Genomic DNA, 131,322 nt, shown 5'->3' on the forward strand with positions numbered 1-131,322 from the left:
ACCACATAACCTTTCTGTGTTTATGAACGTACAGGGGCGATGTTTTGAACGACCAATTCCTAAGATGGAATAAAAATCAGCAGAAACACAATTGGACTTATTTTTATTGACAAGTTATTTGTTATATTTGGTGAACATGGTTTTCAACAAGTAGTATGCATACCTATTTGAACCAACTCCTTTTCTACCCGAAGTTTACTCTTATAAGTTTGGGTCACTTTGGTTCAATTTAAATCTTTCATTAATAGGTTATCATTTTAGTCAAAATTTCTGATATAACGAAAGCAATTCTCTGTAACCATAAACCATTTCATATTGAGGTCATTGAGACAACTCTCCATCCAAGTCACAAAAGCCCAAAAAGCTACACAATCAACAAAGTAGAATCATTCACGGTCTAATCTAGAAAAAAATGAGAAACGAGAAACATTTATGAACCAAATCACCTAATTAAACTTAAATAGTGAGATCTCCATCCTCCCCTATACCTCTAGCCAATGAAGAATAAACAAACATATACAATACACACTGTAAAACTCCGTTTAAAAGAAGTCGGTGTTCGATGTCAGATTAGGTAGCATAAGAAACTAATCAAAATGACAATGATATGTAAAATGGTACTTAAGTGATAACAAATTCTTATACAATTTATAATAAGACTTTTAAGTTTTGATACAGTTCAGTGAAAATTATCCTGATGCACTAAAGTGCAAACCAAAATATTAATAATAATTAACATTATCATCCACATTTTTTCTTAAAATGTTTCACGAATGAGTCTGCCTGCTTTCTTGAATATCAGAACTTTTGTTTTGTTGAGTTGACACCATCATTCAAAAACTAACGGTAAAAACAAGAGTAAAGTCATGTGTTGAGAAGTTTCCTAAGAATTGGTATAAACTCTGATTGCCATGTTTTAACATATTATTTGAGATGTAATCCAACCCAGGGCTTTTGTCATGTATTGGTTTGGCAAAAGATTTAGATATTTCAGTGTCTTTTATGGACATTAAAGAATATGAGTGGTGCATACATTGAAATATCGTATGTCTTTAATGCGTATTGCTGGCTGTTTCTATATTCTACATTGGCTAGATGTATAGGGAAGGGTTGATATCTCTTAAAACATGTTTAACCCCGCCGCAGTTTTGCGCCTGTTCCTAGTCCGGATTCTATGGCCTTTGTTAGTCTAGTAAGTTTTTTTTTAAACTTTAGTTCATTAATATTGTTTTTGGAGTTTAGTATGACGTCTTTTTTCATTGAACAGTACACATTTTTGTTTAGGGGCCAGTTGAGGCCCATCCCCCGGGTGCAGGATTTTCATCTATGCGTTGAAGATCCATTGTTGGTTTTCGGCTGTTATCTTTGGTCGAATTGTTGCATCTTTTACATATTCTCCAATTTTATTGTAATAGTGTCATATTTGTTTGTAACAACCATTGCATATATTTGGATTTATATCAGGACATTGATTTTATTTGATTAACTAAAAGGAGGTTATCCGAATATATGTTGTGTATACGAAGCCTCTATTTCATGAATGGAATGTCATGAAATTTGCTTCCTGAAAGGGACATTCTACATTTATTTCCTGTTGCTGAGGGAGATGTGAAGATTTGTGTACGATTGCATAGTCAGAGGGAACTATGACTTTAAGAAGTTGCACAAATCTTCTTTACTCCCTAAGCAAAGGGAAATGAATGTTTAATTCCACTGTCTTTACTTTTTTTTAACTTCCTGAACATAAGATATTAATTAATAAGTATTACAAATATTGTATTGGCACAAACACAATTACAATAATTGGTGAAGGTCAATATTTAAATACATTTATTACAATGACAACAGCATAATGGAACAAGGGGTAATACTTAAGCAGATATAATCGCATTATTATAATGACAAAATTGCTTCCTTGTCTGCTTGTTTTCTATAACTTAACAACATAAACAATAATAATCAGTACCAATCAAAAATTAATTATTTCTAATCTTTTTTATTTGTTTTTTAGGTCTAAAAAAATGGGGAATTTTCACAAGCGTAATTACTAGACTATCTTAAAGTTCAAAATGTTAAAAACATTAACCACGTGTAACGTAGTACAAGGAAGTCCCGAACATATGATTTTTTTTTAACTTTACTTGGGTCTTTATGTATTTAGAGTATTAAGTGACGAACCACTTATTTTGATTACTAATAATGATTATACATTTAACTGTTTTTTACACGACCGCCAAACAAATTTTGGGATCGTACAATGGTATGATGTCGTCGTCGTCTGCCTGGTCGTCCGAAGACACATTGGTTTCCGGACAATAACTTAAGTTTAAGTGAACGGATCTCTATGAAATTTCTTAAGAAGGTTCAATACTACAAAAGGAAGGTTTGGATTGATTTTGTGGATGATGGTTCCAACCATTTAGGAATTGGGGGCCCACCACAAGCTTTTTTCTAGTTTCAGGATAATAACTTGTGTATATGTATTTTGATTGCTCTGAAATTGTACCACAATGTTGAATACTACAAGTAGAAGGTTAGGATCAATTGTAGGGGTTATGGGCCAACATTTTAGGAATTAAGCACCAAAAAGGGGCTAAAACAAGCATTGTTTAAATGCATGAATTTCTCTGACATTGTAACACCAGGTTCCATATCACCAAGAGAAGGCTGGGATTGAGTTTAGGGTTAATTGCCCAAAACATGGAGGAATTAGGAGCCAAATAGGTCCAAGAAGAAGCATTTTTCTAGTTTTCCAGTCAATAACTTGTGTTAAAGTTTATGGGTCTCTCTGAAATTGTACTACAAAGTTCAATACATACTACAAAGGAAAGGCTTGGATTGAGTTATGGGGTTATTGCTCTAAGGGGGGTTTCTAAACGTAAAGGGGGTTCATTTTTTTTTAGGGGATTCATATTTTTTTCCCCAAATTTCAAAACAAAATTCAAGAAGAAATATTCAATTGCACAGTGTTGCGCAATTGATTTGTTGGATCTTTGACCACATTTACTTTATGTTTTAAAGAAAGTTGTGTATTTTTATGTGACGTCATCAGGCATGATTGCCTTTTCTCATGACGTCACAGTAGGAACATTCTGAAAAAAAACCAAGAAAATTTGACGTCACAATAAAGTTTCGACCAATCCTTTGCCTTTACGCATATTTCACTAGTGAAGCGTGTAAACAGCTAATTTTCTATTTTGCCGGTGCAAGCAAAATAGCCATTGCATACCTTTTATTGTAATATAAGGACGTCCTAGTTTCCATGTCGAATTGTTGTAGGGTCGAAACTTATACCCCGAGTACACCAGTTAAACATGTATACAATCACACGGAACTAACAATGGGAAAACCAATTTACTATATATATATATATTTGTGACATACCATTAACGGGTGTGTCGAAGCTCACAGGTAAATACATAGTAAAATAAGTAGCTTTTGACGATTATAATACGCAGTTAGATGTGTATAATATATGTTTAATGTTTTAGTTTATTCAAACATTCAAATCTGCCCTAATAAACCATCTTGATTATTCAATTAAATTATTTTGTTTTAATGACATCAATCAATAATTTATTTGTTTATTCTGTGAAACAAACAAACACATAATTTAAAGTCAATTACTGCGCACAAAATTAGCAAATAATTCAAATCATAACTTTCAACCGTAATATTAAAACTACGACGTATAGGTAACATAATATACGTCCTTGATAAAAGTGAAATAAGAAAAGAATAACATGTTAAGTTTTGAAATTGAATAATACGGCACGGAATCAAACCGAAAATACATATTTACTTATAAACATAATTTAAATAAATGCAGATAAAAATAATTACGTAATCACTAAAGGTGGTATGGGTGTCTTCGCCATCTTTGATTGTAAAAACCAGAGAACCTAAGGTCCAGATTTTCAATTAATTTGGCAAAATTTGATGCAAAACTGCATATAACTAATGTGAATTTTCATTTAAAAGAACAAATGTTAATGATTATAAATGTTGAATATTAATATTGGTAAAAGTGTAGATTATTTTTACTTGATTTTTAATTTTTTGAAATTGGTATTTTAAGGAGAGATAACTCTGAAATAGTGCGTTTTCTGAAGGAATCTACATGGTTTTTGCAATTTTGTATTCAAGCCAGAAAAAAACGTACGGTGACGCTATCTTTTTTTTTCTATATTCTCAAAGCATTTACTAAAAGCTTTCTTCTCGCATTTTATTTTTCAATTCTATCATTTAGTTTAGCTTTTAATCAGAAAATGATGTTTTTCCTCTATAATCCATTCAAAATGTGTCATTTTGTCACAACCTGTAGCTGACCTATCATTTTCATTATATCTTATATATATAGACATATATAGAAGTACGTATATATATGCAGAAATAATTACTTATGTACGTAAATCGAATTCTGTTTATACTTAATCGAATTTGGTATATACGTTCATTGAAATCTGTAAATCAGTATCTGTAAATACGTAAATCAAATTCCATGTATACGTAAATCTAATTCAATATATACTTAAGCCCAAATTCGTCTTGTATATATAATTATTTTTGTGTATACATTATTATTTACATATATAAATGTTATTATTTTTGTTTTTATTTTTGTAATTACTTAATTCATTAAGGTATATACGCAAATCAAATAAAGTCTATTACGTTTAATGAATATAGAAATAATTATGTATATATAAATATATGTTTAGTTTTAGCATTTTATTTACTCGAAGTAAAATTAATCAGATAACCATATTGATGAAGTCCGCTCCACATTTAAATTAATAACAATACAATATTAATATGAGCATGCAATTATTTAGAATATACCATACTTTACGAGTCTATCTATTGAAAAACAATGAAACAATAATAACGTAAAAAATGGTAATGATGATGACGACATAAATGTCCCACAAACAGACTTTTAGTATCATAAAACAAGAAATCTGTCAGACCTTTTAATAAACTCGAATACATACTATTGACAAAATCTTAAATATTCCTGCAACACTTTTATAATTTCGTTGCGTAGCATGACAATTCTTCATAGAAAAACATTTTGATTAGAAAGAATTGTCATGTCATTTTACTGTGAAATTATTATGGACAGACTTTATGATTAAAATATTGTAAGGAACATTTTTTCACAAAATAAATTTCATGATTCATAAAGCACACCATTTTGTAAAAAAGAATATCTTTAGCTTCTTGCATTATAAATCATGATTTCGGTCACTTTCTTTTTATTATTATATAAACGTCTGTAAGTCTCGAAATTGATTTCCATTATCTAACATTGGTTTGCTAAAACATATACAAAATGCCTATTATCAGAATACACAATTCCAGTTCTATTCTGGGTCACCTTTATCGTTTTTGAGTTTTGTCACTGTAATAAATGGAAGAACTGCTGATTTTTTCGTTTAGTTTTGGGACTTTAAAAAATAAAAAAAAAAGAAATAGCAAGGGAAAACGAGGAGAGAGAGGGCAGCGGGTCGCTCCCCGGGTAGGTAGCCGAGTTTGCCACAATAATATGTTTTGTCATTCATACAAAATACTTATTAACACAAAAATTAGCTCAAGTACGAATTTGGTAAGCGTCACTTTTAACGTGCTTGCGTTTTGTCCCTGTATAACGTTATATACAAGCGGGGGCATCATCTGTTTCCCAATTAATTCAAATGTTATTTGAATAGTCTTGGTACAATAGTACAACATACACTCTCTTAAGAAAGAAAACATTATATGGTACTGTTTTAATCTGACTACAATCAGATCAATTTACCTAAAGGGGCATTAGTTGAGATTTCTAAAAAAATAAATATGATTCTCTTTAAAGTATTGATAAATGCGGAATGTTAAAATATAAGTTCGTCATAAAATGAAAGCAGACATATCACTGATGTATTATTAACTTGCAAGTCAATTATTCAATGTCCTTCAATCCGGATTAATTTGACCTTCTTCTAGTATTTACCCCCTTTAGAAGAGATGGGTTACGCATGAGATAAGTATGTTCAGCTATAAAAACGGGAACAAATGTCAACCTTTTAAAATCAAAAAGGGTCACTATTTGGTTGAATGATTTGATACACAAGTCGAAGGTTACAATTCAGCCCTTTTCGGAAGATTAATAGCTTTTTGTTTTATAGATATAGGAATATGTGGTATGAGTGTCAATGAGACAACTCTCGATCCAAGTAACAATTTACAAAAAGTAAGCCATTATAGGTCAAGGTACGGCCTTCAACACGGAGCTTTGGTTCACACCAAACAGTAAGATATAAAGGGCCCCAAACATAACAAGTGTAAAACAATTCAAACGGGAAAACCAACGGTCTAATCTATATAAAAACGAAAAAAGGGAAACACGTATGAACCACATAAACAGACAACAACCACTGAACATCAGATTCCTGATTTAGGACAGGTGCAAACAATTGTAGTGGAATTAAACGTTTTAATGGTACCAAACCTTCTCCCTTTTTCTGAAACTATAGTTTAACATCACAACAGAGAAAGACACACTATAAAATATCAATTGGAATGACTTAACTCAATCAAAATATTCGTGAGAAGGCTTTTATGCATGTGTATCACCTCGATATCACTTCATTTTGAACATTGATAGCAGTTCATTTGTTTATTATTGAACCAATTTATAAATGGTAAAGGGAAACATCTTGTGTAAAAGGTGAGTAATAACATAAACAAAATCAGTTATCTGCAAACGAACTCTTATCTTTAAAAAATAATTTCATTATTTACCAGTGGCTGATCCAGGTGGTGTAGAGGTGAACACAATCGTCCACAAATATTATATTATCAATAATGGACAATAGACACCCACACTTTCAAATATCGTGGATTGCCCCTTGTTCACCAATCATATCTTTAAAAAGGATTCAACTATATAATCAATATATTTTTTGAAATGTGCATTTATATATTGTAAGCTTTGAATACTCCTATTCTATTACTGAAGTTGTATTTTGTGGTCATCTTTGTAGGTTTTATACACATAAACAAAGGGTATACAGGAGATATGGGATATGTCAATAAACCATGATTGAAATTTTATATTTGCGCCAGACTCATCAGTGACGCTCGAAACCAAAAAAGTTTACCAAATGGAGATAGACAAAACCTTTGTATTGCAAAAATTAAAAGATTTGTGATGAGTAAATTAAGGGACTTTCCGTTTTTTTATTTTTCTTGGAGTTCAGAATTTTTGTGATATACTTTTTATAATATGACAATCACAGAAAGGGTGGACCACTAAACTTGTGATACCATCGGGAATAAAAACTCAACCAGCATTTGCATAGACCCAGTGGTTGTTAATAAACTCATCAAAGATACCAGGATTGAAATTTTGTATGGTTGTTTTCAATGAGACAACAAACAAACAACACACACTCAAAAGACATCTAGAAGTCTTTATAAGAGACACGTATCCACGCAATTTGTCAAACTCTTCATAACAAACAAAACCCATTTAGATGTGATTGATACTTGGTAAACAATCAATGCCTGTGAATTAGTTTGAACTAAAAATGTACTTATGATAGACTTAATCAGATGTTAAGTGACATATTTCAATTATTTTCAGACAAAATCAGATAGTTCAGGCTGACCTGCTTTATTGTTCACACACGATGGCTACTAGAAGATCTTTGTATGGACTTATCATAGAAGGAAAATATACCACAGGTACAATGAATAAAGGACATCTTCGTTTTTCAAAATACTTTCTTTGTACATATTTTCCCAATTGAAGTTTAACAAGGATACTCAAATATTTCCATTCATCTGCACGCACCAAAACCCATGGATTATCATATAGAACGCAACGTTGTGTTTAAATAAAAACCTCCTTTATCTAACTGAATATCATAACCATTACGCCTTTTGGATCCATGACCGTATGTACAGACAACAACACAGCGTTGTAATTTTCCATATATATCAGTTAGACTTGTTGGTTGTCAATATTTGACTTATTGTCTGAATTGCATCATCAATTATCTCTGTAGAGCAGCTGTTTTGTGCAGTCTGATTATCTCAACTTAGTTGTGGAAAACATGCCCCAGAACCCAGTCCCCTCACACAGTAGTTGCCTTAAATGTCTGTCTGAGGTTTTGTTTGAAACTATTCAAACGATGAACTGAGCATCTCTTCGCTCTATAAAACTAATAGGAATCGATGGATTAAAGTTGCTTAGAGAACACTATGTGCTTTTAAAATGATCATTCAGAGTTATGACAAAATGTAAATGTTCAAGCTCAAGATAATGCGAAATGGCTGTGTAATGAACGCTGAAAAACATTTTAAAATCATAATATATTCTAGATACCTATATCTGTTTAAACACTTGACGCCATCAGTGTAAATGTGAAACCTGAAAACACTTTAACTGAAACAGGACGAAGTCATGTTGTGCAACACAAAATTTATAAACAATTGTGTGCACAAGTTAAAAAAACCGAGCATGTTTACAAAGTCAAATTCTGCTCGCCTTAATTACATACAAATCGTAAGTAAAATTCAGGTGAAATATTTATGTGAATTTTACCTCAAACGTGCTGATACTTAAAACCAAGTGAATTTTACATGCATGTACCCAGATTCACATGACATATACCAGCAGGTGTTTCACGTAAATTAAGATTCACATGAAGCTTACGTGTCAAATAAGTTTACACATAAATTTAACATGAACTTTATTTAAAACAAATGTGATATTTTTCATGATGTTAATTGATTTTCATGTGGGTTTTTTTTATAATTTATGTGAAACACCCCTTTAAAAATCCTATGATATCATGCCTGTCGGTTTCGCTTGTGATTAAACTTGAAAATCACATAAAATCAGTCCCCCATGAGTTTTGAACTATTGACCCGTTTGAAGTGAAATACTTGTAAGTTATATTTGTATGTGTAGTGAATAGTTATTAAAGGTACCAGGATTATAATTTATTACGCTCATATCCAAATATTTATAAAGCCAAACAAGTACAAAGTTTAAGAGCATTGAGGATTCAAAATTCCAAAAAAAATGTGCCAAATACGGCTAGGGTGATCTTTGTCTGGGATTAGAAAATCCTTAGTTTTTCGAAAAAAGTTTTGTAATCAGGAAATTTATAAAAATGACTACGTTATTGATATTCATGTCAACACCGAGGTGTTGACTACTGGGCTGGTGATACCTCGGGGACGAAACGTCCACCAGCAGTGGCATCGATCCAGTGGTGTATATAGTTATCAAAGGTGCCAGGATTATAATTAAGTACGCTAGACGACGCGCGTTTCGTCTACATAAGACTTATCAGTAACGCTTATATCCAAATATTTATAAAGCCAAACAAGTACAAAGTTGAAGAGCATTGCGGATTCAAAATTCAGATGAAACGAATAGCAAATCACAAATAATAAAAAATATATAAATGAGAAAATTTGGAATGGAAACAAGGAACTGGGAGTGAGTCGTAGAGAAAACAACCCAACCAAAGAGACGAAAACATCCCAAGGTCTTCAAAACAGTTAGAAAATCAGGAACCTGGAGACAAATGTATTGATTTTCTATTTTTTTTTTAATTAGAATTTATGTTTTAAATTGCAGTGCCTCTGAAGGAATCTAAGGTCCATGTAACAGTCCAGGGGTTTATAGCAAATGTAGAGAGTCAACTCACTTATAGTAATGACACACTGGAAACCTTACAAACAAGTTTTATCTTCCCAATGGATGACATGTCAGCTGTTTACAAGTTTGAAGCTGATGTCAACAATAAACATATCATAGCAGAGTGTCAGGATAAACAAAAGGTAACGCACGACAGAAAGTCAGGATAAACAAAAGGTAGCACACAAAAGAAAGTCAATATAAACACAAGTAACGCACAGCAGAAAGTCCGGATACACAAAATGTAGCACACAACAAAAAGTCAGAATAAACAAAATATAAAACTCAACCGAAAGTCAACATGAACAAAAGGTAACACAAAAAAGAAAGTCATGATAAAAAAGGGTAAACACAACAGAATGACATGATGAATAAACAAAGGTAACACACAACAAACAAACAGGACGGATTTTAACGAAACGTTACACACAGCTGAATGCAAGAACGGATAAACAAAAGGTAAATCACAGCTGAAGTACAGGTTTGATGAACAAAAGGATACTCAAAGCCGAAATACTGGATGGATAAACAAAAATAGCACACAACTGAATGACAGGATGGATAAACAAAAGGTAACTCACATCTGAAGTACAGGATGGATACACAAAAAAGTCACTCACAGACGAAGTACAGGATGGATAAAAAAAAATAGTTACTCACAGCCGAAGTACAGGATGGATAAACAAAAAATTACTCAAAGCTGAAGTACAGGATGGACAAACAAATGGTAACTCACAACCGAAGTTCAGGATACATAATCGATAGGTTAAACATAGCATATTAAAAATTTGTGGTTATGAAACTAAGCACAGTTTCCAATGTTAGGAGAGTCTTCCAGTGTGAAGAAAGATTTAGTGTTGATGTAAAATACCACTTTCAGCACTATTGGTTATAGTGTGAGGGTCATGAAACATTGTTTGTATAGAAAGATGGAGTACCATGAGAGAACCATCGATCGACAACAGGAAAAAATTACAATAGTAGGCAATTAAGATTGCAATTTAAACACCTGTCACTATTTGGTTTCCAGTCTGATGAAAATTGGTAAAGAATAGTGTTATACATAGTCACTTATGTCATACTGTACAAATGACCTTGTGAAGTGATCCAAATCTTTTCATGAAGTCCTAAAATATGATACCCAGTATTAACGTCAATATTAGTCATGTATAGACCAATCCGAAAATCTTACTGATTTCTACATATACCATTTAAGAAACGTCTAAATACTTTGTAACATTCTTACTTTTTCTGATTTGCAGGCTAAAGAGACTTACAATGAAGCAATATCAAGAGGCCACACGGCCATGTTGTTATCTGAAGATGATGCATCAGCTGATATATTTGAATGCAAACTTGGCAACTTGCCAGCAGGAGAGATGGCACTATTGACCATTTCATATGTTGTAGAACTGTCTGTAGAAACAGAAGGGAAAATAAGGTTTACATTACCCACAGTACTGACTCCAAGATACTCTCCAGGTTAGAGATTTAAACTATGCGATTGTCATGTATTGTCACATATTTTCAGCGTAAAATAAGCTCAAATATTTCTCATACTGTTGGTATCTGATTTTTTGAGAAATTATATATATAATTTGTTTTACATTAGACCCAGTTCACATTTAGATCGATTTAAACTAGATCGGTTTACTTTAGATAGGTTTCAGGACTAATGTGAACGCTTTGAGTCGATTTTCAATAGGTCTAAATTAAAACACCAAAAGAGGTAATTTAGTTTGAATCAACCTAAAGTAAAGGTGTCACACCATCAATTACTCCCTCAAATTTAGAACGTATGTGAATGTAAGCCTAATCGGACAAAACATAGTGCATTTGATGTCATTGTTTACTGAAACTAATCAATAAATTGGCAGAAATGAAACTTTTGGTGAAAGAGAAATATATTATGACCATTTTGAGCTAAACTTTACTTGTTTATGAGTTTGCATTCAAAATTGAGGATTAATGCACTCCATAGTATACTAATTACAGATTTCCAGAAAACCAGGGGTTATTTTTAGTGGTACCTCTATTCGGAAGACCTTTTCTTTTTTATATGATTTTAAACATCTGTTGAAAATTGACATGTAGAAAGCTGACACATGTACGATTCAGGATATACCTGGTTTCTATGAAGTTAAACTTAAGATAAAATATTTAGAAAGGTGTGAAAATTGTAAAATTTGGTTGAACAGATAGGGACTTTAATTGGTGGTATGACACCTCAATCGATATTATTTTAAATGAGAATGCAGAGATCGGTTTAAACTAGTACGATTGAATCGAAAATAATATATGCGCATGTATAGGGGCAAAACTTTATCAGTGGTTTGTTATTTAACCCATATTTCTCTGTTAACAGACCTGTATGTCCATGCACGTAAAAAACTGAAAGCATGTTCCCTTCGACGTAGCATAAAATTGCGAAATCTGTGTCTTCTTTTCTTATGTTGATTTTTTTCTTCTCACTGAGGTATTTCATCATCCAACTTCTTTGCTTCAGGGTTTTTTCAAAATTTAAACTTATGATTCAATAAGAGAAACAATTATAACTTCATCCAATTGTTTTTTTCTAGTGTATATCAGTGTATCAGCACATGGATTTGATAAATAAGTTCTATTTATATGCAATGTTTACAGTTTTGCGGATATAAAAGTCAGAATGATTGCGTTTTTTTATTGTAGTGTGAATGCACTGGTGCAGATAAGACCGATAAAGATCGTTTTGTTTAGAGATAATATGAATGCTAACTGGTTTTATGTAGATCAGTTCAAATTAGATCGCTTAAAAAGAAATGCTAGTGTGAATGGGGTCTTAGTCTAAACCATTATACCTGAAATATCAAAAAGTAATTACTATAAACCATTATCTTTATTTGCCATCGAAAATAGAACCTTCATAGTACTTTATTGAACTTAGAGTTTATATAAATCCAGGTTCATAGACGAAAATTTATATACGATCTGGGTAAACTTTTCTATCCTTTAAATAAACTTATTCTGAAGGGTTACCTTTTCAGCACTGTAATTGAATAATAGAAATCGAATAATTATAGAATGTTTTCATTGGTGTAAATATCGAATTTTTTATCAGTGAATTAAATCCATACTAAATATGACACATTATGTACTTTATTAGTAGTACAATCTGTTGATACTTATAGTTTGGCATTGCGTAAGGTCATATATGTTTTTCTCTGACTGTTATTGCAAACCATTAAAATTCTATATATATATTATTTTTGTTTTATTATCTTAATTACAGTTGTTGGTCACTATGTAGAACCTGGAAGTGAGTCCAGTCCTGGTCAAGTGGACATAAGAACTCCATGTAAATTTACTTTTAGTGCTGCTGTGTCTGGTTGTTACAATATCAAGTCTGTAAGCAGTCCTAACGACAAACTTAACGTCAAGGTCAATGAAGATAAATCATCTGCATCGGTGAGCATAATTTTTATCATTTTTATGCCCCATTTCTGACCATTATGTTTTCTTATTTGTGCTTACTGTTCGTTCTTCTATTCGTCTGTTTGTCTGTTCGTCAGTTTGTCCGTCAGTTTATCCGTCTTTTGACCATCCTGCTTAAGGTTAAAGTTTAATCGAGGTAGTTTTTGATGAAGTTGACGTCCAATCAACTTGAAACTTAGTATACATGTTCCTTATGATATGATCTTTCTAATTTTAATAAGAGTTTTTTCCCCCATTTTCAATGTCCACTGAACATAGAAAATGATAATGCGGATGGGACATCCGTGTACTACATGTACTAGGGACACTTTCTTGTTTTTTTATTAAACAAATTTGAAATTTGCATATGGAAAGCTAATATATATAGGTTCACAAATTTGAATTATTCATATGAATGTTATATGAGTTATTTTCAAAATTAACAAAACTATAGTAAATAGCAAGATTTATTACATCTGAATTAGTTATCACATATGGAAATTCAGAGGAAAGCAAGAAAATTCGACGTCATAATCGGATTTTAACCAATAAAGTACTGAGATCAAACGAACCACACGTTGAATAAATTTTTTTTATACAATGGGTGCAGAAAGGAATAAATTGACGAAGAATTAGAGAAATATAGTTATTAGTATATCTATGGGACAAAGGGGAATTAAGCAGGTTTATATTTGCCAGACAGACGTTTGCGTGTTGAAGTTATTATAAAACAATACATTATTATATTATTTATCGTTTAGATTGATTTGGCTGAGGAGTTCAAGTTTGACCATGATTTGAATTTCGATATAATCTATGATAATATTAATGAACCAGAGATCATTTTAGAATTAGGAAATAAGGAAAAAGGTTAGTAATATTAAAAGAGACTTGCACTGTGGATATGGTTAAGTTTTCTTTACAACTTGAATGATATTTTTGAAATAAATCAAATCAAATCAAATAATTTTATTGGTGTAAATTCCTATACAGAAATATTACCAGCCGACATTTACAAAATACAAATAAAAAAAAAAACAAAAACAAAAACAAAAAAAACAAACATATTTTCTCAATGATAAGAGATACATATTTTATATTTGCATTGCGTGGAGGTGTTATTCATACAATATTATTAATTGAAGCTATTACAATAAGCTTTAATACTATAAAAGCTGTTAACAACATCACCTTTGCTTTAAATGAATGTTCAAATCATACATATTGCTTATTCCAGCTGCACATACAGTACTTATGTCCGTATCATTACTTTTCAAAATGAAACTTAACTTATCTTGTTCACACATATTAACAAAAGATGGAACTATATCACTTAAATTACAAAAGAATACATTTCTATTAAGTTCTAACGCTTTACATTGAATGAGGAAATGGAACTCATCTTCAATTCAATCCTTGCAAATTGGACAAATTCTCTGTTCTGAAGGTGTTCTAGTATATCTACCAACTTTTATTAGCTATTTGCTATTACTAATTCTGATTTTTACCATTTTAGAAATAACACTTTTGTTATGAAATATGAATGTTTTATTGTATAACATACTTTTGTTATGAAATATGAATGTTCTATTGTATAACATTTCACTTAAAATCTTAAAAAACATGTTATTTTTGTCTGATTTTTTAATTTTTGGAACTATTTTTTTGGTAGTTTTTTTTTTAAAAAAAAAAAAGCCAACAAAGGTTATGGTTTCAGTATCATACTGAGTGGAATGGTCTTATAATTTCTGTTTTCAGAACTTCTGGAATTATTTTTTTTTAGGTTAATTGTGATTAATGTTGACGATATCAATATGCATGCTCTACACAATAAATCAACAAAAATTAACCTTTGACCAAAGAAATTTGATTCTTTTTACAGATGGCTTGCTGAAGGAAGATTTATTAATGTTGAACTTTTATCCTGATTTAAAACAAGGCGACGATACTGAAGACAGCAAAAGGGAATTTATCTTTGTAATCGATAGATCAGGTTTGTACATAGACAATTATGGAGTGTGATTAATAATAAAGGGATTAATTTTACAGACTTGCAACAACATTATATATACATATATGGGTGATTGATTTTTGACTTTTGATGTTTTAACGCCACTTTTAAGCACCGCATTTAGGCTATTTCGTGGCGGTCAATTTTTATTGGTGGAGGAAGCCTAAGTGCCCATAGATCACCACTAACCTCGATAGGAAAACTGACAATCCTAGTCAATTAAGATTGGAGGCGAGTGCACCTGCACGAACGGGGTCATATGTGTGTGTTTACAGTTTGGCTCTTAGAAATAATAAGGTTGGTGAAAGTTTTATTAAAGAAATTTTTATAAAATTTTTTAAGTCATCACTAAAAAATGACTGAAGTTGCACAGCCTAGTGTCAAGAATTAGTTTTCACTCCTTGAATAATTCTAAAAATTAGAATATCTCTATTACCTATTACTTTTTTAGATTCTTATTTACTGAATTCAGTATTTTAAACAATCGACAAAAAAATTTGCATGAAACACAGAATAAATGGTCATATATGCCTTTAAATTTCAATGATTTCATCCGTAGGTCTTGTTATTGATATTGTGTTTAGTAATGCAATTCAGAGACAGATATAGGGAGATATTTTATAGAGTAAAATAAGTTATTGAATAGGCATAATATTAACTAAACTTTGCCTTTGAGTGTCCCCTTTTTCAGAAATTCTGGATACACATCTGCTACTTATTGTTTACTGGTTGTATAATTTTGCTACTGATCAAAGTATACTTATATTTTTTTAATGAGTACAAAGTTAAGAGTACTAGAAAACATGATTCCATTTCAAAGAAAAGAATAATATTATTATTTTGTTAGGTAGTATGAGTAATGTAAGAATAAAGAAGGCAAAGGAAACATTACTACTGTTGTTGAAGAGTTTACCTGTTGGGTGTCTGTTTAATGTTGTATCGTTCGGTAGTGATTTCAGCACTTTGTTTGAACAGTAAGTTATTGTAATACATATGGAGGGAAATGAGATAATCTTTGTCATGTTTTTTTTTTCTTTCTGAAAATGAATAAAACAGAGAATAGAAAAGAAGATGTGGAATGGTTGCCTATGAGACAACTCTCCACAAGAGACCAAATGACACAGAAATTAACAGCTCTTTATCACTGTATGGCCTTCAATAATGAGCAAAGCACACACAGTCAGCTATAAAAGGCTCTGAAATCACAAATGTAAAACAATCCAAATGAGAAAACCTATGGCCTAATTAATGTACAAAAAAACTGAATAAAAAAAAATATGTTAGGCACTAAATTACAGGCTCCTGACTTGAGACAGGCACATACATACAGAATGGAGGTTAATATTGATGATTTTCACTTTCACTGTTCTGGAGTTATGGTTCTTGACTCTTGAGAGATTGAAAAATAGTCTTTCCAGTTGTGTCGGTGCTTTTACTCATGAACTGTTTAAACCAAAGCTTTTCAAATTTTGATTTGTTGTTACTGATGACAAAATGGAGGTCAAGTTCAATGTTGATGATTTTCACTATTACTTTTCAGGAGCTATGGTTCTTGAAAAATTGAAAAATGGTCTTTCTAGTCGTGTCCGTGCTTTTACTCATGAACTATTGAACCAAAACTTTTTATTATTAAATACGTTGTTACTGATGACAAAATGGAGGTCAAGTGCAATATTGATGATTGTCACTTTTAGCATTCAGGTGTTATATTCCTTGTGATATTGAAAAATGCTAGGACACAAATAAATGTTAAAAAATCTGGTTTGCTGTTGATCTGACAGCCTCTTGTTTAAAGTTTCTTACCTTATCTAACATCAGACTAGGACTTCTTTTAAAAGGAGTTTTACTGTGTGTATTGCTGTTGAGATTTCACAAAACATGGTCAACCCCACCACATGTTTGGGAATGTCCAAAGGGAGCAACCTCTAGCCTATGTTAGTCTTGTAATATTCTTTTTTATTTTAGTTAATTTATATGGTGTGAGGTCCATTTTTCCCTCCATATGTGGGATGTTGTAGCTATTTTGACAACCCATTGTTGGCCTTTGGCTGTTCTGCTCTTTGATCAGGTTGTTGTTACTTTGACAGTCTATGGTTTGGGACTTTGTTGCTATGTTGATGACCCATTGCTGGCCTTTGGCAGTTTTCTGCTCTTTGATCAGGTTGTTGTCAATTTGACACATTCCCCGTTTCCATTCACAATTTTATAAGAAGTGATATGAGTCCATTAACAATTCCCACCGGAGTATACCTTCATATGGAATTATATAGGAACCCCTCCAATATTCTTTCATGATTAAAATTATTGTATAAGTGTTTTAACTGTTTTTTGTTTGTAAAGGAGTGAAGAGTACAGTGAGAAAACTTTGGATCAAGCTCTGTCTCTCCAAGCACAGATGGAGGCAGATATGGGTGGAACAGAAATTTTACAACCACTTCAACAGATTTACAGTAAAAACTGTAAACAGGGATATCCACGACAGGTAATTATAGCTGTATCCTCTATCTGATATGGGATATTTTTTATTATTATACTTCACATTAAAATGCCATATTTTGATTGGCTAATACGAGGGTGTTAATTTTTTGGAATGTCACCCTTTCGTCCAGACCAATTAAAAATCAATAATTTAAAAGACAATTAATTGAATTTACATCAAGTTATTAAAGACAATTCTTAAGTACTACGTTTTGGCTCAGATCCTATTATTTTACTGTCAAAATAAAAAAAATAAAACATATTGCTACACTTCTGTTGATTTTTCTAATAACTGTTATGTACGTGACGTCATAGAAAATACTTTTAAATATAATTCATCTGTAAAAGACAATAACAATAGGATATTCAGTATGATAAATTAAATAACAAATAGCTGAGAGGGTGATGGAGCAGATTGTACCCCTCGAAAAAGCATTGTCAACATTGGCTTCGTTGCAGTTGACAATGTTTTTTGACATTTGAGTATGTCAGGTCTCTTGTCTACATTTTTTATGTCTTAACTGTTTGACATGAGCAAATAAATTAAGCTGAATTTATGTTAAATGAAATCCAGTCTCAATTGATCTGTTGTACCTAGTATTGAAAATAAGGGCAGGGTGGCATGAAATTGAAAATAATCAAAAACTACAAGTAAAATAAAAACTACAATGTCAAAATGAAATTAAAAAAAAAGTCAAAAACTAAAGATTGAGCAGCACATATTTAAGTCCATCAAAGACCAAAAAGAGCAAGATCCTTTAGAGGGGCCAGCAGGTAATATAACTGTTAGATACACAATGATTTATTAAGTGATTTAGTGTATGTTAACCAAACAAAATCTTCAGCACTGATGGATTTTAGGTTATACATGTTTCTTTTTTTTAATAAAGAAATTGGATCCTATCTAGATTAATGTTTTCCAGATATTCCTACTGACTGATGGAGGTGTCAGTAATACGGAAGAAGTTATAAAACTGGTGAAGAAAAATAACGGAAACACAAGGTAATAATATTTACTACAGTTCCTTCCTTTAATTTTTGTTTGAAGAGTCAAGAAAGGTTTTGTTATATAAACACTTATCAATAAAGGCATGCAAAATACTTATTCTCAGCTGATATTTGTCAATAAGAAAGTTATCTTTGAGCATAAAAAATCTTAACCAAATATATTATCCCTAAAATATTCATTAAACTTATAATCTATGTAGTTGCTTTAATCTCAAATTATGTGTAGAGTTTTATTATCTTCAAGCTCACCTGACCCTAAGGGTCAACTAAGCTTTTCTCATCACTTGGCTTACGTTTTTCGTTGTTGTATGTCATCATCTGTCGTTGTTATTGACCATTACATAAATCTTCTCCTCTGAAACTATGGGGCCAAATTTCACCGAACACAGCCACAATCATCATGGGGGTATATAGTTTTAAAAATGTGTCTCATGATCCCTGCTGCCAACCAAGATAGCCAACATGGCTTAAAATAGTACATAGGGGTCAAATGCAAATTTTGTCTTATTTTGAAAACTGTTATAAATAGAAAAAATTATGTGCAGAAATGTTGAGAATGTTGAGCTTTACCTATTGTTCATATCAGACAACTTCTAATAGAAATTATTGCCCTTAAAAAAATATTCACCCATTTTTTTTTAGCATAACTTTCTTAGAAACCAAATTATACAGGAAAAATTATCAATGACCAATGAACCATAAAAATGAGGTTAAGGACAGATGTACTATGCCGAACAGACATTGACACTTTACAACCAATCTGTCTATTAAATATAGTTGATATATTGCTTATAGTATACGAGAAAAAAATTTAACCATGAACACTTAACAGTTTGACCAATGAATCATGAAAAGGGGGTCAAGTTCAGGTAATACCTGCCAGAAAGTCGACATATAAACTTCAAAATCATGCCATACACCAAATGTAGTTGATCTATTGCTTATAGTTTTAGAAAAACAGAAAAAAAAACATAAAAACTTAACACTGAGCAAAGAACATTGAAAATGAGGTCACGTCCAAGTAAAACCTGCCTGATTGACATGTACACCATAAGATATTTCATGGTTCATTGGTCAATGTTTAGTTTTCTTGGTTAAGGGCATACGATACAGTTTTGATCTTGATTTAAAGTTTGATGAAAATTTCCATATCGGCTATTTTTTATCTGATTAAATCAAATATGTAATAAAAAATATTCCTTCATGTGCTACTTTTTGAGTTAAATGAGATCGAAATTTTGTATATATGCTCAAAATTCGGATTTGTGGCCGTAATTTCCTTTTCGAAAGAAAGACATAACTTTTTTGTTCTAAAAGATAAACACAAATTGTTTTTTTGCTAAATAATTTGTAATTTCTGCTTTTTATAAGTATCCTAAACATTTATGCATTTTTTATTCAGAAATAACTTATATTTATCAAATGGTCATGAACTGAGAAAAAAACGTCACTTTTTGCTGCATATTTATCAAAATAAAAAAAAAATGCACTATTTACAGTTTTATAAAATTTGGTCCACATATTCTCCCCGCAAAATGAAACAAAATGTTGTTTTAAAAAATAGGGGTCCATGCACTCGTTTTCAAATTAAATCAGTCTGAATGAAAAAAATCAGTCGAAAATTCTGCATCTTTTCCCAATATGTCACAGTTTGACGTCGCGAAAAAACATTTTACGTTAGCAACGTCATTACCTCCCCTGTAACTGTATCGTATGCCCTTAAGTTTGTTTCTTATTAGAAACTATAATCAATAGGTCAACTATATTAGTGTATTGAATGATTGTAAGGTTATCATGTATTCATGGTTTGGTTTACATGACCATGACCTCATTTTTTTGGATCATATTTAAAGTTAATGTGATAGTTGTAGTCTGGGACAATAAACATAATATCAATGGTTAGTAAAGAAAGCGAGACATTTCTTGTTTATAAAGTTCAGATTTTATGTTTCAGATTTGTGGTATTTTATTCATTAAAACAGGGGAATTTTTCAGATCCAAAAACAATTAAATCATGCTATACCGTTGTTTGTGCATCTGCCTGTCAATATTGTCAACATGTTGGACAAGAGCTTTAACTTATTTTCATGAAACTTTGCTGAATTGTTTATACCTATTGACTTACCCATAAGCTTTTATTTTGATTTTTATGAATTAAGATTTATAAGTTTCATAGTTATGAGATTGTATTCATAAAAATGGGCTCCTTATTGTCTGATATTTGTAGAAGTATTTCTGTTGTAGAGTGTTCACATTTGGTATTGGCGATGGAGCTTCTACCAGTTTGATAAAGAATGTTGCTAAAGCCAGTAATGGAAAAGCTATTTTCATCAAAGATAATGATAACATGCAAGCAAAGGTATGAATAAAAATAGAAAGATAGAAGCTAAAGATATCATGCAAGTAAATGTAGGATTAGATGACAGAAAAGATTCAAAGAGACAACAACCCAACCAAAGAGCAGAAAACAGCCCAAGGCTATCAATGGGACTGCAAAACAGCCAGAAAATTCTGCATCTAGAGGAGGACTTCAGCTGGCCTCTAAACAAAAATGTATACTTATTCAAAGAAAATGGAAGTGAGGAATAAAAAAACAAATAGGATTTAGAAAAAAACCAGTGTTTATTAGAAATCGAAAAAAGATAGTTTGAATTCTGTTTAAGACACATTTGCAAATATGAACAAAACAGTAAAAAACAAAAACTTAAAAAGGTTGTCTTAAACAACAGTTCTGTATTGTTAATTATGAGTTTGGCATTAGTGATTGGTTTATAAAATAATAATGTTGTTGATGAAATGATCTGTTTTTTGCAGGTGATCACAGCAATGAAAGGATCGTTAGACAATTGTTTGTCTGAAGTCAGTCTGCATTGGGATATAACTAAATGTTTTACAATTACAGATATCCCCAAGGAGCATCCAGTCGTCTTCCACGGAGATAAACTTGTTTTGTTTGCCTTGTTAAAATCCTCTGATGCCAAGGTATTCGTTTTACTATTTAATCATTCCAAGAAAAAATAAATAACATCCAAATACAATATATCCACTATTTTTGTGTTCAAGGAATATGTAGATATGGGTTAAATTTTTCCATAATGTCTTTTATACTATAAAATTGAAGATGGAAATGGGGAATGTGTCAAAGAGACAACAACACAACCATAGAGCAGACAACAGCTGAAGGCCACCCTGTTTATTTTCATTTGTATCATTAAATTATCTGCCATGTTTTGAATAAATAGAATACAGAATAACCAAAAGCTGTTGCAGTTTCATTGTAAAAACTCTATGTTGCTTTACATTCCTCATATTGCACAGGACATATTTTTCTGACTTACTTTCTATTATAGTGTATAAATATCTACACCTTATCTTCATTATACTATTGTAGGGTTAAGTTTGAAAATATGTAAAGGTAATAGAAATTTCATATTTCAAGCTGTAAGTCAACATTTATAAAACGGAATTGCTTGTCTTACAGAGGAAGATGTGATTTAAAAAATGATTAAAATGATTAAAATTAGTTTTGGGGTATACATCATTAAGAAGACAGAAACTCAAAAGTACAACAACACCTTAAACAGTTGTTAAAAGATAATGCATACATGTTTGCTTAAAACAGGGACAGGCGCATACAGAATGTGGTGAATTTATCTATTTTATAGGTGCAAAACCCTGCTCCTAATCTGAGACAGTGGTGTACAGTTTGTGTGTATGGTTTAAATCATTCTTTTTTTACCCTGAATCATGATTTTAAACCTGTGCATATTTTCTGAGTTGCAGAACTTTATTTGTCCTACCAATGTAATAACTTTGTGACAGGCTGCTCTATTTGTGATTAAAAAATGATGTTTGATTTGGGAAATGTATAAGGGGTTTATAGCAGTGATTATACATTTGTCTCTTTGATTCAAAGTCTGCTGGCAAGAAAGTCTAGTTTGATTTTCAGAAGGAAAATTACATTTGACTGAATAAAAAATAAAAATCTGGAAATATGAACTAGGAATTTTTTTTGTAATACATGTAGAGCAAATATTTATTGTTTCGATTTTAGAGTGGTATTTCTGGTTCCTTCAAATTGAAAGGAAGATTTGGAGGAAAGAATATAAGTCATAAAGTGAAAATAGAAATTCCAAGTTCTTCCCACAATGATTTACCTTTACATCGTGTGGCAGCTAAATACCAGATCAAAGACTTGGAAAATGATGATGATTGTAAGTTATACGAATGATGCCTTTGTTAGTCTTGTATGATTTGTAATTGTAGTTTTTGGACCAGCTGAAGCACGCCTTGTGGTGCGTGAGTTTCTCGCTGCATAGAGTCCCATTGGTGGCCTTCGGCTGTTGTCTACTCTTTGGTACATGTTGTTGTCTCTTTGACTTATTCCCCATTTCCATTTTCAATTTTATGATATAATAATGTCCTTGACACATTCCCCATTTCCATTCAATTCTTTTTTGTTCTTTATGTGTTCATACTTCTTTTTTCCTGGGAAAAACTACATTTCATGATAATTTGATATTCTGTTCATAGACATATAAAGATTTGGTATGAGTGCCAATGAGACAACTCGCTATCCAAGTCACAATTTGAAAAGTACCATTATAGCATGTTTATAATTTTATATTCTTTTCATGTTCATCACTTTATATATTTAATCTGTTTATGCCTAATATTACACCAAGAAGCAACCAATTACAAAGCTTCTGGAGTCATGTCTTTCACTGGAAAAAATCGTCAATTTCACAAGCCTTGTGACATCATTTACCAGATAGAAAGTGTGCCTGTATCCCTGCTCTATTAAAAGTTTCCAGCGTTTTCATAACTGTCATTCTCTAGGGTATTATAGAAATAAATAGGTTATGATCTGTAAGTACATTATCTTGATTACCGTACGACTGAGGGAGGATGACCATCTTATTAGGTTTTAATTTCTTAAATATTTTGTGCATTAAAAAATCAGACTTTTTTTTACCTGTTTGCTCAACATGTGATAGAAATGACACTGCCTACATTTTGGTCACATGGTGATGGAAGTCACTTGACAGATTCAACTAAAAACTGTATCCTGGAAATGCCGTATATAGTCAGTCATCCCCTTTACTTACTTATTAGTTATTAATTGCAAACGAAAGTTGCGCAGATGGCTATACACAACATATATTAAAAAGTGAAATTAAACTATAAATTTTTTATATCCCCACCTCAAGTCAAAGGGGCATGTTATGTTTGGGTTGTTTAATTTTTACAGTTCTTTAGTAATATCCCTTCATAATGTTATATGCAAAGCGAGGGCATCATCTGTGACCTATTGACACGTTATTATTTATTTTTAAATGAAGCAAAAACAGTATGAACCATTTTATTGAACACAGGAACTCAATCAGACTTTTTGGTTAATTGTGAAATTCTATTGTATATTCCAGCAAGTTATAGAAGGAATGGAAGCAATAAAGATAACATTGTATTGGTAAGCCAAGCAGCCAACATTATCTCCAAATACACAGCTTTTGTAGGTGTTGATAAAGATTCCAAAGTTCCTGTCTCAGTACTCCAGGAAGAACCACCATATTATGATGAGGATGGGTTAAAAGTAAGCAGTTGATTATTCATATCTTCTCATTTACAATTTCTTAATAGAAAACGTTATCAAAGGTACCAGGCTAATAATTACATATGCCAAACTTGTGTTTCTTCTACATTATTAAGACTCATCAGGTCACAGAGTTATGAATAATTTGGAAAAAAAGATTTCAGGGTGGTTTTTAATGCAATTGCTTTCATGCCATGGGGAGGTGAATGGCCATCTTTGTGACCCAGATCAGAGGCACTGCCTAGATTACACCCTTTATTTATGAAACACGAAAGGTCCTCAGATTGTGAACTATTTTTTAAACACATTTTAATTATTTCAGTGTAATAGTCTATATATGGGTGGTAGTGGAATGGTGATGAAAGGTTCATTGGCTCCCTGCAAGGTAATAAATAAACCATTTCTTGTTAATCTGCTAGATCTAAAGAAAGTTTGTCAAAATCATTTACATTTTTCAATTAGATTTTTAGTTGAAAAAGGCAATTTTTTAAACACATCAATTGGCCAGTAAACCAACAACACTGTTCAACATATGGTATTCAACAATGAGATAAATAAAGCAGAAACATTTGACAGCAAAAAGAAGGTTTTCTTTAAGAATTGAATGCTTCTTATGTAAATTAATTGGGGTTGCAAAAGCGTTGACTTAAGTACATTTTGTATGAAGTGCGGAAGCCATTCTAAAAATGTGTGCACAGTCAACGTTTTTAAAACCCTATGAAATTACAAAAAAAAGAAGCATTCAATACTTATAGTTACATTTTTAGCTAGGATCATGAAAACATATTGTATCAAGTTTTTCTTTAATTTACCTGTGCACTTTATTATGGCCATCTCGTGTCACAGGAATGTTACATTTCATTGTGTACTGAATGTTAATTTAAGAAGGATAGGTGATTGCTGTTAGCCAATCAAAATAACATATCACGATGAAACATACATGGACTGTAATTATTAGATTACTAGCTATGCCAATTTTCATGGATCTTGTGGGTATTGTTGAACCACAAAATTAAATTTTAGTGCAATTTTTTTTTTGCCTCACCAACATGATCTCCTATCTATTTTGGTCCATCAAACTATCACCCTCCCAATGGATACTCAGTGTATCTTGGTAGGGTAGGAACATGGGACAATGTTCGGTTTAATTAGATCGTCCCCTTTCACCTGGTTTATTCCATGCCTTGTAACTTGTCTCAGTCAAGCTACGCTAATTCTGCTTTTGCTGTACACTTACCGCTTCAAAATTCAGCACCTTCCGTGTTAGGGTGTATCCGGTACATCAATTAAAACAAAAAATTATGCTTAACTTGGCACTGGATGTCAAGTTTTCTTTGCAGAAACCCATATTTCTCTTTGATGTCAATAATTTATTCTGCAATCCATGTGAATATCGTTATATTTAATTTGAAACAAACAAAGTACTTCAAGCTCATTAGAACCTTGAGTTATGGATTCTGATGTTATTTTAATGAACTTTTAATTTAAGAGTTCAACAAAAGTTCACTTTACTATTCATCTTATGATATTGCCTTGTATTCAGAACAGCTGGAAAATATTCATAATATGGTTGTGATTTTTCCTATAAAGTATGTGAATGGGTAGGGTTTTTAGCATAAATCAATATATGAATGGGTGGAATTTTAAACCGCAGCCATATGTCTGTAATCAAATTAGTATGTTTTGACCCCATCCCCTTCCTGTAGATATATATATATATATATATATATACTTTTTTGCTGTTCAAGTGGCCAGGATGAAGGTTTTTGTTTATGTCTATATTTGTTAAATAAATTGTTATACATGTTATAAATTGTATACACTGGTTTCAATTCAGTATTAATTAATCTTCACTTTAAGATGATCTAGATAGTGGCCATATTTAGATTTTGAATATTTATTCCAGAATTTAAAAAAAGATTGATACTTGTGTGTAAGTCAAAGTATATTTAATTTTAAACACTTTGCTTGCAGTCAAAGAAAAAGGGTATATCTTTTGGAATGCCAAATATTTTTAAAAGAAAAAAGAAACCAAGTAAGTATGAGGTAAATCTTGACAAGTTAGGACCATGTACTTCATACTACATGCTATGGATCTTTTGATAAAAAGAAATGACTTATCTGTTCTGGAGAGAACACGGAAAAAGAAATCTTTAATAGTCCTTTTCGTTGCATTTATGTTTTCATGGCAAGAGTAGAGTATTTATGTCTAATGAGATGTAGAAAATATTTATCCAGCCTAAGTATGTATTATAAAAAGCTATTTTTATGCTCCATTTGGGCATTATGTTTTCTGGTCTGTGCGTCCGTTTGTGGTGGTTTTTGATAAAGTTGTAGTCCATTCAATTTGAAACTTAGTAAACATGTTCCCTATGATATCATTTGTCTAATTTTAATGCCAAATTAGAGATGTTACCCCATTTTTACGGTCCACTGAACATAGAAAATGATAATGAGGATAGGACATCCGTGTACTTGGGACACATTCTTGTTTGGCAGTATTTTGATAATTTATATTTCATATTAAATCTGTTAAAAATTCATATCATAACGCAGCATCGATGTGCCTATCCCAAGTCTAGAGTAATACAGTGGTTGTCATTTGTTTATAAATGTGTTACATATTTGTTTTTTTGTTCATTTTTTGTACATAAATTAGGCCGTTCTTTTTCTTGTTTGAATTGTTTTACATAGTCATTTCGGGGCCTTTTGTATTTTGTAGCTGACTATGCGGTATGGACTTTGCTCATTGTTGAAGGCGGTACGGTGACCTATAGTTGTTAATTTCTGTGTCATTTGGTCTCATGTGGAGAGTTGTCTCATTGGCAATCATACCACATCTTCTTTTTGTCTCGCTTGACGGAGTAAAAAAGCGAGACATATATAGGTATGCTGTTTCTAACCGCAGCAGCGTCAACAATGTATTATTTTGTGATTAGGCCTAGTTTATGGTGAACTACTAGTGGTAAACCAAAGATATTTGGTATGCAGTTGTATAAGTATTGGCACATCTCATTACCATGGAGATTATTTGGAACTTCCCCTCAGTCATGGTCTTTTGCCTTTGAAATTTTGCTTAGTTTTTGTCAAAAAAAGTTGCAGAAAGCTTGACATAGGGATAGTGATCCGGTGGTGGCGGGGCCGGCGGTGCTAGCTCACTTCTTAAAAGCTGTATATTTTAGAAAGTGGAAGACCTGGATGCTACATACTTTGTATGTGGATGCCTCATGTTACGAAGTTTCCGTCAGTCACATGTCCAATGTCCTTGACCTCCTTTTTATGGTTCAGTGACTACTTGATAAAAAGTTAAGATTTTTTGTAATGTAAAATTCTCTCTTATTATAAGTAATAGGATAACTATATTTAGTATGTGCATACCTTGCAAGGTCTTCATGCCCGTCAGACAGTTTTCACTTGACCTCAAGCTCATTTCATGGATCAGTGAACAAGGTTAAGTTTTGGTGGTCAAGTCCATATCTGAGATACTATAACTTATAAGCAATAGGTCTAGTATATTCGATGTATGGAAGCACTGTAAGGTGTACATGTCCAACTGGCAGGTGTCATCTGACCTTGACCTCATTTTCATGGTTCAGTGGCTATAGTTGAGTTTTTGTGTTTTGGTCTGTTTTTCTTATACTGTATGCAATAGGTCAACTATATATGGTGTATGGAATGATTGTAAGGTGTATATGTCTAGCTTGCAGGTGTCATCTGACCTTGATCTCATTTTCATAGTTCAGTGGTCATAGTTAAGTTTTGAGTTTTGGTCTTTTTTTTAAATACTATATGCAATAGGTCAACTATAATTGGTGTATGGAAATATTTTATGATCTACATGTCAGTCGCACAGGTTTTATATGACCTTGACCCAATTCTCATTGTTCATTGTGCTCTGTGTTAAGTTTTTGTGTTTTGGTCTGTTTTTCTTAAACTATAAGCAATAGGTCAAGTTGTATGGAAGAGTTGTTAGCTGTACATGCCTGCCTGCCATAGTTCATCTGACCTTGACCTCATTTTCATGGTTCAAAGGTCAATGTTTAGTTTTCTTCGTTTATGTTAAGTTTATGTGACAGTTGTAATAAAGCTTTATATTTAGGACTATCAACATAATATCAATGATTAGATAAGAAGGCGAGACATTTCAGTGTGTGCACTCTTGTCATGTATTAGTTTGTGATTAGGTCAGTTTATGAGGAACCACTAGTGGTAAGTTAATGACAATTGGTATGCAGTTGTTGCATAAGCATTGGAATATCTAATTTCCATGGAAGATATTTGGCCCCACCTCCTCAGTCATGGTCTATTGTCTTTGAAACTTTTGCTTAATTTTCATGTATTCATTTGTGATTAGGTCAGTTTATGGGGAACCACTAGTGATAAGTAAATGCTATTTGGTATGCAGTTGTATAATCATTGGCATATCTCATTTTCATGGAGTTTATTTGGCCCCTCCCCCTCAGTCATGGTCAATTGACCTTGCAACTTTTGCTTAACTTTTCATGTATTAGTTTGTGATAAGATTGGTTTATGGGGAACCACTAATGGTAGGTCAATGATATTTGGTATGCAGTTGTATTAGCATTGGCACATCTCATTTCCATGGAGATTATTTTACCCTGACCCTGATCAGTTATGGTTGATTGACTTTGAAATTTTGCTTAGTTAACATGTATAAGTTTGTGTTTATGTTTGTTTTAAGGGAACTACTTATGATAAGTCAGTGGTATTTGGCACATCTCATTTATATGGAGATTGTTTACTCATGAACATTCAGTCATGGTTCATTGACTGAATATTTGCAAAACTTAAATGTTCCAGTGTTGCTATTTTAATTTCAACATATTCATTATCGAAATTCCAAAATAGCAAGACATATCTCTGTGTCAATATTTGATGCAAATTACAGTCAAAAACAAGTCAACAATTCAACAAATAGGGAGGTTCTGTAATAGATAAAGTTGAATGAAGGTAGGAAATTTGGAATGTCACTAGAAAATGAAGGATTGAACGATAGAACCAGAAATGATGGCATGCAACAGGCTACATGCAGATCCTCTTGAAGGTCCTTCAAAAAGTTGTCACAATGTTCTTTAACATGTAGAGAGTGCATTACTCTTCTGTCACAAGACATCAAATTTAATATCCCCATTATCACTAAGCAATTGTTTCTATTGCCTAAAAAAAGCCCCACTTAAACATTGGTTTTACTGCTGGACAGGAGAAGCTAAGGGAGGTTTGATTAATTGATTGTTTGTGTTTAACGCCTTTTAAGCACTTGTGACTAGTTTTTATTTGTCACTTGATATTGAACTTCTAAGACCACATAGAATCTAAATGATACATTTGTAGTTTACTATAAAAAAAAATTGAGTTGCGGTAGGTCTTTAGAATATAAAAAATGGCTGTCATTAGTAATTTACCATGGAAACTGCACAAATGTGAAAAAATCAAGTTTTTGGTTTTGGTAAACAAATTAGAAATGCTTAAACTTAAAATCATTAGATTTTAATACAATGAAAGTGCCCACTATATACTGCTTTTGGATGATTTTGGCAATCATTGGAACGTACTACTATGTTGTCATGGAAACTACACCTAAAATTTCAAAAATATCAAAATGCTTCAAATTAAATGAAACATCACAGTAACAATTAGTAACATTGGTAGATGTGAAATTTGGTGTAGGAATTTAAAATGTCTGCTGTTACCATGGAAACAATGCAAAACAGGTCAAAATGCTCCAAAAACCTCAAAGTAGCATTTACTTACTTAAAATCATAGGTCAAATAGATTATAACTTTGAAGGTATGTTCCCTTTCATGTACCAATGTGGTATCTGACATTTTATTTTGAAAATGGTCTCTGTTACCATAGGAACCATCAAAAATGTCCAAAATTTCAAAAATTTCAAAATGATCCATAGTTTATGATACTTAGTACAATTGTTGACTGGCAAGTCTGGATGAGACTTTTGTCTTTGGAATTTCCAAAATGGCTGCCTTTGCAATGGAAATGGCAAAAATATGATTTTTTTTTAAATGCTCTGAATGTACAAAAAATATCTAAAAAGATGTATAGCCATGCACACATGTGCATTCACTGTTAAATTTTTTTTTAAATGGCTGCCGCTTAGTGGCAATAGGGGTGGGGTGACATCCCCTATTGCTTGCAAATCTTGTTATACATGTATATTGCATTTTGTAATATGTATAAAAAAATATATATTTTAGAGCAAGATTTTCCTATTCTGTACTGCATGGCGGATCCACCTCCAAGATCATCACCTATTAGAAAATCAAGCGAAAAAAGGTAATGAATCTTTTATATAAAATGGAAAAAAGTTAAATCACAACTATACTGTACTTTGAGGAAAATTCAAAACTATAAAACTAACACATTATTGTTTTGATTGTTTAAACTATTTATACCAACCTGTTTTAAGAGCCTCCAATAGATCTTCTGTGTCCAGCTCCTCTCGCCCTTAAAAAAATTATGATATGTCTTGCAAAAGAAGGTTTTTTGCCAGATGTTTATCAAATTCATATTTAAGGTTTATATCAGCAATGTCTCAGAGGTTAAAAGATTAGAGCCAATAAACTATTTTTAAAAGAAATATGTGCTTAGGAAATATTAATTAAATGTAAAATTGCTTTAAAGTACCGTCATGTAAACATACTTGCCAGTTTTTAATTAGTACACATTCAACAGATTTCTTGTGAAGACATTATAAAAAGTCTGAAAAACAAAAAGTAAAATCACAAATATACTGAACTCCAAGCCGAAACACATTAAACGAATGGATAACAACTGTCATATTCCTGACTTGGTACAGGCATTTTCATAGTAGAAAATGATGGATTAAACCTGGTTTTGAAAACTAGCTAAACCTATCACTTGTATGACAGTCGTATCAAATTGAATTATATTGACAATGATATGTGAACAAAACAAACAGACATAATAGGTAAAAATGTCACAAATAGAGGAACAACAGCTACATGAACCCAAGCAAAAAGTAGGGGTGATCTGTTGTGGCACCTGTTGTGTTGATCAAGTCGGGTGATCTTGTCATATCTTATATCTTGTTAACTATTCATGCAAGCTTTTTATAAAATTTATACCAAAGGTTTATATAAGCAATTTCTCAGAAAAGTAAGAAAATTAGTACCAATTACAAATTTTTAGTAGACTTAGTTATGCCCTTCGTGAGATGGAAAAAAATATTTTAAATGTTTTCAAATTTGTATCTTAAGATCAGATATCTGTGATGATTTCTTTAACCAGCAAAGATAAGTTATGAGTACTTAAGTAAGCTGTGTCTTGTAGTGGCAGCTGTGAATAAAACAATTTGTAAAACTTTGTGACTATTGGTATAAAGGTTTAAAGTTCATCTGACTTAGATCTCATTTTAAAGGTTCATTGGTCAAAGTTAAGTTTTTTTTTTTAAATAAAATAAAAGTGTAGGTCACTGTGCTTTTTTCCAAGCTACATGTTGTGAAAAATTGACCAAATTTGTATAGATTTTTCTTAAAGAAACACTTTTTCTTAATAGAAAGAAATCTATATGATAGAAGTTTGAAATTCAGTCCCTACTCAAATGACAAACAAAAGCCCAAACTTACCAAACAATATTAGAATTTCACTTTTATTTCAGTATTAACAAAGCAATAACTCACTTATTTATTGTTATATGAAATATTTAAGCGCATGAATTTCAAATCTGTTTCAATATTTACAACCAGACAGATTGTGTACTGTTATTGTACAATCCAATACTGTAATTGTGCTTATTTTCGCGGTGTATTTATTTTCACGAATTTCGCGGTTGGTTTATTTTCGCGAAAATAAATACACGCAAATCTAAATCAAACCTTTCAACTGAAAGCCATAATTATAAAATCGCAAAAATAAATACCTGCGAACGTGTTTGAAAAACACAATGCCCGAAAATAAGTACCAGCGAAAAAAAGTACAAGTACAGTATACAGTGAATCTACCTTAAAACATTTCGTAGAATTCTTCCAATTAGCAAACTGCCCACGAAAATACAAATGAAGTGGAGGAAATGGATGTAAGGAATTATAGGCAACCAATGAGGGAAAGTTTTTTGTTTGGACAAAATGAAACTTTCAATTGAGGAGATATATACAATCTTTGACTTGCTAAGTAATTCATTCATTAGTGGGGATGTATACAGTCTTTGACCTGCTAAGTAATTCATTTATTAGAGGTGGTGTAAACAGTCTTTGACCTGCTAGGTAAATAAAGGCAACAGTAGTATACCACTGTTCCAGATTCATAAATTGATTGAGAAAAAAACAAATCTGGGTTACAAACTAAAACTTAGGGAAACATCAAATATAAGGGAAGAGCTAAGCCACAACAGAAACACAACATTAAAATGTAACACACATAGAAACAAACTACAATATAACAATGCTCTTTTTCCATTCAATAGTATGAATAGAGGGAATGAGTATAGTCTTCTGCGTCCGTGTACATTTACGCCAAACATTTATCATTTTAAAATGAAAAATTAATTTTCAAATTGCTTTAAACTTATCATTACTTTTTATATTATCCTCGTGAAATTAAATATTGTAATATCATGAAAATTACAAATTTCTAATCTCATAACGAAAATGATTTTTCAGAAGTGAATTCAACAGTTTGTTTATACATTTATCAAACCAATAAACTTTAAATTTGTAGAGTATTTTGCAAAATCTATTTTTCAGCTTAAAATGAAAAATGTTTGGCGTAAATATACACAGTCTCTTCTGGATACATTTTATCGTTATTTTTTCTAGTGAGCCTATTTGTGACAGCATGGATACCTTTGAAGAATCAGATGAAGATGAATTGTGTGCTATGTCACCTGACAGATCAAATTTTGGTGATTTATCATTAGGACGCAGTGAAAGATCTGGTATGATGAAAAGAAGTAAAAAAACAAAATCATCAGGAGATAAAATGATGATCATTGTGTCACTGCAAAACTTTGATGGTTCCTGGTCGCCATCATCTGAGCTGGAATCAGTGCTTAATATTACCCAAAAGGAACTAGAAGCTAAATACAAGGTAAGATATGATACAATATGGTCTTATTTGGCCTGTCTGTTTTAATGTTGAGGTTATACATAATTAAAAGCACATAGATTTGTATCAATGTTATTACAGTAGATATATTTGTGACGTCACAGACTAGTCTGTTCTATATGTGTTCTATACGTTTTTTGTGAAAATTTACAAATTGTATTTCTTTTATTGATGTTTTGTGGACCCACAAATAGCACACGCAAGTTCCAACTAAATAATTCCTCCAATTGATGGCTTTAGAAAAAGCATCTTTCATGTAAATATGTTTGGGACACTTGCATGTGCTTAATAAATTCTTTCTAAAAATATGTTTGAAAAGGAGTAGGTTCAGTAAGACCCCTTTTTGGCCCCAAAATATAGCAGTTTTAGAAAATTGTGAAAATGTAATCTTTAAGCTATATTTTGGAAAGTAAAATGCTTCTGTAACATAAATATGGGCTGTTTTCGACAATACACTGCATAAATATCGCGTTCTAGCATCATTAAGTCATGCTAAATTACTGAAATCTTCAAAATTTTAGCATTTGGGTTAATTTTTAGACAGTTTCCATCTAAAATGAAATTGGCCGCATTCATGTTCATTCATAATATTGAAATGTAAGTTGTATTTGATGATAATACAAAACAAATATAAAGGTTGAGGATGAACGCGGATGCGGCCACTTTCATTTTTGACAAGAAACATCTGAAAAGTGATGTTTTTTGGCATATTCGATAGATTTTTGTCGAGCCTCCGACTTTAGTCGAAAAAGCGAGACATAGCGATCCTACATTCCGTCGTCGACGGCGGCGTCCACAAATATTCACTCTGTGGTTAAGTTTTTGAAATTTTAATAACTTTCTTAAACTACACTGGATTTCTACCAAACTTGGACAGAAGCTTGTTTATGATCATAAGATAGATATCCAGAAGTAAGTTTTGTAAAAATAAAATTCCATTTTTGCCGTATTTTACTTATAAATTGACTTAGTTTTTCTGCAGGAAATCATTACTTTCAGTCTGTGGTTAAAGTTTTAAAATTTTAATAACTTTCTTAAACTATCCTGGGTTTGTACCAAACTTGGACAGAAGCTTGTTTATGATCATAAGATAGTATTCAGAACTAAATTTTGTAAAAAATTAAATCCGTTTTTTCGGTATTTTACTTTTAAATGGACTTAGATTTTCTGCCAGGAAACAGCACATTCACTCTGTGGTTAAAGTTTTTAAAACTTTTATAGCTTTCTTATACTATTTTTAATTTGTACCAAACCTGGACATAAGCTTGTTTATGATCAAAAGCTAGTATCTAGAAGGAAATTTTGTTCAAATTTTGTACCTGTGTATTTTTCTTATAAATGGACTTAGTTTTTCTTCTAGTTAACATTACATACAGTCTGCAGTTAAAATTTGAATAACATTTATTAGATTCATAAACTATCCTGGATTTTTACCAAACTTTGGATAGAAGCTTCTTACAATCAAAAGGAATATTTTTATTGATTTTTTTCCTTTTTTTTTTTTTTTGTTCAGCCTGCGATTTACAGCAAAAGAAAGCGAGACACTGGGTTCCGTGGAACCCTTACAAATTTTTCATATTTAAGCTTGAATCAGAGCGTTTTTAATGACTAAATCAGTTAAAATCTTTCACATAAAATAATCGAATCAATTGAAATAGACACTTAAGTATTTAAAAAGTGTCCAAAAACTTTCGTTAGATGAACCTGAAATTTGAGGCCAAAATCGGCCCTTACCGAACCTACTCCTTTGCTAATTTTTGTTATTTTGTAGAAAAATCTGAATTATGCTATCTTTGGAAGTGGAAATTTCAGTAAATAAGCATTGTATGCAGTTTAAAATTTACTTATACTTAACAACTAATCTTTAAACTGATTTTTTGCCGCCTCATATTTCTTGGCCAAATTTGCCCTAAGTACATCCTCTTTCAATTAGTAACCATAGTTTCAAACCTGTTGAAATAAAAAATCAGGTCATTACATGCCAAAAATTGCATGGAAACTGGTGTCATTTATTTTCACTGAGCAAAACATTGAGGGGGACATTGAGATAGCGAGCATCCGTCTGTCAGTCCTCTCTTGTTAATGCTGACATGTAAAATTCTTGCTTGTTCTTTATGAAACTGATGTCATAGATGTATATCAGCATTTTTTTTTTATGAGTATTCAAATCAGTGATGAAATATGTGTTATGCCCTTCGAAACATATCTCATACAGAAAATTGCATTGTTGGCTCTCTCATGTGAACAATTCCTGCCAGATTTATATGAATCTAATGGCATAGGTTTATATCAGCAACTTATTAGAAGAATACGAAAATCAGTGCTGATCAATTATTTTTGAAAGAGTTATACCCCTTGGAAACATTAATCATGAAAAATTTCATCGTTAACCCTCTCATTTGTACAGTCCTTGACAGATCTTTTTGAAACTTTTATGATAGGTTCATGTCAGCAATGCCTTAGATGAGTACAAAAATCAATACCAATCAATTATTTTTAAAAGAGTTATATCCATTGGAAATACTGATTTTACATTTACATTCTTAAAAAACTAAAAAAAAATTAAACAAAACGTTTTTTTTCCTTTTCATCTTTGATAGATAAAGTATGTGCATGGCAGAGGACATCGGAACTTTGTTCTATTATATGATGAAATTCACTCTGTAACCAAAATGATTGTTAAGGATGTAATACCACCAAATCATAGATCTTCACATCCGGTTGCATATGAAAAAGGGTTCAAAAAGATATTCCCTTAAATTCGACAGTTGTACTTTTCCAGTATATAAATAATTATACAGGAATATAATCACTTCCTTAGTGAAAAAGTCATTACTTCAAAAAAAAATTCACCAGACATAAGTTGTTTCCTTTTTCCTTTTTCCTTTTTCCTTTTTCCTTTTTCGATATTCAAATTTTGAAGATATTACAAGTCCAAACTGAATTTTTTTTCCCCTCAAAATTTTTTTTCACAAATTTTTTTTCCTCAAATTTTTTTTTCCTCAAAATTTTTTTTTTCCTCAAATTTTGTTTTCCTCAAAAATGTTTTCCTCATATTTTTCGTTTCCTTATTCGTTTTCTATTTCCTTTTTCGATTTTCATTTCCTTATTCGGTTTCTATTTCCTTTTTTGATTTTCATTTCCTTATTCGGTTTCTTTTTCTTTATTCGGTTTCTATTTCCTTATTCGAGTTTCATTTCCTTATTCGGTTTCTATTTCTTTTTTCGATTTTCATTTCCTTATTCGTTTTCTATATTCTATTTCCTTTTTCGATTTTCATTTCCTTATTCGGTTTCTATTTCCTTTTCAATTTTCATTCCTTATTCGGTTACTTTTCCTTATTCGGTTTCTATTTCCTTATTCGATTTTCATTTCCTTATTCGATTTTCATTTCCTTATTCGGTTTCTTTTTCCTTTTTCAATTTTCATTTCCTTATTCAGTTTCTATTTCCTTATTCGATTTTCATTTCCTTATTCGGTTTCCTTTTCCTTTTTCGATTTTCATTTCCTTATTCGGTTTCTTTTTCCTTTTTTCATTTTCATTTCCTTATTCGGTTTCTTTTTCATTCTTCGATTTTCATCTCCTTATTCGATTCCTTTTTCCTTTTTCAATTTTCATTTCCTTATTCAGTTTCTATTTCCTTATTCGATTTTCATTTCCTTATTCGGTTTCCTTTTTCCTTTTTCGATTTTCATTTCCTTATTCGTTTTTTATTTCCTTTTTCGATTTTCATTTCCTTATTCGGTTTCTATTTCCTTTTCAATTTTCATTTCCTTATTCGGTTTCTTTTTCCTTATTCGGTTTCTATTTCCTTATTCGATTTTTCATTTCCTTATTCGGTTTCTTTTTCCTTATTCGATTTTCATTTCCTTATTCGTTTTCTATTTCCTTTTTCGATTTTCATTTCCTTATTCGGTTTCCTTTTTCCTTTTTCGATTTTCATTTCCTTATTCGGTTTCTTTTTCCTTTTTTGATTTTCATTTCCTTATTCGGTTTCTTTTTCCTTCTTCGATTTTCATTTCCTTATTAGGTTCCTTTTTCCTTTTTCAATTTTCATTTCCTTATTCAGTTTCTATTTCCTTATTCGATTTTCATTTCCTTATTCGGTTTCCTTTTTCCTTTTTCGATTTTCATTTCCTTATTCGTTTTCTATTTCCTTTTTCGATTTTCATTTCCTTATTCGGTTTCTATTTCCTTTTCAATTTTCATTTCCTTATTCGGTTTCTTTTTCCTTATTCGGTTTCTATTTCCTTATTCGATTTTAATTTCCTTTTTCGGTTTCTTTTTCCTTTTTCGATTTTCATTTCCTTATTCGGTTTAATAAGGAAATAGAAACCAAATTAGGAAAAAGAAACCGAATAAGGAAATGAAAATTGAAAAAGGAAAAAGAAACCGAAGTAGGAAATGAAAATCGAAAAAAGGAAATAGAAAACGAATAAGGAAAAAAAAACCAAATAAGGAAATCAAAATCAAAAAAGGAAATATAAACCGAATAAGGAAATGAAAATCGAAAAAGGAAAAAGAAAACGAATAAGGAAATAAAAATCGAAAAAGGAAATAGAAAACGAATAAGGAAACGAAAAAAATGAGGAAAAAAAAATTTGAGGAAAATATTTTTGAGGAAAAAAATTTTGAGGAAAAATAATTTTGAGGAAAAAAAATTTTGAGGAAAAAAAAATTTGTGAAAAAAAATTTGAAAAAAATTGGGGACCAGTTATATAAAATTTATTGTAGATAATGAAATAAGAGAGAAAGCCCTTGTCTGTCACTCCTAGTTGTTATTGTTTCATATATTCACTCATCTTTGGCTTTCACATTGTTTGTTAATTAAATCGTTCTTGATAAATGCAATTCCTGAACAGTATTTTGGAAACACCAATTCCTGAAATGTTATTTTGAAATTGTAACACTAGTTCGATACTGCTGCTGGTGATTTACTTGTCCTGAGGTTCTAAATCTCAGTAGTAAGTGCTTCAGGAATAACAGGATTTATAACATATCTTAAATTCTTAAAAAAGTATAAAGAAATAAAGGTTCTTACTCCCTCAGACAAAAAAAAGTTAACCAATGTACCAGGCTTGTATAAAGGTTGACCTTGGGGGGAGTCACCTAATTTATTGTTGACTCCTTTCTGTCGTCTAGCTGTCCAAGTATTCAAGTTTTCATACATCCTTAGCATTCAAATTTAAAATCAAGAAAAGCACTTCAGAAGTAACAAATTTTAAAATGTCATTTTCACATTATATTCGAAATAAAACCCAAAGCCAACAAACATGCTATCTGTAAGCTTCTTCAAACTTACCGTGACGATACTTGACTGATAAAGTCGGCTAGGAATCAGCTAGAGATTCAGCGTGTGTGTGCGGACCACTCAGAAATGGAAGATGCAACACTCCTTGTCCCTTAAGTGGAACAAACACTCCTTATCCCTGAAGTGGAATTAACACTCATTATCCCTGAAGACCACTGGATCTAATAATGACAAAATAAGAACAACCAGATACCATGTTGAAGACCTAAAACCTAGAACTTACTAAAAAAATGATGAATGTTTATATAGATATAGGAAAATGTGGTTTGAGTGCCAATGAGACAACTCACCATCCAAATAACAATTTATAAAAGTAAACCATTATAGGTCAATGTACGGCCTTCAACACGGAGCCTTGGCTCACACCAAACAACATGCTATAAAGGGCCCCAAAATTGCTAGTGTGAAACCATGCAAACCTGGAAACCAACGGTCTAATCTATATAAAAAACAAGAAACGAGAAACATGTATAAATTACATAAATAAACGCAACTACTGTACATCAGATTCCTTTTTTGATTAGGGTGGCTATCGTTTGTCTATTGGTCTTTTTGTTTTCAGGTTTTTGCGAGTTACAAGGTCTGTATTTAATGTTTATCAAGACTTCATTAAATCTAAATCATTTAACTATTTCATGTAATATTTGGTGTACAGCCATTGTTAAAACTAATGTGAATACATTTAAATATTTCAGAGTAATATTTGGTGTACAGCCATTGTTAAAACTAATATACAAACATTTAATTATTTCAGGGTAATATTTGCTGTACAGCCATTGTTGTGGCTTACCTAGAGAAGAATTTCAGTAAACGTAAATCTGAATGGGAAATGATTTATAACAAGGCAATTAAATGGCTAACTTCACAAGACAGAGAAGGGAAAAGTGTCACTCAAATCATAGAGGAAGCCAATGATATCATAAAAACCATTTAGAGTCTATAGATAATTTGACATATAGGTAGTCAGATTTAACTTATATAAAACCTCTTTGGTAACAGTAGCATCTTCTCTAAAAGGGAGTTTGACGTGTTTGTTATAGAAAGTCTTTTGCAATATATTTTATATTATGAATAATATTTATATTTTATATTTATTCTTTTACTATCACACTTAATGTTAATTGTAGTATAGTTCCCAATTTACATTCTTAAAATGATAATAGTATTATGTATTATTTTTATTTACCATTATTGTTTTTGTAATATTATGTTCTTACCCATGAGGGAGTTCAATGTGTTTGTGATCAAAAGTCTCTTACAATATATTTTATATTATGTGTTTATTTATATTTTATTTTCAATTTTTACTTTCACACTTCAGTTTGATTGTAAGAACTATTTCCAATTAAGATTCATAACAATGGTCATTATATGTTGTTTTTTTATTCCTCAAATATATTAATCATTATTGTATTTGTGATAATATAATGTAAATTAAGGGTACTATAGTTTATTGATGTTCAAATCAGACAGACATATATATTCTGATATAATTAATATTTCCAAAACAGAATGCTCTTACCTGGACCATAGAGTAGGGAGTGGTGGGTACTTACGAATATTAGATTAGTTACAAGAGGTACTTCAGTCCTGACAAGCAAATGTAAAATAGACTTTCCTTTTCAGAGATTCTGTCACATGATCTGAAATCTGAAAATCTGGTAAAACATGGATGGTTGATAGAAATATACCACCTACATGTATATTTAATTTGAATTTCAGCTCCTTTGAACCATCTCAATTCTATTCTTAATGCAGTGTAAATTGAAAGGCAGAATCTCCTTTGAGTACACTTCTTAATATCTTATTTGACTGAAATCAGGTTAACAATAAAGAAAACATTTATTATTTTATGGCATTTTATTTTTTACACAAGGTGAACTTAATAATCAAAATAATTGATGCAAATACACATATCAATACTTCAGTTAGAGTGACTAGTAATCATACTCTACACTTAATTCTACAACCCAACATCATCTAGCTTCAGACAAAATAAAGAATCATTCACCTTCATATATGCTAAGAAATCTTTGGCAAAATGTTCCCTCCTAAGGTCAAAAGTTTGAATGAATGATGGGAGTCGATTGGTAAATAGAGCCATATTCTCAGTTTGTGACGAAAGTAAAAAAACAATGTTATGAATTTACATTTCAAAATACACAAAAATCATACTTTTTTATAGTGATAAATTTGATAACACAATGTTAACTGCTGTATACCTTATATCTGTTTGTTTTGTTCAACATCGTTGTCAAAATAATGGAATTTTACTGAACAGTCATACAAGTGAGAAGTTTAGCTAGCTTTAAAACCAGGTTTAATCCACCATTTGAAAAAAATACCTGTACAAAGTCGGGATGATGACAGTTGTTATCCATTCATTTGATGTGTTTGAGCTTTTGATTTTGACATTTGATTAAGGACTTTCCGTTTTTACCGGGAGAGAGCCACGTCATATGTAAAAAAAAAGGCACAAAAAGGCATATAGACAAAGCACATTAGTTAAATTGAAAAACCATTATATATTTTTTTTTACCTTAAAACAATAATTCAATGACAGGATGTATAAGTACAGAGCTAGGTCAAAAAGATATCAACAGAAACAGACTTAACAGTAAAAGTAATAATTATACAGACAGACAAAAGAATACTATAACAAGTTATTAAGATGATAAACAACGCCAGTACCACGAATCTATACTTCAAGACCATCATGTATTATTAGTGAAGTTGATACGGGATATTTATCAACAATGTCTTGGTACCTTCCGATGAACTTTAAAAAAAAAAAAGACGAGACGTTCTTTGACATGCCCCTGGTTCATCAACTTTCTACTCGGACACTGGTCACGTTTTATAAAGTCTGAGTAGTAGCTGCAAGCTCTTGAATACCGAATAAGTTTGGAAATATATATATCCCATATGCAGGCGAAGTTTGTATATTGCTACTGAGGTGGGGGGATTGATCATTTCTAAATTAAAATCGTCTCGTTTGTCATAGATTCTGGTACTGAGATGACAGCGTATGTCAAATACGAGGTAGAAGTATAAAAATGTTGTTTCTTTAATTTCTTGTTCTGGGGGATATATTAATGGAATTTATTTAGAACAGTTTGAATTTTTGATGGAAATTATATCACCATAATATCTGAATAAAGGAAACAGTAGTATACTGCTGTTCGAAATTCATAAATCGATTGAAGAAAAAAAAATCCGGGTTACATAGTAAAACTGAGGGAAACGCATCAAATATAAGAGGAGAACTACGACAAAACAGAAACACAGTATTATAATGTAACACAGACAGAAACGAACTGTAATATAACAATGGTCATTTTCCTGACTTGGTACAGGACATTTTAAGAAGAAAAATGGAGTGTTGAACCTGGTTTTGTGGCATGCTAAACCTTCCATTTTATGGCAATGTTAAATATATATAACATTAAAATGACAACATTACATGACAGGACTACAATACAAATAAATGAGAGAACATATAGGACAGAGAAACACACGAAAAATAGCTAACGAAAGGTGCCAGGTCTAAAATTTAATACCCGAGACGCGCGTTTCGTCCGCACAAGACTAACCAGTGACGCTGATGAAAAAAATCTGAAAGCCAAAACAAGTACAAAGTTGAAGTGCACGGAAGACCAGAAATTCAGGGAAGTTGTGCCCAATACGGCTTGGGTTTTCTGTCTGGGATAAGAACGTGAATGTAAAATTAAATAATCTGGCTTCTTTGGTCCTTTTTTTTTTTTTTTGATAAGTGTTTGAAGGAACTCCGACTCATATGAAAATAAGAAGAGGCCAGCAAGGAAAGGCACACAGTTCGTTCCAATGGAAATATTGACCATATGTTGAAAAAGTGTACCTTCAAATTCAACAAATATTTTGTAAAAACTTATCACTTGTTCGTCTGTGTAGCATGTTTTGCTTTTTTGTTCACTACTAAAAACTAAATATCGTATGGTATCCCAAAGTGATAAATTTATAGCGTATGCTACCATTTTTATGTTTCAAAGCATTATGGATTTTTTTTGTATTTCAATATCACATGGGGAATGGTGGTAAACAGGGTTGAAAAATTTTAAGTTTTGATATAACTTAGAAAACGATCGAGATTTTAAAACATCAAGAGTTTTTTTAGAATCCGCATATAATTAATACCACTACGCTAGTAAAAGTTCTCGGTATTTCTTAAGATCCTCTTTCACTGCGGATATGATTCGTGTTAATCTAATGGACAATTGTTTAGTGGAACATGCAGATGAGCCGGCAATGATCCGTTGTTAAAAACTATGTATCCAATCCAAACAAGGTAAGTCCTCCGATTCGCTATTCAATGTAATGTTTATTGAAGCCATTAAGGACTTGTGATTCAGCAAAATCTCATTCTTGTCAAATGATATGGGTTTGTTTATGGGATTAGCTGAGTGCTAATTCTTTAACACGACATTAGCAGTTGTTCGATTTACATACAAAGACAATATTGTTTGAAGTTTTGTCCGCCGGAACAACAGCATGCTTTATATCGTGAAGAGATGATAGATATTTCACAGCCTTTTTGTCTCTGAAAACGGACTTTGGTCGAATATTCACAGTTTTTCAACTAATGAATACTACGTTTTATCCTGATTAATATGACCCACTCTGACAAAGTGTCCAAACAATTTCATTTTGATCATACCCTGCTCTGGCGTAGTCCTCAATGGAATATAGAATTCCAATGGATGTGTTGGAGTTCTCTTAATTTAGAACCATATGAGATATATTATATTTTTGAAACATACATCTAGTGGTGCATCATATTTTGTTTAACAGTCTTTAATTCGTCCCGAATTGTTTAAAAACCATAATTTTTTCGACTGTGTTACATTTTTCTACCCTTAACCAACCGATTTGTAGCGATAGAGTTATCGAACTTTATTGTGACTTTTATACATTTTAACTGATAACATACCCGTAAACGGATCATCAAAATTCACAGATGAAATACACAGGAAAGTAAGTGAGTCATAGTTAGCGACAAGAAGTGAAATTAGATATAAACATTAGCGACAAGAAAGAGCATATTTCATTAAGAATAAACAACGAAAAGAAGAAAAACGGGGTTTTTTTTAGGGGGGGGGGGTGTGTAAATAAAAATGACATAAAAGAAAAATAAAGAATATAGAAATTTACAATATTACGTAATAAACATACATAATATTGTCGATAGAAGATAAAAAGATATCAAAGACAACGTTCCGTTTTCAACACGTATTCACTTTTATTTACAATGATTATATACTGTTGCACATATAATTTGTGCGTGTACTTAAGTAAGAGTGTTAATTTTAAATGTTTATTTTTCAGCTATTAAACTATAGACACGCATATTTAAAAAAAAACACAGTAAAGATGCATACTGTAAACAGGGAAATTTTCGCGGTAGTTTTAATTTCGCTATTTTCGCGGTAAGAAGTGAAACGCGAAAGTAAAACGACCGCGAAAATATCAAGGAAAAACTCTTCTTATTACATTTACTTTTACAAATTGCGACTTGGATGGAGAGTTGCCTCATTGGCACTCATACCACACCTTCTTATATCTATGTATATGAATTGAATATCTATAGGACTACTGTATAACACTGATTTCAAAGACGACAAAAATAAATGATAACTGTATCTCTTAATGAAAAGCAATGTTAAAAGTCATGTCTTTAACTCATATCAGTTATTTCACTGAAGCGAAAATTACGGATATTGTTATGTAAACAACACTCATTAAAATTATGTTAATGACACCTGTCAATCAGTAATAAAGGTATCACCTCTTTGAATCTACTACAAAGATTGATCAGATCAAAAGATCGATTAATTAGCATTAATCCTGACAGCTTTTTATTTTAATCTATTCCTAATTAGGTTTACTTTTCTATTATTGTGTATGTGTTTTTACGAGCATTGAAACATGCCAAACTTTTAATCTACTTAAACATTAATGAACCGAAAACAAAAGATTTCTGATTGATTTTATCATTTGATTTAAGATATATGTAAAGCTGTTCACTTTCCAAATCATTTATGAAAATATTTATCTAGGCCACAGGGAAATCGCGAAATCAAAACGGCGCGAATTAGGATCGTGTAAGTAAATCGCGAAATAAAGACGGCGCGAAAATTTGCCGGTTTACAGTAATCACAATCATATTCTTGAAAATAAATCAAAACTAAACAATCCCTATTATTCAAAACAAATGTTTATTTTCGTCATCTATCAGGATAATGGAATTATAAAAAGAACCGTTAAAGGGGCAAATTCTTGTTCATCTATTTGACTCAAATTCTCATATTTGAATTGTAACATACTTAAAGTAATAAACGTATATCCAAATTTTTTTTAAGTATGAAATAAAACATTCACAGTGCAGGGGCTCGATGATATGTATCGGTATTTCGTGTGTATTTTAGTCTGGAAGCCGTCTGATGAACCATCAAGGTGACACATGGAGACTTCCGACGTTCATATCACCCCATGTAAACATAGATATAGATGCGAATATATAGCGAATACGTGTACTTGGATTTTAGTTGGTCTGTATGAACTGTTGACACTTTAAAAGTTCTTAGCTGTTGGTCTAGATTTTATGTCTTGCAATGATAGTTGGAAGCATTTACTAGAAGAATTTTTGACTTGCAATTGAGTGTTTTTTTGAAACATGTTCAGAACAGGCAACATTATTTGGATAAGATATAAACTGCAGTTTAAATAAAATTGTGTAAATTAAGAGACCCATATTATTTAATTAAATGAGCTCATTTTATTCTCATACTGGAAAAGCACTTTTCCTTCCAAAGACTTGCTGTTAATGCAATTTTCAGCAATAGTACTTTATTGATGTTCATTTTCCCCCATCATACCCAGAGATGGATCCGATTACTTTCAATGTAATTGATTAAATTACAATTACTTTGTCATTTGTACGATGTAATTAAATTAATGATTACATCATTTCTGAAAGTGTCTGATTAAATTAATGATTACATTAGCAAAGTAATTATGATTACATCTGATAACAATGAATTTAAAAAAAAACACATTTTGAATGATATGAATGAATTAACATTTGATACAACTAAAGAAATTTTTAGAAAGGATTTTGTTTTATATATTAGAAAATGATAACTTCAAACTTCATCTATTTAATAAACCACAAAAGTTCACAACATACATACATGATCATTGTGTCACTGGTTATGACCCATTACACTTTATCAGCATTGATCTCTGAATTATTTTGACTTCAATTGAATAAGGCATTATAAAGAGTTTGCTGTTTGTCTTCTGACCTCTTTGTGACTTTATATGTATTTTAAGGTACAGTTTATGGAAGTTAAAATATGGATGAAATAAAGTTACCAGTTAAAAACTATGTAAAATTTTAATAGAATTGTTTAATCAAATTGTAAACAAAATACAAGTCCTATAAATCATTGCATTTTTTATGTCCATTTTAAGAAAATACAAAAATTTGCTTATCTTGAACAAGAGATTTGTCCATAATTTAATTTAGTTTGTGCTAATTAGATAAATTTTCACATGTCTGATTAATCTATCATATACATTGTCCTACAGCTATATTGGAAATTGCAATAAAAACAAACCTTAATTGGTTTCCTACCTGTCAATTCAAAGTTGACAAAAATCACAATATTAACAAAATTAATAAATTCAAGATTGAAGAAAAGTATAACATTACTTGAATATAACAGTCGTTATCAAATATATATATGTACATCTTTAAATTGTGAATATATGTTCAATATCTTTTACTAAGGCCAGTATAATATCTTTTACTAAGGCCAGTACAATATCTTTTACTAATTGTATTATGTTTCTTCTTAGGCTATAAATGATGACTTCAATACTGTAACAGTTTATTTTTTAACTGAAGTATACAAATCAATTAACATGCTTTATAAAGTAAACCAAACTATCTTAACATGTAAATATTTATTAAATAAGAATAACAAAATTGTTCATTTATTGACCATAAACACAGTTTAAGATTTTTTTTCATTGTAATCAGATTGTAATCAAAAAGTAATAAGGATTACAGGGTATTTTGAAAAGTAATTGATTAAATTACATGTAATCAGATCTTTGACTGATTAATGATTACAATGATTACTTGAAAAATTGTAATCAATTACAGCTGATTAATGATTACAATTACAATTACCCCAAGTCTGATCATACCTTAATATGAAATTTTTCAAACTACTCTTCTTATCTTTCCATGAGTGATTTCCATCACTTTGATTTATTTGCCAATCAAGGCGCTTAAAATGAGCAGAGTTATTATAACAATTATAACAATTTCAGAATAACAAAAAGGTCAAATGAAAAGTATCACATGATTATATATAATTACCTTTGATATAAAGCATTGATTAACAGTGTCCCCAATGAAAAAAATGTCCTGATTATGTATCAATGTATACGTTCCAATCAATGAAAACATGTCAAGCTGTTTTGCTGCTTACTATATTTAATGTAATATCAATTGTAATTGATACCTATAAGCTGTGTTGCTTTTAAATAAAGAATATATACATTGAAACAAAAGTAAGAGACGATATTTTTGGAATATATGTATATTAGTGTATTTCAAATTAAAATATTGTCCTATGAAATATTATCCTCAAACCGATATTACATGTTCATGTATCCTTATATGGTGTCCCATCTATAAAATGGACTGAGAAGGACAAGAAATCCATACGAAATTTTGTCTTTAATGAACAATATATTTCATAGATTGATACAGAGACATATATTTCATAGATTGATACAGAGACATATATTTCATAGATTGATACAGAGACATATAAATATTATGTCTCTGATTGATATTAATGATTGTTGTCGAGTTAAAAGGAGGCCATCCAAAGAATATTATTATATTAATCAGGGTTCAATAAGTATCTAATGATATTACTAAAAGACCACCAAAGAGAAAATTCACAGAACTACAGGGTGAATTCTATATGCGTTGCTAAATACGATACAATTATTATATTGCTTTACAATATGCAAGTTGTTTATTAACCAAATCAAACATAGAATAATACTTATATTATCTGCAAATGAACGAATACATTTTATGTAAATCTAGAAGATTTTTTGGGGCAAACACTCCAGTGTATAGTGATTTTTTCTCTCGGGTTTTATGATCACGTTGATTTATAACAGAAATATGGATAACATCATAATGAAAAAGCCTCTCATTAATGTATATTGCTTTCGTTATGGTTTTATGATGTGTAATTTCTGATGAATATATTTTATCATGCAAACAAAAACTATGTTTTAACGTCATTATTTAAAGTCTCTTTTGAATAAATCTATCTTTTATACGTACTACCTGTATTTGCCTATATCATAAGTGCTGATAAAATACTTGTTTTATAGCTTAAATGAAATGGCAACTGGAACAAAACCAAAGCACCAATATTGAGACAATATTTAATATAAAGAGTGACATAAAATTTTGCCTCATGAAAGGAACATACGACTTATACGTTACTGTTTCTGAGCAAGCTGAATGCAGACTCTGGTTGGATGCTTTTTCGCTACTGCTACTTTGAAGACCCATTGTTCGTTTTCGGCTTCTTTTTTTAATTCTCTTTGGTCAGGATTGTTGTCTCTTTTACACTTACCCAATTGTCATTCTCTATTCAATTAATAACTTACGATAGTGGTCCTAATAAATGAGTGAATTTACAAAAAAGGGCAGTTATAAAAAATGTATATATTTGTCAGTGATACAATCTAAGTGTTTAGTTTTATTTTAATGATATAAAGCTTATATCTCTATTTGATAACCAAAGGCTCAGTATTATTACTTAGACTGTTTCCTCATCCTTATCAATGTGTCCATGAAATCATAAGGAATGGTTAAATGATATAACTTATATGAATACAACGTATACATGTAGTTTTTTTTCATTTTATCTTGTCTGTTTATATTATTATATACATGTATGTAACATTTTTTATAAATTTCCTGTTTACAAAACTTTGAATCATTCCAAAAACTAAGGATTTTCATATCCCAGGAGTAGATTACCTTAGCCGTATTTGGTACAAGATTTTGGAATTTTGAGTCCTCAATGCTCTTCAACTTTGTACTTCTTTGGCATTTTAACTGGTTTGAAATGAGCTTCACTGTTGAGTCTTATGTAGACGAAACGCGCGTCGGCGTATTATATTATAATCATGGTACCTTTGATATCTATTTTACAAACTAAAACTGAGGAATACACATCAACTATAAGACGACAAAACCGAAACATAAGAAACACTTAAATGCAACAAAAAAACAAAGGACAATGCAACACACACAGAAAAGAACTATAATTAGTAACTTTTCTATGTTGTGTTATGTGTACTATTGTTTGTCTTTTTGTCCATTTCATTTTTAGCCATGGTGTTGTCAGTACATTGTCGATTTATGAGTTTGACAGTCCCTCTGGTATCTTTCGTCCCTCCTTTAGTAACGATCCTGGTAAACTTGTCGATCCGTTAAATAAACTTATTCTAAAAGGTTACCAATTCAATACTGTAATTAGATCATTGAATGTTGTTTTTATTGGTATAAATATTGATTTTGTTATAAGTAAATTCAAAGCAAACTAAATTGTACTTATATGTTATATACATATACACATTCAGGTATCTACAATCTGTCGATACCTGTACCTTGGCATTGCACAAGGTCATGATTTTTTCTGACTGTTTATGACGTCTTTACACGAAATCCATTGGATGTTGGATGGGTACGGAATGATAATTTAGTCTTAGATGCATGATATTTTTATCAGTTGTTAGAGGCTTTGAACTAGCTGTCAGTTAAGCCTCGGTCACACCTTACCGGATAGCTCGAACGGACGCCTAACGGATAACTTTTTTTCAATCCATTCATGTCCGGTAGACGTCCGTTCTTATCCGATAGACGTCCGTTCTTATCCGTTAGACGTCCGTCCATATCCTTTGCATGTCCGTTAAGCGTACGTTTTATCCGTCGACGTCCGTTCTATCCGGTGGAAAATTTTGAGCATGTTCAAAACTTTGAACGAACGTCCAACGGATAAAATGTCCGTTGAACGTCCGTAAGGCGTCCGTTTTGTACGGTACTCGTCCGTTTCGTTTCCGTTTTGTATCCGTTACGTGTCCGTTATACATCCGTTGGAGGTCTGGAAGATAAATTCACCAACGGACTTCTACCGGACGTTTAACGGATAAAACGGATGTTGAACGGATGAGAAACGGACTTCTACCGGACGTATAACGGATAAAACGGATGATGAACGGATCTGAAACGGATAAATGCCAATTGAAAATTTCGCGTCAGAAATGCCAATTTTTGGTATGTCAGATTTCTTAAGGTTAATGAATTCTTATTATTCATAATCGATCTTAGAGTATAGGCACGTCTTCACAATCAAGTACTTCTTATTCAGGCCAAACACTGCCCTTTGGCGGAATTTTGAAGAACAAACCAAAACCAGTTACACAGAAACATTTTGAATATTTATGCGATTTACATGTATTATTATTGTCGCTTTTGATTTTTCCGTATATCTTGTTCATCCGTTTTATCCGGTACGCTTCCGTTAGGTGTCCGTTTTATGCGGTACTCGTCCGTTGGATGTATGTTCGACATCCGTTCTGTCCGGTACGTGTCCGTTTCTCGTACGTTGCATATCCGGTGTGTGTCCGTTATGCATCCGTTACACGTCCGTTTTATTCGGTCAGTACATCAACGGACTCACAACGGATAACAATTTTGTCAACGGACCACTTTTATTTTCATCCGTTAGGCGTCCGTTCGTGCTATCCGGTAAGGTGTGACCGAGGCTTTAATAGCGAGTACTCTAAAATCTGTACCTAGTGTCTTTTTGTTGTTAGGATGTACATGTAACTGTCCACGTCCACCTGTATTTTTGTCCATCTGATGAGTTAAGCCTTTTTCAACTGATTTTTATACGCCCGTCAAAATTTTGACGGGAATTATTATGGTATACAAATTTCCGGTGTCCGTCCGTCCGTCTGTCTATCTGTCTGTCTGTCCGTCCGTCTGTCCGTCTGTCCGGCGTAAACATGTCGCATAATAACTTGAGAACGACTTATCTAAATTTCATGAAACTTAGTATAGTTGTTTTTTATGATGGTCAAATGATCTGTATACTTTTTGAAGATCTTTATAAGATTTAAACTTTTTGAGTTACGGCACTTTGTAACTAAAACAGGGCTGTGTTTTTTTTTCACATGTCGCACCGTATCTCAAAAACGATTCTTGATTATTGCTTAAAACTTTACACACTTCTTAGTTATATCAATCTTAATATCTGTATACTTTTTGGTGATGATTCAAAATTTCATTTTTGAGTTATTGAATATTTTGTAAAAAAGGGGGAGAGTTTTTTTACATGTCGCGCCGTATCTCAAAAACGATTTATGACTATTGCTTAAAACTTTACACACTTCTTTGTTATATTAATCTAAAGATCTGTATACTTTTTGGTGATGATTCAAAATTTCATTTTTGAGTTATTGAGTATTTTGTAAAAAAGGGAAGGGTTTTTTTTACATGTCGCGCCGTATCTCAAAAACAATTTATGATTATTGCTTGAAACTGTACACACTTCTTTGTTATATTAATCTAAAGATCTGTATACTTTTTGGTTTGATTCAAAATTTTATTTTAGTGATATTTGTAAAAAAAAATAGGGTGGGGGGGTTCACATGTCCCGCCGTGTCTCAAAAGCAATAAATGGTAATTGCTTAAAACTTTCTCAGAAACTATTTATGATTATTGCATAAAACTTCCACACAAGACGTCGGGCGTATCATGCGCTCATGGCGCAGCTGTTTATTATAGTTCGTTCTTATGTTGTATTGGTATACCTCTGTCTCAGGTCATTTCCTGACTATAGGTATTCTGTTTATTGTAATCTTTGTGTATCGTATACACTTGAAACGTAAGACATGTAATATCTGTAATCTGTAAATAAACTCATCATATATAATTTTTGAATTTACGACAGACGCGCGTTTCGTCTACAAAAGATTCATCAGTGACGCTCGAATCCAAAAAAGTTATAAAAAAGGGCCAAAAAAGTACGAATTTAAAGAGCATTAAGGACCAAAACTCCTTAAAGTTGTGCCAAATACAGCAATGGTAATCTTTTCTTGAGGTAGAAAGCATTAGCATTTCAAAAATTCAAAAGTTTTGTAAACAGTTAATTTATAAATATGACAATATAAATGATAATTCATATCAGCACAGAAGTGCTGACTACTTGGCTGGTGATACACCCGGGGAATTAAAACTCCACCAGCAGGACTCACCCTATGAGTCATAAAAAAAGAGTTTGTTATGTTAGTTTAATAATAAAAAGAACTGGTGTCCATGTTTTCAATCTTGATAAAATACTGGGGCTTTGTGTAAAGTTTTTTGGGTATCTCAACAATAAGAAACAAAACGCTTCAAACATTGTTCTCATTTTGATCAGCCAAAGCAGCCAATCATGTAGTGGTGTTGTGACGCATATGCTACACGGAAGTTCTCCAAAAGGAAATTATCAATTCTTCTACATTCAGGTGCGTACGCTCAACAGATTGTCAAATTGTAAACAAGCATATCACTGTCACTACAAAGCTTAAAGCCTCTTCCGAACATTTGAAGGTCCCTTCTATGTACTGGTTACATAAATTGCAAAACAAAACAACATTTAAATTCGGTTTCATCTCCGCAAATAGTATGTGTTCTACTTCTTATCTATCAGTACCGAAAGGAACATTATATGATATGAACATTACATGATAAATTGTTAAGTCAGGGATTTCGATACCTTAAATTACTTAAATCTTTTACTAGATTATTTTATAGATGTCATTTAGTTAATTTAGCTGTACCTGTAGAAAACTTATTAACAACGGTATTTTACATCATAAATTTTTCGGTAATATTGTACTAAAAGCGCGGAAAGCACTTTATGATCCGTTTAAACTTATCGAACCTTTAAACAAACGTATTAGCAAAGGTTATCTTAACAATGTTGTAATAAGATCTTTGAATATAGTTTTCATTGGCACAAATACCCATGCTATCAGCAAATCATTAAAGCTCGACTGTGCTACATTTTGCCCGAAGGGGACTAACTGTGCACCACTTATTGCGGACCTGTTTTGTATTGTTATGTGTTACAATTTATGACAAAAATCAGCAAAGACCCATCGAAACAACATCTCATAAACAAATTTAATAATACTTTTAGATATTTGGATGACATTTTGGCTCTCAATAATGACGACTTCAGTATGTATACTAAAGAAATTTATCCTGTTGAACTTACTTTAAATAAAGCTAATACTAACAATAACCACTGCCCTTTCCCCGAGCTTGATATCTATATCACTAACGGAAAGCTTAATACTAAAATTTATGATAAAAGAGATGATTTTTCATTTCCTATCGTTAATTATCCATTTTTAGATGGTGACGTTCCATTGTCACCATCTTACGGTGTTTATATGTCTCAACTTGTACGATTCGCTCGGGTATGTAACAATGTTTTAGATTTTAACGAGAGAAATTTATGTATTACTGAAAAATTATTACACCAGGGTTTTCGATATCACAAACTAGTCAAAACATTTACTAAATTTTATCATCGGTATAAGGACATCATTCGTAAATATAGCTCAACAATCAGACTTCTTATACGTTCAGGTATTTCACATCCAATTTTTTATGGAAATATTCTTTATAAAGCACAAAAATGTCAGTATTCACCTCAGAAACTAACAAAACCTTTAAATAGACTTATCAAGAAGGGATATAGTTACGATACTGTTATCAGGTCACTAAAGATTGCTTATGTTGGCGTTAATATTGATTCACTTATAGGGTCTTTGCATCGGAACTAAACACATTTATTAAAAAAGCAGTTGTTGGCATGACACGGGTTATGTTCTTCTCATATCAGTTATGATGATATGATACTAAACCCCTAACGGGAAGGATTGTGCCTGATATTCATATGATGAAATCATAATCTTTAAATCAGTTTAATTGAAGTCTGGAGCTGGCATGTCAGTTAACTGCTAGTAGTCTGTTGTTATTTGTGTATTATTGTCATTTTGTTTATTTTCTTTGGTTACATCTTCTGACATCAGACTCGGACTTCTCTTGAATTGAATTTTAAATGTGCATATTGTTATGCATTTACTTTTCTACATTGGGTAGAGGTATAGGGGAGGGTTGAGATCTCATAAACATGTTTAAACCCGCCGCAGTTTTGCGCCTATCCCAAGTCAGAAGCCTCTGGCCTTTGTTAGTCTTGTATTTTTTTAATTTTAGTTTCTTGTGTACAAATTGGGAAATTAGTATGGCGTTCATTATCACTGAACTAGTATATATTTGTTTAGGGGCCAGCTGAAGGACGCCTCCGGGTGCGGGAATGTCTCGCTATTTGAAGACCTGTTAGTGACCTTCTGCTGTTGTTTTTTCTAGGGTCGGGTTGTTGTCTCTTTGACACATTCCCCATTTCCATTCTCAATTTTACATTCCTGAAGGGGCATTACTCAAGTTAACGGTTCTGAAATGTTATAATTAGCGTGAACTTTTATAGACTCATGCTGTCGTTTGCAATGACATCAGGGAAGGATGATTCTGATATATTTCAATTTATTTTCAGACATAATCAGATAGTTTAGACTGACCTGCCTTATTGTTAACACACGATGGCTGATAACAAATCTCTGTATGGACTTATTATAGAAGGAAAAGATACCACAGGTACAATATGTAATTAAGGAAAGCCTATTGGGACACGTGGTTTCTAATTAGAATGCTGAAATTTTACCATTCATCTGCATGCTTCCTAACAAATGCAATATCATAACTATTGAACAAAAGGTTGTGTAACCAAAATATCTCTTCGTTCTGACTGAATATCTCAGACGTTGATATTTATAAAACAAAGATATATTAAGAACCTTAGTTTTAGGCCACAATTATCTGTCAGAGAAAAAAACAAGTTTAAAATATCCATTTATATTTAGTAAAAGTAACTTTTGTTGCTTGTCTTCATTTGACTTGATTTTGGCTGAATTGTTTTAGCTAAAGTTAAACTGTATGCTGCATCATCAATTTCTCGAATCGAGGGCATGAGAATTAATAAAAAAAAAAAAAGGTATACCCGCAAAAACAATCCTCTAAACTATCAAATAATTGATCCTTTACACTATTTTGACAACAAAAGAACCCAACTCTATCTATAAGCATTTGCTAACACTGCTTTAATGCAGCTATCCAATTGTTTTATGTGCTCTTTGTAGAATTATCGATGACCAATATTATTATACCTAATAGTTCTCCTTATTTCAGGATCATCATTTTTAAATACATTTATAAATCTGTAATGGCATTGATATCAAATGATTGAAAGGAACTCTTAATCAGAAACTTCAGTGCTTTGCATAAATCAGTAAATGAGACCAACTTTGTTTTAAATTGCAGTGCCTCTAAAGGATTCTAAGGTCCATGTAACAGTCCAGGGTTTTATAGCTAATGTAGAGAGTAACCTCACTTATTGTAATGACACACAAGAAGCCTTACAAACAAGCTTTATCTTCCCAATGGATGACATGTCAGCTGTTTACAAGTTTGAAGCTGATGTCAACAATAATCATATCATAGCAGAGTGTCAGGATAAACAAAAGGTAACACACACAGCAAAATGTCAGGATAAACAAATTGTTACACACAGCAGAATGTCAGGATAAACAAAAGGTAACACACAGCTGAATGTCAGGATAAAAAAGGTAACACACAGCTGAATGTCAGGGTGAACAAAAGGTAACACACAACAGAATGTCAGGATAAACAAAGGTAAACACAGCAGAATGTCGGGATAAAAAAAGGTAAACACAGCAGAATGTCAGGATAAACAAGAGGTAACACACAGCAGAATGTCAGGATAAACAAAGGTAACACACAGTGTAACGGATCACTTCAAAGACATCAAATAAGGCGATAAGTCGAGTATGCGGTCTATATAAGTATCTTTATTCTTCAAAATTACATATAATTTTGGCTTCATATACTATATCATAACAACCGATTCTCTACAATAAAATACAAATACACGTAGACATACATCGTAAGTTAAAATATAACTTAAAGCACTAAAAGCATAATACAAACAAACAATAGGAAACACTTTCTTTCACGCTTCATGAATAACTTGTTAAATTAAAAAGTTAATTGAAATAAATATTAAATTATAAATACTTTTACAATTCTTAATATTTCTTCTTTAAATAAATATTGTTCTTGAAAATGTACATAAATTATCTCTTACCGATTATGATCTCTCTATAAAAATAATGATGTGTCTCCGAATATCAAATAACTTGTAATGAATAAAAAACTAGACAACGTAACGTACGTCAAAGGCTAAACGTCATACAACTTTAAAAACGGGAAATATAACAATTTAAAGAGCGCAACGTTACATGTATGCGCAAATACCCAAAAATCGTATCTACAAGTATTATAAATAAAATAAATAAATTCAGTAATAATAAATGAAGTAACCCAACAATTTGGAATTATATTTCAAATCTAACACACAGTATAATGTCAGGATAAACAAAATGTAACACACAACAGAATGTCAGGATAAGCAAAAGGTAACGCACAACAGAATGTCAGAATAAACACAGCAGAATGTCAGGATAAACAAAAGGTAACACACAACAGAATGTCAGGATAAGCAAAAGGTAACGCACAACAGAATGTCAGAATAAACACAGCAGAATGTCAGGATAAACAAAAGGTAACACACAGCAGAATGTCAGGATAAACAAAAGGTAACACACAGAAGAATGTCAGGATAAACAAAGGTAGACCCAGAAGAATGTCAGGATAAACAAAAGGTAATCCAAAGAAGAATGTCAGGATAAACAAAAGGTAACACACAGAAGAATGTCAGGATAAACACACAGAAGAATGTCAGGATAAACAAAAGGTAACGCACAGCTGAAAGCTAGATTCAACAAAAAGTTACACACAACATAATGTAAGGATAAATTAAAGGTAACATACAACAGATGGTCAGGAAAAAACAAAAGGAAAATCACAACAGAAAGTCAGAATAAACAAAAGGTAAAACACACTGCTGAATGTCAGGATACAAAAGGTAACAAATGGAAGAATGATAGTTTAAACAAATGGTCAAACATACTATATAATTATTTTGCGCATATGAAACTATGCACATTGTCATAATTTGGAAGAGTCTTCCAGTGTAGGGATATATTAAATGGTGGTGTAAAACGCCACTTTAGAGCTATATTGTGTTTGCCAGCTTTTATTACATACATGCATTACTTTATTCTAAAAAAAAAATGCATTTAAAAGTCCATAGAATGACATGCAAAAATGTGGTGGAAGCCCGAGTGCCCTCAGATAATCATGAATAACTTGTTAAATTAAAAAGTTAATTGAAATAAATATTAAATTATAAATACTTTTCTGCAGAAATCTAGGCAATTAAGATTGGAATTGAAATAACCTGCCACATCTAGTTCTAATCTGAAGATTATCGTAGTAATTTACCGTCACTTAACGAATATCACAGTTTATATTGTATGAATGACCTTGCGACTTGGACCAATTTTGTTTGCGAGGCCTTCTAAATTGCAATACTAGTATTTATGTCCTTATATATCTTATATATATACATCCGGCAGAATAAATTAAATAGTGATGTCTGAACTTTCCATTTGAGGGATATCTGGAAGCTTTCTAATAATTTTCTGTTTCTAATTTGCAGGCTAAAGAGACTTACAATGAAGCAATATCAAGTGGCCACACAGCCATGTTGTTATCTGAAGATGATGCATCAGGTGATATATTTGAGTGCAAACTTGGCAACTTGCCAGCAGGAGAGATGGCACTATTGACCATTTCATATGTTGTAGAATTATCTGTAGAAACAGACGGGAAAGTGAGGTTTACATTACCCACAGTGCTGACTCCAAGATACTCTCCAGGTTAGTACCTTTAGAATCTCATGTACTTGTTTGTGCATTCTGTTTTTAAACACAACATTGAAAAATACAAAAATAACAATAGTTTTCAAACATATGCCTCTCTTAGAAGTAAACTTTTAATAGAACCCATTGCTCTTAATCAATAAGTGTTTGAAGGTTTTCGTAAGAGCTTTAAAATCTTATCCGGATTGTTTTGTCATTATTGCTTACTGATCAACAACTTAATCAAAATGACTAAAGGTAAAAAGACATGGGCTCTAAACTCACAACAGATATCAAAATATGCATAGTACTCTTTGGAAGTCTTTTATTAATCCCAAACATTAAAGTAGTACTTTCTTTGAAATTTCAATTATCTTTCAGAAATTTGGAAACTGACGTAATCTTTCTTCAAACATTATATTTAAATCAAATCAACGAATACGAATTTTTATTCAATAAAGGCAACAGTAGTATACCGCTGTTCAAACTCATAAATCCATGGACAAAAAACAAAATCGGGGTAACAAACTAAAACTGAGGGAAACGCATTAAATATAAGAGGAGAACAACGAAACAACACTACAATGTAACACACACAGAAACGGACCAAGCAACAGACAAAATCCCACGAGAATAACAAATATAACATCAAAACTAAATACATGAATTTGGGGTAGACAAGTACCGTTACACGTCTTATCGCAATGTGAATTTACACTCAAAAATAAGAGAAAACAAACGACGCAACGTTAAAATGTAACACACACGGAAACGAACTATAATATAACAATGGCCATATTCCTGACTTGGTACAGGACAATTTAAAAAAAAAATGGCGAGTTGAACCTGGTTTTGTGGCTTGCCAAACCTCGAACTTTGATGGCATTGTTAAATATAACATTAAAATGACAACATAATAATACAGGACTATAATACAAATAAGTAGAACTATAGGAGAAAACAAACGAAACAACAGAAACACAATGTAAAAATGTTACACACACAGAAACGAACTATGATATAACAATGGCTATTTTCCTGACTTAATGCAGGACATTTTTAAAGAAAAAAATGGTGGGTTGAACCTGGTTTTGTGGCATGCCAAACCTCCCCTTTTATAGCCATGTGAAATATAACATTAAGATGACAACTCAACACCACAGGACTACAATATAAATAAATAGGAGAATACAATTGACAAAGAAACACACGAACAACAGTCAACAAAAGGCAACAAGTTGAAAATTTTAATACGCCAGAAGTGCATTTTATCCACACAAGATCTACTAGTGATGCCCAGATACAAAAGTTTGAAAGCCGAAACAAGCACAAAGTCGAACAGCATCGAGGACCAAAAGATCAAAAAAGTTGTGCCAAAAACGGCCAGGGTTTTCTGTTAGTTACCAGAACATCCTTATCATTTAGAACAAATTATACTTTTGCAAACAGTAAATTTATAGAATTAATAAACAAAAGCTGTACATGATAGAACTGAAATATTAACTAATTACAGGAAACAACTGAAATACATTAATAACCACACATTTGCAACACAAAATGTAGACACATCCGAATATGTTTAAACTTCAACGCGAAGTGACGTCATATTTGAAATTGTAAAAAATGACAAAAAAATGATGACGCCATTTGAATTTGTAAAACAGATCATGAAAAATGAAAAATGACGTCATTTGAATTAATAAGATAGAACTAGGACTGACCCAAGATTACATTTGAACTAAATACTGATATTGCACTTAATAACAATGCCCATTTTAATATTTATTAATAGCAAACTAAGGCCGCAATTAACTATATTATAAAGCTATGTCCGGTTTGTTTTGAATCTCACTTCAAACGTAAACTATCGCACTGATTACGTTGAACAAAATGAAATGTAATAAATGAATGCGGTGATTAATATTAATCACCATAAAACATAAATATAATAGAAAAGAAGTCAACACATTTGACAAAATCCGATGAGAATCACAAATATAACATTAAACATTTAAACTAAATACATGAATTTGGGATAGACAAGTACCGTAACACGTCTTATAGTAATGCGAATTCACACTCAGCAAAACAGTCACAATCGGGAATATGTCACGTTTGGTAATTAAAAGATTAGACGACATAATGACAAACAACAATCTACCATGTGGTAAAAATGTCCTTAGCTAGTTTGGTCAAAGATACATTGTATGGATCCACCAATTTGTGATGGTGTCTATAAAATTTACGAAGTGTCAATTTTAATCTGTCCTCCTCATAACTTTGTTGGAGCAGTTTCTGCGTAAGGAGAACACTCCTGTATATGAAGTCCGTATAGTGTAAACAAGCACGAGAATAACGTATCAATTGTGATATGTAAACACCATACGAAGGGGCAGAGGGTATGTTACTGCTGAGAAATGGGAAATTGATAATTGGGAAGTTGAAATCGTCCCGTTTATCATAGATTTTCGTGTGAAGTCGTCCATCTACGTCAATATTGAGGAAAAGATCAAGGTATGAAGCAGTCCTTCTAGTATCAGTAATATCCTTAATTTCAAGTTCACTGGGATATATGAGATGTAGGTATTGGCTGAAATATGGGTTATTCAATGATAGAACATCATCAATATATCGGAAAGTAAAATTAAAGAATTTCGCAAGGTGCTTTTTCTTTTTGTCTTTTAGAATATACACGCATGATTTTCCTTAAGACTGGTGGTTGAATAATCCACTGACCTTCAAAAAGTGCTGCCAATGTTACTTAAAGCAGAAATTGCACAAACATTTAGAAAATTCTGAAACATCCAACGATGGTACAAAACATTAATTAGATTATTCATGTATTATTGTCTTTAAGCTTTATTGTTGATGGTCCTATCAAACATAGCTGTAAAAAATAAAACACTTAAGTAAACAATTTAAAAAAAAAAGAAAAAAAAGTGAAGATTCTGTTAATACCAGCTCTTGCTTTACAACATAATTGCCCATTAAGAATGATCATGATGGCGTTAACAAATGTTAAATGAAGCAATGATTGTTACTGAAATAAAATTTCATAGAAAATATCCAAAAAAAAATCACGAGAAGAAGCAACGTTTTATGTAATAACATTTATGATCCTCTTAATCAGTAATAGTCGTTGATTCTGTCTATCTTCAACATGGCCTTTGTCATAAGAAAATTGAGGAAACCAAACGAAGTCAAAAGTAATTCTCAAATTTTATCATTTTTTAAAATGCATAGCACAATTTATAAAAATCCATCAGATGAGGATCATCAGATTAGAATTGATAATTGCTTCCCGACTACAGGGGATTAAAAAATGACCAATAAATGCTTTTTAAAGATTGTATAATTCTTTTTATTATCTGTATTACAGATGTTACACACTATGGAGACACTGGAAATGAGTCCAGTCTTGGTCAAGTGGACATAAGAACTCCATGTAAAGTTACTTTTAGTGCTGCTGTGTCTGGTTGTTACAATATCAAATCTGTAAGCAGCCCAAAGGACAAACTTAACGTCAAGGTCAATGGAGATAATTTATCTGCATTGGTTGGTATTCTTTTGTCATTTATTTTTTATGAAACAAAGGAGTAGGTCCGGTAAGGACCGATTTTGGCCTCAAATTTTAAGTTTATCTTACGAATGATTTTAAACACTTAAGTGTCTATTTCAATTGATTCGATTAGTTTCTGTGAAAGATTTTAACTGATTTAGTCATTAAAACACTCCGATTCAAGCTCAAATATGAGAAATCTATCAAATATGCCAAAAAACGTCACTTTTTAGATGGTTTTTGTCAAAAATGAAAGTGGCCGCATCCGTGTTCATCCTCAACCTTTATATATAGTATGTATTATCACCAAATACAACTTACATTTCAATATTATGAATGAACACGAATGCGGCCACTTTCATTTAAGACGGAAACCGTCTAAAATTTAACTAAAATGCTAAAAAAGATTTCAGTAATTTAGCATGACTTAATGATGCTAGTACCCGATATATGTGCATTGTTTTGCCAAAAACAGCCCATATTTATGTAGCAAAAGCATCCTACTTTCCAATAAATATCTTAAAGATTACATTTTCACAATTTTGTAAAACTGCTATATTTTGGGGCCAAAAAGAGGTTTTACTGAACCTACTCCTTTGAAAAATATTAGAAGAAAATCTATATAGGTCTTCAAATCCAAATTATAAAATTGAATGTTTTGAGTTATTTTAAAGATTGAAAGAAGAAAAAGAACAATAAAAATATAGCAAATAGTACGATTTAAGTTGGTACATTACACCACAGGGAGATAACTACTGTTAACGGAATATGACGTTTGATTAATTGACCAAAATATAGTTTGTCAAATTGTTTTATATTCAGTGAAATATTTCCGAGAAAGTGTGTGGTTCAAGTTTTTTTGAAATTTTTGAAAAAGTGTCGAAGTAAGTATCTAATAAAAATTAAACGAGCCAAATTAAGTTAAGTCGATGTTTTTGGTACCTCCTTTTTATATCTGAATTATTATCACATATGATAGTATAAACATATTACATAGGCAGCAAGATACTAATAAATGTGGTTATATGTGTGCTTTGTTTTCATGCTTTTTACTTTTTTTATAGTTAATAGTATATCTAAGAGAAAAATCGAAAGTAAGAAGGTATTTGTTTGTTAGACAGATGTTGATGTGTTGTAGCTATTTTAAAACAATACATTTTTATATTATTTATCTTTTAGATTGGTTTGGCAGAGGAGTTCAAGTTTGATCATGATTTAAGTTTTGATATAATCTATGATAATATTAATGAACCAGAAATCATTTTAGAAGTAGGAATTAAAGAAAAAGGTAAGTATACATACTTTTACCTTGGAAGTTTTTATCTTTTTACAACTTTAATGGTGAACAGGATGGAATATATTTACAAAGATCTTTAAAATAGTGATGACCTGTTGTATTACATATTATGGAAATAAACACATGTTATTTCAAGTAAAGTCATTTTTTATGGTAGCTTTTTTTAAAAGAAAACAAAGGTTATGATTACAATATCATACTTGCTAACTGTTAATCATTTGGTACTGGAAATTATTTTTATTTACACGTACATGTTCTATGTTGAACTTCATAACATCAATATGCATATTTTACACATTTAACCCTTAAAGATTCACCTTTTACCAACACAACCTAATTGTTTTCAAAGATGGTTTGCTGAAGGAAGATTTATTAATGTTGAGTTTTTATCCTGATCTAAAACAAGGTGACAAAACTGGTGACAGCAAGAGGGAATTTATCTTTGTAATCGATAGATCAGGTACGTTCATCAGATAGAAAAATATAGAGTGTAATAGATAATAATGTCATCATTTTTATACAAGATACACTACAACATCAATATATAGGAATATACATACATAACTTCTATAAATATCAGCACATAAATGTTAAATCAACAATTTAAAGTAAGCAAACCTTGTTTCCTTCGCCGGGATTCGAACTCTTTGGGATAAACGAAAAAAAAACCTCCTGCGCTTTGTCAAGCACTCTAGACCACTTTTACTGAACTTATAATTCAGCTGTCGGTGGCAAACGGTTACCTTTCCTCGTCTGTTCAATATAGAGTTGCAACATAATACATGATATATTAAGAATGATGATGGATTGATTGCCGATTAGCTGAATCTTTATCGTAAATGAACGTATTTTTGTCTCTTGTGGACAGTTGTCTCATTGGCAATCATACCACATCTTCTTACATGTATGATACAGTCAAAGAAATAATTGTTTAGATAATTACGTCAATACAAGTGAGAACTCTAGGAGAGAACCTTCCATTGGATCACTAGTGAAGGTGACACAGGACTGAGTGAAAACACATTTTATATGCATTACTACTCTAAATACCAGCACAACAATGTTGAATCTGCAAATTGGAATAAATGCTAATTTTTGTTCTTCGCTCATCGGGATTATGTGTTTACAGTTTGTTTCTTAAAATGATAAGGTCAGGATTGGTTAGTTACAAACAATCTGAAAAAGTATTGTGTTTTCAACACGTCAAATTATGATATTTTTTATACATGCTTCTTTATCAAACTTTTGGTCATTTCCAATATGACAAAGAACGAAATGACGGAAACATATTTTCCGAATTCCATTTTTAACAGCTACATATATTGTTAATGCATAGACTATATACAAGTCCTATTTCTAGTTCAGTTTGTGGGATCCCCTTTTTCCAATTCGTGGGTCCACATCTGCTACTTGAAGTTAATGTTATGGGTACATTATGCTACTGTTATAGATATTGATTGTAAGTTATTTAGTTCTTATGTAAATAATTTAAGTACAGAGTCAAGAATATTAGAAAACATGATTTCATGTAAAAAGATATATTATTTATCATTTTGATAGGTAGTATGAGAAATGATAGAATAAAGAAGGCCAAGGAAACTTTACTACTGATGTTCAAGAGTTTACCTGTCGGATGTCTGTTCAATGTTGTATCGTTCGGTAGTGATTTCAGCACTTTGTTTGAACAGTGAGTTATTAGTCCTCTACCGACGAAGGAGGCTTTAGGTTTGCACTCCATCCGTCTGTCTATTTGTCTGTCCGTCAGTCCGGTAAATCAGTTCTCTACACTTTTTTTCTTCGTTCTTGAAAATATTGATTTGATATTTTGTATATAGTTTTATCATGACAAGTTATACATCAAGTTCGACTTTTGTTCCGGTTTGATGATTTCGTTCAGAGTTATGGTCCATATTTAATATAAGAGCAGTATGTTTAACCGTTTTTCTTAACAAAGGGAGATAACTCTTTTTTTAAAAGATTTTAAGACATTCTTTGGTAAATTGTTTGAAGAATTTAATGGTAGGTTTTTTGCTTATTTTGTATAGACTTATTTAGTGAATGCTATATATATACATAACAAAAAAGATTATGAAATGAGATCCTTCAATAAGATAATTATCTATTTTCATTAAGGTAGATATTTCATTACATTAATTTGTGTAGATGAAAGATGTTGATATTCTATAGATAAGTTACAAACCTATATTAGTTTGTGACAAATGAAAGAAAAAATATTTGGAACTATTAATCATATTTGATTATAATTTGACAATAAATATACATTGTATTACATCTTATCTAGTTTTCGAGAACTATTAATCATATATAATGTTAGAGTGTTTTTCCCACTTTTTTCATCATGCTTGATTGAAAATTAGTATATAGTTTTATCATGACAAATTACAGATCAAGGTCGAGTTTTCGTTTCGGTCTAATAATTTTGTGCAGAGTTATGGTCCTTGGTCTTGAAAATGCACTCATACAATCATTTTTCCACATTGATTTTAGTCGTGGTTGAAGATATGGACTTGATAATTTCTTTTTGTTTACACCATTACAAGTTATAGAACAAGTTAGCATTTTGTTCCAGTTTTTACCCGTTAGAGGACTATGTATTGCCATGCAATACTCTCAAAATGCTTGTTTATGCTTGTTTATATTACATATCACATGGAGGGCCATTTTGATAAATCTTTGCAATGTTTTTGTGGTTTTTTTTTCTAAAAACTATTAAAATATAAAAAAGTTAAATCACACAAATACTAAACTCCTAGGAAAATTCAAAACGGAAAATCTCTAATAAAATGGCAAAATCAAAAGCTCTACAACATAAAAGACTTCTAACGAATGGACAAATCTGATATACTCCGGACCTGGTAGAGGCATTTTCTTATGTAGTAAATTTTTGATTAAACCTGTTTTATCGCCACCTCTCACTTGTATGACAGTTGCATAAAATTGATTTATTGAAAAAAAATTAAATACTGAATGTATGTCCAATTCCTTTGCTTTTTCATATAACGTACAGACCTCTTTCTTCAAAATTCAGTGTCATTTAGAGATCATATAATATATCTCTTTAAAAAAAGTTGTTTTCATAATTGTGAATAATGATTGAAAACAGAAAAGGTTTTACATGTATTGTCTTATATCAGAACTTAATTCATTCCTTTTTTAGCAATTATAATCTAAATTATGTTAAGTACAGAAAACATTGACATCAACCGTATAGAACACTACATATGTGTGACATTGGCGATTTTTAAATGGAGAACATATAATTGGCATATAAAACGTGACCAATTACGTGAGATGCCTGCATACCGATAAGTTATCAGAAGATGTGGTACGATTGCCAATGAGACATCTACCTACTAGAGTTTACCTTAATATGGATGAGCAACAACCTTCCTCTCATATTTATTTCATTATTCGGATTTTTAATACGTGTTTTTATCTGTTCCTTTATTCGAAAGGAGTGAAGAGTACAGTGAGAAAACTTTGGATCAAGCTCTGTCTCTCCAAGCACAGATGGAGGCAAATATGGGCGGAACAGATATTTTACGACCACTTAAACAGATTTACAGTAAAAACTGTAAAAAGGGATATCCTAGACAGGTAAACAGGGATGTTGGATGTGTACTGATTTGTAATTGAGTCTTAGGAGCATGAATTTTTTATTCGGTGTTATTGGCTTTTAACTAGTTGTTAGTATCTGCGAGTTCTCTCGTGTCTGTTCTTATTGCCTTTTTGTTGTTTTGATGTACAGGTACCTGAAGACGTCAAATCTGTGTTTTTGTTATATGCATTTTTTTCTTTGTATCAATCTGATGAGTTATGCCCTTTTCAACTAATTTTTCATAGTTTGTTCTTATGTTGTGCTGTTACACCACTGTCCCAGGTTAGTGGGAAAGTTGGGATCCCGCTAACATGTGTAACCCGACCCCATTCGGTATGTATGTGCCTGTCTCATGTCAGGATCCTGAAATTCAATGGTTGTGTTACATATTTGTGTTTCATTTTTTTGATACATTAATAAGGCGGTTATTTGTTTTTTTTTATCTTTCCACTTTTCTCTTAAAAGACCTATTGATTTTGTTCCGTTATTTAGTTTTTTAGTTTGTATTTTCTTCTTCCGCCTGTGTTTAGGGGTTGAGTTAGATGTCGCTTGGATTTTTTTACTTATGATATTGAACAGTTATTGCGGCTTTAAAACTGACACTGTTCAACCGAAGAGTTATCTCCTCGCCCACTAATTTTCTTGTGTGCGGATCTCCTTCGAAACCGTCAAAGTTTACAACAAAGTTATTTTACCAATTTGCTTGTTATATCCTCATGATCTAAACAATATTATTGACCGAGCGGTTTGGAGGCGCCATATGAGAGCTACTTCCCTTTTTATATTTTAAATAAGAAAAATGTAAAATTAAATTCACAAAAAAATACTGAACTTCGAAAAAAAGTCGAAAAGAAAAGTTCCTAATTAAATGGCAAAATCAAAAGCTCAAACACATCAAACGAATGGATAACAACTGTTATATTCCTGACTTGGTAATTGTAAACCATAAGACATATGATCTTTTGAATTGAGGTCATTGTTCCCCAAAAAGAAAATGGTGTCAAGGACAAAGGTCAAGACCAGATTCTGTTACAAAGTTTCTGTGTGTCATATATCCATTGTCATTGACCTCATTTTCTCGGTTCAGTGACTTTCTGAAAAAAATATAGTGTTACCATCAATACTGGAATAACTATATTTGGGATATATTGGATCCTTGCAAGGTCTATAGATCCATATGACAAATTCACCTTACCTCATCCTCATTTTATTTATCAGTAATCAAGGTTAAAGTTAAGTGATTAAGTTAAATTTTTTTATATTACAGTGGTCGGTCAACTATATATGGTGTATAAAATGATTGTAAGGGGATCATGACAGTCTAGGATGTATCATCTGATCTTGATCTAATTAAATGATTCATTGGTCAATGTTAAATTTTTGTGTTTTGGTCAGTATTTCAAATACTTTAAACAAAAGGTCAACTATATTTAGGGTATGAAATTATCGTAAGGTGTACATGTCTGTCTGACAGGATTTATATGACCTTGACCTCATTGTCATGGTTCTTTTAAATTTCAAATTTGTGTGATATCTTAGTTAAAACTTTAACTTTAAGACTTTCAACATAAAATCAATGGTCGGTAAAGCATGGAAGACATTGTAGCGTGTGCTCTATTGTCTACAATTTATATGATGAATGGGGTGTAACATGCATGGTAAATGCATACCTCCTTCTATAAGTCTTAACTGTACTTTATGATGAGCAAATGAACTGTTGTACCTAGTACTGGTAATAGGAAAACAGATACAATGGGAGGCCGTTAAAAACTATAAGTACGAAAAACCCACCATGACTAAAACAAAAGTCAAAATATAACTTAAGACTGAGCAACACATCTTTAAAGACATCAAAGACCAAATAAGAACAAGATGCTGTGGAAGGACAAGCAGGTAATATAACTGTTAGATGCACAATGATTTATTACGTGATTACGTCAGCGTTAACCAAACAAAATCTTCAGCCCAGACGGATTACAGGTTAGACATCTTTGTTTGTACCAATTGAGAAACCAGAGATTCTTATAATATTATTTTTCCAGATATTCCTACTGACCGATGGAGGTGTAAGAAACACAGATGAGGTCATAAAACTGGCAAAGAAGAATAATGGAAACACAAGGTTAGTTAGGCCATACAAAGTAAATTCTTTAGTTGTTTTCCTTCAAATTATTGTTGAAGAGTCATGAAAGGTTTTATTATCTCTACACTATCAATAATGGCGCACATAATGCTTACTCCCAACCTATTATTCGGGGAAAATGCTAAGATATAAGTTTCCAGTCTATTTTGCAGCTGATAACTGTAAAAAAGAAAGTAATTTTTCAGCATTAACAATCTAAACTAGTTATATTATCCCTGAAATGTACAATTGGAATGAGTGTCGTAACATCATCCACGACTCACTCAGTATTTGTTCCTCTAAATGCATAAAACGAGAAATCAGTAGATTCTTTTTTTAATTCGGTAATGCACATAGTTGATATACGTATTCAACATTTTAAAGATAATTTTACTCCTCACAACAACCATAATAGCCCAATTTCTTGTATCAAACATAAGTTAAAAGAACTCAGAAAGGGATATGCATCTGTCCCGGCTGATAAGGCTGCTTACAATATCATTATTGTTTGACGTAAATGTTTCAATGAGGTTCTACAAAAGGAAACAATGAATTCAACAACATTCCAGCTGACTCCATTTTCGGAAAAATGACATCTGTTACAAACAAAAACTTTAAACGACCTCTTTTCAATCAAAAACAAATGTAATGAAAGTTTCAACTATGTACTGGCTTCCGAAGCTGCCAAAAACTCCTTACAAATATAAATTTATCTCGTCTTAAAGCTATTGTTCCACTACTAAACTATCTATTCTTCTTACTAGTACTCTTGGAACAATCAAAAACCTAGTAATAAATTGTTCAAATAAGACCTTTAAAAATAATGGAATAAATTACTTTTGAAGTGTCAAAAATTCGTTGGAAGTAGTACTTGATAAATTGTATGCTTAAATTGGTGATTTCGAATCTGTCCAAGTTTTACTTTTTCTACCCTACATACCACTTTGCCTTATAATCTTATTAATAAAAAAAATCTCACACCTGGTTAAATGGGCATTTAAAGAGGCCGAATGCGAATATATATGTTCAAACTCTTTTATGTCACATTTACGTAACAACAAATAAAAGAACTATGTCAATTGGAGCTACTTTAATGCTATAACGGCCCTTGACTTTTTACTAGATATCTTTTTTGTTTGCTATGGAGATTCCGTATATAGTCAGGTTATCGAAATTCCAATGGGGACTTACTGTGCACCACTTATTGCGGACCTCTTTTTATATTGTTATGAGTTACAATTTATGACTGAAATCAGGAAAGACCCATCGAAACATCATCTGATACAAAAATTTAATAACACTTTTAGATATTTAGATGATATATTGGCTCTCAATAATGACGACTTCAGAATTTGTATATATTTGCAATAATATGTTTTCTTATTTTGCACATGCTCCTTTGATTGAAGCACATTATTCCCGTGTTTTATGAAAATTGATAAAAGGCTATGTATTGCTATTTTTTAAATTTTCTTTGGTTGTGTTTTTAAATGCACATATAACCCAACCCCTCCCCTTTTTACGAATTTGTATGATGACACGCATCGTACATTTGACACTAAAAATGTAAGGAAGTATGGCAAAAACGAAGGACACAATTAATATAGTAATAAAGCTGAAGTACTCAACATACTAATTATATACGTTATATGTCTTGTAATAAATTCTTTTCTCACACAAGACACCCAACATTAAAAAAAACCGCACTGGTCAAAATAGTGAGATGAATCATAAATGGAGTGGAGTCAATGAAGCAAAAACAGATTGAGTAATCTGTATCCCATTAAAATCTTGTTGAAAACAGACACTCAAAGAAACAAAACAATTACACCTTCACCAGTTTAACCCGTCATACACTAATGGGAAGCTGATGTCATATCAACCTTTATAAACTTCCGTTGAGGGGAAGTACTATGACATACGGTTGTTTGTTTGTCGTCAAATCACATACGATTTAACCAATTTTATGAAACTTTTCGGAATTGAATTTTGCATTGACATAAGCTTCCTTTTGATTTTAATAAATTTCAGATATAACGTTTCACAGTTATATAATTTATTCATAACAAATATTATGACTCAAAAATGCTTTGCACAGTTTTCATGAAACTTTAGTGACTGTGTCCATCTATTGAAATAAGCTCACTTTAGTTTGTCATTAAAATTCTGATATGAGACTAAAGAGTAATAGATCTTTATTTTTGAAAAAGCGACGGATGTAGCATGTGCTCATGACACAGCTTTTTATTGTCTGATATTTGTAGAAGTATTTCCGTTGTAGAGTTTTCACATTTGGTATTGGTGACGGAGCTTCTACCAGTCTAATAAAGAATATTGCTAAAGCAAGTTATGGAAAAGCGATTTTCATTAAGGATAAAGATAACATGCAAGCAAAGGTATGATAAGATGCGACAAAACAGTTTCAAGAATGAAACTTGTATGGAATCAAAAAAGAAATAGGATTTAAAAAATTGTGCTATAAGAAATCCAAAGATAGTTTGAATGTTAAGACACATTTGCAAATATGAACACAATCTGAACTATGTTATCTAAACAACAGTTCTGTATAAAATTATATACGCCCGTCTTCGTACGTTTTTTATGGTATATCGTTGTCCGTAATTCTTCTTTCCGGCCTTCCGTCTGTCCTCCCTTTCGTCGGTCCGTCCGTCATCAACATTTCGCACAAAAACCAAAATAAGTCTAAACAAATTGGAATGTAGTTTTGGTGAATTATCCATATCTGTAGATCTCTTTTAATTTTATAAATTTTAGATTTTAAGTTTCCGAGTTATGGGATGTTATTCATAAAAAGGGGGGTATGCAAGTTTGCAGACAATAATACAGTAGTGCTTTTAGACTGTTTTCATTTAACTTTAGTGAATGTTAATATCTATTTGACTTGAGTTCCGTTTTGATTTTTTTAATGTTAAATTTTACGTTCCCCTGTATTTTGGGTTTTATCACTGGCACTTGTTTTTTGTCAGTGGGGAAGGGGGGTTTGCTATTCACACTTGTACGAAAAATCACAAGGTAGAAACCGAATATTTTCTGTGATTTCGGTTCAACCAATATTTTCGAACATTCCATTGTATTTCTCACAAATACACATACATCAGTATTCCTGTAATTGATTTATCTTTACAATAAATATACAATAATAGGTCAATGTCAGAAAAATATAAACTGTTTTGTATGAGGCTGTGAAACTGGGGAAGGGCGAGGTTCTACTGAGCCCTTTCCCAGTTTTGCATCGAGTACAAACAAAGTTTATAATTTATGACATTGTTTTTATACTGCAACTCAAACTAATACATTGGCAGCTTTTTAAATCATAACACAAATGTCAAACTTATTATCATCCCTTAATAGACCCCTGATTGTGGAGAAAGTTTTCCATGATGAAATTGACATTATGCAAAATATAACTATGTTACTATATTTAGGTAAAATAAAATAAACCCAACTAATTGCAGTAAAAACATGTTTCAAGTACCTTTAGAATATCCCTCTAACGGAATAACACAGTTGTGAGTTTTATTCATTAAAAAAAGGATCATGTCCAAGTTTTCAGGCAATAACTCAAAAGTGCTTTTAGCAGTTTTCATGAAACTTCATTGATTTTTTAATATCTATTTAAATAACTTCCATTTAAAAAAAAAATCTGATATGACATGAACCCGGCTTAGATTTTTTTCACATAATTTGTTTGTTGAAGTAAGCCGTGATCATGGAGTAAATATGTTAGACAGAACGTGTACTCTTTGTAAACTGGATACCACTAAAGTTGAATTCCATTTTGTTTTAAATGTGACTCTATAGAGACTTAAGTTTATTAAACCTTATGTTATAGACGTCCAACGTCGTTCAAATTGGTTCAACTTCTCAGCACTGAAAATGTCAAATATTTGCGTAATTTGTGTAAATTCTTATTTAATGCACTTAATCATAGGACTGAACTGTCAGTGGACAATTCTTGATATTTTTTTCCTTCTATGATGTTTTGTGTCATGTTGTGTTTGTATTTGTTTTGTATTGCACTGATAAGCATAATGAGCTTAAAGTTATTAAGAATAGTTAGCGAAATTTATTCTTTGAAAATCTGACGAGCGTACCATGCGCTCATGGCGCAACTATTTATTTATAAGGTTGTCACAAGCAATTGGTGTATACGATCATAATACTGTTAATGCAATTAAATGATTTTTCAGGTGATCACAGCAATGAAAGGATCGTTAGACAATTGTTTGTCAGAAGTCAGTCTGCATTGGGATATTCCTAAATGTTTTACAATTACAGATATCCCTAAAGAGCCTCCTGTCGTCTTCCACGGAGATAAACTTGTCCTGTTTGCCTTGATAAAATCTTCTGATGCCAAAGTATTAATTTCATTTATAATTTATTTCAAGAAGAAGAAACACAACAAAATACAATGTATCTACTGCTTCTGTGTTCCATGAATCTGGTTAAGGGTTATATTGACCACACTGTTTTTATACATGTACTTTGTTATTTTCACTTGTTTCATCAAATAATCTGCCATATTTTGAATAAACAGAAAAAAGTACAGAATAACCAAAAACTGCCTCAGTTTCATTTTTGCTTTACATTCATCATTGCATAGGACACGTTTTCTCACTTTATTTTAATTATAGTGCATATGGAATCTTGTTTTCACTATACTTTCTATGGTTAAGTTTGAATTTATGAAAAGGTATAAAATATCGTTTTTCAGCTTTAAGACAACATTTAAAAAAATGAATTGCTTGTCTTACCAAAAAAAAAAACGGTTAAAACTAGATTTCTGGTAAACATCTATTAGAAGACGTGAACCCAAGAGTAGAACAACACCTCAATAGATAAAGCATACATGTTTGTTTTGAATTGGGTTAGGCAGATGCAGAATGTGGTGGGTTAAAGCAGTTTTTTTGGCGCCAAAACTTTCCCTAACCGGGAACAGTGATGTAATAGTATGTTTGTATATGTATATGGTTTGATTCAATTCTTTTTACCCTTTATCATAATTTTAAATGTATACATATTTTCTCTGAGTTCCACAGCTTTAATTTGTATGTTTAACAACTTGTGACAGGATGCTATATTTGATGAATGATCTTTGATCAGAAAATTAAGGGGTTAAATTCCGATACTATAAATTTACCTTTTTGATTCAAAGTCTTCTGGCAAGAAAATTTTAAAGTCTGGTTTGATCTGCACAAGGAAAATAACATTTGACTGAAATTTCAACCAGGATATTGATTTTGTGATACATGTACAGAACATACTTTTTAGCGTGGTATATCTGGTAAATTCAAATTGAAAGGAAGATTTGGAGAAAAGAATGTGAGTCTAAAAGTGAAAATAGACATCCCAAGTTCTTCTCACAATGATTTACCATTACATCGTGTAGCAGCTAAATACCAGATCAAAGACTTGGAAAAGATGACGATTGTAAGTAAGATAGGAATGTTGCAAATTTGTATAATCGTTTCCTGTATGAGTTCATACTCCCTCTATACAATGAAAAATCGATTTCAAGTTCATTTGAAATTTTGTTCATGTTCATTTGATATTCTTATCATAATATCCATTTATATGTATTATCTGTGTGTTTCTTTTACACCAAGCTACTAATCCGTCACCTCCTTACTTACTAAATTACTTATTCATAAATGGATGACTATTTTCCAATATGTCTGAAAAGTGAAATTAAAATGAAAATATGTTTATGCTCTCTGCTAGGCGAAGAGGGCAATAAATTGGTTGAGGCAGACTGAAGTTAGAGAACGGAAACCAATTTTTATCAATCCGTAAGTAAGTCCGTCAAAAAATTGGTTTTCGTTCTCAAACTTCAGTCTGCCTCAATTAACTTATACAATACTTTTTACCAAACAAACATACCAAGTTTGATTTGGGTGGCATAACTGTTACAGTTCTTTTATTATGTCCTTTTATAACACGTGATATGCAAGTTGGGTCATCATCTGTGACCAATAGACACATTCTCATTTTTTTAAATGTAATAAAATCAGTATGAGCCATTTAACTGAACACAGGAACTCAATCACATTATTTGGTTAATTGTGAAATTCTATTGTATGTTCCAGCAAGTTATCAAAGGGATGGGGTCAACAAAGACAAGATTGTATTGGTAAGCCAAGCAGCCAACATTATCTCAAAATACACAGCATTTGTAGGTGTTGACAAAGATACCAAAGTTCCTGTCTCAGTACTGGAAGAACCACCATCACATAAAAATGTAAGCAGTTGATATTTTATATCTTCCCAGATGGTAACTTGAGTATCCGCTTTATTGGAATAAAACTGATGTAGATGAATAGGGATGGAGGAAAAATATTATGCTTCAATGGTCAATAGGTAAAGGACACCAAACATTCATTCGTTCAATTCTTTCCCGATTTGTTTTTCATCAGAAATGTGTTGGACAAGTTCGAAAATCAGTCCCGAGCAATTATTTTATAAAGAGTTATGTCCCTTGGAAACATTAATTATATGGAACATTGCATTGTTAGCCCTCTCATTTGTTCAATTCTTGTCAGATTTTTATAAAACTTATATCATAGGTTTATATCAGCAATCCCTTTCACGAGTTTGAATACAAGTGCCGATCTATTATTTTTTAAAGAGTTATGCCCGTTGGAAACATTAAGTATACCAACAATTGCATTGTTAGCGCTTCATAAGTTCAATTCATTCCATAATTTTGTAAATCTTATATTATAGGGATATATCAGTATTGTCTTTGACACTTTCGTAATTAGGTTCTGATCTAAAATATTTAACCAATTATGTCCTTAAATTATGAAGAAAGTAAGTGCACAATTTTTCAATTCTAATAATGTATACCCTGTAAAAAGAAACAATTGGTATATATTTGATTTAAAAAAAGGTTGTTTACCAAGTATTTGCCCGATTTTAAAATTATTTGAAGTTTTTAATAAACATGTCATATAATGTATAAATGAATGTTAGCAGAGACTCCCAAAATCATCTTTTATTAAATTCAATTTCTTTGGCCAAGATAACCAAACTATCTACAGTGTGACATAAACATATTGTTTTCATGTTTAATGTCAGTTTTTGTTGACAGAATATTTCATCAAAATCGCAGGCGTTCGTGACCAATTTTGGTTGATGGACACAGAGAATTGGTATAAATGATTCAGCATTCATAGTTTTCATTGAGCATTTTTTTGGATGGTATAAAAATCGTGTGTTTTTCCTCACACCTCAAGACTTGTTAATTATGCTGTTTAGAAATACCTGTGCAAACTGATTAAACCGAAATCATGACAACCAGAGACCAACAATTTCTTGAGAATTGTCATGGTTTCCATGAGTTGTCTTGGCTCTTGTAAAGTTAAAAATAATCATAAAAAATTCTAGCAAGAGAAAAACACATCAGTTGAAAGACATAAATGTTATTATCACATTGGTTGTAATTGATAACTGTGATTTCCATACGAAATAAACTGGAATATTTTACTATTCCGACTTCATACAACAATAGGTGGAGTCAAAACGTTGAGGATGACGTTGCATCAAAGAAAGTGCCTTACATTTTTACTTTAATTCCGTTCAAAAGCCCTTTTTCAAAGTAATAAAGAGAATAACTAAACAAAATATATATAACTCGTGACTTAACAACACTGATAACTAAAAAAGATACCAGAGAGACATTCAAACTCATAGATCGAAGAAAAAGATGACAACGCCATTGCTAAAAAAGAAAAAGACAAAAAGACAAATAATAGTACACAAGACACAACATACCAAACTAAAGACTAGTCAACACGAACCCCGTCCAAACTAGGGGTGGTCTCAGGTGCACCGGAAGGGACAGCATATCCGGCTCCACGTGTGGCACCCATCGTGTTTTTCATGTTATTACAAACCCGGTAAAGAGTGTAATGTGAAAAAGCACATTCGTGCAAAGGTAACAGGATTACTACACAAGGAACATATTCGGTATCATCTTTAAAAGGGATATTCTATAACGGTCAACCAACTCGTGATGGCGTCCGTAAAAATTATGAAAGGATGATTTCAACTTTATTATTTGGAACTCGTGGCTCAATAGCCTCCTTGTAAGCAGCAACCCTCTTTCAAGGAAATAATGATAGGAAATACAAGCCGGGGAATATCGTATTAGTTGGGAGGTAATTACTCCGTATGCAGGCGATGCTGGAATGTTGCTACATAGAAATGAAAAGTTCACACTCTTTTGTCGTAAAGTTTTGTATTTAACCGACCCTTATTGTCAATTTCTAGATATAAGTCAAGATTTGAGGCAGTCTTAACTGTATCTGTTGTATCATTTATCTCTTGTTCGATATGGTATTCAACAACAAAATAAGACCGAAACATTTGACAACAAAAAGGTTTTATTGTATAATGTGGATTTAAGGTAGCACAATACAAAGATTTTTTTACTTCCAATCACTAACCTTTAAAATGCTGTTACTTTCTTATGAATGCATAGAAAATAATAAAAGAGGTATATATAGATAGATAAAACATTATTTTTTTAAATGGTTGCAATATTTTTATTATGCAATCATTATGTAATTAGTGGCAAAATCTGGGTCATTTCACTTGAATGAATTTAGCTCTATCATCTCTTTAACTATACAGAAAATTTTAACGAAATCTTAATCAACACATCATGGGCTTCAAGAGGGTGTCTCAAATTGTCCTCATGGTATTCCATTCTCTCATGAATCTCTAATTAGTGTAAACATCCTAACAACATAAAAGAAGATAATGTTTGATTAGGTGTAAAATTTGTTTTATACATTCTATCTGAAATCTGAGACCCCTTTTTGTAGATAATGGCCAGAGGAACCACATATAATAAAATCAAACCTTTAGGGATACCTATGCAGAAGCTAATTTCATTTGAAAGTGGAAATTTGTTGAAAAATATTTTGGTTACATAATTGTTGCATAATACTAACATTGCATTTATTTGAAAGAGTTATCTGTTAGCTATCCAAAACTACCACTTTTATAAATTTCCAAGCATTATTAAGAAAGTTACAGCATTTTAAAACTTGGGAGTTGGAGTTATAAATCTTTGTATTGTGCTACCTTAATACTGTCTGATTAGTGCGATTCCATTTTTCATGAATTTTGGAGGTATATTTAGCAGAATAAGTTTAAATCATTAAATCAATTATCGACGAAAAAAACAATTTTCTTCAACGGAAATTGGTTTCCACGATAATTAATAAATCCACTATAAGGTCAAGGTCGCTTGATGTCGGTCGTTGTTTGTTAATTTTAATGAATTTTTTCTCTTATGTAGCTAATTGGTCAATTGGAATCAAACCAAAAAAACAACATAATCATCGTTGTGGTATACTGAACCTAGAACACTCTTACATGAATATATCTGAAACATTCAACTTTAAGGTCATCAATTCAGCTGCGTCGTATAAAAATCGACCTTATGCAAATCAACATCAATGCATCTAAAGAAATTGAACGGACAGTCTAGAACTGTTTGCAAGTTGAATTGATTATCGAATGCTACAAAACGGACAAAACTTCATCTTTATTTCATTGTATTCCGTAAATGAATGCTCCAAAATAAATCAAAGTATTGTACATTTACATATTTGCGTTAACTTGCATAAGGTAGATTTCTATCGAGGTGTTGCTAACATGTTAACGGACCCCCTATTGCCCCCTTCTTAGAAGGGTGAATTCATTATGAGAACCAAAATTCCAAACAACCAAATAAATCAGCCTGTTTAGGATCTTGTTGTTATTTATGTGATTTATTTTTACACGTATTCAACAAAAGGCAACTTTACTATTGGATTGTGCAGAGAGTTGGCAAGAACCTTAATATCAATTGTACAACAAAATACCTCAGTCTCTAGTTATCCAAAATCGTGATAAATGAATCCATAATAAATAAAGGCAACAGTAGTTTACTGCTGTTCAAAACTCATAAATCCATGGACAAAACACAAAATCGGGGTAACAAACTAAAACTGAGGGAAACGCATTAAATATAAGAGGAGAACAACGACACAACACTAAAATGTAACACACACAGAAACGAACCAAGCATCAGATAAAATCCCACGAGAATAACAAATATAACATCAGAATTTAGAAAACCCTTTGAAAAAAGTAATTTATTAAGTTAATATTTGCTTTTATATTAAATTTAGGGATGTCAGTGAGTACTCGATTACTCGAGTATCGCTCGGTAGTACCGAGTATCGATTAAAAAAAGGATACTCGTCTAGTCGAGTTCCTGTTAGAATGCTGTTGCTTTCTTAAGTTTAGTCTTTAGAGCACCACAGGGAAAAATTGTATATTATTCAAAATTAATAAAAATTTAAATACGATTCGAATGTTTGCATTTAACTGTCATTTAAAACTCCTCAAAACAGAGGTACATGTAGGATATAAGCACAAGATCATTTTAAGACTGACACGTTTAGCTAATCTTAGTCAGTCCGACCTCTGTACCGTCAGTGGATATATTTTCATCAGCAGGACTGTAAGTTACCTTACAAATTCGAGAAATCGCTACGTACCCGAGAAAAAGTTGATAACATGATATTTTTGAGTAAGAACGAATTCGTTGCACCCTGTATCGACCCTCAGAAAATGGTTAATGGCATCAGTGGGTTGTAATTATCCCCCTTTGTTGATCATTTAATTTGTTTTTATTACTGTACCCAAATACTGTTTGAGTAATAATTGTTCTAAAGATATTAATTTATTAATCATTACTTGATGAAATTATTACCAGTTTACACAATTAGTACATGTAATAAATGAGGTGTCCCCCCCCCCCCCCCCAAGGTATTGATTAATATGATTTAAAATTCCTTGGATTCTTTTCTAGCCCTAGATGATAATGTTGAATGTTTAACGACCAAAAGACAACGACCCACAATACATTAAATGGGTATACTTTTGTGTTTCAATTTGTAAATGTTGTACCGAACGAGAACTCGAGTATCGCTCGGTAAAGCTAACGAGTAGTCGATTAGTAAATCCTCAACGAGTTGACATCCCTAATTAAATTACAAATGAATAGAACTTATTCCGCTTCATAAGACATATTATGGTTTCAGAGAGATGTCTTGGTTCATATGAAGTTATGAATATAAAATTATTATGATATGATTGCAAATAAGACAACTATCCATGCAAGTTCTAATGAAATGGATGGAAGCCAATAACAACAGATAAAGGAAATCATGTATCTAAGACTAATAAATCAATCAGTACACATCCAACAGCCAAGGGATTCAGGGTTTAAGATATCATTAACTGTCGGGGAAAAGTGAAAGTACATATACTATTTAGTATAGTTTTAATTTACTGATAACACGTATATAATTTTTTTTAAAATATAAGAAGAATAACCAACCTCAGAAACTTCAAAATAACAGACTATGGTGATACAATTTACTAAGACTAGAAATACTAAAACCTGGAGTCAATCTTCACAAACTGAAAATCCAGAATATGCAATTTCACTAGCCATGAGATTTCATTTTGCAGAGATGATTTTAATCTCCAATTTTGAAAAGAAACATTTCAGCAATTATTATCGCTATTTTGTGCATTTTTTCTTTGATCTATTTTTGTGATAATTTTCATATCATACTATTCGCTTGAGATGGAAAATTATCGCTAGAAACTAAAAAGGCACGTGGTGTTGCTAATGAAATTGACATGAAATTGACAAGGTCGTCACAGGTAAAATAGCGATAAACAGATTATCATTGGTCATCTCAACTCAATTGCCTTTCTCGCTTTCGCCGTCCCGGCTCAAGCGAGAAAATCAATCTCATTGAGAAGATCAACGATAATCTATAAGAATTGTGAAAGAGATGCCTTCACGAAAAGTAAAGTAACTATATAGCAGCGGGAGGGTCCCTTCCGATATAAAGATATACACAGACGTGCTATTGGAATGGGTCGCCTTTTATGCCCAAGCCGCTCGGTATTTGAGGCATTAAATACTTCTTTAGCTTTAGTTTGCCTAAAATATAGGAAGATGTGTTATGAGTGCAAACTCTCCATCCAAGTTTATGTCTCTTCGCCGTTGATTAATCTTCAATTTAAGATGATTCAGAAATTCAAAGAGATTGATAAAATGTAAGGGTTACATTTATTTTCAAAAATTTTAATTGTAGCCAAAGAAGAAAGGTATGTCTTTTTAAATTCTAAACATATTTAAAAGCAAAAAAGTAAGTAAGTATGTAGTAAATTATCAAACGTTAACAACATGGTCATGCTATGCATCTTTCTATAAGATGAAATAGCTTCTCATTTATAGAAAGAACTTCAAAAACGTAACCTTATTTAGAAGGAATATAGTGATGATAGTGTTGCCAGATCATTAAAATGGCATATGTTGGTATTAATATGGATTCACTCATCGGGTCTGTGCATCTGAAATTAACATTTGTTCTTAAACAAGTTGTTGGCATGGATCAGGTTATGTTCTCCTCAGAGTGTTACTGTGAATATTGATGTGTGTTTGTTTATTCCAAATTGACATGATATATAGGGGGATGGTTTAAATTTCACAAAACAAGTTTAACCCTGTCGCAGGAGCTTCTGGCATTTGTTAGTCTCGTAAATTTTTTTTTATAGTTTTATTTTACTAGTATATGCTTTAAAGTTTAATTCGACGCCCATTTTCATTCAACTAGTACAACTTTTTTAATTGGGGGCCCTGCTGCAACCCGCCTCCGGGTGCGGGATTTTCTCGCTGTCTTGAATACTCATAACTTGTCTTCGGCTGTTTGGTTGGACTGTTGCCTCTTTTACAAATTCCTATTTTCCAGTCTCATTTTTTGGTTGAAATTTAGAATGGAAATGGGGAATTTGTCAAAGAAATATCAACAACAACCCGACCATAATGCAGAAAACTTATGAGATACCGAAAATTTACTATAAAGTTGAGAAAGGAAATGGGGAATGTGTCAAAGCGACAACAACCCGACCATAGAGCAGACAACAGCCGAAGGCCACTAATGGGTCTTCAATGTAGCGAGAAACTTCCGCACCCGGCGACGGTCTTCAACTGACCCCTTAAAAAATATGTATACTAGTACAGTGATAATGGACGTCATACTAAACTCCGAATTATACACAAGAAACTAAAATTTAAAAAAAATAAAGACTAAAAAAGGCCAGAGGTTCCTGACTTGGGACAGGCGCAAAATTGCGGCGGGGTTAAACATGTTTATGAGATCTCAACCCTCTCCCTATACCTCTAGCCAGTGTAGAAAAGTAAACGCATAAAAATACGCACATTTAAATTCAGTTCAATAGAAGTCCGAGTCCGATGTCAGAAGATGTAACAAAAGAAAATAAATAAAATGACAATAATACATATATACCAACAGACTACTTACTAGCAGTTGATTGACATGCCAGCTTCAGACCTCAATTAAACTGATTGAAAGATTATGTCTTCATCATATGAATGTCAGACACAATCCCTCCCGTTAGGGGATTAGTATCATACTATAATAAATCATATGAGAAGAACATAACCCGTGTCATGCCAACAACTGTTTTTTTAAAATAATAAAATAAAATAAATGTGTTTAGTTTCAATACAAAGACCCTATAAGTGAATCAATATTAAAGCCAAAATATGCAATTTTTAATGACCTGACAACAGTATCGTAACTATATCCCTTCTAAATAAGTCTGTGTTAAGGTTTTGTAAGCTTTTGAGGTGAACACTGACATTTTTGTGCTTTGTAAAGAATATTACCATAAAAGATTGAATGTGAAATACTTGAACGTATAAGATGTCTGCATGTTGAGTTATATTTACGAATTATTTCCTTATACCGATGATAAAATTTAGTAAATGTTTTGACTAGTTTGTGATATCGAAAACCCTGGTGTAATAATTTTTCAGTAATACATAAATTTCTCTCGCTAAAATCTAATACGTTGTTACATACACGAGCGAATCGTACAGGTTGAGATATATAAACACCATAAGATGGTGACAAGGGGAAAATGGATAATTAACGATAGGAAATGAAAAATCATCTCTTTATACAATGTTTACCTTTTATCCTGCATTACTATATTTTATTTTAAAAAAGCATTCTATTTTACAGTAAATTAAACAAATTACATTTCAAGTTAAATCCTCAAATAAGTGCTTTGTTTAAATATGATTCAATGATCATTTGTGATATTTTAAAACAATCATTGCTAGTCCAGTGCCAATATGTTATGTATATTAAGGTCAAAACATGTTAACAACTAATAGAATAGGGAGGACCTGTTATATGTCGACCTCGTTGATATATAGGGACATTGGAACACCACTGGAACTGCATGATTGTTGGATAGCACTAGAAAAAAGTAAAATAAAAAAAATACTGAACTCCGAGGAAAATTCAAAAAGGAAAGTCCCTAAGCAAATGGCAAAATCAAATGATAAAACACATCAAACGAATGGACAACAACTGTTGATGCCTTGTAAATAATACTTATTTGAAACCATAGAATTGAAAAAATTATTACTGTAATAGTGAATTCGGTATTTATTGGATACTTTGTGAATATTGGTCAACTATGACCATTTGTGTGAAGGTTTGTGTCTGAGATTGTTTGTCATTCAAATTACTGCTGTTTTGAAATAAAGATTTTGAGGGACTTTTTTCGTTTTAATCAATTTGGCTAATGTATTTACTCTCACACCGAACAAGTTTTAACTGTTAAGCCATCACTCTGTGTTACTTCACATGCAATTTGTGAACTGTAAATTCAAACACTTGAAAATGGAAACAACACGTTAATAATCTGTCTTTTGATGTTGATATCAGAAAAGTTCAAATTTCACTTGTTCAAGAGAAGTAAATTTAAGCAATTATAGGCAACCATACAGTCTTCGGCAACGAGAAACTCGTTTAAAGTATAGTCGGCTTTAAAAGACCCCGACATGACAAAGTTAAAACAATACAAACGATATAACCAAAGGCTTGGCTTGTGACAACATTTTTTTACAAAAACACATATGACAAAAATGAACTAACAAGAACCACTGAACTACAGGCTTCTAACTTGGGACAGGCATATAAAGAATTTTGCAAGGTTAAACATATTTATTCATATATAACCCTCCTCTAACCTTGAACGTTGTTGTTACAACATTACACAAGAACACACTTAATATCAGTCGCAATTTGTCCGACTAAAAAGATAGGTACAAGCTACAAAAAACTAGCATAAAAAGAATAGAAACAAAGCAGAGCAATATCAATGTTCTCGCAGTTACGAATAACAAGTTCATAACCATATTCGTTTGATGGGTTTGAGTTTTGGTTTTGCTATTTGATTATGGACTTTCCGTTTTGAATTTTCTGCGGAGTTCAGTATTTTTGTAGTTTTTACTTTTTACAACTAAAAATAAATCCTGGATTTAGTGTAAATGATCATAATCAGTCAGAGAATTGCATGTTCTTATCATATCTTATATCTTAAGTATTGCAATTTCATTTCATTATAAGTATAATCACGGGTAGTAAGGTCGTCATATTGAGGAGCGTTTAGTACAGTGATTTTGTCATAGTTTGGTTAAGTTAAACATGGTTGTGTTAAGATTTTTTTATTGACAATCAATGACACAATATAAACATTCGGATTATTCGCTAAAGGAACCTCTGAATATAAATTCAAGCTGGTAAGTATCTTTGTTTATTGCTAATATGATAGTACATTAAAGTTTCCATCATATAGTTATAATTTGACACAGACTTATGCTTGCGTATGTCAAAATTTATAAGTTGTTGTTCGTTTCTAATACATAAAGTATAGTTATTTCTTTACTGACTGTTACATCCCATATTTCGATATGGTATGAATCTGCCGTCAATTATTCCGCGAAAAAGCTACATTTGCTCACAATTTAAGATTACATAAAATTCGATGTCATGGTTTGGTTTATTAGTGTCATGGTTTAGTTCATGTTCGACATGGTTCAGTTATGAGATTCCTGTCGTGAATGATAGAAATGTTACGATTAAGATAAACAGATATTATGTACAAGTATTAAAATACTGCTGAACAATATTTTCGCTGATACTGTTCTTCGTTTCAAACCCATTCTATCCTATTTTGAGTCAATAAAGTCGTTATTTTCTTATGTTGTTGTTTTGTTCCCAGACGAGTAGATCTGGGTTTTACATATTAATGATGATCTTCTACTCGCAAAAATACACCGCTTTAGAAAATAAGTTGTCTGCAGTAAAGCTCAGATAGTATCATTATAATTATCATAATTATAGAACAAGCACGTATAAAGAGATCACTAGAGTAATATATCAATGAATTTCAATCATAGCAAATTTCTGTAAAAGTTGGTGTATTCGAAAATTCGAATATGACCTAAGAAAGCACATAGTAGTAATATACAATTAGTAAATACAGTATGATTTCTAATGAGACCACTATAAACCCTCGACCAAATGACGTAACTAGTAGTTCACCGTACGTCCTTCAACAATTAACAAAGATCATACCTCTTAGCAAGTAATTAAATACTCTGACAAAATTAAAGATAAAGTAATTCAAATAAGAAAAATTACAGCCTGGCTTATGTTTAAAACAAAAGGCAAAAAATAAATATTATATACTGGTAAAAACGACAGCTCAGACTGTAGACTTTATACGATGTCATACAGAATATGACGTGGTTTGAATGTTTGCGGGCTCCCAACCAGCCCCGTGTCTAAATGTCCTTTATCTGGGCACACAGGTAACAGCACAACAAACTATAAAAAAAATGTTGAAAAGGACTTGACTGATCAGTTCCATACAGATCAAAGTAATTAAGGTGGTATGGGAGTCTAAAATAAAAATGATAGAATTTGTTCATACTTTGCCAAAACGTTGTATCTATTGATACATGTTGAAAAATATAATAAAAATGATAGGTCACCGCGCATTTTCTCAAGCTACAGGACGGGACAAAATGACACATTTTGTATGGATTATACAGGAAAAAACACCATTTTGTGATTAGAAACTAAACAAAATGATAGAATTGTTAAATACTTCAGGGAAAGATAGCTTTCAGACACTGCTTTGAGAATATCAAAAGAAAAGATAGGGTCACCGTACGTTTTTTCCGGCTAAAATCCAAAATAGGAAAATTCCATACAGAATCTCTCAGAAAATGCACTTTTTTAGAGTTACCTCCCCTTAAAATGCCAATTTAAAAAAAAAATAAAAACAACCAAAAATAATTAACATTTGCAAAAATATCAATATTTAGAAGTTATATTCTTATAAATTGGTACTTTTAAATGAAAATGTACATTAAACATCTGCATTCCTGCATCAAATTTTGCTAACTTGATGGAAAATCTGGACCTTTGATTCTCTGTTTTTTACAATCCAAGATGGAGGAAGACACCCATACCACCTTAAGTAACAAAACCACCAAAGAAAGAGCTGATCTGTGAGTATATTCCAAGCCAATAACAACTAAGAAAAAACATAAATCTCAGAAAAAAAGTTTTTTTTATTTATTTCAGAATGGAATACTGTTTCCAATATTCATCTTATTGTCTGTGATTTCTCGCCTTGTCGCTTCTAAAACGATCCCGCTACGATTATACCACCCAATGGAAGTTTTTAACGACCAGGACTGGCTACAGCCCTTGCACGGTCGGATACGATTATACCACGATCTTACCACGCTTCTACTGCGATTATAGCACGTTCATACCACGATTTTACTACGTTCATATCGCGATCTTCCTAAGTTCTCACTAACGTCAATAACGTCAACATCGTGTTCCATAAAATACTGTTCCATTCCTTATATTTCTGATTAATATGAAGATTTCTCGGAAACAAGACAGTCATGTCACCAAAATCTACCAGAACATTTGGGCGTGGTGATATGAGTACATGTAGAGGCAGAGAGCGCTCTTATAGTAACGAATCACGATCCAGTAGAGATGTCGGACCGATTAAACCAACCTGAATCACAACCTATTGCTTGTCTATCTAGCTCAAATGACGATGTTTTAGTGAATGATAGCAGGGATGACACACATGTGTCAAGCATGGCTGAGCCATTGGAGAAAAAGGACAAGAGGTCGAAATTACATACAGACAAACAAAACCTGGTGAGCTTTTATATACCGGTATTTCATGTGAAAATGACAATGAGCATGGTGGTCGTAGTATGAACGTTGTAAGGAGAGCGCGATGAGGACGAAATGGGTGTGCTAGAATCGTACTATGGTCTTGAACAGCGTGGTGTAAACGTGGTATAGTCGTAGTGGAAGCGTATATGGGTCACGGTGAGAGGTAATGTTCGTAGTGAGATCGTAATGGTCGTAGTGAGATCGTAGTAACGTCGTTGTGAGATCGTAGTAACGTCGCTGTTAAATCGTAGCGTAGTTTCTTCGAATTGAATAACGCTTTCGAAACGATGGCACAGCGCCCTTTGCGATCTCACCACGACCTTACTACGCTTCTACTACGACCTGATTTCGCTGCGATCGCTTCACGATTGTTTTGCACATGTTTAATGTTGGCCACGCTTATCATGATATTGAAGACCTCACCACGACGTATTACGACCTTAGTGCGATCCTGGCCTAGTGGGACTGCGGTATTAGAGTTGCAAAATGTAACAGTTAGATAGAAAAAAATTATCTTTTGGTACTAGTTTTCAAATCAGTCCAAAACATTGCTGATATAAACCTATGATTTAACTTTCATAAAATTCGTGTATGAATTGTATATATAGGAGAGCGCTTAAACTGCAGTTCTCGATATAAATATATTTCTAAATGACACAACTCTTGAAAAATAGGCACTAATTTTGTATTCGTCCAAAACATTGCTTATGTAAACTTATGATGTCAGTGTCATAAAATTCTGGAAAGAATTGTACATTTGAGAGTGCTAGCAGTGCAATTTTAATATCACTTATGTCTCCAAGGGGCATAACTCTTTTAAAAATAAATGATCGGCACTGATTTTCAAACAAGCCCAAATTGTTACTATAAAACTATGATACAAGTTTCATAAATAACCCGTCTAGAATGGTAAACGTGAGACCGGACGGATGAACGCAAAGATGGACGGACGGACGAAAGGACGGACACCCGATATTTCCATTGACCCCGTAATGCGTTACGCTGTATACAAAAATATATAAATGTACGAATTGACGTTTACGCCCACCAAATTTGGTCAAAAGGCTTTTTTTCCTCTTTAGTCAACCAGTTAATTGTGTGACTTTAATTTTTCACAATCGCCTTCAAACAATCTATCAACATTAAGGCGCCACAAATATTTATTAATTTGGATCTAAAACATGACAAATGTAACCAAAACAATGACAAATTTCTAGACTCTTATCTGAACCATGTCAATCGCTTAACCAAACCATACCAATTTGGATATTTTGGTTATCCTGCGTTAATTTCTTAAAAATATCAATTTCAATTTTGTAAGTTTGACTTACAATATAGATTCAAACATTTAATTTGCTTTTTATTTGCTCATTTGTAAAGAACTGAGGTAATCATTTTGGGAAGTAACATATCTTATCCATTACCAACTTAACCAAATTATGACAAAATCACTGTACTAAACGCTCTTCGATATGACGACCCTACTACCCGTGAAAATAGTTTACTGCATTTTGTAATATGTATTTTCTTTTTAAGAGTCATCTGCTCGTTTAATGCTGGGAAGGATAAACATAAACTACAGTTGTGCTCCACAATCACCACCAGGGAGGTAATGAACGATATTTTTATGAAATGTAAAGTATCATTTGTTTATACTTTACTATATATAAAAACAAATTTTCTATTTAGGTTGGCAAATACCACTCGAATTTAGATATTAGGGAGAGCTGTACAAATAATGTGAATACACAGAACACTGATCCGATTCATAATTGATTAAACGTAAAACATTTCATTGCTTTTCCTTTTCTAAAATCGTCTCCTTTTTTGTTTATTTACCATTTAAACGGTATGTATCCTCATCTTTTAATGTATTGTTAAATTAAATATCCGATAAATGCACATAATTTTCATTAAATGTTGTCACTGTTCTTTGGAATATACTGGATTACAGTAAGTGATAATACGTTGTTTTTTTATAGAATTTAAATACTTATTAACTTAAATCGGAACTATATGAGCATGTGATTTGAAACGATTAGGTCACCAACATTTTCGTTTGTTTTAACTAATTAGATGCGGATCCAACACTTTGAAGAAAGGGTCCCAAATTAGAGTTCGACATGTTAAGTGTTAATGTATATATATTAATCCATAAATACGGGCACCGTTTTTCGATCTATGAGTTTGACTCTCCATTTCCCTTTTCGCCCCTACTTTGTCTCCCTATTAAGTCTTCCTCTGATTTTTGAGCATTTTCTCCTCAATGCTTTTCAACTTTGACTTGTTTGGCTTTTTAACTATTTTGATCTGAGCGTCACTGATGAGTCGTATGTAGACGTAACGCGCGTCTGGCGTATAACATTATAATCCTGGTACCTTTGATAACAATTTACACCACCGGGTCGATACCACTGCTGGTGGACGTTTCGTCCCCGAGGGTATCACCAGCTCAGTAGTCAACACTTCGGTGTTGACATGAATATCAATTATATGGTCATTTATATAAATTTCCTGTTACAAAACTTTGAATTTTTTGAAAAACTAAGGATTTTCTTATCCCAGGAATAGATTACCTTAGCCGTTTTTGGCACAACTGTTTGGAATATTTGGTCCTCGATGCTCTTTAACTTTGTATTTGTTTGGCTTTTTAACTATTTTGATCTGAGCGTCACTGATGTGTCTTATGTAGACAAAACGAGCGTCTGGCGTATTAAATTATAATCCTGGTACCTTTGATAACAATATACATCACTGGGTCGATGTCACTGCTGGTGGACGTTTCGTCCCCGATGGTATCACCAGCCCAGTAGTTAGCACTTCGGTGTTGACATGAAAATCAATTATATGGTCACTTATCTAAATTTCCTATATAAAACTTCCTTATATAGAAGTATAAAAGTTTTAAAAAAGAATACAAGTTGTCGGAAGGCATCTAAAATACTTCAAAGGACTGTCACAAAGTTGGTCAGATAGACAGGCATGCTTCATTTGGCCGACAGAAAACCAGACGTCAGACAATACATTTTTGAAGAAACTTTGATATTGGTATAATCTCAAATTACATGGTATCCCCATAACAGGTTCTGAATTATACTCTATATCAACTTTATTGTTATTTGTATAATCAAAAATTAATTAGTATTCCCTAAAACAGGTTCTAAATTATACTCTGTATCAAGTACATTTAGCGCATGTTTGGTAAAGATAAACATAAAGTCATGTTTTAAAGATTTCAATTGTAAATTTATGACAAAAATGTCTCAGTAAAACAATTTAAGATGTAAACAGAATAAATATATAATGAGGACCAAAAAATCTGTATCTTAATGTTTTTAATATTATATTTGGTTCAAGATAAATGATGACACATCAGGTCAAGTTGAGCTATTCTCAACATTTGGCGTCCTTCGTCCGTCGTCGTCTGTTAACTTTTACAAAAATATTCTCCTCTGAACCAACTGGGCAAAACTTTACCAAACTTGGCCACAATTTTCACTAGGGTATCTTTTTTACAAAATATGTCCAATGACTCCCTGCTTCCAACCAACATGGCTGACATGGCTTAAAATAGAACATAGGGGTAAAATGCAGTTTTTGGCTTATATCTCGAAAACTAAAGCATTTAGAGGAAATCTGACAGGTGGTAAAAATGTTCATCAGATTAAGATCTACCGCCCTTATATTTGCAGACGAATCAGACAACCCGTTTTGGGTTGCTGCCCCTGAATGGGTAATTCTAAGGACATTTTGCAGTTTTTGGTTATTATCTTGAATATTATTATAGATAGAGATAAACTGTAAACAGCAATAATATTCAGCAAAGTGATTTCTACAAATAAGTCAAATGACCAAAAATGTCAGTCGACCCCTTCAGGAGTTATTGTCCTTTATGGTCAATTTTTTAACATTTTTTTCGTAAATTTATGTAATTTTTACAAACATCTTCCCCTCTGAAACTACTTAGACAAATTTAATCAAACTCGGTTATAACCATCATAAGAGTATCTAGTTTTTAAAAAAATGTGTCCGTTGACCCAGCCTTCAAACCAACATGGTCAACATGGCTAAAAATGGAACATAGGGGTAAAATGCAGTTTTTGGTTTATATCTCTGAAACTTAATTATTTAGAGCAAATCTGACAGGTGGCAAAAATGTTCAATATATTTAGATTTATCTGCCCTGATATTTTCAGACGAATTCAAAAACTCGTTGTTTGGTAGCTGACCCTGAGTAAGTAATTTTACGGAAATTTTCCTTTTTTTGGGGGGTATTATCTTAGATATCATTATAGTATCTAATAATATCTAATACTGTTTATCCAAAGCATCAGTAAATACAGGTAAGGGGCACAGGCTCGTGAGAGCCTCTCGATTATTTAGGGAGACCGACCATTCAACTTTGAGAAGTAGGTTGATAATGTTTTTTGTGTCTATTTTAACTAAGATAAGCGAATTTCTTTGTATTTCGTATGGTAGCTCAGATTTGTTTTAACCAATGTGCATGTAAGTTTAACACAACATCAGTAGTATTAACGGGAAAATGGCTTCTTTCTTTCTTTTTTAATTTTATTTGATTTGAAGTTTCAGAGATATTGGACTTTGAATAACTAAGTGTTTGAATAACTTAATAATTTAAACAGCCGACAGCCACCTATGGTCTTCCAAACGACGAGCAAAATACGTACTCGGAGGCGAGCTGCGGCTAGCGCCTAAACAAAAGGTGTACTAGTTAAATGCAAATGGACGTCACACCGAATTGCAAATCATATAAAACAAAAACATACAAGACTATTATAGGCCAGAGGCTCCTGACTTGGAACAGGCGCAAAAAATTGAAACATGTTTTGTGCATTCCTTCACTAATACCTCTAGCCAATGTAGAATAATAATACAAACACACACAAATACGCACAGTAAAACTCAGTTTAAAAGAAGTTCGATATATTTGATGCAAAAAGATTGAAATTCGAATAAGACCAGGTATCATCCAAATAAAAATAAATTCAGATTTTAATAAGGTGTTGCACTACTAAATTGTAGTATGTAAGTCTACAATGATAATGTACAGACTAAGTTTACATTTGGTTATACTCTGGTTTTTGGCGAAACAACAGGCTTTGAAATTTGAACATTTGGTGAAAATAACTTTATACCGATGTTGTTTTTTTTAACGCCTTTACATTTTGAGTTGATTTTTAGTATGTGAGGCCGTGTTCACACCAAATTCCATGTACAGTAAACTTGTTTACAATTAGTTTAATGAACTGGACATTGGTTTCACATTAAATTTGTTCACATCTATACACCTTGTTTAATTACCTGTACATAAGATTTGTTCACATTTGTAAACTCTATGTCATTTAAAAATGTTTATTACGTAGAATCGAATGAAACGTTTTCGGACAACTTTTCTAGCAGCAAGGGAACGACCATTTGACTCTAAATAGGGGGGATGGAAATATTCCGAACCCCAATTGGATAAAGAAAACAATTCTGGTTCTACAGATGATAAAAAATATTCTGAATCAAGAGTTTCCCCACACATTATAGTGTTAAATGTTGAAGAGAAAAAAATTGATTACCAGCATCGAAAAAAAACCGGAATAAAACGTAAAATTCTGATAATTAAACAAAATGCCCCCCCTTTTTTTTAAGTTAAGTGGTTGCTTCTTTATGAAAGCCATTTTGATGATTTGCAGTAGTTTAAAGATACTAAAGATGTCTCGATTAAGCATTAGAAAACGTAGGCTGCAACAGCGTGCTTACAGACGAAGAAGGATATATTAGGGATCACTATATTTCTATCTTTTCTGTTTGTTCAAATGGTATTTCTTCTCCAAGAAGTATTTGGCAAAGGAAGGGGGTAATGTTTTTTTTTTTTTACTTTTTAAGTGTAATTTCACGGATCCGAGATACTAGACAAACAATACATTTACCTCACACTTTTTAAGTAATGCATTTATGAGTGAATCGTTGTTTGAGTAAAGACCAGTGGCAAATATTTCTGTGTAAGTCAAGTCGATTCGGAAAGACCTTAATTTTCAAATGAATTATGTGTTTGGCAATGATGCTGATTTGAGTCTTGATAAGGGCTTAATAAAGCTACGTTAAGTTTTATTTCTAAACAAAAGTTTAAACAAATAAATATATCAAGTTGAGACAAATATTTCTGTAAGGAACTTCATAAATTATTGCTATAAATATCAATTTTATTAAAAAAAATCGTTTCTTCCTTAAATATGCATGGTGAAACTAATGTTTTAAATGCCAAGTTTTGTGTACACTTAATCTACACAAGGCCTACATCGAGTATCGACTGCATGTAGACAAAACATGATTTACACTACATGTAAACATTGAGTTTTATCAATGGGAACGTAATTTTGTTTAGTTTACGTGTGAGTTACACTTACACAACACCGAGTTTAGGTCAATGTGAACACGGCCTGAGTCTACTACATGTATCATGTCGAGTTAAAAATAATGTCAAGGTCTTTTTCTGCTCCACTTATTTGTGCCAAAACTACATGCTTATGAATATAAAAATTTGGTGAAAATAACAGTTATAGGTACTTTCATTCACAAATTTCTACTCCTTAAGGTGGTACCTAACACTACAGGGAGATAACTCTGTAAAATCAGCAGAACGTTTTAATGACGTTGTGTTGTTAAGGGAATATTAAGCATCTCAACGATCAAAATAAGTGTTTGTCAAACTGCTATATAACCAGTGTATTTTTTCTGATTAAACGGTTGGTTCAAATTTTTTGAATTTTTTACATTTTTGTTAAAGGATCAAAGTAAATACTGTGTCAAAATTTTATGAAAATTAAACGAGCCAAATTAATTTTAGTAAAAGTGTTGGGTACCACCTTAAAAAGACTTTATGACTCCTTTTTTAGAGCTGGTCCATTCGTATCATTCCGAAACATTTAGTTTTCTTAAAAGTTTTATTTTATTGCCTCACTTTATATGTCATGCATAAACAATAAATTAGAAAGGTGAATCGTAAGTAATAGCAAGTGAAAGACTGCCCACATGAGGGACTGCATTTGGAAGACAACCTAAATAAAAATTACGAATGTGACTGTTGGCCGAGTAATGTAAATTCCGAAAATTATGTATACATATATTATTTCAAATGTTGAACTAAGGTTTAAACTGCAAGATTTGTAATTGCTAATCTCAGGAATGCTGCATACAAATGATGATCAATAATGCAAGTTCTTTTTCTTTATCTTTTTCAAATCTAAAGACCACAAACAATTCTCTATGAAGATAAAATGATGATCATTGTGTCACTGCAAAACTTTGATGGTTCTTGGTCGCAATCTTCTGAACTGGAATCGGTGCTTAATATAACGTTTAAGGAACTGGAAGCTAAATTCAAGGTATGATAAGATACAATAGGGACCGTCTTTGGCCTGTTTTTTTTTTTATTAAGATGATATAATATTAAAAGCATGTAGATTCTTATACGATCGGAAAAATATTTTGTGGTTCGTATAATGTTATGATGCGGTCGGCGTTGTCTGCGTCGTCGTCGTACGTGTATGAATATCTCTGACAGTATTAGACAACAAGGTTCCATATCACAAAGGGAAGGCTGAGATTGAGAATGGGGGTAATTTCAAAACATTTGCTGGAATAAGGGACCAAAACGGGACCAAAACCAAGCATGTTTCTAGTTTCCAGATAATATATTGTGTTTAAGTGTATTGATCTCTCTAAAATTGTACTACAGTTTCAATGACACAAAGGGAAGGCTGGGGTCAAAGAGATTGGGGAGGTGTTAAACAATGTTTGAGTTTCATATTTAATTCTTCAAAATTTTTAAATTTTCAATATTTTTAAATTTTAAGAAGACATTTTCAATTGCATAGTATTGCGCCATAGATTTTTAAGATCCTTGAACACATTTATTTTGAGTCAGAAGTAAAATTGTAAAATTTTAGATCACAGGCCAAATTCAGACGGTATCAAGCTTGAATATTGTGGCGAACCTTGCCCTATTGTTCAGGGTTCAACATCTGCTGTCGTATTATGCTGCGCTAAGGGAAACATTTAACTATTAATGCGTTTACATTTTATACCGATAATTTTGGTCATTTACCTTTCCACTTACTTGTGCAGAAACTTCATGCTTTGGAATATAAAAATTTGGTGGAGATAATAATTGTAAATTCCTACTAAATTGTTTTACAGTAAATATATTTTAACGTAACAGAATATTCTGTTCACGTGTTTTTCATGAAAAGTATACAGATTTTGCTCACTTTTCTTATAACATATAGACCGACAAATATTGCACACATGCACAAGTTCCAACTAAATAATACACCACGATGAAAGGCTATAAAAACAACAATATGCTAATTTTGTCATTTCTGTAGAAAATCTGAAATATGACATCTTTGGACTGAAATAACCATTTTATGTCCAAGGTTTTACAGTTTGAAATTAACAATTAAAATCACCGGATTTGTAACACCTCGTTTTTCTAGGCCAAAAGTGCTCTAAGCTTTTCATCTTTGTCAATATCTTTCAAATATGTAGAATGGTTGGCAACCTCTAATAATTAGATATCAGGTCATGCATGACATTTCAAAATGTGTGCAGAAACTCGTGCTATATTATTGATATAACAATAATCCTTGTAATTGTAAATAGAAGACTTACTTCCACATTTTCTTGTACCTTGTGATAGAGTTATATGGCAAAATGTTCCCATAAGAAAGAGTAAAGAGGGTTCAGTCACTCAAAGGTAAGCAAAAAAAATTTGTATGCCATCAGAGTATTCCCTTTTGTCTTTAAATAGAACACAAAACAGCTTTCCAAAGAGATTGTGCAGTTTTACGGCGAGTAATCATAAATGTTAGATGTACACTCCAGAACTGTTTCTTAAAAAAACAAATCTTCTACTTAACTACATACCTTATCAGTACATAAATAAATATACAGGAATGTGCACTTCCATAGTGAAATACTAATAGTCATTATTTCAAAGCTCTTTTTTCAAAGTTCTTTTTTAAATTATTTTAGGCCAGTTGTTATAAAATTAACTGTTGATAATGAAATTAGAGATGAAGTCCTTGTTTAGTTCATTTTTGTTGTAATTGTTCAAGGTATTCATATATCTTTAAGCTTGTACTGGTGATTTTCTTGTACCAATGTACCAATGGTAAACAGTTGTAAGTGCTTTAAGAATGACATGATTTATAACATATCTTTCTTAAGTTCTTCATAAGTATAATGCAATAAAGGTTATAACTCCCTAATGCAAAGTTGGCCTTCGGGCGATTTAGCTATACTTTTTTAGTCTCTTCTTGATACTAGTTCTTCGCAAGTTTAATGTATTATACATTTTTGACATTTTTGGTTTTTCAAATTCATGGGTTTGAGTAGCTCATGAAGGTGAATCTGGAAAAGCACTTCAGAAGTACCCAGTTTTTAAGTGCTACTTTCACACCAATTTCGAAAGAAACTCAAAGTCTTGGTAGCTGAACCTGTGTTCCTAGATCAATTTTCTTCATTTGACTCACATATAACAAGAGCTAGTTGTGCATGACTAATGCACTTCAAGATAGTACTTCACTGAGCAAATCATGATACTTGATGAAGGCATTTTGTTAAAAGATGGGGAATATACAGTTAATCGAAGAACATTTCAAAACTTCTGATTTTACAGCAGTAGCACCTAAAACATGCCTTTTCAAATCTCCTCCTTTAGTCATACATGTCTTATATAGATAGCCATCCTCTCCGTTATCAGGTGATCATTCTAAGGAGTTGGTCCAAGTAAGGAAACTAAAGACTGAAACCTTCAATGGTTAACTCGATTCTTCTAATTCCTTTATAGAATTAAAAACGTAGGTTTTAGAATCACATGATAAACCAGAGAGAATTTAAACACTTGATGATTGGAATGCCAAATGATTGAACACAATTTCAAATCATCACACAAGTGAAAAACTTTAAAGGAAATACAAGAAATACCAAATTCACGGGTAAATTAAATCATAAAATAAAAATATGTGAGAAATTTATTCATATAGAAGGTATACTAGGAGAAACCACTCAGAAAAGGCGAATGCCTCATTGCATCTCCCAGAAGTTGAACTGATAGAGAAAAAATATCTACAACCTCTATAACACTAACTATTCAGTTCTTGAGTGTTTTAATAAACTTTACAAAAATCCCAAATAGATACTATGTTGAGCACCTAAGACCTAGAAATTACAAACATGGATTTTAATGTTCTTATACTCCTTTTTGACGACGCTGTCTATTGGATGTTTCTATTGTTCTTTTTGTCTTCAGGTTTTGCAAGTTATGTTACCTTTATTTAATCACGGTTTTCACTCTAACAAATCTGAATGCATTTAACTATTTCAGGGTAATATTTGGTGTACAGCATTAGTTGTTGCTTTCTTGGAGAAGAATTTCAGTAAACGTAAATCTGAATGGGAAATGATTTATAACAAGGCTATAAAATGGCTAACTTCACAAGACAGAGAAGAAAAAAGTGTCACTCAAATCATAGAGGAAGGCAATGTCATTATCAAAACCATATAAAACTAACAGATTATTTGACATATAGGTATATTAAGATTTAATTGATACAAAACCTCTATATTAACAGTATGATTTTTTTCTGTTCTTCTCTGAAAAGAGTTCAATATGTTCGTGGTAATTAATCTTTTTAATTATGGGTATTTTACTATCACACTTTATGTTAATTGTTATATCAATTCCAAATTTAGATCCTTAAAATGGTATTGACATGTTTTTATTGTTATTTTTTATGAACCTTTATTGTATTTGTGACATTATATACCATATATATATATATAAATATATATATATATGTGTGTGTCAATTAAGGCAACTATAATTGTGTATCAGTTAAAATCAGACATATATGCTGATAAAAATCAGAAATATATTTTCTGTCATACTGTTACCATAATAATTTAATTTGAATTATTATATATATATATATATATAATGTTGTAAATAGGAACATTAGAATGTTTTGCTTAAATTACTGTGACTGTTTTTGGAAACCATACTTCAACTTCAAATGTATTAATTTTGTAAAAAAAACAATGCTTCCGTACTCCTAACAACAAATTCATTTTATTCAAATTCAACTGTGTATGTTGTTTTATTTAAAGCCTTATTATCCCAGGTTAGAGTTGTCTATTTGAAACTCTTGCTACAAACAAATAAATATATAAACAAAGAAAAAACAAAATGGCATATATACAAAGCACAGAAGTAAAAATGAAAGACAACAATACAACAACACATTGGCGGGATGCACAAGAACCGAGCCATGCCAAAGGGTTATTACCATAAATGGACTAAACAGTAAAGGTAAACAATTTTCAGTGATAAGTAAAAAAAACACTATAACACGTAATTTAGATGATAAACAACGTTAGTATCTAGAATCTATACTACAAGATTATTTATGAAGTTGATACGGAAAGTTGCATTTGCAATAGTTAAACTGCCTTCCGATTATATATTGATTATAAATCCTTTTAAATTGTTACGTCCCAAGGCTTTTTTTTGCATTAAACGTAATAAGGAATGCTCATTCCGAAAATTTGAAAGACCAATTTATTTCAGGGAGTTGTAATTATAATGTCTTGGTTATTTTCAAAACCAACAATTTTGAATGATTAGATATTTGAGGAGCTACATGAAAAAAACAAAACCAAAATTTATTTTGAAATTCATCTTAGTCACCTGTGTCTGAATTAGTTTCTGAATTATTTCTAAAATTAATAATTAAGAAAAATATGATATAAATCATGGGAGTACCGATATGCCTACTACTGATCTAATGGTACTGTCGTTCAAAGGCAGTCAACTTTATATTACCCTACACTTTACTTCCCTGCTAGGTTCTATTAATGAAAGTTTTACTTTCTTAATTTTTTCGAAGACATTTTGAGACCTAAAATCTTATTAAAGTAAGTAGAACAAAAATACTGATCTCCAACGAAAATTTTAAAAAAACCTGATAAAACTAATAGTCGATGAAACAAGTGACAAATAGATGCCATATTCCTGAATTGTTAAATTAATTTCCGAAGCAGAATAAATGGAGAGTTAAACATGGTTTTATAGCCAGTTAAAACTCCCACTTGTATTACAGTTGCTCATAGTTCCGTCATATTGAAGAAGAAAAAACCCGGTAATTTGCACCATATGTGTATACTCATATGGTTCAACCAAATTATTGTTCAAATATTGACTTAAAATTAATAAACATAAGGTTACTGGGTGTTTTTTTTTTATATTTTTTATATTATAAAGCGGTATAATACGGTTACTTTAATTATAAAACCATTAATTTATTGAGTTTGTATTTACATTGTATCATAGATCAAATGTAATCGGTCAGTGTATGTTCACTTGTGTTAATATGTCTTTTGATTGAGTTAAGCCATTTCAATTGATATTTTATAGTATGCCTTTCTATGTTGTGATGTTACACTATTGTTTCAGATAAGGGTGAAGGTTTGGTACCATTAAACCGTTTGAACCAGCTGTAATTGTTTGCACCTGTCTTAAGTCAGGTATCTGATGTTAAGTAGTTGTCGTTTGTTGATGTGGTTCATAAGTGTTTCTCGTTTCTCGTTTTTTTTTATAGATAAGTCCGTTTGAATGGTTTTACACTACTAATTTTTGGGGCCCTTTATAGCTTGCTGTTTGGTGTGAGCCAAGGCTCCGTGTCGAAGACCCTTCTTTGACCTATAACAGTTTACTGTTATCAATTGTGATTTAGGTGGAGAGTTGTCTCATTGACACTCATACCACATCTTGTTATATCTATTGAATGGTATTATGGATTTTTTTCTAATGAACTGATCGAAAATACCTAAATGAATTTTACTCACAAAAATTAAAACACTACTGTTCTGCTGTAAACCACCAAAATATTCCTTCACTAATATATTCCGATTAGTGGTACAACATTTATATGCTAAAACGGCGGGAAAATCTGTTTTTAATAGTATTCCTATTAAACCATACATGTAATAAACAAATCATATACAAACAATAAGATTATAATCACCGTACATGTGATGTCCGATGTCTGACAAATCTAATTATAAATGATTGTTATAAATATAATTATACATCTTTTAACTTCTGGATTAAATGTGGTATATGAATATCTGTCGAGTATCCGGATTTCTTTTTTCTTTTCCTATTGACACTATAATGTTGATTATGCCAGATAAAGACAGTTACATTGTGGTTTTCTGAATATTAGATTGCCAATTATTCTGGTGTTGTTATCCGAAAGGAAAGTCTACCTTTGAGTCGCAAACAAACGTTGACAGATCTACATCAATTATTCGTTTTCTCCTAAGATTCGCAGGATGTTCGCATTCAATATGGATGAATTCTGATTTTGCCAATCGATAATAAGATTCTTGGATCGTTGATATTATGTAATACATATGACAATCACAATTCCAGGGATTGTTTGTTAATTCTAAATTATAGTTTATTAATTCAAAGGCATAATTTCCTTTGTGATTTTGATATCTCCAGAACCACTCGTTATCCCATTCGGTAAAATTATTGTACATCAAATCAACATAGGTAAAGTAAGGTTCGGTTAAATCATAAGTCCAGTTGAGATTATTTGTAAATTTATTCACGTCGTTATTACTTAGATTAAATACTACGATAGAAGGAGGAATATATGGCCATGCTTCCATGTACGTCATTTTATTATGTGAAAGATCAACGGAACGAAGTTTTCTAAGGTTGGTATGAAACACCGACATACCGATTGAAGATATTTGATTGTTTGACATTACCAAAGTTACCAGTGTATCGCCAATAAGATCAAACATTCCAGATTCTATAACTTTCAATTGATTGTCTCTAATATACAATGTATTTAGCACTTTTGTATATTTGAAAGCATTAGGGTCTACTGAGATGATTTTGTTGTCATTCAAATTTAGTGTTTCCAGCTGGTAAAACAAAGGAATATACTTATGAATTCTATCATCATAAGATGCAAAAGCAGTTGCATTAATAAGTGTAATTTTGTTTCCAGACAAGTCAAGAGTATAAGCTTGTGGGTTACAGTTTTGGAATACTGGCTCGTTGATTTCAGATAAACCAAGGTTGGACATATTAATGTCGGTGACAGTTGGATCTGAACATCGACCGGACACAAAAGGTATCAAGTGAAGTAGTATAGAGAGCATTAATCTTTGTAACATGTCTGTCCGTTACACTCTTAATATATCTGTAAATTAGAACAAACAAATGAAATATGAAATGAATATTTAATATATTGAAAGAGGGACGAAAGATACCAAAGGGACAGTCAAACTCATAAATCTAAAACGAACTGACAACACCATGGCTAAAAATGAAAAAGACAAACAGAAAAACAATAGAACACATGACACAACATAGAAAACTAAAGAATAAACAACACGAACCCCACCAAAAACTAGGGGTGATCTCAGGTGCTCCGGAAGGGTAAGCAGATCCTGCTCCACATGTGGCACCCGTCGTGTTGCTTATGTGATTACAAATCCGGTAAATATTCTAATTCGGTAAGTCACATTCATGAAAGGGAAGGGGATTGTAGTTACGACGTAAGGAACATATCCGATATCATTTGTGAAACGGTTATTCCATAACGGTCAACCATATAACAAAACATTGACTTGACATATAACAAAAAACTGGCAATCTGTCAATTCAAATCGGCAGCGAACACACTAACTTATTAATTCAGTATTTGAGTTTACCTTGGTTATTGATTTAAAACTGCATATGATTGGAATTATTATTGCAGTTTTTTTGTCAAAATGTTTAAAGATATAAAGCAACTTGGTAACTTTTAACTGGCGCAAGCTTAAGATTGAAATGATTGAACTTCATTTTTACAAAGATAAAAAGATAGAGTCTATAAAAAATAAAACAAAAAATCATTTGATATTTGGTGGTGTTTGTGTTGCTAAGTCTTCAGTTTTCTATGTTGTGTTTTGTGTACTGTTGTTTGTTGGTCTTTTTTAACCATGGTGTTGTCGGTTTATTTTCGAGTTTGAGTTTGAATGTCCCTTTGGTATCTTTCGCTCTTTTCTAACATAATAATTCGTTTATTTTGTCTGACGAAATAAACACAGATAATCAAATACTTATCATATACGAGAAAATTGACCAATATTAGATTGTACTTGTAGAATATTATTAGCATCAATCGAATGGATAACAATTGTCATATTCATGACTTGGGACAAGCATTTCCTTATGTAGAAAATGGTGGATTAAAACTGGTTTTAAAGCTACCTAAACATCTCACTTGTATATTCATAAAAAGAAATTATTTGCAGAAATGTGATTTAACATGTCTGAATGTCTTGAAAATAAAACTTTACATACCTGTTAGATGTTTAAATAAAAAATGCAGTAAACATGAGTATGTCGAGACGTTATCTATATATTTCTGTAGTTATATACATCGTATACAAATATTACATTATATTTAAATCTTCTTCAAACCAACAAAACAGCAAGTCGGGATAATTCCTATGGTTGCATAAAATATGCACAAACTTTTCTATCTGGTTTTATCTTTGTCAATAATCTTATTGGACGATCCTACGATTTAATAAAATTGAGAATGGAAACGGGGAATGTGTAAAAGCAACAACAACCCGGCCATAGAGCAGACAACAGCCGAAGGCCACCAATGGGTCTTCAATGTAACGATAAAAATCCCGCACCCGGAGGCGTCCTTCAGCTGGCCCCTAAACAAATGTGCATACTACTTTAGTGATAATGGACGTCATACTTAACTCCGAATTATGTACAAGAAATTAAAATAAAATCATACCAGACTAACAAAGGCCAGAGGCTCCTGACTTGGGACAGGTGCAAACTTGCAGCGGGGTTAAACATGTTTTTTTAGATCTCAACCCTTCCCCTATACCTCTAGCCAATGTAGAAAAACAAACGCACAGTAAAACTCAGTTTAAGAGAAGTCCGAGTCCAATGTTAGAATATGAAACAAAAGAAAATAAACAAAATGACATTAATACATAAATAACAACAGACTACTAGCAGTTACTGACATGCCAGCTCCAGACCTCAATTAAACTGATTGAAAGATTATGTCTTCATCATATGAATACCAGGCACAATCCCTCCTGTTAGGGGTTTAGTATTATACCATCATAAAATATATGAGAAGAACATAACCCGTGTCATGCCAACAACTGGTTTTAGAATAAATGTGTTTAATTCCGATGCAATGACCCTATAAGTGAATCAATATTAAAGCCAAAATATGCAATATTTAATGACCTGACAACAGTATCGTAACTATATCCCTTTTATCGTAAAAAAGGAAAATTAAGTACTTTATAATTCCAAACATCGAAACCGTTATGGTTTAATGATCTAAACTTTAGCCGAACTACACATATACCATGTTGAAACACTAAAGAAAGTTTAGACAAAATCACCCTTTTTTTCAAGCAAAAATATATCGAAACCAACAGTGTAATGTAAAATATCATATGACACCGGGAGGTCATATGTCTATTGTAACTTACGCGTATGAAGCTATAACCAATAATTCATAAATTTCAGTCTTAGATGAGAAATTAAAAAAAAATACAATAACAAATTTCCCATTGCGCTATTAAGATGTTAAATTATTTCAAATCAAATCATTCAAGTATCTAACATGTATGGTTAAAGTAAAATCACAAAAATACTGAACTCCGAGGAGAATTCAAAACGGAAAGTCCCTAATCAAATAGCAAAATCAAAAGCTCAAGCACATCAAACGAATGGATAACAAAAGTCATATTCCTTACTTGGAACAGGCATTTTCTTATGTAGAAAATGGTGGGTTGAACACGGATTTATAACGTGAACAAACACACAGACATAATAGGTAAAAATGTCAAATATACAGCTGTTATAATCTTAATCACTAAAATAAAAAATGTAACAAAGAAGCACAAAATGACATATATACCAAGCATATTAGCAAAAATTAAAGACCCGAATACACAAATATGCCATAGTACAATAACACAATGACGAGATGTATAAGTACAGAGCCACGTCATATATGTAACGAAGAAACATAAAAAGGCATATAGACAAAGCACAAAGCAAAAAAGCAACAAACAAGTTTTACAATAGCAAATAACGGGATGTAAAAACTAAAAGTCTTTAAGAACTGTGACCAAGTAGCTAGAGCAACATTGACTCTAACATTGAATCGTGTGTTTGACGTCAGAATGTAAACGTCTCATACAGGTAGAGATATAAATAATGTTGTCGTTCAAAGTATGAACATTTTATATTCTATAGTTCTTTAGGCATATCCTTTTTCCTTTTTTTTTCCTTCTCCAAGTTGCCGCTTGTCTATATTGCACTTTATTGTGTATTTCTTCTTAAAAAAAAAACCCACATCATTATGTATTAAAAAAAGGGCATATACGCAAAGCATTAGCAAATATGTAAATGTCAAATATACAGCTGTTATAATCTTAATCACTAAAATAAAAAATGTAACAAAGAAGCACAAAATGACATATATACCAAACATATTAGCAAAAATTAAAGACCCGAATACACAAATATGCCATAGTACAATAACACAATGACGAGATGTATAAGTACAGAGCCACGTCATATATGTAACGAAGAAACATAAAAAGGCATATAGACAAAGCACAAAGCAAAAAAGCAACAAACAAGTTTTACAATAGCAAATAACGGGATGTAAAAACTAAAAGTCTTTAAGAACTGTGACCAAGTAGCTAGAGCAACATTGACTCTAACATTGAATCGTGTGTTTGACGTCAGAATGTAAACGTCTCATACAGGTAGAGATATAAATAATGTTGTCGTTCAAAGTATGAACATTTTATATTCTATAGTTCTTTAGGCATATCCTTTTTCCTTTTTTTTTCCTTCTCCAAGTTGCCGCTTGTCTATATTGCACTTTATTGTGTATTTCTTCTTAAAAAAAAACCACATCATTATGTATTAAAAAAAGGGAATATACGCAAAGCATTAGCAAATATGAAAGACCAGAATACAAAAATAATAATAGAACAATAGCACAATAGCGGAATGTTTAAGTACAGAGTCACGTCATATGTATCAAAGAAACATAAAAAGTCACTGACAACCCAATATGAAAGATTATGCCAAAAACACAATGACAGGATGTATAAGCACAGAGCCACGTCAAATGGATATCACCAAAAACAGACAAAACAGTAAAAGAAGTATTAATAAAGACAAATAAAAGAACACTATAACACGTATTTAGATGATAAACAAAGTCAGTACGCAGAATCTATATTTCAAGACCAACATGTATTATTTGTGAAGTTGATACGCAACATTTATCAACAAGGTATTGGTACCTTCCGATATTTTTTTTAGAATAAAGAACGAGAAGTTCTTCGAAATAACCCTGGTTCAACAACTTGCTGCTTAGACACGTGTGACGTCTGAGTAGAAGCTGCAAGCTCTTAAATACCGAAAAAGTTGGGAAATGTATATCCCATGTGCGGGTGAAGTTGGTATAGTGCTACTAAGGTGGGGTAAATTGATAATTTGGAAATCCATAATTTGGAAATTGATAATTTCAATATAGAAATCGTCTCGTTTGTTATAGACTCTGGTACTGAGATGACTGTGTATGTCAAGAAATTATCCTACCAAGAGGCTTTCTTTGAAAATATAAGCAGATAAGGGGAGAAAACTCCTATTAAATTAAATATTAAGCGTACTTCGACGTAAATGAATTTGCGTTGTGTCATGTCATAACTTACAATTTGACACAAACATAATGTTGATAAGTATAAAGATTTCATAAGAATTACAATTACAAGCAAAATTTAGAACATGACCTTGATCTTTGAACTTGGCCTCAATTTCTTGCCTATGGACCAAGGACCTCACCTCTTTGTAAAAGGACGTTATGTCACTATGAGTTTGAGTGGATTTGAGTGGATTTTAACATGCCATATCTTGAAGTTTTTAAGAGAAAAAATTCAATGTAAGAGACGGTTCCGATATCTCATCAGTATTAATGAGTATGTAAGCATTCACATCAAACTCAATATGAGTTATGAGATAAAGAATGACAGGAATGATTCAGGAATCATAGAACTATTTCCAGAGGAGACAATGACGTTGCTATTGTCCGAATAGCGAATAAATAACTGTTTCAAATAATGCAGAAAGTTAGGGAAAATATTTGCCTCCAGTAAATAATTCATACCCAGTATATAGCTTTGGGACTATTAGTCGTTTTATAATAGTCTTTTAAATGAAAATATGTGTTCCAATGAAAAGTTCTTAGAAAGGAAAGTAAATTGTTTTTGAGCATGTTGGCATTCACATAAAACCAAATCTGATTTATGAGATAAATACGGTGTTATACTTATATATTGCATTAGCATAGCCTATTAGTTTCAAACGCGTGCAAAAAGTTGACATGCTGCAATAAAAAAGCATCATTTGTATGTGTTAATTTGGGACAGAGGTAGGGCCAATTTCACTTGAACTTAGGAATCAACAATACTGTTTATAGGTGGACTCAGAAAGAAACTTTAATCTTTCATTGCTATCGCTACATAGCTATAGGTCAGACTTATGTTTACAGTAGTCTTCTGATATTCAAATCTCGACAATTTATTCAGAATACAAATAAAGGATTAAAGACAGGGGGATCTGGTGGATCAAGTACGTCAACAGATAAACTAGAACATGCACCAATATGTTTCTGTGAAATTATCAATCCTTGGAAAGATAGGAAGATTTGATCACAAACTAGAGTGTACATGTTAGCCAAAACATCTATATTCATTGAAATATTGTTTTATATACTTCACATGTATATGTCAATGTGACCAAATGAACTGTATATATTTTTGATTTCTTTTGATATTTTATGCTGGTCAGTATTTTTGTGAATTTACTTGTTACTTTTGTCATTTGTATAAAGAAAGTACACTGATGCAAAACTATTTGAACGATGAACAAAGAATGGAATTGACTTGAATAATAAAGGCAACAGTAGTATACCGCTGTTAGAAATTCATAAATCGATTGAGAAAAATAAAAAACCAAATCCGGTTTACAAACTAAAACTGAGGGAAACGCATCAAATATAAGAGGAGAACTACGACACAACAGAAACACAACATTAAAATGTAACACACACAGAAACGAACTATAATATAACAATGGCCATTTTCCTGACTTGGTACAGGTCATTTTGAGAAAAAAATGATGGGTAATACTAAAACCTGGTTTTGTGACATGCCAAACCTCCCGCTTTGTGGCAATGTTAAATAAAACATAAAAATGACAACATTACATGACAGGACTACAATACAAATAAATGGAAGAACATATAGGACAGAGAAGCACACGAATAATAGCTAACAAAAGGTACCAGGTTTAAAATTTAATACGCCAGACGCGCGTTTCGTCCACACAAAACTAACCAGTGACGCTTAGATGAAAAAGTTCGAAAAACAAAACAAGTACAAAGTTGAAGAGCACTGAGCACCAAAAGTTGTGCCCAATACGGCTAGAATTTTCTGCCTGGGATAAGAACATCCTTATTATTTAGAACTTCATACTTTTGCAAACAGTAAATTTTATAAAATGACTATATAATAGATATACATGATAAAACCGAAGTGGTGACTAACTACAGAATAAAGGTGTCAGACCACCAATTAAAAATCCCTATCTGTTCAACCAAATTTTGCAATTTTCACAGCTTTCTAAATATTTTACCTTAAGTTTAACTTCAAGGAAACCAGGTATATCCTGAATTGTACATGTATCACCTTCCTACATGCCAATTTTCAACCAATGTTTAAAGTCTTGTTACAAATTTCTGATTTTGAAAAGACAGGTACTACCAAAATAACTCCCGGTTTTCTGGAAATCTTAAATTAGTGTACTATGTAGCGCATTAATCCTGAATTTTTAATGCAAACTCATAGACAAGTGAATTTTGGCTCAAAATGGTCTAAATATATTTCCCTTTCACCAAAAGTTTCGTTTCTGCAAATTTGTTGGTTAGTTTAAGTAAACAATGACATCAAAAGCACTATTTTGTGTCAAAGTAGGAGTAATTGGTGGTCTGACACCTAAAAACGGATATATTTCATAAAACTACCTAAACCAGCACATAAAAATACACAGCGCCATAAACGCACAATGTAACGTCACATAATTATGAATTTCTAAAAATAAAATCCCAAAAATAAGATAGAATTAGGATAGAATTCAAGATTATATTTGTAATGCTGATATAACATTTATTAATAACAATGAAAATTACAATACTAATTAATATAAAGTTGTAGCAGTAATTAGATAATTAATTGTATAATCTAGCTATGTTGGTGTTTCTTCTGAATCTAACTGCAAACCAAAAATATCGTATACATTTCGTTGGCCCAAACTAAAATCTAATAGATTAACCTCTTCCTCTACCTTTCAACCTTAATAGATAAAACCACTAAATTGGTACTTAACTGTTAAATACGGGCACTTGTCTCTGACAACATACCTATATACCACAGCAAGGTGTATAGGTAAAACAAAGGAGTAGGTCCGGTAAGGGCCGATTTTGGCCTCAAATTTCAGGTTCATCTAACGAAAGTTTTTGGACACTTTTTAAACACGTTAGTATCTATTTCAATTGATTCGATTACTGTATGTGAAAGATTTTAACTGATTTAGTCATTAAAAACGCTCTGATTCAAGCTTAAATATGAAAAATCTATCAAATATGCCAAAAAATGTCACTTTTCAGATGGTTTTTGTAAAAAATGAAAGTGGCCGCATCCGTGTTCATCCTCAACCTTTATATATGTTTTGTATTTTTATCAAATACAACTTACATTTCAATATTATGAATGAACACGAATGCGGCCACTTTCATTTTAGACGGAAACCGTCTAAAAATTAACCAAAATGCTAAAATTTTGAAGATTTCAGTAATTTAGCATGACTTAATGATGCTAGAACGCGATATTTGTGCATGGTATTGTCCAAAACAGCTCATACTTATGTAGCAGAAGCATTTTACTTTTCAAAATATAGCTTAAAGATTACATTTTCAAAATTTTCTAAAACTGCTATATTTTGGGGCCAAAAAGGGGTCTTACTGAACCTACTCCCTTCAGAGACAAATGCCTTTGTAATTCAACAGTTACATGTCTTATCAAAGTACAGTAAAATTATAATGAGATTAGCTTTTGACTATGGCAATTAACAGATGAATATCAGAGTTTGAATATACAACCAATTTAATTTCTCAAAAAACAATATTTTGTACGTTAATCAATATACAACTCTTGACCATAGTACAAGTAGAATCATTTTTATATAGTATCTTCTGGCTATTCCAACATTTGAATTTGCCTTTTAGTATTTCTTATACCAATAAAGAGAGCGAAAGAACAACAAACTATACAAAGCAGTTGAAAAGGCTTGACTCGTCAGCTCGACACAAAAGCCCACAAGAACAATTAACAAAAAGGCTAAAGTACCGATCTGAAAGATCTCGCAGTTTGCTGAAAGCTAGTTTAAATCAAATAATAACAAATAATAAAAATGATGTATTCAATCATTAACAATATATGTTTATAAGTAAACGTTTAAAAGTCTGAGTTTCAAAAATAGACGTCTTTTTGCAATCATTTGCTTAAGTGGAGCACTATCCAATAATAGGAACTGATGTGTTGCAGTGAAGCATTTGTGAAGAAAGGCTATTCAATGGTCGTCGTCTTAGCTCTTGAGGATTCTCACATACAATTAATCTTGACAAAACATCTCCGTGTATAAAGGAATGATATGATGAAACAAGATGACACATATGATAATCACAGACCCAAGGATTTGAAGACATCACTAGGATATAGTTTGACATATCACTTAGGTAGGAGCGTTTGTGATTGTGATACTGCGTAAACCAGGTGTCATTCCAGATGGTAAATCTATTATAATCAAGGTATGTCATTGTCTTATATGGCGGCTTTAAGTCATATGTATAATTCAGTTTGTTGGTAAATTGGTTTATCATATTGTGTCGAACATCAAATATAAAGAGCATTGATGAGGGCTTGATAATGTAAGGCCACATCTCCATCGAGGTTAGTTGGTTATGCTGAAGATCAACCTGTCTTAAATTTCTCAAATTTGAAGTAAACACGCCATTGTCTATGATCGATATTTTATTATGGGATAGTTTCAAGCTTTCTAAAAGAGGAATACTGTCGAAAATCCCTGATTTAAGTTCAGTTAAGGAGTTATTTGACAGATCCAAAAGATGAAGATTCCTAGAAAATGTAAGAGCTTTGTCAGTGATATTGCTAATTCTGTTGTTACTTAGGTTCAACGATCGCAAATTCTGAAAGAACGGAACATATATCTGAATGCTAGAATCATAAATAGCAAAAGCATTGAATTCAAGTGATGTGATGTTATTCCATGAGAGATCAATAGCTGAAGCAACCGGATTACAGCCTGTAAATAACGGTCCGCCTAATAGTGAAATTCTTTTGTTGGTCAAGTTAAGACTCAATGTATTTGAATCAGCACAAAGTGACAATGCTTTATCACAAAAATTACTAGTTATCAGGACTAGAAGCAGCATACACATCCGATTTGACATTCCGCTGTTCCTGCAATAGTAAAAATGTAAATGTTAGAATCTAACTTCTTTAATACCTGATTTAAGCCAATCTATTAAGATGTGTGCCGATGATATTTAAAGTTTTACTTACGTGTAGCTAGGGGCCATGATATCAATAATAGCCAAGCATATCACAGAACAGCCTGCGGTAACCGTGCCAAAAGGATAAATTGAAAAAATAAGTTTGTAATTATTTTCTATATTTCAGATACATTATGAAATAATCGTGATATATATTTATATAAGGCACAATGATCATTGTTGGAAGAACAACTGATCAAATATAAGTTGCAAATTGCTACCCAACTTGGTTATGTCTTTTTTGTGCTTCTGGCATAGCCACTGTTGTCTATCTTCCTTCAATTTATGTTTGGTTTTATTATGTGTTGTTAGGGGAATTCTGTCACCAATATCAGTCGGGTTAAAGTGGCATTGTTAGGAAAACATTTCAATTATTTTTCTAATGGAGGCTAAAAGTATAATTTACTGCACTTTCAGGACAATGGCAGTTGAAAATGACATTTCATATGCCATAGGCCTTATATTTTTCCAAGTGGCGATTTGTAATGGGTACTTTATTTGACCTCAAACAACCAAAATATTTTCCCATCATCTAAGATGTACAATAGAATTTAGATTTTTGTGGGTTTAAAATTACAGAATAAATGTATGCGCGCGCTTTTGCGTTTTTCGGTTTTTCGTATTTATTTCTAATGTAATCTATTCTTAATTAACCAAATGTCGTGATAATTTATAAACTTGAGAAACTGATTTGGATATTTATATCTTACCTTAAGCTGCAGGGACGCACTTTAACACTAGGTATGTTTCTTCATTTTTTGTTTTATAGGGACAACATAACTTATGATATTTGTTTTAACTAACTGACTGATCAAGTAAATATAAAACTGCACGTATAGTAAAAGATATCATTGCAACTATAGTGATAGATGAATGTTTCCCTGTTACAGATGATAGAGACAAAGTTGACTGTCTCTTTTGTATTTCACTTTTTGTTATTCTTACAGCTTACCAAATACGGTATATGGGTTTCTTTTCTTTAGAGACGGTTCGATGATCTCTAGTTTACAACCGGGTATGTGCAGATCCTACTCCACAAGTGACACCCATCGTGTTGCCAATGGCGAGCAACCATCCGGTTAGGAGGTGATTTTGTTAATGTCATAAGTGAATTTGAGCTTTCACGAGACTGGTTAAACCAAGTAGTCATTGAATTGTCCTTGCACCTTAGAGGAATATGTTATTATTGTATGTCCTATTATGTTTAAAAATAAAACGCCTAGGTTATATAATATATATCTATATCCATAAACCATCCTTGTTGAAAAAGTGCGGTATTTTCAAAGTCTCTATCTTGATTTTTACATCTAGATGACCGTGAGGGCATTCCGATGTATTGCTATTGCCTAGATTTGGACACGTAACATTCGTTTTAGGTTTGTAACCAATCTATAAACATGATAAATACGCGGATATTTTAAACTAGTGCAAACTAATATTCATTATCGTTTGTTATAAATTCATCTCTTCAATGAATACTGATAAAAAAAATTGTTTATAACAAATTAATAATATGAAAATGTTTTGTCGTTAGATATAAGTGAAGCCCAGGTGGTCGTGTGGTCTAGCGGGACGGCTACAGTGCAGGCGATTTGGTGTCACGATATCTCAGTAGCATGGGTTCGAATCCCGGCGAGGGAAGAACAAAAAATTTGCGAAAGCAAATTTACAGATCTAACATTGTTGGGTTGATGTTTAGACGAGTTGTATATATATATATATATATATATATTATATATATAATTAAAAAATCATTGGTAATATCTATGCACACGAGCCGAAAAATTGTGTGTAAACATGCGGAAAAATATCTCAAGAACATTTTGCGACAATCCCGGCAAGTACCGGTAACTGTGTAATTGTTTTTGAGGGAAAATATGAATGCCTACTCATATCCAATCATTTAGAAAAATCGAATTTTTACAGAAGAGTGTTCACCATGCACTTGCAATACATTATTATTAAAATAGTAGAATAAAATGATAAACAAATTGATGGAAATTATATATAAAACATGTAACTGTTATATCAATACCAAACCAGTGTATCCTGATTAGTATCAGTATTAGATTAATAGTTATTATGGTGCGGTTGGATTTCATGTCATTTATTCGGCAGCAGTCATTTGCGCCAATGTTTTGAACTCATTTGCGCCTCTTTACCTGTACACTTATCTATCATAAATATTAATGATTAATATATATGTATTCTTAATTTTGGCTTAATAAGATATTTCACCATGAAGATGAGCATCTGGAGAGAAATGACTTAAAATGCATTAGACCGTCAATGTTTGTGTTTTTGGACAATAAAGTGAAGTTAGAAGCTACTACATACATTAAATTGGGAAGTACTCATGCAGCAGCAGTAAGAAGAAGATATGTTTCAGAAAAGGAAACATTTGCCATGTAAACTGACGGTTCCAAGTCTGAATAAAGTAGTAGGGAAGTCATTTTCCTTCTAATTGGCACAATCGTATGTTTTATTTTTGGCGCAAATGATTCCATGTAATTTTAAAACGTGTGGCGCAAACGTAGCATAGGAGAAAAAAGTAGTGGCGTAAAGGGCGCATTTTTGACGCAAACGGATCTCTCCCATTTATTCATCATCCGCGCACAACTTTGTCTCAGAAAAAAAAAATATATTTCTGTACATTAACCTCAGTTTCAGGTATAAAGATGTGATTTTTTCTGTGACAAGTGCTTTTAACCATCCACAAGAACTTGCGGTGATCCGATGTTCAGTACTTCAGTACTTTGATTTTTTAAGTCAAACTTTAATATAAAAAAAAATATGCTTAGCCTTTAAAGGTTTCCTTTTCCACTCTTTTCATCAAGAAATTGAAACTCTTTATAAAAAAGAACATGTAAAAAATCAGTGTCCTTTCTTAAATTGAAATATAAAAAAGAATGCATCAATATTGAGAAATTCCTCATCTTTTTGGGAAATAAAATAACAAATTTTAGAAATAACATTAAGCGAATAAATATTGGAAAATTGCATAATGACTAGCTATAAAATAGTTTGGATTAGCCATAGAATAGTGTGGATCACAGCGCCGATGATGCTGTATTTTTTTTAGTTTCAAATTCCTCAGGCAAAGTTGACTCAATATGACTAAGGCTATTTTGCAGGTCGATTTCATCTTATAGCTCTTTAAAGGTTTCTGTACGTACACATCGTTAGTTTTCAAATCCTTGGCTTTAAACATTCCAGGTGAAGGTAAATCAAGAGAAGCGCTTCAGACGCAGGAAATTTATAACGTGTTGTTTTATTTTCTTTTTCTTCAGGAAGTTGAAAAGTGAAAGCCAATGACCCATCTGTACTTGCAACATGAAGAGGTATATGAACGAAAAGGACTTAATAAGAATATTCATCTTCGACCAACCTTGTCTTAGGCAATTTGAACCATCTTTTTCTTAACCGTACATAAAAGTATGCTATAAATCATCTTACATCAGGACAGCTCAAACGAGCATTTATTTTGCATTGATTAGGCCGTTAGTTTTCTCGTTTAAATTGTTTTACACTTGTCATTTCGGGGCCTATTATAGCTGAATATGTGATATGGACTTTGTTCATTATTGAAGGATGTACGGTGACCTATACTTTTTAATGTATGTGTCATTTGGTCTCTTGCGGAGAGTTGTCTAATTGGCAATCACATCCTCTTTTACTATATTAGGTGAAATTCACGTGAAATAATTTCAACCGAGTGTCTCAGAAAATAAAAGTTATTCAACAACTAAAATATTCATATTTAATGAATATGACTAACGCATGGTGCCAAATATAAAAAAATCGCTGATTTTTAGTAGTCCGAGATTACTCTGACGTCCAACGGCTGTTTTGCCAGACAAGCTGGGGCCCACGTCCGAGATTACTCTGACGTCCAACGGTTATTTTGCCAGTCAAGCTGGGGTCCCACGGCCCCAGCTTGTCTGGCAAAACAGCCGTTGGACGTCAGAGTAAAAATCCGAGATTACTATGACGTCCAACGGCTGTTTTGCCAGACAAGCTGGGGCCCCAGCGGTTGTTTTGCCAGTCAAGCTGGGGTCCCACGGCCCCTGCTTGTCTGGCAAAACAGCCGTTGGACGCCAGAGTAATCTCCGACTCATTTTTAGTTGATGAGTAAAATTATGTGTGCGGCAAACAGACAAAATCAACAACTGACAGATCTGAAATAGAATGATTGTGTCAAACAAGAAAAGGCATTGTCATTGCTGAGAACATATCGATGGAAGTTTGATATGAACAAAGGAGACGCACGGTCAAACGTACTGGGTCAATTTAACCAATATACCCCATGGCAAACACTTCTGTGGAGCTTGAATTATGATATAATTACACTGGTCTATTACAACCTACTGCAAGAGTACAATTTCGACCTCTTTCACCTTGATTAGTAAAGCAGACTGTTTTGGCTTGTGAATTTGTAAGGTGATATCGCAAGATTCGTTCCAGCTTTATTGAGTTAATGGGTACGTGAAGAAACGCTTTTCTGGGGTACAGCCTTTGATGAGCCAATTGACGTTTGCAGAACTTACAATATATGTTAAACATATTGGGTATAACAATGGTGATATGAATAGTCAGTAAACGAAACGTATAGCTGAAAATTGTATAGTGGCTTAAAATTAAGGATTTGTTGAATATTGTACAATGCATTTAAAAAAACTTGCATATATGTTTATTCCACACATATATATATATATTATAAACGAGTCTAAATTGAAAACTACGTTCAAACCTATGATTGCGTTGGATAAAAACCGCAATTTTTATACGTGTGCATGTAAAACAAATTTCGTTGTAGAAGGGTCTAAAAACAGCACAAACAACATTTTCCAAAAGACCAAAAAAGTGAAAAAGTATATTTAAACAAAATGTATTTGACTAACAGGTCGAACAACTGCTCGAGAACAACTGATGTTCTTTAACCCTGCTGACTGCCATTGACGATTGCCAAATAAAATTGATCACAAGATGTAACAAAATGGATCTTAATATAAATTTAATACAAAACAGAAAAAAATTAACTTGTGGCCACGATGTTATGCCACAAACATATGGTGTCAATATTTTTTAGTACACCAAATCCGGATTTCGACAATAAATGTCTCTTCAGTGATGTTAGGGATCGAAACGGTATTTAATCTATATATATACAGTCGAACCTCGTTGTGTCGAAGTCGAAGGGACCGGACCAAAGTATTCGACTCATCCGAGGTTCGACTCATCCGAGGTCGAGTGTGTCGTCATAAATTTTGAATGCATGAAATACGGTATGAGATTTGTGTAAACTAGATACAATGAACAGTGTGGTTTTTTTTTTTTTCTATATGACACTTTATAATTGTGTATTCAATCTCCATTTTTGGTCTTTCGTAATAATTAAAAACAAAATCATGCACACATAAAATCAATATAGTCTACACAAATATTTACAAAGGTCAGTCGCTATAAATTATGAAATCACTCGCGGCACGAAACAAGTTCTGAACGGTCTCTGATGAGGTCGTCTGCTTTACATTAAATTGTCATAAATTTATTATAATTGTCTTAATCCTTTTATCTATAGTAATTACTGTTGGTGATCCGATAGATAAATCTGTTGTAGAGTTGTCACTGGCTCAGACGTACTTATAAACATAACTGTTTTCTGTTACTGTATCTTACATTAATTTGTATGATCCTTTATTATAGATGATTTAGCTGATCTGTAAGAATAACATCTTCATGCCTTATATATATCATGTACTGTAGTACGACGCTAGATTAAAACTGACGTGGAAAGGTAACACCCGGCCACCGAAAGCTCGAGTCATTTTTTATGAAGCCCAGTTGTTCGTGTGGTCTAGCGGGACGGCTACAGTGCAGGCGATGTGGTGTCAGTAGCATGGGTTCGAATCCCGGCGAGGGAAGAACAAAAAAATTTCATTTTGCGAAAGCAAATTTACATATCTAACATTGTTGTGTTGATGTTTAGACGAGTTGTATATATATATTTGCTTTCGCGTATATATATATTTGCTTTCGCGAAATCTTTGATGTAATTATAATGCCTCACAAGTTATCAAATAAGTATCCGTCAATAAATTTGATAGTTAAAAATATAAATAACAAGTACATAATTATTGTTTACTGTATAAGTACGTGAAACATACGGAATGCATGGTTTGGGTCGACCAACCTTCAATCGAAACCGTCACAATAGCAAATAAATAATAAATTATCAATTCGTCAGTTGTAGTCAGTAGCGGATCCTTAAATTTCACAAGGGGGCTCATTGACTTCCATTAAAAGGGGTCGGCTCGAGTGATTCCCTCAAATCATAATCAACCAGATATTTTCTACAAAGAGGGATCGGACCTCTTCCCCCTAAATTTCCCTCTGATAGTGTTCCTATACTACTCGGTTAACCAAAACTGTATGTATTACATATAAAGGAGAAAGTGAATGAATGTTACAATCATAATGATTTGTGGTATCTTTATGGTGATCGCCGGTTTGCCGGGTGACCGAATCGTATGCTAGATTTCCCTTTTGTTTTAGGGGTAGTCTAGGACAAGTTATCCTTGATTTGTTTTATGGGTAGTCTAGGACAAGTTATCCTTGATTTGTTTTAGGGGTAGTCTTGGACAAGTTATCCTTGATTTGTTTTAGGGGTAGTCTAGGACAAGTTATTCTTGATTTGTTTTAGGGGTAGTCTAGGACAAGTTATCCTTGATTTGTTTTAGGTGTAGTCTAGGACAAGTTATCCTTGATTTGTTTTAGGGGTAGTCTAGGACAAGTTATCCTTGATTTGTTTTAGGGGTAGCCTAGGACAAGTTATCCTTGATTTGTTTTAGGGGTAGTCTAGGACAAGTTATTCTTTGATTTTGTTTCAATCACAGAGTCAACATCCAATAATGTAAAATCTTACATGAAATTGAATATTAAAGAGTCTACTTAGTATAAAGCATTTGCATAAAACATCATTTCATAATTTATCCTAACGAAGTTCCATGAAATAAAAAGTTATTTAACGCTCCATGTTGGTGTTGAGGGCGGTACACAATTGGAAAGCATCGTGGGACATCGCTAACAAAAATTAATTTGCATCCGAAAGAAAATTCATACCTGGGAATTTAACAGTATATCAATATATATGTTCCTGTTCAAACCTAATTTTGGCTTTGATAAACCATTGCTTCTGGTACATTTTTTTAATTATTAATTAATACTATATATATAGTACTTACTTAAATATTCGGCAAGAATTGTAGTTTAAATTGGACTCTCTTTAGACGCTTATACATGTATAATGTTTAGTTACTTGCTTGGGAATAAGCCGGTATTACATTACAAGAGGGACGCAAGATACCAGAGGGACAGTCAAACTCATAAATCGAAAATAAACTGACAACGGCATGGCTAAAAATGAAAAAGACAAACAGACAAACAATAGTACATATGACACAATATAGAAAACTAAAGAATAAGCAACACGAACCCTACCAAAAACTAGGGGTGATCTCAGGTGCTCTGGAAGGGTAAGCAGACCCTGCTCCACATTTGGCACCCGTCGTGTTGCTCATATATGTTATTACAAATCAGGTTTAATAGCTTCCTTATGAGTTAATGTAAAGACTGAATAGTTGATAAGAAAAATTAAATAAAAAATCAGTGAAAATATTCGCCGTACTCCGGACTTTAAAATATTGCCATTCAAATTCGATGGAACTGTAAAAACAAATGAACAGCGTCTTCTATCGTAATATCGCAAGCGTTTTTGTATCAATCATTCAAAATTAGTTGGCTCCGAGCAATTTTGGTAATTTTGATGACCATGCCGTTTGATCATGTACATTTCCCGCTTCTTTACCTAGATCTTATATAACAGTGTAATGATTATTGATTTTATTCATGATTTATTACAAATAAAAATACAGAAAACAATCTAACGGTATTGGCAATATAGTTTTCTTTATGGTCCGACGTGTCTTTTTTTAATAATTGTCTATACTAGGTGCTTTGTCAGAAGTCTTGCTAATGATGATCAAATTATTACAGATAAAACTTATTGTTTTTTGATATTTATGTGGATTTTTTTAATTTCTTTTATCTGTACTTTTTGTTGTTGAAAAATTGTCGCACATACAGTTTTTCCTCTAAACGAATTATTTTTATTTAATTAGGTCTTCACCACTAGTGCATGACAAAGTCGCCATTGTAACTGCGGATAAGATAAGTAATAACATAAATTGATCTAAAAATATCTTAATATTGATTTTTAAATGCAGACTGATTTTAGCAGAAAATCATTGTACTTTTAAAAAGCTTAGACTAATTTTATGTGAAATTTACCAATTTTAAAAATAATAAAACTTTAAAAATGGGTTCATGGTGGTTGATTTATTGATTGCATACCAATGTGTGAAAAGAGATGTGTGTCTATTTTTAACCAGAGGGTCACTGGAGTATTGCCACATAAAGCATGTTCGCAGGTTCCTCAAAGAATCACGTGACCTTCTCAATCCAATCATTACGAGAGTGTTGTTTATCTGTCAACAATTTGTTTGTTTGCTCCTTGTTACACTATCAGTAAACCCCAAAGTGATTGGATGCCATCTTTGGATAAAGAGGATGGAGTGAAAGTAGTAGTGGACAAAGAAGACAATTATCGATCTTAACTTTAAGGGTTTTATTTTTACAAAGAAGTTGATTGACAGTAAGTTCAGGTCGCAATAAAATATTCTGACGATAGATTTTTTTCAACAATGGCAATTTAAAATGAGATTATAAAAAGATTTAAATAATATGAACGCACCCCCCTCTTTTGTCATACATGTATAGAACTTGAAATATTGGTGTCAACTATTATGTTACACAAAATAACTTGATTGCACGATACCATTTGGTCACTAAATCAATAAAACAAATAGAAATAGAAGATATTATTTAAACTATGGCGGATCAAATGAAAACTGCAAACCGGAAGTGCATCGAGGAATTTAATTTGTCACATTTTTTTTTTTTTATTTGCAATCTTTAACAATATATACGTTGAACAGCTCGTCCCAATATTTTTTCAATGCAATTCTGACTATGATCAAGAATCTCCTAGTCAATGTACAAATCATGTAATTTCGACTAGAAATATAATATCATGATTCATGGTCAAAAGAGCAGTGAAAGATCACCAAGATTCAAAGTCAAAGAGACATTCAATCTCACAAGTCGAAAATAAACTGACAATGCATCTGTATCGTCAAAGGTACCAATTCTGGCTTTAACTAGATATGAGCAATAGCACCTATTGACGGCTTTAGAGAGCTGTTTTGAAGCTCTAAACTGACTTGGTGCATCGTATATCTTGTTCTGCTTTAAATTTTTCAATGTCATCTATAGCTGAAAAATAAGCAGACAAATAACAGTTTATCATTGACAACATGAACTCCACCAAAAACTGGAGTGATGCTCAGGAAGGGTAAGCAGATCGTGCTCTAGCTGCGGAACCATAGCTTTAAGGTCCTTGTCCGCAAATAGTAAAAAAAGACCTCAGAGCTGTGTTTGTATTTTGATTTGCACTGAAGTGCTCAGGAATACAACAGACTGAGTTTAGTTATTTGATTATATTTATCCTTATCCATACATTTAGAGCATGCCCTGAGGGAAGATTAGCTAATTGTAACTGAGTTTACCCTCTTGAAATAAAGAATTTACAATTATTGTAAACATTTCAAAACAGTCCTATTTGAAAAGTTATAACAAGATTAAACTCAAACTTAGTCATTTGCAATACACTAATTTATAAGGCAAAAAAAATCTGTTTACCTAAGAATGAAACTGTTTTTCTTTTAAAGTCTTATTCTAGTGATAGGTTTACCTTTTAAGAACATATTTTCCCTACACTCTCAAACAACCACATATTTATTTTCTTTTACTAGTGCTATTCAAACTTCTGGTTTAAAAAATACACACAAGTTTCTATATTGTTTTTTGTGTGTGAAATTGACCTACAATGTATATTAGCGCTGGTGAAATATTTTAGAATCATTTTATAAGCAGTTTAAACTTCAATTTGATAATGAAAAACAGGTTTTTGTTTCATGGAAATACTGCATATGACCACACATGATTTGAATTTTGACATTTTTTAATCAGTTGCAAGAAGAGGGGAGCAGACACTGTACCTGTGCGAACTTAACATGCCTGATAACAGTACTACAACAATCAATGAGATCAAATTATTTATTGCCCTAGAATTGGTTTCAGTTCTCCACCAAATGTTAAGAAACTTATAAACAATACTTATTACCACAAAACTCAAATCAAGTTTGAACTTTGGTGACATCACTTACTGTTCTAGAGTTATGCCTCTTTACAAATGAAAAAAATGCTGAATTTTCGTATCTGTTCTCTGACTTATGTTTGCCTCAACTAAGGCATCCTAGCTTTACCAGACCGAATGAAATTTTACCAGACCAATTTTTTTTACATCTAATTGTATACAGTTGTGTATTATTCGACAAAAAACAACAATTATATGACTTTGTTGTGCCCTACTCCTCCCCAAAATGCAGAAATTAAAACAAAATGATGTAACAAGAGGGTATATTGTTATGAAAGTTGTGCACAATTGCTTGAATGCATTCAATTTTATTGGATTTTGACAATGTTTGTGAACTAAACATAATTTAGAGTTTTTGTATAAAATATTATTTCCTGTTTCTTCTTTCTTTTTCATGTATCTTTTTGTTTTCAATTCTAGTGTTTATATTTCATAGCTAAATTTTGTGATCTGCTTGGATTTTTATTCATTTATTGTATTTAATCGGCAAACCCGAAATTATCCTGATCTGTTCCCAGAATCTGATCCGGTTTTATTTACATTTCCGGTTGTGCCAATGATGGCATCCATTGTTGTTTTTGACAGTCAGATATGTTTTTACCCGGATTTACACATTACTGGTTGGCGATGTTCGGCATAAAGCTAGAAGTTGAACAAAATAAACATTGCTGTGATGAATAATAAAGATGAAAATGAATTTGAGATCGTTTGGCAATTTTGCTAGAATGTTAGAAAAATCCATGAAAAAAACACTGGACATTCGGACTGTAATTCAACACAATTTTGCCAGACCGATCCATTATTCACCGGATTTGTCCGACGGTCCGACGTAAGTCGTGTAGTCTGGGGAGGACATCAAAAGTTCAATGTAGGATAAAAAACTTAATTCACATAGTTTTTTCACTGACCCCTATATGGATATAGGTAAAATCGATTTTGTATTTGATAACAAAACTTGCAGCAATGTTGACCCCCCCCCAAACTATTTGATTTAAGTTTTTATCCTAAATCGATCTTTTGATGTCGTCCATAAATATTATGAAACTTCAAGTCAATGCTCAACAAGCAATTGCAATGCTTAGTACCACAAAACACTGATCAAGTTTGGGTAGCGTCACTCTGACTGTTATTAAGTTGTGTCCCTTTATAACTATATATTCAAGCAGGGACACATTCTGAATTTATTCAAGCTATCTTTCAGCAATTTAATTCTGTTTATATATTTAACAGATTATGGAAAAAATGGAAGATGACTGTGATCCCAAAGAGAATATGGAGGAAGATTATGATATGAAAGAAAATATTGAGGAAGATTGTGGTTCAAAAGAAAATATAGAGGCTGATTGTGACTCAAAAGAAAATTTAGAAGATCTTGATTCAAAAGAAAAAATAGAGGCTGATAATGACCCTAAAGAAAATTTAGAAGACATTGAACTAAAAGAAACTATAGAAGAGGATTGTGACCCAAAAGAAATATTAGAAGATAATTTTGACCCAATTGAAAGTTTAGAAGATGATTGTGATGCAAAAGAAAACATGGAGGAAGATAGTGAACAGCAAGAAAATAGAGAAGACAGTTGTGATCCAAAAGATATAGAAGATGATTATAAGGATAAAGGAACAGGAGATACAGTTACAAATGGCTATGACTCTGATTCGAAACGGTAATATTTATTTCAATTGACTTTGTTAAAAAAGTCTAGATATGTAAGGTCTAAAGTAAAATATTGTTTGTTTCCCAAATCCCAACCGACCATGCAAAACCATGCTACTCAAAAAATTTAATTGTCAAAACTAAGTAAAATATTTTATTCATTTCCGATTTAAAGGCTTACCAGATCTTCCGATATTGTTTCAGCTTTTAGGAAAAAATAAAATTAATTCCCTACCTACCTACCCACTTCTGGCTGGGCAGGGATGGGATTTAGGAAACAAACAATATACTTATTTAGGCCTAAAGACTTCTATGGTAATGGATTAAAGATACATGTAGCATTAACAATGTTAACTGTATGATTTGCATCAATTTGCCTTTAACAAGTCACACCTCATTGATTAGTTGTAAAATTTAGAATGCACTTACATATTGTACCTACTTAAGTCGAATTTATCAAAAAATCTGTCATTTTAAAACCCTTGCACACTTAACATCAGGCCTAAAAAAAATATCTGTGTTTCCGGTAACATCAGTTTGAAAAATAGGGTCGGTAGGTCGGAATTCTTTTTTTTTTTTTTTTTTTTTTTTTTTTTTTTGACATTGTAAACGAAATCCGGAAAATTATCATGGTTTTCCCAAGTTCGAGTCCGTAATTAGTTTCAAATACCGGAAGTGGACCATTTGAGATGTTTTTGAAGCACATGCTGTGCAAATTTCTTGGATTTTAACCTATTTGGAATACCTTTTGACATTAATAAAATGTTTTACTGGCTTTTTGTGCCAGTGGAAGCAAGTTAGATAAATTATTATGTCGATTAACAGAAGCCTGTATCAAAAAAAAGGGTCGGTTGATACCATTTTTTAATTTTTTTTTTTTGAAGATCCATTGAAAAAATTAGGGTCGGGGCTAAAAAAATAGGGTCGGTCGGGTTACCGGAAACTCAGATTATTTTTTTGATAATTGACCAAAAAAAATCTCTTTAAATAATATCAAACATTAATCTTAAAAACTGGAGATGAATGGTGGACCTTTTTTTTAAAAAAAAGGAACGGTAAGCTAGGGTCATTCTTACTGAAGCGGTCACTATCAAAAAGTGCCCATTTTAGTTTATTATATACATACAAATGTACATCAGTCAGGGATATAACTCTATAGGGTTATTATAGGAAAATAACATACAGGAAAATAACATACATTTGTTATTGTGGACTAAAAAATCAAAGAACTGTGATAACATACGTGTGTTACATGTTTCAAAGGGACAATATACATCATTAGTTTAGTTAAAATGTATACAAGTTCTATTGATATTACTATTGTCTTTATGAAAGATGCAACAGTTCATAGTATTCCAATTTTGGATAGTACACCTATATGTTATTACAGAAAAAATATGCCTGTAATAACTTAAGGGTGTTATCACAGCTTCTCTATATCACTTCAAAGCATTTGCTCAGACATACATCATGTTTAATTATAATGTATTTTAATTCATTGTAAGAAATGATGACCACAGCATGTAATGAGGTTCTGCGCAAGTTTCTCAGTAATTCCAAAGTGTCTTATATAATAAGTTACATTCCTTTAATAACTAAGCCTTGTTATCACAGCTAAGTTAATTCCTTAATAGCCTTATCTCATTGATTTACCATGGTTAATCAAAAATGTATTAATTCAATTGAAAAATTAATTATCAAGGCTATGCATTTAGTTTCTGCGCAAAGTCTCAAGAGTTCCCTATAGTTCACTATAAATTGAATAATTTTACAAATAACAAACATATGTTATGACAGATTTAGAAAATTTATGGAATAAAGAGTAGACAACTCATGAAAGTATCTGTAATAACTAGTGTTGTCAAATCATAAACTTTTACCTAACCGGTTACTCGTATAATCGTTCGACCGGTTAACCGGTAGTTTAAGTTGATGTTCGAAGGCCTTATCAATAGTACCCTACACATCGATATAAGAAGATGTGGTATGAGTGTCAATGTGACTACCTTCCATCCAAGTCATACATTTACATACAGTTAGCATTTAGTATGACAAAGACTTACGCGACCGAGATTGCACATTCAGATGTACATGTAGGTCTACACAATATAAGACCAAAAATGAAATAATGAAGTTAATCGTTTGTTTTCGTTTTACTGATTAGAAATTACTGTTAAAAACATGTAACTAATTATGTTTCCTTAAGATCTTGCCCCGAGCTGAGAGACAAGTTCTAATTAATTTTATATTTTTGGATTAACAATAGCAATCAATATACTGGACAATTGATCAGTCAAATTAATTAGCACGACGACAATTTTTAAAGAAAACACATCTATTTACTGATTTCAATATAAATTTATATCAAATCTATTAAAATTGAAAAAAAAAGTCCGGTTAACCGGTTAGCGTTTTTGGTATTCGGTCGTTCGAACGGTTAACCGGTTAACCGTTGACAACACTAGTAATAACACATGCAAGTTATTTTCTGTAATAAACCCTATCACGCCTATAGAGTTATATCTCTGACTGTACATGTATATTAAATTTCTACATACATTTAGGTGTGTTTTATTTATAGCACTGGTAGGCATACATTATTACCTTATTTTTGTCAATTTCCCTCTCACCTTCGCCCGGTCAGCAAAGATCAAATCAAGTGGATAAAAGCAATTATAGCAACCGTACTGCCTTCAACAATGAGAAATCATAGAGTCTGCAATAACTGACCCTGACATGAAATTATGAAACAATTCAATAGAGATTAGATAATACAATACAGCCTAATTTACATGTAAAACAAAACAATTTACGAAAAAAAATATGACTACAAAAGCCAACGATAATCACTGAACTACAGGCTTCTGACTTAAGACACACTAATTACAGGAACATAAAGAATATGGCATAGTAAAACATGTTTTTGAGCAATCTAAACCTGGGACAGGAGTAACGGTGTACCGTGTTTCAGCACAACATAAAACACGCTGTAAAAAATCAGTTGAATTAGTGCTCTTTGTGCTCAATGAAAAATGTCCCAAATATGTGCAAGATACAAAGCACACTCATAGCTACTGAAAGCTGGTTCAAAGCCAATTACAACTTTTTAAAAATAGATGAATACATCATGTTCTGTCAAACTAAAGTATCAATCCTTACAGATCCAATGGATGAACATGTGTAGTCATAAAATGGTCTAATATATAATATTTTTTTTTAGGACAAAACTTGATAATGATTCTGAAGATAATAGCCAAGATAAATTTTCTGACGAGAGTGCAAGTGATTCAGGAACAAAGAAGGACAGAGATGATGATACATCAACTGTTAAATCGGAAGACAGTGAAAAGGAAAATCGTCGAAAAAATGGAGAAATGGCAATGGATCTTAGCACTAAGTCAAATGGTGGAGATATTATTATGCTCTCCGATGAAGAGGAAATGCCTATGATGAATGGTCATTCTGATGAAATAACTGTATCTGAAGTCAAAATGAGAAAAAGATTTATCAAACAGTTACAGTCAGAACTTCGTAATGAAGAATCAAAATTAGTTCTTTTAAAAAAATTAAGACAAAGTCAGACTACACATATAGCAGAGCAGAACGTACCTGCAAAGCAACAGAAACAGAGTTCACAGCCTCCGCCATTAGTACGAGGACCACAACAGCAGCAACAACAACAACAAGCACATCCTGCTCATAGTCAACCACCTCAGTTAATGAGAAATAGTCAACAAAATAATAACCGTGCACATCAACATGGCCCCCCACCACTTGTGAACATGGGTAGACAGCCAGAGGCTGGATATATGAATGGAAATATTCCTAACTACCGTTCTAGTCCGTCGGCACCTCAACAATCTGCACCTGTTGATAATCAAACACCAGCACAAAGACAGGCTGCTGCTAAAATGGCACTACGTAAACAGTTAGAAAAGACATTGCTTCAAATACCTCCTCCTAAACCCCCACCGCCAGAAATGAACTTTATACCCAGTCTGGCAAGTCCAGATTTTATATATCTGTTAGGTTTAGAGGAGGCAGTTAATTATATTATTGATGCTAATCTTATTTCTAAAGGACAGAAAAATCCAGATGAAAAGTTGATATGTAATCCTTTTACATGTGTACAATGTAACTCAGACTTTACTCCTGTCTGGAAACGAGAAAAGCCAGGCTCTAAAAATGTTATATGTGAACAATGTGTTACAACTAATCAAAAGAAAGCTTTGAAACAGGAGCACACAAATAGACTAAAAAGTGCATTCGTCAAAGCCCTACAACAGGAACAAGAAATTGAGAGAATGCAGGCCACTCAGAGTAGTAATACTAATCAGGCACCGCCACCATCCAACAGTAGACCCTCTCATAACACCTCTCAAATTAGTTCTAATCATTCACAGTACGCCAACAACAATGAAGCTCTCCGACAACATCAAAACTTTATTCAGGCACATCAGGCTGCAGCTGCACACCAAACAGCGTTACGGATGGGTCAACCTTTAGGAATGCCATCGTTTGGTGCACGTGGTGGATTTCCCTATCAAATGCCATTCGGTGGCAAAGCTTCAGAATTACAACGACAATATTTGCTGGATATGATACGACCAAATCATGGTAATTCACCATGGAAATCCTAGTCTATTACTTTATAAATATGGTGTGCTGTGTTCAGTTTTAATCAGTGTAAATTATTGTGACTTTGCTGTAGAGGAACTTGTTCCATATTGTAGATTTAACACACTAGTATCATTACAGGAATTAGATTTAATAGTTTATACAGTATATAGCTTTCTTGGTTTGTAAAACTACAATGAACATGTTCATGTATAAGCTGGTTTTCTGACTGAACATGTAATCATTTTTCTACCTTAGGTTTTTACACTATGACTTTCTTAACATTCATCAAAGTTTCCTTTATAAGGCGAATTTTATCAAATACCGTGTCTATAAACATCAGGGGTTTTGATTTGTTTAAGTGACTTGTAGTAATGTAAGGAGTCTGTAGCAACAGATGATTCTGCATATCAATTTGTTTCCTCACTTCTGTTAAAATACTATATTTTGAAGTAAAACTTGTGTTGTACAATTTTTTTTGTACATGTATTTCCTTCTATAGAACAAATTTGACTAAATATTGTGTTAAATGTCACTAACAGAATTGCTGTAGTCCATTACTCATCATCTAACATTTTAACATCAGTTATCCAATTCTTTTTATATCAATGGGATAAGAGTCGTCAATTTCCAGCTCATCATCTAAATATTTTATTAATAATTTACATACATGTAGGTTGCAATAGAAAAATTCAGTGATTTAGCATATGTTAAGTCAAATATAAAAAAAAACAGTTCAAATGTGGAAGGAATCCTGTCATTTCAGTCCGCTAACATCTTCAAAGAGATTGGCAATTGCTGCTTTTCCATTCAGCATAGCCATGATAACCAAGTATCTGAACAAAATCAACTTCAATTTGTCTTATAATAATACATTTATCATGTTTAATAGCATCATCATACATTATGATGATCATTATTCTACAAACATGTACAGTGTATTGACCTTGGCCTTCAAAAGCAGGAATTGAGATTTCATGGTTGTAATTTTTATTGCTATAATTTTTGTTGAATGCTAAATATTATCTTCAAAAAAATTCAAGATGTTTTTTAAAGTTGATTCTCTTCTGACCTGTTACTTCAGAATGGAAACTTTTAAAATTGAAAAAAAAGTTATTTAATTTAATCGACTTGTCCCAAATTAAACATTCCAAACCAAAACCTGTGCAATGGTATCAATTCTCAATTTCATTATCATACGCAGATTGAAAATTGAAGATTTAGATTCACATGATTTTTTTAATAAATCTTTTCTCCAATCCCGATCATGATCAGAGGCAATCAAATATATCAGGCAAAAATGTTTAGACTGCAGTGACATACTGAATGATATATTTTTTTTATTTATATGAAACTAGGTAGGGCCAAGTTGATAATGACAGTGATAAATATAAAGATAATCATTGCTGGACATCATTATTAAAAAATTAAACAGATATAATACTTTTGTATCATGTGTGTATAATATTTTGATAAGAGATAACATACACAATTATTTTCAACTGAAATATCTTCAGATATTAAGTTGATGTTTATAAAGGATCTTGTTCCACATATTCTTAAATTCTTAGATGTTATAGTTGTGAGTGACATATTTTTCGAAAATTTTCTTCTAAACATTTGAATTAATCAAAATAAATACCTTAATATGTTAGGCTTTTGTGAATGATATAGTTGTTAAACTTGTTATTACAGTGATATTGTTGGCTTTTTTCAAAACTACCTCTACCCTTTTTTATTGGGAAAATATGCGTCATTTTCATCAAATTGGGAAATTTAAAATAAACCATGAATATGACTGAAACTTCAATTTACAGACCCATTTTCAAGAGTCAAACCCTGCTTTAAAATAAGACCCCGTGATGATGCATAAATAGACCCTCAAATGTGCACATATAGTCATTTTAGGCAAGAAAATTGTTTAAATGAGTGTTTTTCAGTTTGAATTCATGCACAATTACTACTGAGACTGCACTGTTTGGTAAAAAAGTTGTCTTTTTGGGAATAATTTTAAGCCATTTTTTTTCAAAATTGGGATTCTTCTCCAGGGGAAAAAGCCTTTATTCTCCACTAATTTAAGGCAAACAATATCACTGTATTATGAATTTGAATTGTTTCATAGCTACACAACTGTTAGTGCTTCTTGTTAAGTTTAAATACATTAAGCATGATCATGTAACCAGTTTCATATTTACATCAAGTTCATTGTTCATATTACCAAAAGTACATGAGTACTATATACTGTATTTTATTGCAGTGTGATTAACTGATTTGATGTTAATTTTCAGATGGATCTCACAGTTGTAAAACAAATGGTGTGTATTCATTATCTGTAAAAGTTCCTGGTATTCAATGATGTACATATCCTGTACATATATCTACATTATACATGAACATAAAATCTTATTTATTAATCAAAGAGTTGTGATTCACACTTCTTTTTATCTATCATGTTTTTTTTTTCATCAGTGAAATCATTTTATGTTAATATAGTGCATTATGAGGGAAACAGAAAATCATTAATTTATTGGAGGACCAGTGCTAATAAGTTGACTAAATAAAATGCAGAAAGTATCATGAAGAATATATAATTGTCATTCATTATTGCCTTTATAAAACATGGAATAAAAATGGAGCTTATAAGACAGATACCCAACAACTAAACTGTCCACCAATTGACACAGTGTTGTCTACTTGGAAATAAAAAAGACAATTAGATGAAAAGATTAAAAATCCTATTTGTCAATATGAATATCAAATAGATCTAAAACACAGGGCGAGGCTGTAGTACTAGTGCCATACATTAAAATTATACATTTCATTCGAACCATACCAACCTGTTATAAAAAAATATATATTTTGTATTGCATTGTTAATTCAAATTAAAATACTTATTTTGTACTGAATGGAAAAGTAGGGATATGGAGTCTGTTTTCATGACACAAAACTTGACAAAAAGCCAAGAATATGGTTGTTTCATTGCAGTTCTTCATCTTAAGAGGCACAGTGCGGTCTAACATGATGCAAAAACCCACCTCCCAAGCACCAGATGGAGCAGATTTAAATTTACAGGAGTTATGGTTCTTGATTGATTGAAAAATGCCACTTTTTTCTCCACATGTTCAACTGATCCTTTTCAAGTTTCTAGCGAGGCAAATTGGTGTCAGCATAATTTAAAAGATTTTTTTCTTTTGCTGTTTGGAAGTTATGGTGTTTGATTTATAGAACAATAGTGCTTCAAGTCATTATTTGTGGTATCATGGAAAACACTGATGACAACATTGAGATCTTATTTGAAATGGCAGTTTTGAATTTCATTTGTCCAGTAGAGTGACAGGTCCTCCTGCAGACTCTTATCTTGTGAACAAGCTAAGTATGTCAGTCTAGTAAAACTGTAGGGAACCTCTTATCACATCAAGTTTATATGGAATAATCATTCCCATAATCAGACTTAAATATTAAAAATACAAGATCAACAAAAAATTTTCTTCGAATTCTATAATGTTGGAGAGTGTCATTTGTTTGATATGTCAATAGACCAAGGTGAGCAACACAGGCTCCTTGATCCTCTAGTTATGTTTTGGTATCCGGTTTCTCTGAAAACTAAGCAATATGTCAACTATATTTAGTGTGGAATGATGGTAAGGTGTATATGTCTTTGTGGCAGGTATAATCTGAACTTGACTTAGTTTTTCTTGGTCAGTTTGTTTCCAATATACATGATATACTGGGGCCCTAATTTGGTAAAAAAAAATATTCTATTCTATTCTCTACTATAAGCATTATGTTAACTACATTTAATAGATATAAGTAGAAGTGGTATGAGACAACTCTGCATCCAAGTCACAATTTGTAAAAGTAATCCATTATAGGTCAAAGTACGGCCATCAACACACAGCCTTGCCTTACTCCAAACAGCAAGCTATAAAGGGCCCAAAAAATTACTTGTGGAAAATCAACTGTCTGATCTATATATAAAATGAGAGAGGAGAAACACTTGTGAATCAGTGAACAACTGACTTAGGACAGGTGCAAACAAATGCTAAGGGTTTACATTTTAATGGGTGCCAACCTTCGACCTAACCAGAGACAATAGTGTAATATTACAACATAGAAAGACACACTATAAAATTGAAATGGCTCAACTCAATCAAGACATACATGTATTAACAAAAACAAGTAAAATACACTGAAGGAATAAATTTGATCTATGAGTATGACGCAATGTTAATACAAATATACAAAAATTAATAAAAATTAGGTTTATTGTAAGATAAACATGTCTGTATGGCATGGCTCATCTAATTTGAGCAACCAACAGTC

General features: G+C 32.0%; 4 protein-coding genes and 2 long non-coding RNA genes across 11 annotated transcripts; 4 read left to right on the forward strand and 2 right to left on the reverse strand.

Annotated features, from left to right (window-relative positions):
* The first annotated feature begins 2,359 nt into the window (after positions 1-2,359).
* On the forward strand, positions 2,360-40,504 carry LOC143071914 (von Willebrand factor A domain-containing protein 5A-like). Of its 6 annotated transcripts, none has more exons than XM_076246599.1 (19): positions 2,360-2,383; positions 7,628-7,728; positions 9,638-9,840; positions 10,960-11,179; positions 12,966-13,141; positions 13,909-14,017; positions 15,030-15,140; positions 16,006-16,132; positions 17,499-17,640; positions 18,560-18,639; positions 20,889-21,003; positions 21,459-21,626; positions 22,699-22,858; positions 24,071-24,237; positions 24,560-24,622; positions 26,212-26,272; positions 30,471-30,549; positions 33,051-33,321; positions 39,406-40,504. In XM_076246599.1, the coding sequence occupies exons 2-19, from the start codon at positions 7,674-7,676 to the stop codon at positions 39,583-39,585; spliced, it is 2,487 nt and encodes an 828-aa protein (XP_076102714.1). In that variant the 5' UTR covers positions 2,360-2,383; positions 7,628-7,673; the 3' UTR covers positions 39,586-40,504. The 6 variants fall into 6 exon arrangements, 5 of the variants coding, with proteins under 5 accessions (XP_076102714.1, XP_076102711.1, XP_076102712.1 ...); XM_076246596.1 differs by lacking the exon at positions 2,360-2,383 and adding an exon at positions 2,496-2,533; XM_076246598.1 differs by lacking the exon at positions 2,360-2,383 and adding an exon at positions 2,977-3,411.
* A 13,866-nt stretch (positions 40,505-54,370) lies between these two features.
* LOC143070918 (von Willebrand factor A domain-containing protein 5A-like) lies at positions 54,371-72,567 on the forward strand. The gene is made up of 10 exons (XM_076245016.1): positions 54,371-54,510; positions 55,234-55,436; positions 57,554-57,773; positions 61,135-61,310; positions 62,494-62,602; positions 62,961-63,071; positions 64,172-64,298; positions 66,088-66,229; positions 68,273-68,352; positions 72,564-72,567. The coding sequence occupies exons 1-10, from the start codon at positions 54,456-54,458 to the stop codon at positions 72,565-72,567; spliced, it is 1,227 nt and encodes a 408-aa protein (XP_076101131.1). The 5' UTR covers positions 54,371-54,455.
* Positions 72,568-88,035: 15,468 nt separating this feature from the next.
* LOC143071901 (uncharacterized) lies at positions 88,036-97,260 on the forward strand. Its single transcript, XR_012976990.1, has 3 exons — positions 88,036-88,158; positions 93,808-93,943; positions 96,949-97,260. It is a non-coding gene; the product is annotated as an uncharacterized LOC143071901 (long non-coding RNA).
* Positions 97,261-99,560: 2,300 nt separating this feature from the next.
* On the reverse strand, positions 99,561-102,137 carry LOC143071900 (uncharacterized). Its single transcript, XR_012976989.1, has 2 exons — positions 101,992-102,137; positions 99,561-100,843 (listed from the first exon to the last, which is right to left on the reverse strand). It is a non-coding gene; the product is annotated as an uncharacterized LOC143071900 (long non-coding RNA).
* A 7,085-nt stretch (positions 102,138-109,222) lies between these two features.
* On the reverse strand, positions 109,223-111,185 carry LOC143071902 (uncharacterized). The gene is made up of 2 exons (XM_076246573.1): positions 111,103-111,185; positions 109,223-110,300 (listed from the first exon to the last, which is right to left on the reverse strand). The coding sequence occupies exon 2, from the start codon at positions 110,288-110,290 to the stop codon at positions 109,334-109,336; it is 957 nt and encodes a 318-aa protein (XP_076102688.1). The 5' UTR covers positions 110,291-110,300; positions 111,103-111,185; the 3' UTR covers positions 109,223-109,333.
* Positions 111,186-118,967: 7,782 nt separating this feature from the next.
* LOC143071903 (uncharacterized) lies at positions 118,968-127,373 on the forward strand. The gene is made up of 3 exons (XM_076246575.1): positions 118,968-119,105; positions 121,959-122,392; positions 125,603-127,373. Exons 2-3 carry the CDS (start codon positions 121,962-121,964, stop codon positions 127,020-127,022), a joined length of 1,851 nt encoding a protein of 616 aa, XP_076102690.1. The 5' UTR covers positions 118,968-119,105; positions 121,959-121,961; the 3' UTR covers positions 127,023-127,373.
* The last annotated feature ends 3,949 nt before the right edge of the window (positions 127,374-131,322 follow it).

The sequence above is a fragment of the Mytilus galloprovincialis genome, chromosome 4 (assembly GCF_965363235.1).
Source record: "Mytilus galloprovincialis chromosome 4, xbMytGall1.hap1.1, whole genome shotgun sequence".
Taxonomy (NCBI): Eukaryota; Metazoa; Mollusca; class Bivalvia; order Mytilida; family Mytilidae; genus Mytilus; species Mytilus galloprovincialis.

What these genes read in the sequence shown, in the direction of transcription:
- LOC143071914 (XM_076246596.1), top strand. Translation starts at nt 2,511, where the DNA reads ATGTTGAATACTACAAGTAGAAG. An exon ending in TTGAATACTACAAGTAGAAG is followed by an intron (nt 2,534 to 7,627) that starts GTTAGGATCAAT and finishes AATTATTTTCAG; the next exon opens with ACAAAATCAGATAGTTCAGG. An exon ending in GTTCATTGGCTCCCTGCAAG is followed by an intron (nt 24,623 to 26,211) that starts GTAATAAATAAA and finishes CTTTGCTTGCAG; the next exon opens with TCAAAGAAAAAGGGTATATC.
- LOC143070918 (XM_076245016.1), top strand. Translation starts at nt 54,456, where the DNA reads ATGGCTGATAACAAATCTCTGTATGGACTTATTATAGAAGGAAAAGAT. An exon ending in AGTGTCAGGATAAACAAAAG is followed by an intron (nt 55,437 to 57,553) that starts GTAACACACACA and finishes TCTAATTTGCAG; the next exon opens with GCTAAAGAGACTTACAATGA. An exon ending in AGTAGGAATTAAAGAAAAAG is followed by an intron (nt 62,603 to 62,960) that starts GTAAGTATACAT and finishes TTGTTTTCAAAG; the next exon opens with ATGGTTTGCTGAAGGAAGAT.
- LOC143071902 (XM_076246573.1), bottom strand. Translation starts at nt 110,290, where the DNA reads ATGTCAAATCGGATGTGTATGCTGCTTCTAGTCCTGATAACTAGTAAT.
- LOC143071903 (XM_076246575.1), top strand. Translation starts at nt 121,962, where the DNA reads ATGGAAAAAATGGAAGATGACTGTGATCCCAAAGAGAATATGGAGGAA. An exon ending in TATGACTCTGATTCGAAACG is followed by an intron (nt 122,393 to 125,602) that starts GTAATATTTATT and finishes ATTTTTTTTTAG; the next exon opens with GACAAAACTTGATAATGATT.